Below are 131,968 nucleotides of genomic sequence, written 5' to 3'. Positions count from 1 at the left end.
CCTCATAAGGCTCAACACTACACAGTATCCTAGAAGTTTTATTCCAGCTGTGACAGGTTGTGTAATGATCTTCCTAATCGAGCTGATGAATCGGCGGAACTTGAATAGTCCAAACTTGCAGGAAATGTTTTTTTTTTTTTTTTTTTTTTTGTTGAATAGGTTTACATAAGTCTCTCTCTCTCTCTCTCTCTCTCTCTCTCTCTCTCTCTCTCTCTCTCTCTCTCTCTCTCTCTCCATAGTTTAAATATGACATATCTATTTCAACGTTTTTATTGATATTAAGATATTTTGTATTTCTTTATGTTTTAATCATTACTTCTCATATAAAGTTTATTCATTTTTATATTTCCTTTCCTCACTGGTGGTATTTTTCCTGTTGAAATCCTATGGCTTGTAGCACCTCCTTTTTCAACTAGAGTTATAGCTTAGTTAATAATGATAATAATAATGATAATAATAATAATAATAATAATAATAACATTATCAGGTGATCGTGCAAAATTTTTTAAATTTCCGATCTCCTAATTTAGCCTTGATGGATGTCTATATATGAAATGATAAACGGTAACTATCTATATTTAAGATGACAAACAGTGATTATATATCCACACTTGAGATAAACATTGATTTTATGCTTAAGATAATGTTGTAATCCCCAGTGCTGTTGGGTTAAGAACAATTGGATAATCCAGTTACAGATTGGCGAAGTCCAATCTACGAAATAGGAATCAAAGCATAGCTAACTATTGCCTTGTAATGAAGCCTTTAGATCACGTTCAGTTCTTAGGATGAAAATTATTACAGATATCATTATAAATTACTTAAAATTTCTGTTCTTTTTTTTTCAATTCATGATAACCGTTCTCAGAGTGGAATAAAATTCTCCGTAGCTCGACGATAAGACATTTCAGTTGGTTGGCAATGATCAGAAGTCTACATTCGATTTTTTATCCCCCAGGTTGTTGTAGCCTGATTGGTAACGTCTCTGCCTGGTGTTTGCCAGACGGGGGTTCGGGTCCCGTTCAGTCTCGTTAATGCCATTAGTGTCTGCAACCTTACCATCCTTGTGAGCTAAGGTTAGGGGGTTTGGGGGAGCCTATAGGTCTACCTGTTAAGTAATCAGCAGCCATTGCCTGGCCCTCCCTGGTCCTAGCTTGGGTGGAAAGAGGGCTTGGTCGCTGATCATGTGATATATGGTCAGTCTCTAGGGCATTGTCCTGATTGATAGAGCAATGTCACTGTCCCTTACCTCTGCCATTCATGAGCGGCTTTTAAACCTTTAATGCCCAAATACACTGTTAAACACGATTGTACAATATCCGTCCTTGTGTAAGCATATCCTTTGCGAGTTTAAAGGTTAAAATGCCAACTCATGAATGGCAGAGACAAGGGACAGTGACATTGCACTAGCAAGCAGGATAATACCCCAGAGACTGACCATATATACATATGATCAGCGCCCAAGCCCCCTCTCCACCCAAGCTAGAACCAAGGAAGGCCAGGCAATGGCTGCTGATGACTCAGCAGATAGACCTATAGGCTCCCCCAAACCCCTCATCCTTAGCTCACAAAGATGGAGAGGTTGCAGCGATCAATGAAGCTAACGAGTTTGAGCGGGACTCGAACCACAGTCTAGCGTTCACTAGTCAGGGACGTTACCACATCAACCAACAAAATTGGGTGTATTTCAAACACTCAATCACACCCACTCTCAAAGGATATGCTTGCACAAGCACGTATATTGCACAATCATGATTGTCAGTTTATATGGACTCTTAAATACTTTATCAAATTTGAGGCATATGTTCCTGTAGGGCTACAAACCATCTTATTCTACTGTAAAGTAAACAAACTGCAACGGCCACATAAACATTTTTATCAAGTTTTACACACATTTTTATAACGTTTTGATCATTATAATTTGCATCAATGTTGACTTCTGCAATCATTAAAGACCGTGTTGAAGTATACAATAGACAATGAGCGAGAGTAGATATCTTTTCCCCAATTGACAATTTTCGTGTCTTGACAACAAAACTTAACTCAGGAATATTGTAATTTTGATATTGTTTTTATTAGAATTTTTATTTTGGAGAGCTATGTCTTGAGTTTCCATTTTCCATAAAAGTGTCACAAAAACTAATATACGGCAATTCGCAATTTTAGCATTTAGCAAAAATGATGTTGCTGCAAACTTTCCAGATGCTCTACATTTAGTTCATTTACCCCACCATAGATGAATTTCGCCATATTGCTAATGCAAATCCCAGCCATATGTACCATTTGCCAGTTGAGATAATGACATGGATAAGTATGGCTGAGATTTGCATAACTCCAAAAAACTATTAGACCGAATCTCAAGAAATTTGGTAGGTTGATTGGCTATGATCCAATGACAATTTGATTTGATTTTAGGAATGATTGTGTCAAAAGTCAAGGCCAATGTCACGAAAAGGAAAAAAAAAATCTTTTTGCCATATCGTGGCCAATTTTTATCCGATTTGCATGAAACTAGTGCTAAAATGTGCATAATTCAATTGCTGATTTTGTAGTTGCAACATGATACAGGCGCAGGTATGCCCTCTATCGATATCCCAGAGGAAAGATCTGACAGTAATTTTAATTTTCTGGAAGCAAAGATCTGGCAGTAATTTTACTCATCCGGAAGCGTTCTAGTTTATTTATGTTTGTATGTTTGTTTGTTTGTGATTTACCACTTGAGGTAATGACATAGATGTCATCTATGGTAATGATCTGCTCACAGGTAAGGTGGTAATTGAAAGCTGCGGGGTAATCAGGTGACCACAAACAGGTGATTTTGCCTACCATCTCGGTGGCCACGCTCCCACACTTCCGACTGGCTCCTACTTATGAGACCACACCTTGAAAATAGAGAATTGATTATGAAAACTCTACTACGTTTTCTAATTAGAAGAGGAGGGAAACATATTTGAATATCGGAAAATCATTTACAAACTTTGGAAAGTCAGAAAAGAAATGTTAGACAAGCTCTAAACTAAAGTAAAGTAAAGTGAGATAAAGTATAGAATAAAGAAAAAAATAAACCACAGGGCCGCCGCTACAAAGGCTATGACCCAACCTTATACTGGATTGGACTGGCTAAAGGGAAAAGGTACAAAGGCTATGACCCAACTATATACTGGACGGGACTGGTTAAAGGAAAACTATACAAAGGCTATGACCTAACTATATACTGGACTGGACTAGCTAGAGGAAAAAAGGTACAAAGGCTATGACCCAACTAAATTATATACTGGACTGGACTGGCTAAAGGGAAAAGGTACAAAGGCTATGACCCAACCATTTTCTGGACTGGACTGGGTCAAGTATAGTACTCTAAGTGAAGTACAAAAAAATATCTGTTCATAAATGAACGACACCTCGCTGTCTTTTCAGATTAGGTCTGCAGAAGAGGAAGAAAGAAAAGTTCTTTCTCGTTGGATAGGAAATATGATATTAACGTGATAGGCTGTCCCAAAGCGTCAGATACGAATGATTAAAGGAAGCGTATTATTATTATTATTATTATTATTATTATTATTATTATTATTATTATTATTATTATTATTATTATTGTTATTATTATTATTATTATTACTTGCTAAACTACAACCCTAGTTGGAAAAGCAAGGTGCTATAAGCCCAGGGGCCCCAACAGGGAACCCCAACAGGGAAAATCGCCCAGTGAGGAAAGGAAACAAGGAAAAATAAAATAGTTTAAGAACAATAACTACATTAAAACATATATTTCCTATATAAACTATAAAAAGTTTAACAAAACAAGGGAAAGAGAAATTAGATAGAATAGTGTGCCCGTGTGTACCCTCAAGCAAGAGAACTCTAACCCAAGACTAGAGAACGATGGTTTGATTTTGGAGTGTCCTTCTAGTATTATAACTATTAAGCAACCGCAGCTTTATGACTTGCGTAAAAGAGGCATTTTTTTACGTGTCCGTCCGCAAGTTCGTCTCGTGGAAGATAATTACTGGAGCTTAGTGAAATGTGAATTCATCCTGATAAGAGGATTATGTTCTTATCGATGAAGAGTGGGTGACGTCTCACTGTTAAAGCACCGCGATAAAACATCATCTTTAAGAAAACATCATTCAAAGTTATTTGCCCACTTTCGATATATTTTGATAAACCAAAAGCAGAAGATAACAACGATGAAACCAAGTTATATTAAGATTATCACAGTTATTATTATCATTACTAGTGTATGCGACCTGTCAGAAAATTACGGATAGTATTTAGATATACACACCCCCTATCACCAGGGTATGACTACGCCTCCCCCCCATCCAAGGGACGGGGAGAGACCAAGTAATTATACGTCTGGGTCTGGCAATGCAACTGAGCATGACCGGATATGTATATATATATATATATATATATATATATATATATATATATATATATATATATATATATATATATATATATATATATATATACATATATATATATATATATATATATATGAATTTTACACATTTAGATGTGTTTTTCATATTCAAATGAGCCATATATTTTTGATACATTAATGTCTGGATTCTCTTAACGACCTCGGGATCAGAGCCCCAGGCGAAATCACCCAAAGACAATAGCTTCTGACCGGCCGGGAGTCGAACCCTGGACCAGGAAACTTGTATGTACAGTGACATACCACTTGGTCAGGAAGAAAGATAAAAGTCAATGACAATTCTTCTGTACTTATACCTGTCGAATTCAGATTTGTTTAACTTAGAATTGAAATCAACGTATCTTCACCATCGTAGCTAATTGGTATGTTTGTGACTTGGCATTCGATTTATGATAAATTTCGCACATTTAGACGTGTAATTTCGCCTGGGGCTCTGATCCCGAGGTCGTTAAGAGAATCCAGACATCAATGTATCACAAATATATGGCTTATTTGAAAATGAAGAACACGTCTAAATATGCAAAATTTATCATTAATCAAATGCCAAGTCACAAACATACCAATTAGCTACGATGGTGAAGATAGGTTGATTTCAATTCTAAGTTAAAAAAATACTGAATTCGACAGGTATAAGTACAGAAGAATTGTCATTGACTTCTATCTTTCTTAGTGGCCAAGTGGTATGTCACTGTACATACAAGTTTCCTGGTCCAGGGTTCGACCCCCGGCCGGTCAGAAGCTCTTGTCTTTGTGTGATTTCGCCTGGGGCTCTGATTCCAAGGTCGTTAAGAGAATCCAGACATTAATGACTCAAAAATATATGGCCTATTTGAATATATATATATATATATATATATATATATATATATATATATATATATATATATATATATATATATATATACAGACATTTGATCTTTATCATATAGAGAATATTATTGTTGTTGTTGTTATTATATAAGGCAAACACCTTTTTGGCTCCCATTTATCTCCTGTATCTTTATTGTACTCTCATTCATATCAACTTAACTGCAGATTTAATAAAAGCGAATCTTATACCAGTAAAAATAATTTCATCTACCTGAACGCTATTATGACCTCGAATAAAGTTTAATTTTTTTTATTCATTGTCTATCTTCCATGTAACTAATAAGTATTCTTCTGATCGTAACTTTTTTTTTATAATTCCTTATATCGTATGAAAAATTCTCCTTGATGTTAATCTTACACATTAAAGTAAGTTCTATTTTAATAAAGTTTCACATTTCTTTTATGAGATGACCGTTGCTTTATGGAGTATATTTTGGAATATTATTAGTATTATTACTTGCTAAGCTACAACCCTAGTTGGAAAAGCAGGATGCTATAAGCCCAAGGGTCCCAACAGCTGATATAGCCCAGTGAGGAAAGGAAACAAGGAAAAATAAAATATTTCAATTACAGTAACAACGTTAAAATAAATATTTCCCATATAAACTATAAAAACATTAACAAAACAGGAGGAAGAGAAATCAGATAGAATAGTGTGCCCGAGTGCACTCTCAAGCAAGAGAACTCTAACCCAAGACAGTGGAAGACCATGGTACAGAGGCTATGGCACTAACCAAGACTAGAGAACAGTAGTTTGATTTTGGAGTGTCCTTCTCCTAGAAGAGCTGCTTACCATAGCTAAAGAGTCTATTCTACCCTTACCAAGAGGAAAATAGCCACTGAACAAATAGAGTGAAGTAGTTAACCCCTTGGGTGAAGAAGAATTGTTTGGTAATCTCAGTGTTATCATGTGTATAAGGATAGAGGAGAATCTGTGAAGAATAGGCCAGGCTATTCGGTGTAGCTTGTGTAGGCAACGGGAAAGTGAATCGTAACCAGAGAGAAGGATCCAATGTAGTACTGTCGGGAAAAAGAACTAAGCTTGTTGCTTTTTTATCAAAAAATGTTCTTAACACGTGAAGCAATTATGGTTTTTAGAGGTGAATTGATTCGTGTTTCTATTGACAACGGGTACTTTTAGTATCATATCCTGAATTATATCACAAATCAGTAACTGAATTAATGTGGCTCCAAATACTATCTCTTAAAAAGCTAAAACTATATAGAATAGCAAACTTCCAACCATACATGCATAGATTACTTACTAACATGAAATCATACGAGTGCATTGATATTATTACCTCCGCCAACGAAGTTGGGAGGAGGTTATGTTTTCGCCCCTGTTTGTGTTTATTATTATTATTATTATTATTATTATTATTATTATTAGCTAAGCTACAACCCTAGCTGGAAAAGCAAGATGCTGTAAGCCCAATGGCTCCAACAGGAAAAAAATAGCCCAATGAGGTAAGGAAATAGATAAACGATATAAGAAGTAATGAACAATCAAAATAAATATTTTAAAAACATTAACAACATCAAAACATATATTTGATATATGAGCTATAAAAGGACTTATGTCAGCTTGTTCAACATTTAAACATGTACTGCAAGTTTGGACTTTTGAAGTTCTACCGATTCAACTACCCGATTAGGAAGATCATTCCACAACTTGGTCACAGCTGGAATAAAACTTCTAGGATACTGTGTAGTATTGAGCCTCATGATGGAAAATGCCTGGTTAAGAGTGTATGCATTTGAAAAAAAAAAAAAAAAAAAAAAAAAAAAAATTTCCAAACAAAGAAGTCACAGCTATCATTTCCGTGACTTACCTGTGAAGTACTCTTCAAAACCTCAGGCACAAGTGCCAGAGGACACACCATCAGCTGACCCCTGGTGGGAAGAACAGTAGTGGCTGCGTGTTAGCGAACTTCGCTACAGAGAATAGAAGGGAAGGACTGGGGACTACTAAATAAATAAGGATTTTAGGGTTTTCTTGATATTGAAATCTCTCTCTCTCTCTCTCTCTCTCTCTCTCTCTCTCTCTCTCTCTCTCTCTCTCTCTACTGTATTTAAACCATTAGGTTGACAAGTTCTAGATTCATCATGATTAGAAGAATGAGTCTTCAATTAGATAGTTTTTCTTGTGAGGATCTTTGTCTATTAATTACAAGGATGTTCGTTATAATTATATGACGTTTAGTACAAATCGAAAGGCGTATACTACAGACCATGCAAAACACAATATGAATTTAGCCTCGCGGTGATTTCGTACTTTAACAGAAACTTCGCCAATGTGAGATAAGCATTTATAGAAATAATCAACCTCTAATCATATTCCCTTTCTCATATTCATGGTCCTCAGCTCTCGTTCCTGGTGGATATCAATGCTATAGCGTAGTTTTAATTATTTTTCTTTCATTATCTCTTTGATTATCATTTACTGAACAAAGGTTTAAAGGCCACTCATAGATGGCAGAGGCAAGGGACAGTGACATGCCCTATCAAGCAAGACAATGCCCTAGAGACTGACCATAAATACTGTGCATATGATCAGCGCCCAAGCCCCCTCTCCATCCAAGCTAGGACCATGGAGGGCCAGGCAATGGCTGCTTATGAATCAGCAGATAGACCTATAAGCTACCCCCAAACCACCCTCTTTAGCTCACAACGATGGCAAGGTTGTAGCAACCAAAGGAACTAACGAGTTTGAGCGCGACTCGAACCACAGTCTGGCGTTCACCAATCAGGGACGGCCACCACAACCCTAACACTAGGTATTTTTATTGGGAATTAAATAAGTTGAAGATACAACGTTATTTCTAAAAGAAATCTTTGACAAAGATAACTTTATGCAGCATTGAAAACAAAGGCAAGATACCTTTCATGACGACCAAAAGGAGTTTTAAAGTGAGGTCAAGGACACTCGAAGTAACCGGGCACAACTGAACACTTAATACAAAACCTACAGAGAATATTCTGTAGGTCTAGGCCTAATAACATCTATAGTCCATTTCTTTTAGCGAGGCGTATTTGTACCGACTCGCAGCGGTGCCCCTTTAGCTCGGAAAAGTTTCCTGATCGCTGATTGGTTGGACAAGATAATTCTAACCAATCAGCGATCAGGAAACTTTTCCGAGCTAAAAGGGCACCGTTGCGAGTCGGTGCAAATCTGCCTCGCTAAAAGAAATGGACTATAGGATGAGCGACAGTCTTAGAACTGGAGCTAGCCTGACTTTGCAAATTTGGTGATTGTGTAAAGTATTTTAGAAAATAGTGCCGTGATACCTGACGGTAATTCTCTTGTAATATCACTCGCAGAAATATTATACAGTAGGAAGCAGCCGAAGGGAACTTCCATCAGGACGACATTGCTATCTCGCCCAAAAATAAATTTTGCCTACGTCAAAATCCCTTATAAAAAATAGTGTTGTTTTGTCGTGCATAAATGGCAGAGGGAAGGGACACTAACAATGCCCTGGCAAGACAATGTCCTTGGAAGAAAATGTCCTAGAGACTGGCCATATGTTATTATTATTATTATTATTATTATTATTATTATTATTATTATTATTATTATTATTATTATTACTTGCTAAGCTACAACCGTAGTTGGATAAGCAGAATGTTATAAGCCCAATAGCTCCAACAAGGAAAATAGCCCAGGGAGGGAAGGAAATGAATAAACTACAAGAGAATTAATTAACAATTAAATATCAGTGATAAAATAAATTCATATATAAACTATAAAAACTTTAAAGAAAATAGAGGAAAAGAAATAAGATAGAATAGTGTGCCCTAGTGTACCCTTAAGCATATGATCAGCATCCAAGGTCCGTCTTCATCAAGCTAGGACCAGAGAGGACCCAGGAATGGCTACTGATGACTCAACAGGTAGACACCAAACACCCTCCCCCACCTGCCCATCCTTTGCTCACAAATGATATAGAAATTTTTGACTCTACGGGAAACTATCAAGTTAAAACGGGTCTTGAACTCCCGTCCAGCAGATTTTCCAGCCAGAGATGTTTCTAACAGGCTACCGGATTCAATATTCGATATAAAAAGATTGGTGGTCTCATGTTCTTGATACAGTAGGCCTGCTATATAAAGATACTAGGAGAACGACACCGCCCCCCCGCAATTTCCCAGGTTGAAAAGGCATGCTATATTAATAAAAACACTTCCTTCTATCAGCTTGTTCAACCTGTTCTTAATTTTTATATAATCATGCAACTTCTCGGTTTTCTGCACTTGCACTCAGTCCCAAACACGATAAGTCAGTCAATCAAAGTATCACTCCTTTTATTGTAAAACTATTTGTGCTTTATTTAGTATCTAGTATTTTTCTACATTACCTATGTTCAGTCCTTTGTAGCTATTATATTTACATTCATCATTAATACATGTATGTATTCCATACAGAATGGATGGTATTCCGTAAGATATTGAGGTACGGTATATATAGAGTAACCTACATCGTGCATCGAAGTCTTGCATTTTAAAATCCTGGCTGATTTAATTTGGAAGGTGGCAGATTCGGTTCCTAAAATCTGATGCTGTCTGTGTCCTGTCTGCGGAAGAACCTTTCAGACGTCCTTCACGAACAAGTAGTTTTGTCTCACCTTATCCTCAAGGTCTCAAGACCTTGCTTTTACATTTAGGATCTAATTTCTTAGTGCAAGTACATAACTATTGAATGTAATAATCTAGAAAATAGAAAATTGATAAAGAATAATAATTGTACTTTTAATATAGTAAGACAAAATTTCTGCAGCGACTGCAATTGGACAAGGACCTCGATTATATTTATCATGAACAATTGTCATAAATTAAAGGATTGAAAAAGATGTGGTTAGTTCTGTAACGATATTCTATGATGTGCGTGGGAAGTGTATAAAACAGTTGCATACATATGTTAGATAAGTCGTAGTCATTTTGTACCAAATTTCGGTTGTAGGATATCTAATATTATCGTAAAGTATATTTGGTCCTCAAGTCTCGCACAGGCGCCTGCTGGTAGACTTAGCTTAGGACGTCACCCTCTTGAAATGACTGAGCCCATATACTCACAGCTTCAGTATCATCACTACAGAACTTACCACAAAGGCTGGAATATATAGCATAGTTGAAGAAATGTGACGTGCATTTGTTCGTTATTATGATATTAAAAATATTAAATAACAAAGTTTTAAAGCATATATGTATAAAATTTATCGATAACTCATACCTATTTTGCTCTTTAAGCTACTAATCATCGTACTCTTGGCAAGCCCAACATTATAGTAGTGGACGCTGTGACCTTGGATCAGCTGATCGTCAAAACAAACATGTCTCGTGGTGCCAAAATGATGATGAAGAGTGTACGACCCTTTTTAACGCTTTCTGGGGCAAAGAATTTACGAAATAGTGAGTAGATGTAATATATATTACCTGGGTAATATAGATGCATGGAAAAAGGATAGGCCAAGTCACAACCAAGCTTAAACTAGACCCTTTTGTAAATAACAATGCGCTAGTTCCTGGCTATATTGCCCAAGTCTAATCGTATCCTTAGGCTACTGTTAGACAATCGAATGGAATTTTATTCAATTTCATTTTGGTTTTTATTCTTTAAAATTATTATATCTTGTTCGATAGAGTATGAGTTTTTTTCATAGCCTTTGCTATTTGTTAGGGTAGATCATAGGTTTAAGCTAAGGGTAGCCTAGCCTGGAAATGAGGGTAAAATTATAGAACAGTGCAGTAAACGGTTTGTAGAAAACCATACTGATTTCTAATGTATTTTGGGATCTTTTGAACGATTTTGATAATGATTCCTGGCTAAAATCCATAGTTCTTGAGTTACTGCTTTGCGCTAGGTATCATTATTAAATCCGTTAGAAACACCTTTAAGTATAACTTGTACCAGTCTATTGTGTGATGTTTAAATTAACTATTACAAACGTTGTTGTGTTCACTAGTCATTATCATAAAAACCAGTCATCGTAACAAAAAACGGTTACTGTTATTGAAACCGAGTAACAGTTAAAACACTAGAACTTTTATTTGCCAGATCTTCTGTTTGCATAGAAAACAGGATTTTCCATCCCATTTTCTAGGGGGTTCGTAGCAGTGTATATCGTATTACAAATATTTCCTTACGTAATTGAGCAAATGTTTTATTGGTTTTTGCCCTACGGTATGTTTTTGCAGCAGAACATGTTTTGCGATGCCCATTAAACCTGTGGGCTAGTATTTCAGCCTAGCATTATTAACATGACTAGTAAAATAAGAGCTATAATTGCACAGTATTGTATATTCTAATATTGAATTCAAGTAACTAATGACAGAAGTACCACCTGTCGGTGTTTTTTGAACTACCAGGTGGAAGGAGGTTAATGGAATTTTTTCCTAAAATTTTTAACTTCGTTAATAGAGGTTTCTGCCAGTACCACATGGGATTCAAAGTACTGTAGTGCATTTGTAAAGATCTGTTCAGTTATGCGAGTTCCAATGTCATGACTAGTAATATATTTACCGGTACACCAGGACTGCAGTGCTGGTGGTTAATGTGGTATCTTCACATCCCCCCCCCCAACCCTGAGTGTAGTCAGTGAAACTCTCCCCGTTTGCTGTAGGCATTACTTGAAGGTCTTTGAGTATCCTTTTGGCCCCAAACTGAACTCTATTTAGACATATTATGGCTCCATTCCAGCTCCCTTTCTTGCTGTCCAATCTCATCTAATATTTCCTTTGTAGTGCAACTATGGATTTTCTCCCAGTTACGTGAATGGCCTCCCAGTCCCCAGTGCTGGGCCATTTGGCCAAAATTATTCAATCCACAGTAATTCCCTTAAGCTACCCTGGAGTGTATCCCTGTTGGGTACTAGTGTGATCAGTATACCCGCAGTGAAGGGTCTGCAACTTCCTTCGACCCCCTAGCTGTACAGTATGCAGCAAATTGAATTTCAATTAGGCCAAATTGAAATTTATATGATGTATAGTTCTGTTTTAAATTAATTTCAAGTGAAGTAGAATTCACTTTTGATTTGGTCCCTTATGAAAGTCAGGTCTTGTTATACCTCCCTAAGAATTACCATTAATTTTCATGTTTAACCGTGATTACAATGAATATACAGTATGTAAAAAGAAAGGAGTTTTACGAAAGACCTGTGCATAAGGGCAATTGACTTTTATAGGGTATATTATATACTTTGATGACAAATGCTTTTGGAACTTTGTCTTTTATGTTAATTTCAGATGTATTGCTACTTAGACGCCACTTATGTCAGTCTGCCAGTCAGATAGGAGAGCAGAAAGAAGAGTCAGCAGGTACTTCTTCGATAAAACAAATGGCACCACCAGTTCGGTCAGGTCAGCCAACTCCTCACACACATTCTCATCTTGTGCGACCTGGAGAAGTAAGAAAATAATTGATGGTTAAAGACAGTGGAGCACTTGTTACTAGCAATTATTATGTACTTTCCAGCATATATTTTGCGTATCTTTCTAAAGTATCAATTGGATTATAATGGTATTCTGAATGCTAGTATTAAGAATTTCATGATTTAATTAACACCAATAATATTGTAACTAATATTTTTCCTGTAACTGGAATATAAACCAACGCTATTCATAGGGGTATTACTTTCAACGAAGCTGAAAGGACGAGCCATTAGAATATAGTGAGGGTTAACTACCCATCCAGCTAGTTAGCGGGGGTGTGGGGGTTGGTTAGCCAGCTACCCCTCTCACTCACACACCTGTGAATGTGCTTCCCTTTGCTTTTGGCTTGGATGGAGAACGGTTGCTGCCGTTCTTCCTCTTCTGCATTGTTTTGAACTGCCATTAATCTGTACTGGTATTTGTATTTTTCTTTTTTCACCGTGTGTGTGTGTGTGCTGAGTTTTTTCTACCGGCCATGTGTACCTGCCCTGGTTTGGAGGGTCCCACCTGTGGTACCTTCATGTCCGTGGTGGAATCCGATCCTCACTGCCTTTGTCCTGTCTGCAAAGGTCAACGTTGCTTTGAATATAATAAATGTGATGAATGCCGGGAGTAGTCTGCCTCCCAGTAGGAAAGGTATAGGCGTTGGTGGAAGAAGAAGGCTAAGCGGGACTGTTCTTCGAAAGTCTCTTCGAAGCAGAAGAAATCCAAGGCTTCATCCACTTCCCAACCTTCCTCCTAAGCTCCTACTCGAGTCAACCTCAGTCCTTGAGAAACGGTACTGGCTCCCCTAGTGAGGTGGCCTTGGCTCTCCCCCCGAGGGAAGCCGTGTGTCTTTCTCCCTTGTTACAGTTTTGGCCTTCATATGGTTTGCCTGGTTCTTCCTCCAAGGAAGCTCTGCTGCAGTTACTTCACCGGGGTGGTGAGCTGCAGTGATCGTCAGCGTCAGATGTCAACCCTTTGACCTTAGTCGACGTGGTGGTTTTGGAGGTCTCGTCAGCTGCCCTGCCAGCAGACCCTGTTACTTCTTCCTCCACCGCCAAGGACTGCGCTTCTCCCCCTGACGAACATCCTTCAGGGGGAGAGCAAAGTCCAAGGCATGTCTTTCCTGCGAGTGTTCCCCTGTCTCGTGAAGGGGCACTCATAGAGACTCCTCTTCGGAGGCCTGCTGTCAATCAGCTTGCTGATCCACCGGTTGCTGTGGGATGTCGTCAACGTGGCAGGAGATCTAGCCGTGCTTGTCCTCCTTTGGGGTGCCCCTTCACCTTCGGTGAAAGGACGTCTCTTCATATCTTCATCTCCACAGCTTTCCTCTTCTGGTTCCCGACCCTCGCTTGTTTCTACGGACGTGTCTTCTCTCAAACGAACTTCGGTTCATTCTTCGCCTGCCAAGGATTGTTCCCGACCTCCTCCTGAGAATGTGCTTCCTTCCAAGGGTCACATTTCTCTGTCTGAGCATCCAGCAGCTGTTCGCCGACCGGCTGCGCTTCGTTCGCCAGCTCGCCAAGCTCATGTGCAGCGTTCTCCGTCTTGTCAAGCTCCTGCTCAGCATTCACCTGCTTGTCAGGTTCGTCGTCCAGACGCCCGCCAACCTGCAGCTCATGAATCGCCTATCCAGTTGACAGCTCGTGAATTGCCTGCCCAGCTGACAGCTCATGAATCGCCTGCTCAGCTGTCGACTTGTAAATCGCCTGCTTAGCTGTTGACTTGTAAATCGCCTGCTCAGTCGTCGACTCTTGAATCACCTGCTAGCCAGCATTGGGACCATCCATCTGTTCATTGATTGCCTGTTCGACAGCGTTCTCCCATGTGTCAAACGCCTGCTCAGCATTCGCCTACTCGTTAGGCCTCTTAGCTTAGGCATGCACCTTGTCAAACGCCGACTTGCCGTATAGCACACTAATTTCTTCCGCCTGTTGACCAGAGCGTTTTTCTGACTTCTCATAAGCCCCAATCGCCCTCGTGTCACTCCCCGATGATTCGCAAATCGCCACCTCGTCACTCGTCGGCCCACCACCCATCCTCTCGTTGGACGGTTGCGGTTGATCCCGCAATTTCGCGGCAACGCTCGTCAACACATCAACTGTCGCCTACTCATCTGCAGCCATCAGCGACACATCAGCGACCAGCCTTTCGACAGCGATCACTGAACTCTCCAACCCACCAGCACCCAGCAATTCTTCAGCATTCGCCAACGGATCAGCGGCCATCAACCAATCAGCGTATGACCGCAACGGTGTGTAACCATCCTCAGCTAAGAGAGGATTGCCAGCCAACGTCAGAAAGCAGAAAGGTAGACCCTTTCCAGGTCGCCTCCACCAAAAGCCTCGGTTCTTGCTTGTAGAAAGGGCAAGGTTCCCTCTGACCGTTCACCGTCGCCCTATTCCCCTCCCCACAAACGCATAACAGCTCAACTGGCGACAAAGGAGAAAGAGGACAAGTTTCATGTTTTTAGGATCCTGAAACTACCAGCACCGAGAAAGAAACCTGTATCATCGCTTCCTAAGTTTTCTTCATCTGGGATGAAGACTCCTAGAAAAGATCGTTCGACTTCGTTCCCTTCAGGGGATCTTTCAGACAGTGCATACATTAGCAAACAGTCTTGGTCAGGGCAGTAACCCAGGCCTACGGGCCTAGTATTATTCCTTCTCGCCCTGCGGAAGCTTCCGAAGTTTCCTGGGGGGATTCCACCATCTCGTCTGACTCAAGACTACAGCTGCGTCTCCCCTGAAGAGGAAGAGAGGAGCACCTGACGAATTACCATCATCCAGGGTCAAACTGATGCTGGTCAGAGCTTTAAGATTAGAGGTCATCCCTGAGAAGCTATCTCTGCCTCTACTTATTGATGCCTCATCTTCCTACCTGGGAGGCACTCACAGGGAGGAGTCATTATCGGATTCTCCCCAACCGTCCCTGATGGGAGAAGCTCTTGAGAGGACTCCATCTCGGCTGCGGATCCTGTGGAGGTTCCTAGTCCTCTCCCCGCCAAGAATGTCATTCCATCTCGACCTTTGGTTTTGGAAACCAAACTCCTCCCACCTTCGGGTGTCCACTAGAGGAGGTACTACGAGGTTCTAGACGATCCTTGCTCGACCTTACTTCTCCACCACTCTCTTGAAAATCTGACGAAGGGAGTCTCTATAGAGACGCCCTCCTCTCGTCAGGTTGTGACTTCATAGCTGGATCTTTGGTTGGGATATGTGGGAATCCTTGTACGGACCGAAGATTTTTCTAAGAAAAGTACTATGAAGGCTATGGAAACTCTCCTTCTCTCAGACACCCGCTTCATTGAGTTTCTGGCCCACCAGGTATGGAACATGTGGGCCAATATTGTCTTGAAACAATGGGATGCAGTGGCTGAGAGATTCCACTCATAGGTCCCTAATGCCGAGATCGCTAGGCTCCAGAACTCTTCTCTATAGGGTTCCTTGCTTTTCGAGCCTAAGGATGTCGAGCAGGCTGCAGAGAGTTAGGAGGCAATCCAACCAGGACTCCCCTTGGGCCTTGATATTTCGGCCCTACAGGCCACCAGCTCCTCCGAAACCCAGCCAATCCAAACCGTCGACCTGTAAAGTGGCAGCGAAAGACAAAGTGGTGTCTAAGAAGCCCTTTCCCGTCAAGGACCGTAAAGGCACCAGGTCCACCTGTGGAGGGAAACATTAGAGAGATGGCGGCAGAAGTGTCAAACACTAGGGTAGGAGGTCCCCCTGCTTGTTCACATGTGGGCGGGTGCCTACAAAGCTTCTGGTTCAGGTGGATGCAGCTTGGGGCAGAACCCTGGTTGGTATTGGTTATTCGTTGAGGGTTTTGCATCCTGTTCATTTCATCTCTCCCTCCACTGACCAAGAATCCAATGTTAATGAACTCCTTTGCAATGGGATTATCAAAGGGGCTGGCCCTTCATGCCGAAGTCCTGACCATGTAGGTCCCCTGGCTTCTTTAGTCGACTTTCTTGTGAAAAAGGTGTCTGGAGGCTGGAGACCAGTCATCGACCGCGCGACTTTTAACAAGTTTGTCGAATAGAATTCCTTCAGCATGGAGACGGCAGACACGGTCAGACAAACGGTAAGACCACAGGACTTCTCGTGTATACTGGATCTAAAGAACGCATACTTCTAGATCCCAGGCCATCCGTCTTTAAGGAAGTATCTAAGATTCAACATCAACAACAAAATATACCAGTTCAAGGTCCTGTGCTTCAGTCTTTCCACAGCACCTCAGGTCTTCCCAAGAGTGTTCTCCCTTGTGTCATCTTGGGCCCACAGGATTGGCATCCGTCTCCTTCGTTATCTGGATGACTGGCTGATCCTAGCAGTCTCAGTGGTAACCCTTCTTCAGCACAGAGACAAACTTCTGAGGCTTTGCCAAGATCTGGGGATCATGGTAATTCTTGTGAAGTCATCCCTGCTTTCCACTCAAAGACTGGTATACCTGAGCATGATTCTAAATACCAAACTGCACAAAGACTTCCCATCAGACGACAGGGGAGTGAAGCTGAGGAAGGTCGGGAGACCATTTCTCAAATGAGAAGAACTCCCAGACCAGAAGTGGCATGTCTCCTTGTGATGACTGAAGTCCAATTGGAATCAGGCCTTTGATTCTCCGGACACTCTGATCCCCATGGGACCAGAGGAAAGGAAGGACCTCGGATGGGGGCTGGGAGATGAGAATCTGCGGAAGGGTGTCGATCTTCTCGTCATTCCACACAATTTGATGCAGTTATCGAACACATCAGGAAAAGGGTGGGGGGGCCTCTTGTTGCACCACACGGCATCAGGCCTTTGGTCAGAGTCTGGAAAGTACCTTCACATAAATCTCCCAGAGATGAAGGCCATATATCTGGCCCTTCAAGAGATTCATCATTTCCTGGCTGGTCACTCAGTGGTAGTGATGAGCAACAACACCACTGAAGGGGCTTCCATAAAAAAGCAAGGAGGTACTTTTTTCCAGCCCCTATCCCATCTAGCAGTAGAGATACTGAGATGTGCAGAAGTCCACTTGGTCTCATGTGCAGAAGTCCACTTGGTCTCACTATCAGCTCTCTTCATTCCTGGCAAGAGGAATGTGCTCCCCGACAATCTGAGCAGAGCATCGCAGATTGTTGGTTCCAAACGGTCTTTGGCTCATTTAGTAGCTGACAAAGTCCGGACTTTGTGGCGTTCGCCGACTGTGAACCTGTTTGCAACGTCCCTGAACTTTAAGCTCTCGCTGTACAGCTCCCCAAACCCAGACCCCAAGGCTCTCTGGCAAGATGCGTTCCAACAACGGTGGGACAACATCGATGTTTATGTACATTCACACTGTTCTGTCTGAGAAGAGTACTCAACAAGGCCAGAACATCGTTCAATCTTTCAGTGACCCCCATAGCTCTGTTATGGCATCACACAATGTTTCCTGGATCCTCTGCAGCCTCCGAGAGAACTTCCTCCATGACACGATTTATGCAGACAACCACACACCAACATTTTCCACCAGAGAGTAGCTTTGCTACATCTTCACACCTGGAGACTATCCAGCATCTCCCCACTCAGAGAAGATTTTTGTAACATGTTGGGAAGAGGATGTCTGGATATCTGCAGAAGTCATCAGCTTCAATCTACCAGGCGAAGTGGAACGTCATCTGTGGTTGATGTCGTGGAAAGGGTACAGTATCTCTCCACTTAATGCCACTGTTCCAGCAATAGAGGAGTTCCTCGTGTATTTGCGGGAAAAAATGCACCTTTTGGTTTCAGCAGTTAATGGCTATTGCTCAGCCTTTGAGTCTCGCCTTTAATCTGAAGGGAATGTACATTTCCTCATTGTTAGAACTTTCCTCCTCATATGGAGTTACGAACTTACCTGTCCTCAGTCAGAAGTGAGACCTCCCCCTTGGAACGTGGTTCGGGTTCTTCAGTCCCTTAAAGGGCCCTGCCTACAAACCATTATGCCAGGCAACAGATCACTTAACTGGGAAGACGGTGTTCCTTCTCGCCTTGGTTTTGGCCAATCGAGTTAGCGAACTTCATGGCTCTCATATGATGTTGCCAATTCAAAGGGATGGGAGAAGTAAGCTTCAGCTTCGTCCTTCAGCTTGTTGCCAAGACTCAGAATCCTGGGGTTTCGGGTCCTGGATTTGACTCCTTCCGGATAACGAGTCTCCGCTCTGTAACCGAGGACCCAGATCATCTGCTACTATGCCCTATAAGATGTTGGAGGTGCTACCTCGATAGAACAGCAGCAGCTCGGCCCAGAGTGCGCTCACTGTTTGTCAGCACGGGCAGAAACAAGAGGAGGATCACGAAAAACACCATCTCTGTGTGGATTCGCAGGGTCATTAACCATGCTCTGAATCCTGATCCTCCTCCAACACGTCAACACAGAGCTCATGATGTTAGGGGCATAGCTACATCCCTGGCCTTCAAAAGAAACTACTCTTTGACGCAGGTGTTGCAAGCAGGTGTGTGGAAACGTCAGACAACTTTAACCGCCCACTATCTGCAAGACGTGACCCACAGTAACCTCAATACATTTTCTATCGGACCTGTGGTGTCTGCACAACAGCTGGTATAGTACCTCAAGCTCCTTATTGGACAAGTAGCAAATGGTTGAGGGCATAGGTTACCCTGTTTTAGTCTGAATAAATTAAACGGAATGTCTGGCTCTTTTCCTTTCTTCATCCTCTCCTCCCTTGGGGAAATCAGCATCTTGGGTCCTCTGCACAAGCTGACATCAAACTTCTGCAGTTAAACCATTGCTTTCAAGTGTAACCTAGTACAGTATTGTTCCAATACTGTTGTGTCCCCTTACACTGTCGAGGTGGTATTTGGAATGTCTTGGTCAACTTGGCTATTTCCTACAAGACCCAAAATAACTTAAACCTTGAGTCACATTTCTAATACCTCAACACACAACTTGTGTATGCCACAGACCATACTTAGCAGATTTAGCGAGTTGTTAGGGTCTCTTTATTTGTGCACTAACTTGCACAATATGGAGAATCCCGGGTAAGGCCAAAAGCCAGATTGGCAGGGACATCCACCCTCCTATTAGGTGAGTCAACCCTAAAAATAGCGTTGGTTTGTATTCCAGTTACGGAACAAATGACAAATTTGTATTTTTCTTAACGATACAAACCTTTAGCTATTTATACGTACTGTACTTGCTCGCCAACCCTATCCCGTGTCAAAGTCTTACCTCCAAGCAAAGTAAAGCAGTCACAAGTGGGATGGGTAGTTAACCCTTGCTAAATTCTAATGGCTCGTCCTTTCAGCTTCGCCAAAAGTACCCCTTTAAATAGCTAAAGGTTTTTAATCATTGGGAAAAATACAAATTACTTCCAAATTTGTCATATTGCATAGTGCAGTTGATAGGCACTAAAAGTGGCCACAAAAATGTAAGCTCTATTGTCATTATAGTGTTTATGGTCCACTACTTTGTATATCATAAACTGTGATATTTATAGTTACTGTATTGTAGTCCAATACTAATATTAAAGAATGACAAGTTTGTAGTGGAACCAGAAGTCACACTGAAACAAACCTAGATTAACTGAAACTTATTCATAGCCATGGGGTGACCTGACCGTGCTTTGCTTGTAACTTGTATATAATTCCATAAAAGCAGTATATATGGCAGGAAAACATTATGATGTAACATAGTGTTTATTTTACTGTTTGTAAATATTTTGACCTCATTAGAGGTACTGTAATTTAATGCTCTTTTGCATATTCTATGATTTTCTTAATTATTTTAACAGATTACATTTGGTGTATCTCGTGAAGAATATGCCAAGAGACGAAATGGATTAATGGAACGGCTTGGGAAAAAGGAAGGCAAACATCATATCGTTATATTTCCTGCAACACCAAGAAGATATATGATAGATAAGATTCCTTATCTTTATAGACAAGTAAGTTTTGGCTTTTGCACTTTTTAAATATTGCTTCTCATTCACAAAGATCATACTTTTAAGATAGGACATTCTAAAATAACAGAGAATAACAGTACAGTATTTGATATATTTCTAGCCTGTGGGTAAAGTGAAATCATCATTGAATTCAGTCACAGCTTTATGAAATCCTCTATTATTCATTGTTTATTAAGGAATTTTGAAGGTTTACACCCTCATATGTATTACATTATACATTACTAAGAATATAGCACAATGAAGGCTGGTGAAGTCTTGCTGCAGCATTGGTTTTTTTGCAAGATTCGCCCAAAAGTTTTTTTTTTTTTTTTAACAAATAGATGTACTGTATATATTTTTTCAAAGAGCTTGTGAAGGGGCATTGTATGTACTTAGCAAAATTAAATGACTGTCTGTTTGATAACCTAGACTAGTGTAATCTTACAAATATGTAGATTGCACAATATACAGGATTTACTGTACTGTATAATGAAATATGATATAAGAAACCAAATCTGAATGGTTACACGATATGTGAGCATATACTGTATGATAAAATTGTACACAAAATAATAGTTTCAAAAGTCCCAGTGCTCTCAACCTCATGCTAAGCTTATGAAACTGTATGAGACTGAGGCCTGTGATAGTAACAGTGGGGTTTAGCTGAATTAATATTTGTTCCGTAACCGAAATACAAACCACGCTATTTCCATTGGGGTTACCTTTTAGCGTAGCTGAAATGACGAGCCAATAGTTTTTAACGAGGGTTAATTACCCCCGCGCTAGTTAGTGGGGGTAGGGGAAGGGAGAGCTTGCTACCCCTCCCCCCCCCACACACACACCGGTGATTTGCTTCACTTCACTTTTGGCTCCGGCGATGAACAGACGTGTCTGTCCATCGTCCTCGTTGACAGCCTTTAATCTTTTTCTGCTTTCTCTTTCAGTTTGTGTGTGTGTGTTAGAAGTTGACCACCTTTATGATTACTATGCGTACGTGCCCTGGAATTGCCGGCCGCCCTTGTGGTACTTTTATGTCGGACGTGGACACGGATCCTCACACCCTTTGCCCACAGTGTCGAGGCCGACGGTGTGATCAGGAAAATAAGTGCAGGGAGTGGTCTGCCTCCCAGTGGGAGAGGTTTGGCCGCCGGCGTAAGAAGAAGTCCAAGAGAGACCGTTCTCCTTCCGGGTTTGCCTTGAAGGAGGAAGGTTCTCGGGACTCTTCTTCCACCGCCCAAACCTCCTCCGAAGCTCCCCCTCGTTCGGCTCCTAAGGAGAGTCGGCCGAGTGGGAGCGCAGGCCCTAGTTCTGTTTCCCGACCTTGGGTTGGGGTAGAGGGCGTCGCGCCGTCGCCCAGAGGATCTGGAAGGACATGGGTCGCCCTCTGTTAGCTCGCCCTCGCGCGGGCGAACCAACGCGCCATCGCTCGCCTGCGCGCCAGCGTTCGCCAGCGCACCACCGATCGCCTGCTCGCAATCACTCTCCTACGCGCTACAGGTCTCCTGACCAATGTTGCCAGCGATCTTCGGAGCATTCTCGCTCGCCCGCGCGACAACGCGTTCCCTCGCCGACGCGCCAACGCATTCGTTCACCGGCTCGCCCACGCGCTCGTTCGCCTATACGCCCTCTAGCCCACTCGCCTGCACGCCCGCGCGACCACCGTTCGCGCCGAATTTCTCAGCCAGTGACAGCAGCAGGAACGCTTGTCACCAGACCGCGCTCAGAATCGCCTCCACCAAAGCGCAGGACCATTGTGCAGGACAGGGAAGACACTTCAGAGAGGTCAGTGCGTCTTTCTTCCCCCTTTCCTTTTCAGGCAGGTCCAGTGGTGTCCACTCCGAAGGATCGCCCGATCCCTTTCCCTCCAGCGAGGATTTCGGACTCTGTGTCCGTGGAGCGACAGACTTGGTTTGGTCCTCTGATGCGGGCGTTAGTGAGGGTTATGAAGCCAGCACTCGCCGATCAGGGAAACAAACCAACGGCTGCCTCACTTACGCTGAAGAGAAAGAGAGGAGTGGACTTCGTGGTGACTTCCTCCAGGGAGAAGTTGGTTCCTAAGAGGTTTGTCGGGAAGGCCCCATCCCCTTCGCAGGCGTTTTCTCTTTCTCCCATGGATGAGGCTTTTCCGTCCTCGGGTGAGTCCAATGAGGCGATAGTCTCCCCCTCGGCACCAAGGAGGGGGAGCCTTCTCTTCATGGAGGAGAATCGTCTCGCGCGGAAGGGGCTCTCCGAACCTCTTTGTTGGGATCCTGTATCCCTCCTAGGAGGGAACCCAAGGACTCCAAGACCATCCCGAAATCGTCTTCAAGGATTCTCCAGGAACCCGCTGCTCCCAGGGGGAACGTCCACGCTTCACCCCAGGAAGAGATTCCGGGGACAGGAGACTTAGCTGCCAGCCCGCAAGGAGGAGACCAGCAGGAATCTGAACATGCCTTCTGGCAGGTCCTGAGCCTGATGAGGTAACTCAATGGGTTCATGGACCCTGTGATCGCCCCCCCGAGAAGGCAAGGACACGGTCCTGGACCAAGTGTTCGATGTTCAGAAGGCCCCCAAGACCAGTGCGGCTCTGCCCTGGTCTCGGGGATTGAAGAGTGCCAGAGCCAGAGCCAACGCCCAGTTCGCGATTCTTGCCTCCTCCAGTCGTTCCTCTGCCGGGAATAAACTCATCCCTCCTCCTCGTCTCCAGCAGAGGAGGTATTTTGAGATCTTGGGTGAGTCTAGTCTCGCTCTTCCTCTTCATCACTCCGTTGAAGAGCTGGCTAAGGGAGTTCCCCTCGAGAAGCTCTCTGCCCGGCAGGTGTCCTTCTCGGTGTCGGAGATCCTGAGCCATGAGAAGGTCGCGAAGTGCGCCATGCAGGCCACTTCGTGGCTTGATATATGGCTAGGAACTCTGGGCATCCTATTGCGCTCTGAGGACTTGTCTAAGGAGACCAATAGGAAGGACCTGGAGACCTTCTTACTTTTGGGCACCCGCTCCATCGAGTTCCTGGCGCACCAGGTTACCACCCTGTGGGCCAACTCGGTGTTGAAGCGGCGCGATGCAGTGACCGAGAGGTTCCACCTGAAGGTCCCCGCCGTGGATGTGTGTAGGCTCAGACATGCTTCCCTCCTTGGGGAGAATCTGTTCGAGCCACAGGATATGGAGCGAACGGCTGAGAGGTGGAGGAAATCTAGCACGGACTCCCTCCTCCATAGGGCCCTTACAGCTCGGCCCTATAAGCCTCCAGCTCCGCAGCAACAGCAGCAGCAGCTTTGTAAGGTACCGAAGCAGGCACCGGCAGCTAAGAAAGTGGTGTCTAAGCCCCAGCCCTTTCCAGCCAAGGTCAAGAGGGGCGTTAAGTCCTCCAGGGGAGGCAAGACTCCTAGAGGGAGCGGCCGCGGCCGCAAACCCTAGGAGTGGCAGTCCCCCCGCGTGTCCACCTGTGGGGGGATGCCTTCAACATTGCGTGCACAGGTGGCAGCAACACGGGGCCAATGCTTGGATGGTTTCAGTGATCGGCCAAGGCTATCACGTCCCGTTCATAACATCTCAACCTCCCCTGACAGCGAATCCAGTGTCGTTGAGCTCCTATGCCACGGGATCGGCAAAGGGGCTGGCCCTTCGGGCGGAAGTCGAGACCATGCTCAAGAAGGGTGCTCTCCAGGAGGTCGTCGACGGCTCCCCAGGCTTCTTCAGTCGACTCTTTCTTGAAAAGAAGGCGTCTAGAGGCTGGAGACCTGTCATCGACCTCTCAGCTCTGAACGGGTTTGTCAAGCAAACTCGGTTCAGCATGGAGACAGCGGACATGGTCAGACTTGCAGTGAGACCTCTAGACTTCATGTGCACACTGGATCTAAAGGACGCGTACTTCCAGATCCCAATCTATCCGTCTTCCAGGAAGTACTTGATATTCTGCCTAGAAGACAAGATCTACCAGTTCAAGGTGCTGTGTTTCGGTCTCTCCACAGCTCCTCAGGTGTTCACCAGAGTGTTCACCCTGATTTCATCTTGGGCGCACAGGAACGACATTCGTCTCCTTCGCTATCTGGACGACTGGCTGATCCTAGCAGACTCGGAGCCGACCATTTTTCGGCACCGAGACAGGCTTCTAGGTCTTTGCCAGTATCTGGGGATCGTGGTAAACCTCGAGAAGTCCTCTCTACAGTCGTCCCAACGACTGGTTTATCTAGGCATGCTGATAGACACCAATCTCCACAAAGCCTTACCATCAGACGACAGGATAGCAAGGCTGAGGAGGGTAGCGGAACCCTTCCTCAGGCGAGAGGAGCTTCCCGCCCAATCGTGGTTGCGTCTCTTAGGTCACCTGTCCTCCCTGGCTCCTCTGGTTCCAAACAGCCGCCTCAGGATGAGATCCCTGCAGTGGCGGCTCAAGTCTCGGTGGAATCAAGGATCCGATTCCCCGGACGTTGAGATCCCGATAGGATCTTTGGAACGGACGGACTTGCGGTGGTGGCTGGCCGACGAGAACCTGCGGAAGGGAGTGAGTCTTCTCGTCCTCCCCCGGAATTGACACTGTTTTCGGACGCATCAAAAGAAGGGTGGGGGCGCACGTTCTGAACCAGAGGACCTCAGGCCTTTGGTCAGAATCAGAAAAGTGCCTGCACATCAACCTGCTAGAGTTGAAGGCCGTCTTTCTGGCTCTTCAACAGTTCCAACGGACCCTGGCGGGTCATTCCGTGGTGGTGATGAGCGACAACACCACGGTAGTGGCTTATATCAACAAGCAGGGAGGCACTTTTTCGCAGCAACTATCCCATCTTGCAGTAGAGATTCTGAGGTGGACCGAAGTCCACTCGATAACACTATCAGTTCGCTTCATTCCTGGCAAGAGGAATGTGCTCGCCGACAGTCTGAGCAGGGCCTCGCATATAGTGAGTACCGAGTGGTCTTTGGATCCTCAGATAGTAAACAAAGTCCTGACTTTGTGGGGTTCCCCAACCGTGGACCTGTTCGCGACAGCGTTGAATTTCAAGCTGCTTCTATACTGCTCCCCAGTCCCGGACCCCAAGGCTCTCTAGCAAGATGCTTTCCAGCAACAGTGGGACAACATCGACGTGTACGCCTTCCCACCGTTCTGTCTGATGAGAAGGGTGCTCAACAGGACCAGACTATCGGTCAACTGTTCCATGACTCTGGTAGCTCCGCTATGGCATCACGCGGAATGGTTCCTAGACCTTCTGCAGCTCCTGACGGAGCTCCCGAGGGAACTTCCTCCACAACACGAGCTTCTCAGGCAACCCCACTCCAACGTCCCTCACAAGGCCGTGGCCTCGCTTCGGCTTCACGCCTGGAGACTATCCAGCGTCTCCTCGCAGAGAGAGGCTTTTCGCAACAGGTTGCGGAGAGGATGTCTCGGCACCTGCGAAGGTCCTCTGAGGGAGTCTACCAGGCAAAGTGGAGTGTCTTTTGTGGTTGGTGTCGTGGAAGGGGTATCTCTCCACTCGATGCCACTATTCCAGAAATAGCGAACTTCCTCGTATATCTGCGGGAGGAAATGCGCCTTTCTGTCTCGGCGGTGAAAGGCTATCGCTCAGCCTTAAGCTTGGCCTTCAGGCTGAAAGGCGTGGACATTTCTTCCTCGCTAGAACTCTCTCTACTCATACATAGCTATGAGCTTACCTGCCCCCAGTCGGAAGTGAGACCTCCTCCTTGGAATGTGGTTCGGGTCCTCAGAGCTCTTAAGAGACCTCCCTTCGAACCATTACGCCAGGCCTCTGATCGCCACCTGTCTTGGAAGACGGCTTTCCTGCTCGCTTTGGCCTCTGCCAAACGAGTTAGCGAACTTCATGGTTTCTCGTACGACGTCGCCCATTCAATGGGATGGGGGGAGGTAACGTTCAGGTTCGTCCCTGAGTTTGTTGCCTAGACTCAAAACCCTGGAGTGCCGGACCCACGGTTCGACTCTTTCAGGGTCACGAGTCTCCGTTCTGTAACAAGCGACCCAGACCAGCTGCTATTATATCCAGTGAGGAGTCTGAGGTGTTGCTTGAAGAGAACAGCTGCAGTTCATCCTCAGGTGCAAGCATTGTTTGTTAGCACAGGCAGGACGAAGAGGAGGGTCACCAAGAACACCATCTTGGCTTGGATTCGAAGGGTTATCCATCACGCCTTGAATTCGGACCCTCCTCCGTCACGTCGCCCTAGGGCACACGACGTCAGGGGCATCGCTACGCCCCTGGCCTTTAAGAGAAACTTCTCTGTGACGCAGGTGCTTCAAGCTGGGGTCTGGAAGCGTCAGACGACCTTTACAGCCCACTACCTGCAGGACGTTACCGACAGGAGCCTTGATACGTTTTCTATCGGCCCTGTGGTGGCTGCACAACAGCTGGTCTAACCTCAGGCTCCTTTATGGACAAGTACCAGTAGGTTGAGGGCGTTGTTACCCGGTTTTAGTCTGCGTGAATGAAAGAGTATGTCTGACCCTTGCTTCTTTCTTCTTTCTCCCCTCTCTTGGGGAAGCAGCATCCTGGTCCTCGCATAGCTGACCTCGACCTCTGCAGGTAACCCATGCTTCCTTGTGCTGCTAGTATTAAGCTTAATACTGTTGCGTCCCCCATACCCTGACGAGGTGGTATTGGGAACGTCCTATCCTAGATTCCTATCTAAAGGTCTCAAGGTCAACTTCATTGGACTAGTCACACTTTCCTCCACACACAACTTATGTAGGCCACTCATTCCTGGCGAAGCAAGGAACTTGTGAGGTGCAGGGGCTCCTTCTCTCAAGTGCTACTCACTGAGGGATGGAGTCCCCGGGCAAAGCCGAAGTCAGTAAGGCTGTGGACTTTCCACCCTTCCTAAGGGGTAAGTCACCCAATGTAAATAGCGTGGTTTGTATTTCGGTTACGGAACAAATGACAAATTCGGAGATAATTTGTATTTTTCCTAACCATACAAACCTTAGCTATTTACACATATTTGCCCGCCAACCCTGGCCCCCAAGTCAAGTCCTACCTCTAAGTGAAGTGAAGCAAATCACCGTTGTGTGGGGGGGAGGGGTAGCAAGCTATCCCTTCACCTACCCCCGCTAACTAGCGTGGGGGTAATTAACCCTCGTTAAAAACTATTGGCTTGTCATTTCAGCTACGCTAAAAGATAAACCCAATGTAAATAGCTAAGGTTTGTATGGTTAGGAAAAATACAAATTATCTCCGAATTTGTCACATTGTGTACTAGTTAGTGCAAACTTGAATGCACATGACATGCTGGATGTATTATGAAATCTTACATCAAACAAAAATTGAAGGATCACGATATGTGTGATTACTTTTTAAGTGAGCATATATATAAGAAAAGTTTCCTGGTTATTCTAATGGTCCTCCATGAACATTATCCTTATGGCTGCTATGTCTAGTAATGGGTTGCTCTAGTTGGTCAGTTTTGTGTGTAGCAAGTTATGAGCAAGTTTATATAAAGGGCACTAGTGTCAATATGAGGTATGCTACAATATTTCTATAAATGATTACAAAATCATTGTGTTTATGTTACAGTGAACCCTCGTTTATCGCGGTAGATAGGTTCCAGACGCGGCCGCGATAGGTGAAAATCCGCGAAGTAGTGACACCATATTTACCTATTTATTTAACATGTATATTCAGACTTTTAAAACCTTCCCTTGTACGTAGTACTGTTAACAAACTACCCTTTAATGTACAGAACACTTAATGCATGTACTAACGTAACCTAAACTAAAACAGGCACAAATATTAAGGGCGACTTTATATCATGCATTTCCTAAACACGCCAAAAAGCACGATAAAAAATGGCAACCAATGTTTTGTTTATGTTTATCTCTGATTATAATGAAGAAACAAACGCATTTACACATCTGTGTATAGGTTAGTTTCTGCATCGATTATATTGATTATTCAGTACAGTATGTTGATTTGGTTATTACTAATGTTTTACTTAATTTTTCTTAGGACTTCCAAATGAAATGTTTTTCTTTATGACGCTGCCTGAAACGACGGCGTCATAAAGTACGCTCAGTAAACAAACTAAGGAATTTAACGCGCATGATGAAAGTGATAAATAATGATATTACAGTAAAAGCTTTAATAAAATATGTTATTAAAAATATTATTTACCGCATCTATATAAAATTATACATACGTAGCAAAGCAGGAAAACAATCTACGAGAGAGAGAGAGAGAGAGAGAGAGAGAGAGAGAGAGAGAGAGAGAGTTGTTTTACATACGTAAATGTAAATTTTAAACAAAAAAAAAATAGCCCCATTTCATATAAAATAGATTACAAATATTTTACTTTATCATATTACAGTAGTCTGTATAATACTGTAAAGTTCAGTACAGTATGCTGTTGTTAAAGTCGTGGTGATGAAATTCTCACGAAACAAAAACACACCATTTGAGTACAACAGCTGATCTCTCTCTCTCTCTCTCTCTCTCTCTCTCTCTCTCTCTCTCTCTCTCTCTCTCTCTCTCTCTCTCTTCCCCGTGTTATGCAATACTTACATTTAGATGAAGAAACTAAAATTAGTTTTCTTAGTGTCAATTAAATATGAAACGAAATAATTAGGCCGAGTCTACATCCATTTCAATCATAGCTAAAAATACGGCATCCGATTTCATCAGCAAACCACTATTTTTTGGGAAATATCATTTTATTCTAGAAAATTGCCACTCTTTAAATAGTTAATTGCACATTAAGAAAGCGTGTACTTTTGTTTTTAAATTTCGGGTTTGTTTTAAAAATCGAGTATTGTTGACTTCTTTTTTTTTTTACTTTTGGCTGTGATTAGATCAGCTGTCATCTAGCTGCCGCTCTTGAGTGTGTACGAATACACTAACAAAGTATCATTTATACCATTTCTTAACTTATTCAAACCGTCTACAGTATACAGTTGATATTACATAAGGTTACAACCTATCAATTTTTTTTGTTTATTACATTTAAACCCCCCCCCTCTCTCTCTCTCTCTCTCTCTCTCTCTCTCTCTCTCTCTCTCTCTCTCTCTCTCTCTCTCTCTCTCTCTCTCTCTCTGTGGGCTACTTTTCACTACCTCCCATTCCTTACCTCTCTCTAACAAATGATATCTTTGTTGCTCCTCAAAGTTTCATTTATATTGAAAATCCATCACGATTCAATTTTCCTTACTTTCTCCAATTCGCACCATCGGTCACATCGCGGTATTTTCGATATTTCTGGAAAATCCGCGATATATGTATATACATGGGTTATGAAAAAAATCCGCGAAGTGGTGAATCCGCGATGGTCGAACCGCGAAGTAGCGAGGGTTCACTGTATACTTATAGTATTTTTGCATTGTAAATACAATAGTACTGCATGCATTTGTTCGTAAATAAGTGAATATGAGGTGTACTACAATATTTCTATAAATTACAAAATCATTGTATTTATCTTTGTTGCGAAACTAAATAAAAACCCTTTCGGTCTCTGTTAGGGATATACTTTCGGCTAAGCTGGAAGAGTAGCCATAAGACTTAGCGAGGTGTAATTACTTCACCGCTAGTTAGCGTGGGGGTAGCCGACTTTCCTGCTCACACACATACCTGCGTGGTCTCGTCGCTTTTTCTTTTTTCCTGGCTGAGAGCGGATGTTCGTCTCGCTCCACCTTCCAACTTGGCTGCTACTGTATATCGACTAACCATTTCTTGTTCTGTTTCTTTTCAGGTGTGAGTGTGACTTCTTCTGGTCATCATGCTGACCTGTGCAGGACCTGAGGGGCGCAAATGCGGAACCTTCACGTCCGCGGTCGAGACCAACCCCCATATGTTGTGTCCAACCTGTAGAGGATGACCTTGTACGCAGGACAACACTTGTGAGTAGTATGTGGAGTGGTCTTCCTCCCAGTTGGAGAGATTTGGATGGCAGCGCAAAGAAGTCTAGGAGAGATTCTTCTCCATCGGGGTCATCCTCATTATCTCCGCAAAGCTCCTTGTTAAGTCTCTCCAGGGGATCGATTGACCAAGAGTGTTGACCGTTTAACCCCAGGGTAACCCTTAAGTTCGAAGGACGTTGCTGCTTCCCTTAGCGAGGCGGCGCCGCCTTTCTCCGTAGGGCAGTCTTTTTCTATGAATAATTTATTACAGATTTGGCCTTCTGGGTGTTGCTGGTCCCCCATCGAAGGAAGGTCTTGTCAGTCGAGTTGCTGCAGTTGGGAGCAGAGAGGAAGTGAAAACCGGCTTCCCCTCGAGGTTGAGTTGGATCCTCCTCCGAAGGATTCTTGCCGGAGTTCCTTGCTACCGCTGCCAGTGCTGTGTTGGTGGTCCCAGTGTTGCCACCTTCACCTGCCGCAGATCTTGTCACCAACGACTGAGCTTCACTCAGCCTGCGGAGGGGAGTCGAAGTCTGAGGCATGCTCCTGTTCCTCTGGGGGGGGGGGGGTCACCTCTCCTGTTTCTGGTTTATGTCCTCCCAGGAATTGTCTCCACTACGAGTTTCTTCCAGAAAATGCCCTGCTTCTTCTCCACCTTTCTCCAGCTCGTCATAGCATGGTTCAATTTTGGAGCATTGCTCACTCCCGGTGAGTTCGTCACCCGTCTTCACCTAAACCTGTTCCAGAGTCTAGGAGTGCTCGCCGTTCCCCTAAGGGAAACCAGACCATCGCTTCTTCCTCCTCGGAGCACAGAGCTCATCCCGCTCTCCTGTGCTCCTTTCCAGTCAACGCAGACAGGATCTCCCGAGATGACTCTCACAATCATCGACCATCCCCTTGCCGCAGCTCATCAGTGCGTGGCCCAGACCCAGCACGTCATCTCATCAGCAGGGGAGTAGTCTCTTGCTCGTCAGCGCGTTCCCAGGCAATGTGGGACCCTGCAGTTCGTTATAAGCCTCCATGAGACTATCCTGCTATTCTTAAGTATTCGCTAGCGAGTAACCACTCACCTTCCGATCGCTATGCACCTTTTGATTTTTCTAGAACTAGTCTTCCTGAGCATTGGTGGCGGTACTCTCCCAATCGCCATCCTATGAGCACATGTGACGCCCACTTGCTCAGCCCAGCAGTAGCAGCTCGTGATTCAGACCCTGCTTGCCTTTCCTTATTAGCTCATAAGTGTCAGGTAGCTCGTGCGGACGTAGCTGCTCGCCATCCTTCCTCTTCTCGCAACCAGCCAACGGACCGTAAGCGTAAAGTCCTACGAGTCAGCTCTGCAGCTACGGGTCGACCAGTTCCTTTCCCAGCATGCGTTCCAGAGACTTCTATCTGGCATTCTCCAACTCACTATTCCAAGCCAGAACGAGAGATCAAGCCAGTTCCATTATGTCCAGGTAAGTGCATCCATCCTCTCTTTCCTTTCCAGGTGCCAAGACTCGATCTCACAGGAAGCTGCCCTCCCCCAGTATCCTTCCCAGGGAGAAACCTTCTGCTATACCAGGCTTCGTGAAGGATGTCCCACGGTTTGATGCGTTGGTGAAAATGGTGAGTTTAGTAGTTTCTGGTGCCGCTACTTAGAAGCAGTTGTCTTCTGCAGCCTTGAGCAGCACAGAATTCTTGTGGAGAAGGCAATCTCTTCAAGGACATCGTCCCAGGTATATGACCCGAGACGCCAGTCCATGTTTCCAGAGGCAGCGAAGAACCAACCACAGATGTTCATCTCTGATTTGTTCCAGCTACCATGCCCCCACTGGCACCACAGAGGTAGTCCAACAAGATTTTTCTCGGTTCCAGATGACGCCGGTCATGCCCATAAAGAAGAGGAAGAGACAGAAGAACTTGACTTTTCTTCCGGGATACACCCTTCACTCCCGAACAAGCTGGGGTTCGCTGTCTCCAAGGGAGATCTCTCTTACTTCTTCGTACCGCTTCTCCCCAATAGAGGTTGTTCCACATGAGCAGCAGCCCATCTCTATGCCTTCACACCAGCCAGAGTCGGCTTCCTCTCCAAAGAAGATTCCGCTGTCCAGCAGGTGCAGGGAGGAGCCAAGACCTTCCCTGCTTAAGGAGTCCCTTCTTTCCTGACGGGAGAGCAAGGACTCCAAAATGGTTCCTAAGAACAGCATGACCAAGTCTTTCCAACCGACCCTGGAGAGGACGCATGATGTGGGGACTTCGACGGCAGTGACGTCAACAAGAGACAATCCAACGTCTTTTAGGTATGTTTCTGACTACGATCCACCCTGGGCTCCTATGGGTGAGAGCTCTTAGGTGGATGATCATCAGGATTCCGGCAACGATGACAATCTCCTGAGGGCGTCGAGTCCCAAGTACTCCAAAGCCGAGGAGAGAATCTGATAATGACTTTTGGCAAGTCTTAGATTGTATGAGGGATATTAATGGCCTCGATGATCCAGTGGTTGCCCTGGTCCATGGGGTTAAAGGAGGCCAGGAAGAAGGCTTTTGCCCAGATAGGTATGACAAGCTTTCTTCATGCAGGCACCTCCTCGAAACTTCTTTCACCTCCTTTTGTACAGCAGAGGAGGTACTACGAGGTACATTATTTGATGAGTCACCCTTGGCTTTACCTCTAGATCCTGCCATCAAGGCCCTGACAAGAGGGGTCTCTTGCAATAAGCTTCCCGTCTTTCTAGTCACCTTTTTAGCTGCAGATACTCTCAACAATAATAGAGAAATTCCATCGTCAGGTTCCTAGGACAGACGTCATCAGACTATAGAATGCTATGCTGGAAGGACCCTCCCTGTTCAATATGGGTGATGTCGAACGAGTGACGGACCAATGGAGGAAATTCAACCAAAATTCTCTTTTGCAGAGGGCCATGACGTTGAGGTCCTATGGGACAGCTCCTCCTCAAACGTTCAGGCCGCAATCCAGCAAGAACACAAGCTCTTCCAAAAGCTCGTTAAAGAAGCCCTTTCCTGCCAAAGACTAGGAGAGCAACCACTCGAGTTGAGGAGGCACAGGAGGTAGAGGTAGTGTCGAGGCGGCTCCCGTTAGAGGAGGCAATCCTCCCACGTGTCCACTAGTGGAGGGATACCTGCAACACTGGTGGCAGAGTTGGTTGCAGAATCAGGCCAAATCTTGGACAATCTCCATGATTTATTCGGGGAATCGTGTCCCATTCATGCAATCTCTCCCTCGGTTAACTCAGAGGCTAGTTCGATCGAGCTCCTACACGAGGGGATCTATGAAGGAGTTGGCCCTCTGGGGTGAAGTCCAGACCATGTTTGAGAAGGGCGCTTTCTATGAGCTCCTCAACGGGTTCCAAGGTTTCTTGAGTCGACTCTATCTTGTAAAGAAGGCGTCTGGAGGCTGGAGACCCGTCATAGAACTCTCAGCTCTGAACAAGTTTGTCTGCCAAACTTTGTTCTGGATGGAAATGGCAGACACGGTCAGACAAGCAGTAAGACCACAGGACTTCATGTGTAAAGTGGAACCTCTACATACGAATGTCCTAACATACGAATTTTCCAACATCCTAAGTAAAATTCGACTAAATTTCTGTCTCGACACCCGAAGTGTTGCTCCAACATACGAAGTAAATAATACGCGTACACGTGGAATTTTCTCGAAATCGTCTACCATAGTTTCTTGTTGACGCCTCTAGACGGCAGCGGCAGCACATCGGAGGGACGCCAATCGAGTGTCGCCTTGATCAGTCCTCTTATCTCGTGCACATTGTGTGGTTGTTCTCTATTCGCTCATTTATTAACAGTGCTTTTTATCTTCCTTTTTCACGTTTTGTTTTTGTGTTTCGTTATCATGGGTCCTAAAAAGCTTAGTTTCGGTTCAGGAAGTAGTAGTAGGGGTGAGAAAAGGAAGAAGTCAATGCTTTCATTAGAACTAAAGCAAGAAATAATAGAAAAGCATAAGCGACGTGTGCGTGTTAGCGATCTGGCTAAACAATATGGCCGGAATATGTCTACAATCTCGACGATCCTAAAACAGAAGGCAGCCATTAAAGCAGTGAAACCTTCAAAGGGGATCACGATTATTTCCAAACGTCGTAGCCCTACCCTTGAAGAGATGGAACACCCTTTGTTAATATGGATCAAGGACAAGGAGATTGTTGGCGATACGATCACTGAAACGATCATTTGTGAGAAGGCCAGCGCTATCTACAGTGACTTGAAGGCGGCGGGCTCTGGGGGTGACGCGGGAGAAAGTTCAACTGATCCTACGACGGAGGAATTCAAGGCGTCTCGAGGTTGGTTCGAGAAATTTAGGAAACGGACCGGGATTCATTCAGTTGTTTGGCATGGAGAAGCTTCAAGTTCGGACACCAAGGCTGCTAAAGACTTTGTTAAAAAGTTCGTAAGCATCGTGGAGGAGGAAGGTTACGTAGAGCCGCAGGTATTCAACTGTGATGAAACCAGTCTGTTTTGGAAAAAGATGCCTAGTCGAACATACATTACCGCCGAAGAGAAGAAAATGCCTGGATATAAGCCAATGAAGGATCGGTTGGCTCTTGCTCTTTGTGCCAACGCCAGCGGGGACTCCAAAATTAAGCCTTTATTAATTTACCATTCCGAAAACCCTAGGGCATTTAAAGCACATAGAATTAATAAATACCTGCTACATGTCTATGGCGTTCTAATTCTAAGGCTTGGGTTACCAGGCATATCTTTGTGGAATGGATAAACGTAGTTTTCGGCCCTGCTGTCAGGAAGTACAGTACCTTCAGGAAAGGAATTTGCCTTTAAAGTGCTTGCTTTGTTTGGACAATGCACCCGCTCACCCCCCAGGACTCGAAGATGATATCATCGACGAATACAAATTTATAAAAGTGTTGTATCTTCCACCGAATACCACCCCTATCCTCCAGCCCATGGACCAGCAAGTCATCTCTAATTTTAAGAAGCTGTACACCAAGCACTTATTTAAGCAGTGCTTTATAATGTCACGCAAAGCACCAACTTAACTTTGCGTGTATTTTGGAGGAGCCACTTTAATATCGTGCACTGCTTAAAGATCATAGATCAGGCTTGGGAGGGAGTAACTCGTCAGACCCTGAATTCAGCTTGGAAGAAGCTTTGGCTTGATGCTGTTGCTCCCAGAGATTTCAAAGGTTTTGGCCCCGAGAATGAACCTGTGGTTGCCGCCGAGGAAGACGTCGAAGAGATTGTATCCCTTGGCAAGTCCATGGGTCTGGAGGTGGATGAAGATGACATCACCGAACTCGTCGATGAGCATCATGAAGAGCTCACCACTGAGGAACTCAAGGAGCTGCAAGCCATGCAGCATGATGAGTTCCAAGGGCAGTTGAGTGAGTCGAGGAGATCGAGAAGGTAGGCCAAATCTTAGGTACGGCGGAAATAAAGCAGATGTTGGCATATCATCAACACGTTGTTGATTTCATCGACAAGCATCACCCACAGAAACTTCAGGTTTGCTGTGTTGTTGCACAGTTCGATGATGTTTGCTTAACGCATTTTAGAAAAATCCTCAAAGGCGGTACCAAGCAACTTTCACTCGATAGTTTCTTTAAAAAATCTTTAAAACGGTCTAGTGATCATGATGAAAAGAAAGAAAGTGAAGCAAAAAAATGGAAGACCGAATCGAGTGAAATTGATGAAAATTAAAAATAAGAAAAGAAAAATTTAAAGAAAAATATGAAATTATAAAAATTAAAAAAAAAATAAGCTAAGTTAAGTTAAAGTTCACGTAGTAGTGTAAGTTATCGTACATGTTATCGTACAAAGTCACGGTCCCTACCTCCTCGCTGATCTTCCGTCTCCTCCTGCCTAGCAGTCCCTACACCTGCGCTGGCCTGTCGCTAAGGTAAGGTGTTACATTAAAACCCCTTTTTTACTTATCATTTCATTATTATTATTCTTTTTTTTTGGTTTGTAATATGTATTTATTATACAAGTCTTGTATTAATGTAATGTGTAATTATGTGTAGCCATTTATTAAGGATTTATTATGGGTTTTTAGGCTGAGAAACGAATTAAATAAACTACCATGTATTCTTATGGGAATATTTGCTCCAACATACGATCGTTTTAACATACGAAGCAGTTTCTGGAACGAATTAAGATCGTATGTAGAGGTATCACTGTATTAGTTCTTTCTTATTTGATGTCAGGATGCCAGAAAACTTAAAATCATTTATATTCTCTCTCTCTCTCTCTCTCTCTCTCTCTCTCTCTCTCTCTCTCTCTCTCTCTCTCTCTCTCTCTCTCTCTCTCTCTCTCTCTCTCTCTCTCTCTCTCTCTCTAATAAATGAAATCACTGTTTCTTTGCTAAGTCTCTATTGAGGCTTTATAATCAAGCACCACAAAACTAAAAACTATAAAATATCGTGCATTGGCAACATGAATAAAACTCCGGTTAACATTATGTAATTGAACTCGGTACAGTACAAGTAAATAAAATAGGAGAGAAGCATTTCAAATAGAATTATTGGAATTAGTATGCTAATTGGAAAAAGATAGATCAAGTAATAATTGTTTCTTTCAGTAAATATGAAATATCCTTCAGTAGCATGCCTTGATTATAAGGGAGTTATTTGATCCGAAAATTGAGATTGACGATGGACTAAGCAGGGTTGATCAGCTGATATGAATGCAAAAATGCATAACATAATAATTTGCTATGTATTTAATTTGAATACGATACTAAAATGTGAATATTACATGCATTATTATCGGATACAGTTAAGTGAAACACCGGGGAGATGCAGAAACAATATGACAAAGAGATGAGACAAAGGGGAGGCAGTAGCATGCATTCAGGTTGCCTGGGCCTTGCAGTAGCCAAGTCCTTCTCCTTGCACATTTACTGCCAAATCTACGCTAATTCAAATAAATTAGCTAAATCAATGACTGGGAAATGCGAGAAGTAATGAAAAATAGGAATGGTAATACGTGGAATGAGGGATAAGAAAGGATTTTAAAATGATTAATAAGATGAAAATGACGAATGAATGCTAGAAAAGAGAAGATGAATGAAATCGCTAAAAATAAAGAAGTCAAAAGAGTTGGAAAGATACGTTGTAGGTGTGTGTAGGAGAGCAAAGTAAATGTATGAAAGGGATTTGGGAAAAGGATTAAGGATATAATAGTAGTACAGTAAGTGTAGGACGATAATAATGTGAAGGAGATATACTAATATGCATGATAGGTTATATCAGTGAGGTAATTCTGTGAAAGTGAATGATCATTTCAGTGGAATAATATCGTGAAAATGAATGTAGGTTGACGACGGACTATGCAGATTTGATCAGCTGATTTGAATGTAAACAATGCATGAGATTATAATTTGCTATGTTTTTAATTATAAATACGATACTAAGATGTTAATATTACATGCATTATTATTGGATACAGTTAAGTGAAACACCAGTTCAATCAAAATCCGGTTTATTTCAAATATACAGTAGCTATAATTTTTTACCACAGTAAATGGATACACACTGTACAAAGAGAGCTAGGATAGTGGTGCGCAGGGCTCCCAGTGTAAAGGAGCGCGGGCTATTGGAAATCATCGCCCAGCTTGAATTGTATTGAGAATTTTTATTTAATAGGTACTGTATTCCATTGTTCTTGGCCATCCTAATACTTTTGCCAACTATTAGAAATCAAATTCTTAATGTTGGGTAAACAATAATCACAAATGAATTTTTTTTCTTTTTTTTTCCTCCTTGGCCACGAAAAACTGAAACTGCAAAGTAAGAAACTCGGCTATCCCTTACCCCCCCCCCCCACTAACTATTGGTGGGTAGTTACATCTCGCTAAAACTCTTATTGCTAGTCTTCCAGCTTTGCCGAAAGTATATCCCTAATAAAGAGCTCAAGGTTTGTATCTTTTGGAAAAATAAAAATTATTTAAAGATTTTTCATGTTTTACTTATGGTATTTTTGCATTGTAAATACAATACAGTAGTACTGTATGCAATTGTTTGTAATTAAGTAAATTTAAAATTAGCAACCAAAATATGATTGTTTGATGCAATTGTATTTTAATCTCATGGTTGATGTGAAAGTATGACTTTTTTGTGGATTTCACATTTAAATAAAAATCGATTTGCCTCAAAGATCCTGTAGCCTAGTGGGAAATTGTTAGGAATTCAAATAATTTGTCGATAGTCTTTTTCTATATTAGTGAACATAAATAATTTAAACCTGATTTGAAAATATGTTGTTAGTGAACTCCTTAACATTTCAAAAACAAACTCTCCACATTAATATTACAAGTACAGTGCTGAATTTTTATGTTACAGGATACAGATATGCTATATCTATCTGGTTGCCTTGAGCCGGATTGTGTACTAGTCCTTCATACGCTTCCCGGCAAAAAAGCTCCAGTTCACAAATCTTTAATGTTTACCCCAAAGCACGAAGCTAGTCAAGAATTATGGGATGGCCCACGAACGGGTCCATCGGATGCTCCCAGTGTGTGGGGAGTTGATGCTGGGTTGCCACTTAATGAACTAACCAGATACCTAACCCTTCTTGAACGTGACTTGCAAACTCCATCACTTTGGTACCATTACAATTCACTTCCAGAATCAAGTCCCAACCGCCAATTACAAAACTGGTTTAATGGTGGAAGACATGGGGGAGTTATGTCTCCAAAGGCTGATGTTCATGAACTTAGACTTATTAAGTCCCCTGCTGAAATGGATTTAATGCGACAAACATGTAGAATAAGTGCCGAATCAATTGCTGCTACAATGAAAGCCACCACTGCGCCAGTTTTGGAGCATCAGCTATTTGCTATAGTTGATTACCAGAGTCGAATGAGAGGGGGTGACCACTTAGCGTATCCCCCTGTTGTGGCAGGTGGAGCAAGAGCTAATATAATACACTATATAAATAACAATCAAATTATCAATCCTGGAGAGTTAGTGCTCATGGATGCAGGTAAGAAATTAATTTTTTTATAAACAAGTTTTCCTTTTTAATACAAACTCCTATTTTAAAGTTTAAGATTGCCCATTATATTTGTTTTGAAATATCCCTAGACATAATGTTTTCTTAAAAAAGTAACACTGTGGTAGGCACATAATGCTTATTTTATTGTTGGATCCTTTATTTCTTGTTCACCCTACTCTCTGTATACCAGCATCCCTTGACAGCAAGAATTCAGGGTAGGGTAGAAATATCTGAGCATCATATAAAGAACCCTGGAAGTGATGTAAATATAAAATTTTTGTCATTTATATGAACTGAGATTGAAGGGCTTCTTTCATAACTTAGATTTGTTCTTGTGTGTGGAAGAGAGATTACAGAACGTAAAACATTCTCATTAGAGATATCCACGTAAAAGGTGATCATACTTAACGATTAGGCGTGATGTAGAGGTAAAAGGTCAAACCTTTGCAACCTCTGTCAGTTATCATACCCTAGACCAGTGGTTCTCAACCTAGGAGGTGAGAGTATAGGAAAAATTTAACATTTAAAACTTTATTAACAATAAGATTTGGTAAATACACAACTCTGTATTCCATTTATCCATGGAGACTTTTGATATCCACTATTTGGCATTCAACTACACATTCAAGATTAGTTAGTTAAGAAGCAGGGTCAAGTAACTCATTAACTTATTTATTAATAAAATAGCCTCAGTAAATATGTTGTGTACCTACATTGTTTGCACAAAATTCATTCTCAGTAAAATGACAAAAAGCAACCATTCATTTCCTTTTTTTCAATAAAAGCTGGGTAGGAATTTTACCTATTTAGTTGGAGATGCAAGGGGGGTGTGGAGGAAAGGACCAACCACTAAAGGGGACATGGTAATAAAAAAGTTGAGAACTGCTGCCATAGTGGGAGAATGGAAGAAGTAATGATGAGATGAATGCGATAGGTTTGGCTGTGATAGATTCGAGTGCCTAGGCCCATCCTCATAAACATGAATTTGTCCTGCAACTCCCACATATTCTAACAAATACAAATTTAACCACCTGTGTGTTACCTCTCTGATAAAAGCTCACCAAGATTATCTGACATCTCCACAAACATCTAATGATAACAACTTAGTTGTCTAAGTTACATTGGAAAGTTATGCACAGTGAAACCCCATGTCACATTTTTGGTGCCCATAACTTGAGTAGCTTCTCCAACTCACACTGTTTTGTGCCTCTAGAATAATCTTTCCAAGTTTGTATGAAATTGTTCCGTAATGCTGTAGTGCCATACAGTTATGAATAGTTTACATTTGTTCCTACGTATGTACAAACCTTTCATTCTTTAAAATAGGGAACATGTCTACAGTGGAGCTGCAATGACTGTTGAATTCGTTAATGAGGTAAGTAGCAGCAGGCAGTCAGTGTATGTGAGTAACCCCTCCCCCACCTGTCGAAAGATCTTCACTTTTGTCTTTGGGTGCTACTAGTACAGACGGACTGTTGAACCTTTTCATGAGTCAGACGCTTATTACCAGTGTTGGCGATTGGCATTGCAAGAACACAGTGTCTGGAGTCAGTGCCAAGCAATCTGCAAGACATGATGAAGTCGCATCTTCCAGATAATTGTTTATGAGTTATGCACAGTATCATAACTACTGTATATGGAAAGGGGGACGATGGTGTAAAGTCAGAATTTTATATTTCTTATTTATGACATCATGAATCTGATGCTGCTAAGTTATGGTTTATGATCCGAAATTGGGTAGTTTGTAAGTGATTGATTCTAGTATTAAAATCATGTCATTATAGGTTATGTACCGTACAGTGATCTAAATTTATGACAAATGGTAAATGCTGAAATTCTAAAAAATTAACTCATGCAATATTGATATACGGGATGGAGATCAGTGGAACACTTGAATTATTTATGAATTATTCCTATGAATATTACCTTCAAATAATAGGCTATTAACTCGAAAGTACAAACATCACAGTCTCAAAATAAACATAGAAATAATAATCAATTTTTCCTCACACTGCCATCCAACCTCCTTTTGTGAGACTGCTTTACTGTGTAATTCAGCTATAATTTTGTTATACCCCAAGACTTCACAAATTTTTCTCTCAATTGCATTTTTTTATATGAGTGTCTTATTATGGTTCACATTGATATAAATTCATATTAATTTTGCAATATTACTCAAATTTATTCTGATGTCTTATATGCAAGACAGATATGTTATACCTTACTGTAAGTGGATACAGTTGACCCTCTTTTGATAAGTACTCCATGGTTGAGCCACAAATTTTAACTTATTTGCTGCCCTTAATGCATAGAATTTTATGATACTAAGGTGAATATCTTAAATTAGCAAAGACTAGGCTAAAAGAAAGCAATGCAAGCATAAGTAGAAACTTTTGATTAAAACTAATGAACCAGATTAGAGTGATGTTTTTATGACGTCATCCACGGATGTTGTCGAGGAATTGTATTCCACTCGATTGTTGATGAACACGAAGTAACCAATTATGTAAATTTGAATCTTTCAAATTGAGTAGATAATCTTTCTGGCCAAATAATTTCAGCGTATAGCAGTTTTGAATTGTTTTCTCTGTCCCAGCAGTTGATAAAATATGTATGAATCTTTGATGTTTTTTAAAAGAAATGTCTTGATGTTTCAGGAAGTGAGTTTAGAGGATACAGTGGAGATATTACTCGCACTTGGCCTGTAAGTGGAGAATTCACACCTGCACAGCGAGATGTGTATGAAGCTGTCTTAGAAGTACAGCAGACTGTCATTGCAGCTTGTGTACAGCATCCTACACTAGATCAGCTGTTTTCCATAATGTGTAGTAAATTAGGGAAAGTTCTTCAGGAGCTTTGTATACTACCTCCCCATTATTCTGACCACCAATTGCTTCGAGTAAGTATGAAACATGTTTTTTTAAAGCTCTTTTATCTGAAATTTCTTTGTTCTTGCACTAGATAAAAACCTAAAGCTCTTTATATAGGAGTATTATTTCAGCACTGGCTGAAAACCAGCTGTTAAGATTTTGCGAGGTGTATCTACCCTCTGCTAGTTACGGGGATAACCCACCACCCAGCTTACTCCAGCACTAGCAAACACCGTCACTTGCTATTTCTGCTCGCTGGAGTACAGCCATGTCTGACTCCTCCGCCAAACCTAAAGTAAAGATGTCCATTTATTTTAAGAACAATTGGCCTAAAAAGAAAAAATTTCCTTTTCACTTCTTTTTCTTTTGCAGGTTGAACTGTCCGTGAGATCCAGTATGTGGGTTTGTCCTGGTAACAAAGTGGCAAAAAAGGAGCCAACGTTCGCCATATAGTAGGTCTATTATTGCAAGAAGAACAGCACGTTCCTTCTCATAAGAGAGTAGGTTTTCCTTCTCAGGTCAAGCATCTGGTAAGACAAGTTGATGGCACTCATCTCCGCAGGGAAGAGGAGCACAGACAAGGGCGCTAGCTACCATCTTCTTGCCCCCTTCCTTTCCATGGCACTCCTCCTAGACTATGGAAACAGGCACGAGGGGTTCAATTAGAATCAAAACCGTTTTCTAAGGAAGTCCCTTAGTTTCTAGACCTTGTAAAGGCATTGAAACATGTAGTCGGTTCAACCACCAGTTCCTGAAAGTTCCTTCATCCGGCACTCCTACCATCCCACTGGAATCCTCCCTAAGGAGTGACGGCCCATCTAACCCTAGGCGCAGTAGCGATGCTAGGAAACCTTCTTCTCTACCTCCTCCCAAGCCTCAGGTGTCTTGCAGGTAATGAGAGTACTTAAAAACCAAGGCCCCTACCGGTCTGGGAGAGGGTACGATTAATCCCGGTCGTTTCGAAGAAGAAGAAAAGGAACCAGCAGGCAAACACTTCTCCTTTGGGGGATAACGTACATCCTCGTGTGGTTAGGGGTTCAAGATCTCTGAGGGAGATCACCCACACAACTATAAGCTTTTGCCTATAGAATTGAGCTGGTCGGAACCCTCTGTCAAGGTGACAAAGGGTCATTCTTCCCCCTCCAATGTAGCAAGACCTAAGGAGGTGGAGAAGAAGGAAAGTTCTTCTCTTCACGAGGGCTTCATCATCTGCCCTAGGGAAAGAAAAGACACAAGAACGTTACCTAAGAATTGGCATTATATGGATGGACGTCAATCTTGAGGGAACTTTCCACGGTTCAAACTTCTGCCTCCATAAGACCTGAGCATAGTGGTCTCCTTTTGAAGGCTGTAAAGGAACTCTGTTAATGACCTTGACCATCCCCGGGGTGCTATGGGTGCTAGCTAGGAAGAGGAAGAACCTTTTGGTGATGGATCCGAACATCCCGATGGAGCGCTACCGGTGTCCGCCAGTCCCAAAATTTCTCCCTTGGAGCAGAAAGATGCAGATCAACTCTTTTTGCAAGTTCTCGTCTGCATTAGGAGAGTTAACAATCTTGGGGAACTGGATCATGTCCCGGTGGATGGAAAGGATACGGTCCTAGATCTCTTCCGTGATACGCCGAGACCCACCAAGACTAAGATACAGTACTGTAGTCTTAAATTAGTCGTGGTGGATCAATGCGGCAAAGAAGAAGGCTTACGCCCAATTGGTAGGAACCTCCCGATCTCTTTGTTTGGTTGATTCTTCTTGTTTGCTTCCTCCACCGTAGGTCCAGCAAAGAAAGTATTGTACTACAAAATGGTAGAGAACAACCCATCTCCTCTACCATTAGACCCAGCAATCCTAGCAATGACCCATCATTCTTCTTTGGCCAAATTGGCTACTGAAGTAGAAGACCTCCCAAGCAAAACAAATCTGCACAGACTCAAGCTCCTAAGCAGCCCTTTCGGCCTAGGGGCTAAAGGAGGGGCAAATGAGATAGGAGGAACAGGCGAGGACGTTACCGCTAGGGAGGGCAGTCGCCCGGCCAGTCCACCGGTAGGGGAATGCCTGAAGTACAGATGGCAGAGGTGGATGTTCCATGGAAGTGAACCTTGGACGGCTGGAGACCAGTCATTGACCTTTCGACCTTGAATGGGTTCGTTTTCCAGACCCCATTCAAGATGAAGACAGCCATAATGGTCAGATAGGCTGTCAGACCTCAGGAATTAATGATATCGATAGACCTCAAGGACGTGTACTTCCAGATCCCCATTCATCCATCCTCGAGGAAGTAACTAAGATTCATGTTAGGAGGAAAGATATACCAGTTCAAGCTGCTGTGTTTTGGCCTGTCTAGAGCACCTCAGGTGTTCACATGGGTATTCCCTCTAGTGTCCACCTGGGCACACAGGAATGGCATTCATCTACTTTGATACTTAGATGATTGGCTGATTCTGACAGACTTGAGGGAGTACTTCTCCTCTATCGAGACAGACTTCTCGCATTTTGGCAAGACCTGGGGATTGTGGTAAATTACGAAGAGTACCAACTGCAACCAACATGGGACCTGGTATATCTAGGAATGAGAATCAGGACCAAACTAAGCAAGATCTTTCCATCTGAGGAACGAATTCTGTAAAGAGACAGAGAAATAGCCCAGATCTTCCTCTCTCAAAACAAATTGCGAGTACATCAGTGGCAAAGACTGTCAGGGCACTTGACCTCTCTAGAGAAGCTAGTCCCCAACGGTCTTCTCCGCATCAGATCTCTTCAGTGGCAGCTAAAGAACTTTTGGTCTGACCACTTTGACCCACGGAGTACTCCAATACTTGCATGCCAAGAGCAATACCAGTGCTTAATGGTTGTGCCTTTGGTGCCTTTAATATTCACTGGTACTTGTGTTTCTATCATTATTTGTGAATTATGAGTGATTGCAGCAAGACAAATATTATGCATAAATAACCCGACCGTGATAAACGATTTATTTAAGTGAGATCGTTCTCCTTTTTTGTCTTCTGCCAGCAGTGGTAAAAAACAAAAGTTTGTTTCTGTGATGAATGGCATCCCCTAACCAGGTCCTTTGTATCAGGAACCCACAGGTTCTAGTCACGGATGACGATGGCCATTAGTATTTTGTTAATATTTTATCTCCCAGTGTTGATAATGTATACTATGAACTTGTGCCTGTACTTGTAATGGGTTCTTTGGCCATGGCCACTGTGCTACCAGAGCCAGATCCAATCTCAGTACCCTCAGGTGATGGTGCTGGTGATGGTGCTCAAGGCTCTCCTCCTCCTTCCGTACATCCTTCGAAGGGGGAAGTGAATCCTTCGGTCTCGACTGCTGCTCAGCTTCCTTCTGAGGGAAGTGTTTTGACGGAGACTCCCCTTCGGAGGACCGATGGTCCCGACGATCTCCCCCGAGGCCGCCTCCTCCGTAAGGCTCACCGCCCTCTACGCCGCAAGGGCCTCCCTTCCCCTTACAGGGGGACTAAGAGGCGCCTTTTTGGGTCTTTGTCCTCCGGGGGGGACTCTCCTCGTCAGCCTCAACCGACTGTTCCGCCCTCCTTGAACCTCTCACCATCTCCTGCCGGATCTTCGCCTTCTGGAGAACTCGTCACCCGACGGGCAACGGTCCCTTCGGGGCTAAGGGATTCTTCCCTTACGCGAGCAGTGCTAGCGCACAAGCGCTCTCCTGCTCGCCAGCGCTCACCTGCTCGCCAGCGATCTCCTGCTCGTCGACGATCTCCTGCTCGCCAAGACTCTCCTGCTCGCCGACGCTCACCTGCTCGTCGGCTCTCTCCTGATGTTCGCCCCCCTCGCCAGCGCTCTCCTGCTCGTCAGCTCTCTTCCGAGCGTCAGCGCTCATTTGAGGACCATCGCCCTGCGGTCTCTGACCACCCTTTAGTTCCTGCTGAACTCCCTGCTCACCATCCGCCTGGTCCTGTGGCTACGCAACATCGTGCTGCGCGTGTGTCAGAAACACATGTTCGCCAACGCGCCAGCGATCTTCCCGTTCCTGCTCGTGAACGCGCCGCGCCACCTGTCCTCTCACAGGACACGCGTCGACCTTCTGCTCACCAGCGATCACCAGCTCGCCAGCGATCACCTACACGCCAGCGATTACCTCCTCGCCAGCGTTCACCTGCTTGCCAGCGCGCACAGGCGATCTTAGTATCGCCTATTCAACAGCGACAACTAGCGCGCCGACGTTCGCCAACGCTCCTGAAGGAACATGGTTCGCCAGCTTCTAGCTCGCCATCGCGCGATCGCCCGCCTGCAAGTGCTGCTCGCCATCGCGCGATCGCCCGCCTGCAAATGCTGCTCGCCATCGCTCGCCATTGCACGATCGCCCTCCTGCGCATGCTGCTCGCCATCGCACAACCCTGAACGATCGCCCTCCTGCGGATGCTGATCACCATCGCACCCTATCACGCGATCATTCACCTACGCATGCTGCTCGCCATCGCTTACCATTACGCGGTCATTCACCTGCGCATGCTGCTCACCATCGCACACCAGTGCGTCGACATACCAGATCGCGCCATCGCCAACTTGAGCGACTGCACTCACCAGCTCGTCATCGATCGCCTGTGGATCTACATCACCTGCGATCTTCCTCACCTACGCGGGAGCACGATCCCTCGCCGTCGCGCCAACGCTTATGTTCGTCGCCTCGGACACGTGTTCATTTACCTGCCCACCCTCGCGCCCACTCGCCTGCGCGACCGCTCGCCTGTGCGCCTGCGCGATCGCTCGCCCACGCTCCCGCATGCGATCATCGTTCGCGGCGAATTCCACAGCCGGTGGTAGCAGCAGGGACGCGTGCTCCTAGACGGCACTCGGGATCACCTCCATCCAAGCACAGGTTGGTAGTGCAGGACGAAGACAGGTCAGTACAGCATTCTTCCCCACCTTCTTTTCAGGCAGGTACCGTCGTGTCCACTCCAAAGGATCGCCCGATCCCTTTCACTTTAGCGAGGATTTCGGACTCTGTGTCCTTGGAGCAGCAGACTTGGTTTGGTCCGCTGGCACGGGCGTTAGTGAGGGTTATGAAACCAGCACTCGCCGGCCAGGGTAACAAACCAGCGGCTGTCTCTCCTATGCTGAAGAGAAAGAGAGGAGTGGACTTCGTGGTGACTTCCCCCAGGGCGAAGTTGGTTCCCAAGAGGTCGGTCTCGAAGGTCCCTTCTCCTGCACGAGTGCTCTCTCCTTCTCCCGTGGACAAGGCCTTTCCGTCCTCAGGCGAGTCCAGTGGGGCGGTAGTCTTCCCCTCGGCACCAGGGGGGGAGACTTCGCTTCAGGCAGGAGAATCGTCTCGTGAGGAAGGGGCCCCTCGAACCTCGTTGTTGGGATCCTGTATCCCTGCCAGGAGGGAACCCAAGGATTCCAAGACCATCCCTAAATCCTCTGCAGGGATTCGTCAGGAACCCACGACTACCCAGGGGAATGTCCACGTATCACCCCAGGAAGAGATTCCTCGGGCAGGAGACTTAGCTGCCAGCCCGCAGGGAGGAGAACAGCAAGAGTCCGAACATGCCTTCTGGCAGGTCCTAAGCCTGATAAGGCAACTTAACAGACTTACGGATCCAGTCATCCCCCCCCCCCATGAAGGCAAAGACACGATTCTGGATGAAGTGTTTGATGTTCGGAAGGCCCCTAAGACCAGTGCAGCTCTGCCCTGGTCTCGGAGGCTGAAGAGTGCCAGGGCTAGGGCCAACGCTCAGCTCGCACTTCTTGCCTCCTCCAGTCGTTCACTGCCGGGAACAAGCTCATCCCTCCTCCTCGCCTTCAGCAGAGGAGGTATTTCGAGATCCTGGGTGAGCACAACCTCGCTCTTCCTCTCCATCACTCTGTGGAGGAGCTGGCGAAGGGAGTTCCCCTGGAGAAACTCTCTGCCCGGCAGGTGTCGTTCTCGGCGGCAGAGATCCTTAACCACGAGAAGGTCGCTAAGTGTGCCATGCAGGCCACTTCGTGGCTGGACTTCTGGTTAGGATCTCTGGGCATCCTATTGCGATCGGAGGACTTGTCCAAGGAGACCAATAGGAAGGCCCTAGAGATCTTGCTCTCGGGCACCCGCTCCATCGAGTTTTTGGCGCACCAGGTTACCACCCTGTGGGCCAACTCGGTGTTGAAGCGGCGCGATGCTGTGTCCGAGAGATTCCATCCGAAGGTCCCCGCTGTAGATGTGTGTAGGCTCCGACATGCTTCCCTTCTGGGGGAGAGCCTGTCTGAGCCTCAAGACTTGGAGCGAACGGCTGAGAGGTGGAGGAAATCCAGCACGGACTCCCTCCTCCACAGGGCCCTTACAACTCGGCCCTATAAGCCTCCAGCCCCTCCACAACAGCAGCAACAGCCTCGTAAGGCTCCCAAACAGGCACCGGCAGCTAAGAAAGTGGTGTCTAAGCCCCAGCCCTTTCCAGCCAAGGTCAAGAGGGGCGGTAAGTCCTCCAGGGGAGACAAGACTTCTAGGGGTGGCGGCAGCGGCCGCAAGCCCTAGGGGTGGCAGTCCCCCTGCGTGTCCACCTGTGGGGGGATGCCTTCAGCGTTGCGTCCGCAGGTGGCAGCAATACGGGGCCGATGCTTGGACTGTCTTAGTGATCGGCCAAGGTTATCGCGTCCCGTTCACGTCATCTCAACCTCCCCTGACAGCGAATCCAGTGCCGTTGAGCTCCTATGCCATGGGATCGGCAAAGGGGCTGGCCCTTCAGGCCGAAGTCGAGACCATGTTCGAGAAGGGTGCTCTCCAGGGCGAAGTCGAGACCATGTTCGAGAAGGGTGCTCTCCAGGAGGTCGTGGACGGCTCTCCAGGCTTCTTCAGTCGACTCTTTCTAGTAAAGAAGGCTACTGGAGGCTGGAGACCCGTCATCGATCTCTCGGCTCTGAACAGGTTTGTCAAACAAACCCGGTTCAGCATGGAGACAGCAGACACGGTCAGACTTGCGGTGAGACCACAAGACTTCATGTGTACACTGGATCTAAAGGACGCGTACTTCCAGATCCCAATCCATCCGTCTTCCAGGAAGTTCCTGAGATTCTGCCTAGACAACAAGATCTACCAGTTCAAGGTGCTGTGTTTCGGTCTCTCCACAGCTCCTCAGGTGTTCACCAGTGTTCACCCTGATTTCAACTTGGGCGCACAGGAATGGCATTCGTCTCCTTCGTTACCTAGACGATTGCGTGATCCTAGCAGACTCGGAGTCGACCCTTCTTCGGCACCGAGACAGGCTTCTAGATCTTTGCCAGTATCTGGGGATCGTGGTAAACCTCGAGAAGTCCTCTCTGCAGCCGTCCCAACGACTGGTTTATCTAGGCATGCTAATAGACACCAATCTCCACAAAGCCTTTCCATCAGACGACCGGATAGCAAGGCTGAGGAGGGTGGCGGAAACTTTCCTCAGGCGAAAAGAACTCCCCGCCCAATCGTGGTTGCGTCTCTTAGGCCACCTATCCTCCCTGGCCCGTCTGGTTCCAAACAGCCGCCTCAGGATGAGATCCTTTCAATGGCGGCTCAAGTCCCGGTGGAATCAAGGATCCGATTCCCCGGACATTCTGATCCCAATAGGGTCTCTGGAACAGACGGACTTGCGGTGGTGGCTGGCCGACGAGAACCTGCGGAAGGGAGTGAGTCTTCTCGTCCTCCCCCCGGAATTGACTCTGTTTTCAGACGCGTCAAAAGAAGGGTGGGGGCGCACGTTCTGAACCAGAGGGCCTCAGGCCTTTGGTCAGAATCAGAAAAGTGCCTACACATCAACCTGCTAGAATTGAAGGCCGTCTTTCTGGCCCTTCAGCAGTTCCAACAGTTCCTGGCGGGTCACTCCGTGGTGGTGATGAGCGACAACACCACGGTAGTGGCTTATATAAACAAGCAGCGAGGCACTTTTTCGCAACAGCTATCCCATCTTGCAGTAGAGACTCTGAGGTGGACCGAAACCCACTCGATAACACTATCAGCTCGCTTCATTCCTGGCAAGAGGAATGTGCTCGCCGACAGTCTGAGCAGGGCTTCGCAGATAGTGAGTACCGAGTGGTCTTTGGATCCTCAGATAGCCAACAAAGTCCTGACTTTGTGGGGTTCCCCGACGGTGGACTTGTTCGTGACAGCCTTGAACTTCAAGCTGCCCCTGTACTGCTCACCAGTCCCGGACCCCAAGGCACTCTGGCAAGATGCTTTCCAGCAACGGTGGGACAACATCGACGTGTACGCCTTCCCACCATTCTGTCTGATGAGAAGGGTGCTCAACAGGACCAGACTATCGGTCAACTGTTCCATGACTCTAGTAGCTCCGCTATGGCATCACGCGGAATGGTTTCCGGACCTTCTGCAACTCCTGACGGAACTCCCAAGGGAGCTTCCTCCACGACACGAGCTTCTCAGACAACCCCACTCTGGCGTCCCTCACAGGGCCGTGGCCTCGCTTCGGCTTCACGCCTGGAGACTATCCAGCGTCTCCTCGCGGAGAGAGGCTTTTCGCAACAGGTTGCGGAGAGAATGTCTCGGCACCTGCGAAGGTCCTCTGAGGGAGTCTACCAAGCAAAGTGGAAAGTCTTTTGTGGTTGGTGTCGTGGAAGGGGTATCTCTCCACTCGATGCCACTATTCCAGCAATAGCGGACTTCCTCGTGTATCTGCGAGAAGAAATGCGCCTTTCTGTCTCGGCAGTGAAAGGCTATCGCTCAGCCTTAAGCTTGGCCTTCAGATTGAAGGGCGTGGATATTTCTTCATCGCTAGAACTCTCTTTACTCATACGTAGCTATGAGCTTACCTGCCCCCAGTCGGAAGTGAGACCCCCTCCTTGGAACGTGGTTCGAGTCCTCAGGTCTCTCAAGAGACCTCCCTACGAGCCATTACGCCAGGCCTCCGATCGCCACCTGTCTTGGAAGACGGCTTTCCTACTCGCCTTGGCCTCGGCCAAGCGAGTTAGTGAACTTCATGGTCTCTCGTACGACATCGCCCATTCAAGGGGATGGGGGGAGGTAACGTTCAGGTTCGTCCCTGAGTTTGTGGCCAAGACTCAGAATCCTGGAGTGCCGGATCCTCGGTTCGACTCTTTCAGGATCGCGAGTCTCCGTTCTGTAACAAACGACCCAGACCAGCTGCTACTATGCCCAGTGAGGTGTCTGAGGTACTACTTGAAGAGAACGGCTGCAGTCCGTCCTCATGTGCGAGCTTTGTTTTTGAGCACAGGCAGGACAAAGAGGAGAGTCACCAGGAACACCATCTCAGCCTGGATTCGAAGGGTTATCCACCATGCCCTGAATCCTGACCCTCCTCCGTCACGTCACCCTCGGGCCCACGATGTCAGGGGTATTGCTACATCCCTGGCCTTCAAGAGAAACTTCTCTGTGACGCAGGTACTTCAAGCTGGGGTCTGGAAGCGTCAAACGACCTTCACAGCCCACTACCTGCAAGACGTGACCCACAGGAGCCTTGATACGTTCTCTATCGGCCCTGTGGTGGCTGCACAACAGCTGGTCTAACCTCAGGCTCCTTTTTGGACAAGTAGCAGTAGGTTGAGGGCGTTGTTACCCGGTCTTAGTCTGCGTGAATGAAAGAGTATGTCTGACCCTTACTTCTTTCTTCATTCTCCCCTCTCTGGGGGAAGCAGCATCCTGGTCCTCGCATAGCTGACCTCGACCTCTGCAGGTAACCCATGCTTCTTTGTGCTCCTAGTATTAAGCTTAATACTGTTGCGTCTCCCATACCCTGACGAGGTGGTATGGGGAACGTCCTATCCTAGAATTCCTACCTGAAGGTCTCAAGGTCAACTTCATAGGACGATTCACACTCTCCTCCTCACACTGCTTATGTAGGCCACTCGTTCCTAGCGATGCTAGGAACCTGTGAGGTACAGGGGCTCCCTCTCTCTAGTGCTGCTCACTGAGGGATCGAACCCCCGGGCAAGCCAAAGTCAGTAAGGCTGGGGACTTTCCACCCTTCCCAAGGGGTAAGTCACCCTTTGTAAATAGCATGGTTTGTATTTCGGTTACGGAACAAATGACAAATTCGAAGATAATTTGTATTTTTCCTAACCATACAAACCTTAGCTATTTACACATATGTGCCCGCCATCCCTGACCCCCAAGTCAAGTCCTACCTCTAAGTGAAGTGAAGCAAGTCACCGGTGTGTGGAGGGGGGAGGGGTAGCAAACTACACTTCCCCACCCCCCGCTAACTAGCGCGGGGGTAATTAACCCTCGTTAAAAACTATTGGCTCGTCATTTCAGCTGCGCTAAAAGTAAACCCTTTGTAAATAGCTAAGGTTTGTATGGTTAGGAAAAATGCAAATTATCTTCGAATTTGTCATGTTTTCATTATGATCAAGTTAGTATCGTTCCTATTTTCTACCACCATTTGATATAATGTAGTTTAAGAATTTTTAAATGAGAAAAAGAATAAAAAGAGAACAGAACATTATAGGTTTTTTGAGTTGGTATACCATCAAAAGAAGAGCCAAGTTAAAGATGGTTTTTCTTTTTCATATTCTGTATTTTGAAGAGTAATCATGATTTATGTTGTTTATCACTTATCCTCTCCCAGGAAATATTGATTCAACCTTCACTACTCTGAGGTAAGATTCATGAAAATAAGCAGGATTTTAAAACTAAAATCAAATGTTTCTATACGTACCTTAAAACGAAAAATTGTCTCCATCCCTCCGACCCACTCTGGTTAAGGTAGTACGCTAAGATAGTTACACGACTTCATTAATCTGAGTTGTTGGTTTTTGGAGAGAGAACCTCATGTTTTAACTCCCCTCTTGGTACATGGCAGGTGGGTGCCAGGGTAGCAATCCCTCTGCATTGAGAGAAAACATTTTATCAGTTATTAAGGTTGTCAAATTAGTCATTGCTGTGCAAATATCCTTTTCTGATCTATAAGGACAAAAATAATTGATTTTAGTTTTAAAAAATTACCCATTATTTTTTTTTAGTGTAACTAAAGGAAATTCATATGTAATGAATGGTATTATTTTAATATTTTCAGGCAGCATATGGATTTTGTCCTCACCATGTAAGCCATTTTCTGGGCATGGATGTTCATGATACACCGCTTATTCCAAGAAATCGTAAACTTTCACCAGGAATGGTTGTTACAGTTGAACCAGGTACGTTGGATTAGAAAAGAGTGGTATTTATTTAATACACCAAGTAAGTTGAAATAACTTGTATGCAAAATGAGAATTCAAGTTTAATTCTAAATCATTTTAATTGATTTCAAGAAATTGCTACCATATTTCAATATTAGTATTTTTTCAATATTAAACTTACCCGATAATCATGTAGCTGTCAACTCCGTTGCCCGACAGAATTCTATGGAGGGATACGCCAGCTATCACAATACTAGAAGGGGGTGTATTTACCAGCGCCACCTGTGGCCAGGTACTCAAGTACTTCTTGTTGACACCTCCTCAATTATTCCTCTGTCGTGCTTCCGGCAAGACGTTCTGGGATACGCTTATGTTCTTGGAGTATTTTCACGACTTTGGTGAAGTATTTCTCTTTGATTTCGGCTGTCGCTTTACTGGAAACTTCTATATTAGCTTAGTTAGCTTTTGGAATTAATTTGATTAATTATGGTGACGAGAGAGTATGAACTCTCGTTCACCTTTCAATGGCCGACCCTTCCCTTAGACGGAAGTGTTGGTGTCTAAGAGTTTAGACTCTCTTTCTTAATTTTGCTTAACAAAAGTTATAGATTTATTTTATATCTCTCCGCCTCTTATAGGCCTCTTCGATTAACTTCCTTTTATTATAAACTCATTAAAATTAATTTTTATATTTGTTTATATTCGACCTTCCTAATAATAGGCGGTCTTTTACCGAAGTTAATAAACTTTGAGCCCGTCATTTCGGTTTTACCTGTTAACATATTATGCTATTTCCGCCACAGAGTTTGAAAGAATTTCTTTGACAGTCTCGTACTGTTTTCAAAGTTGAACTAACGTTTTGTTTTGTCTCTGCAGTTGTTGACGTTCAGAACGTTCAACTTGCACTCTATCGTTACGATAGAGAAAGAATGTTCACGGTTTCACGTTGCAGTAAGATTAACCGTGTCTAGCGTTTTGTTCATTCTTTCTTAACTTAATGGTTTTGATCCTAATAAAGGAACTTTTCAGTTTTTTCCTTTAACAATAATATGTTTTAACGATATATATGATTGGGCTCTTCTCTCAGGTTCTAAGTCAAGAGAGAGAGAGAGAGAGAGAGATAGAGACGGAGGGAGAAAGAGGATAAACGTTTCATTCAAGCCTGCCAGGCGTACGAGTAACGTCTTTATCGTTTTTGCTCTTCTCCCTAGTCTCTTTAGGGGAAGAAACTAAACGTTTCTAGAGTGATCTAGTGTTTAGTCTCTTTCCAGCCACTGAATTATCTTTCATTAGATTTTTCTGTTACATTGTAATTCTGTTTTCGCAATTACTAACTTTGAGAAAGGATAGAATTGCGTATTTCAGGTACAAACCACTTAAAGTTTCGAGTTCAGTGAAATAAGTGCAAACAGAAATCAAAGTGATAAGTGATTAGTGCGTGAGGGTACTTTTGTGCGCGCCAGTCGTCCTCCCAGTCCGGGACCTCTTGCAAGCTCCCAAGCCCAGGGGAGAAGCAATGTCGAAGGGCATAAGGGTTCAGCAGGCCTTGATCGGCGCACAGAAGTATCCTCGGTGGTTGTGGGCGTGTCTTACCGAGACCGTCACTCCCACCCGCAGACGATTGAGCCCTTATTTTGCTCGTCTGCAGAAGAGATTAGGGGAGAAAATAAAGGCAGAGTAACGCTGGTCTCAGGTCTCAAGACCTCTTAAACGTTAAGTCCAGACCTATGCCAGACGTACGAAGTTAAGTTCACAACCCGAATGCAGTCATTGGGTTAGCTCTGACTCTCCTCAGTCATCAGTTGATTACACTCCGCCTAAGAGGAGTAAGGTTCTGCCACAACAGATCTCTGCTGTTAAGGCTTTACCTCAGCAGAACTTAGTGTCTGCCGACCCCAAGTTGACTCTACTGCAGTCCATACAGTCACAACTTTCGGTCTTGATGCGTGAGTGTCGGGCTGAGAGTGTTGCGCCTCCGCCTCCACCTACACTCCCCCCCGCCTATGATCGCTCCGCCTGATCTCAGTACCACCTGCCAGGCGTACGATGTTGTGAACTCTACTACAGTCCATGCAAGCACAGCTTTCGGACTTGATGCGTGAGTGTCGGGCTGAGAGTGTTGCTCCTCCGCCTCCGCCTTCACTCCCTCCACCTACACTCGCTCCGCCTGATCACAGTACCATCTGCCAGGCGTACGATGTTGTGGACTCTACTACAGTCCATGCAAGCACAGCTTTCGGACTTGATGCGTGAGTGTCGGGCTGAGAGTGTTGCTCCTCCGCCTCCGCCTACACTCCCTCCACCTACACTCGCTCCGCGCAGTTCCACCTGCCAGGCGTACGTTGTTGAGCCACGTACTGAGTTTGCTGTTCCCTGTGGTGTTCAGCCTCCGCCTTCCTTAAGGCAACCTTTACATTGGGATCAGGAGGATTATACCTCTCTTCCTCCGCCTCCACTTGCTGCTCCACCAGTGATGCAACACTCGGTTGAGGTACAACAACCTCTCCCGTCCATGAGTCAGTCTCCTCAGCTCTCGCTGCAGCGAGCTCAACCCTCCACAAGGCAAGCACCACAACACCTTAGCCTTGCGCCTCAGGAGCCTCAGCTTGCGAGACATTTACCTTGTTCTGCGCAGCCTCTTCCTCATCGCGCTCCGCTCACACCACAGGAACTGGAACTTGCTACTCCGCTTCCGCCAACCGCTCAGCAAGCGCAACCCTTGGGTTCAACCACTCATGCTAGGAGTCAGCCTCCTCCACCCATGCGCCTTCCTTCTGCTTGTCTTTTATTCAGCCTTTGCAGACTGAGCCTCAGGTGTTCCCTCAACGGAGTCTTGAAGAGGAAACCACAACTATTGTTGTTCCAGCTCGTTCTGACTCTGCTGTTCAGCATACCTTACATTTTCATTCCATGGTTTAAACCCCATGCAAGCATGCATAAAGCACTCTAGCACTGGTCATGGAATTTCTGAGAAATGTTAAACGCCATGCACACGCTCTGCTTTCCTTACAGCAGGCTCTGCTTACAGCAGGCTCTGCTTACTACATGCTCAGCATACAGCATGCTCTGCATTCAGCATGCTCTGCATACAACATGCTCTGCATACAGCATGCTCTGCATTCAGCATGCTCTGCATACAACATGCTCTACATACAGCATGCTCTGCATTCAGCATACTCTGCTTACATCATGCTCTGCATACCTTACCGCATACTTCTCAACACATCTTGGGTTGTTGCCAACTCACTAGACTGTCAAGCAGTTTCATAACGTTGCCTTCTAGTCTGCTGCTTTTGCACCAGTGAACCCTCACTCAGAGAACTTAGCTTTTCTAGGATAAGGTCCCTGTAGATGAGAAAGTTCTTTTCTCCCTCCTTCTGATATTCCCTTGAGGACTCTAGCATTTGGAGGGAGCCTTTAGCTGCATAACCTCTTATGGACTTTTATTTAAGCATAACATGCTTACAGGGAAGGTAATGGTTCCACTTCAGCCGCTAATCCCGTCTGTTACCACACCTGCTCCCATAGACCTTGAGCTGTGTTGCATGACATGCAGTCCAAGCTTAGTCCTTGTTAGAGGATTTTTTGTTTACGGAGTCAATGTGTCACGGGAAGACGTTCAACAACCAACAGAAGTGACTTGTTGTGACGCAGTGCGGCAACCTCAGCAACCCGTTAAGGAGTTGTCTGTACGACCCAGACAGTCTAGACAGATTCGGGTTGTCACTGTACTTCCTCGCTTGCCCATGATTGACAGTTTACAGACTGTGCAGCAGTATCATGATCTTGTGTCCGGCTCCGTCAGACGACTGGCTTTTAAGAGCTCCCACAAGTCGTCGCTGTCTGGAGATTTTCAAATGGACTATGGATCTGACCAAGGAACTGGGCCTCCTGGTCAATTTTGAGGAGTCTCAGCTCGTTCCATCCCAGACCATTGTCTCCTTGGGTATGGATCTTCAGAGTAGAGCTTTTCGGACTTGTCCGTCGGCCCCAAGGATCTTCCAAGCCCTAGAATGCATCCAGAGCATGCTGAGAAGGAACCGATGCTTAGTCAGGCAGCGGATGAGTCTAACAGGGACACTTTCATCGCTGGCCCTGTTCATCGAGTTAGGGAGACTCCACCTCCGCCCCCTTCAGTATCATCTAGCTGCTCACTGGATAAAGGACATGACGCTAGAGACGGGCTCAGTTCCTGTTTCCGAAGAGATGAGGTCTACTCTAACGTGGTGGAAGGACAGCATTCTTCTCAAGGAAGGTCTACCATTGGCTGTTCAGACCCCCGACCACCGTCTCTTCTCGGACGCATCGGACACGGGCTGGGGTGCGACACTGGACGGACAGGAATGCTCGGGAACATGGAATCAGGAGCAAAGGACACTTCACATCTATTGCAAGGAGTTGTTGGCAGTTCATCTGGCCTTGATAAACTTCAAGTCCCTCCAGCTTAACAAGGTGGTGGAGGTGAACTCCGACTACACCACAGCCTTGGCTTACATCTCCAAGCAGGGAGGGACTCATTCGAGGAAGTTGTTCGAGATCGCAAGGGACCTCCTCATTTGGTCAAAAGATCGAAAGCTCACGCTGGTAACGAGGCTCATTCAGGGCGATATGAATGTCATGGCAGATCGCCTCAGCCGGAAGGGTCAGGTCTTCCCCACAGAGTGGACCCTTCACAAGAATGTTTGCAGCAGACTTTGGGCCCTGTGGGGTCAGCCAACCATAGATCTATTCGCTACCTCGATGACCAAGAGGCTCCTCTTGTATTGTTCTCCGATTCCAGACCCAGCAGCAGTTCGCGTGGATGCCTTTCTGCTGGATTGGTCCCATCTCGACCTGTATGCATTCCCGCCGTTCAAGATTGTCAACAGGGTACTTCAGAAGTTCGCCTCTCACAAAGGGACACGGCTGACGTTGGTTGCTCCCCTCTGGCCCGCGAGAGAATGGTTCACCGAGGTACTGCAATGGCTGGTCGACGTTCCCAGGACTCTTCCTCTAAGAGTGGACCTTCTGCGTCAACCTTACGTAAAGAAGGTACACCCAAACCTCCACGCTCTTCGTCTGACTGCCTTCAGACTATCGAAAGACTCTCAAGAGCTAGAGACTTTTCGAAGGAGGCAGCCAGAGCGATTGCCAGAGCAAGGACGACATCCACTCTCAGAGTCTATCAGTCTTAATGGGAAGTCTTCCGAAGCTGGTGCAAGGCCAATGCAGTTTCCTCAACCAGTACCACTGTAACCCAGATTGCTGACTTCCTGTTACATCTAAGGAACGTAAGATCCCTATCAGCTCCTACGATCAAGGGTTACAGAAGTATGTTGGCAGCGGTTTTCCGCCACAGAGGCTTGGATCTTTCCTCCAACAAAGATCTACAGGACCTCCTTAGGTCTTTTGAGACCTCAAAGGAACGTCGGTTGTCCACTCCAGGCTGGAATCTAGACGTGGTCCTAAGGTTCCTAATGTCATCAGGATTTGAACCGCTCCAATCAGCCTCTTTTAAGGACCTCACATTAAAAACTCTTGTCCTCGTGTGCTTAGCAACAGGTAAAAGAGTAAGTGAGATCCACGCCTTCAGCAGGAACATAGGTTTCACATCTGAAACGGCTACATGTTCCTTGCAGCTCAGTTTTTTGGCTAAAAACGAGCTTCCTTCCCGTCCTTGGCCTAAGTCGTTCGAGATCCCAAGCCTGTCCAACATGGTGGGGAACGAACTGGAGAGAGTACTTTGCCCAGTTAGAGCTCTTAAGTACTATCTAAGAAGGTCAAAACCATTACGAGGACAATCAGAAGCCTTATGGTGTGCTATCAAGAAGCCTTCTCTACCAATGTCTAAGAACGCAGTTTCTTACTACATCAGGCTTCTGATTAGAGAAGCAAATTCTCATCTGAAGGAAGAAGACCTTGCTTTGCTGAAGGTAAGGACACATGAAGTGAGAGCTGTGGCTACTTCAGTGGCCTTCAAACAGAACCGTTCTCTGCAGAGTGTTATGGATGCAACCTATTGGAGAAGCAAGTCAGTGTTCGCATCATTCTATCTCAAAGATGTCCAGTCTCTTTACGAGTACTGCTACACCCTGGGTCCATTCGTAGCAACGAATGCAGTAGTAGGCGAGGGCTCAGCCACTACATTCCCATAATCCCATAACTTTTTAACCTTTCTCTTGAATACTTTTTATGGGTTGTACGGTCGGCTAAGAAGCCTTCCACATCCTTGTTGATTTGGCGGGTGGTCAATTCTTTCTTGAGAAGCGCCAAGGTTAAAGGTTGTGATGAGGTCCTTTAGTATGGGTTGCAGCCCTGTATACTTTAGCACCTTTGAGTTGATTCAGCCTCCCAAGAGGAACGCTGCGCTCAGTAAGGAAGACGATCTTATTAAAGGCAGAGTATCGGTTCAAGTCGACTTCCTTACCAGGTACTTATTATTTCATTGTTATTGTGGATAACTGATTATATGAAATACGGGATACTTAGCTATCCTTTAGTCTTGTACACTGGTTTTTCACCCACCCCCCTGGGTGTGAATCAGCTACATGATTATCGGGTAAGTTTAATATTGAAAAATGTTATTTTTATTAATAAAATAAATTTTTGAATATACTTACCCGATAATCATGATTTAATCGACCCTCCCTTCCTCCCCATAAAGAACCAGTGGACCGAGGAATAATTGAGGAGGTGTCAACAAGAAGTACTTGAGTACCTGGCCACAGGTGGCGCTGGTAAATACACCCCCTTCTAGTATTGTGATAGCTGGCGTATCCCTCCATAGAATTCTGTCGGGCAACGGAGTTGACAGCTACATGATTATCGGGTAAGTATATTCAAAAATTTATTTTATTAATAAAAATAACATTTTTATATCCTGGATAAAAGTGTTCACCTTTTCAGCATATGTTATATATGATTTGTTGATATTTACTGAGGCGTTTCTCATTGTTCATGTATTGGCTTCCAAAGGAACTGTGTTTATTTTATTCCTTTGTGATATACTTTACATGTCTCACATTTTAGTGCAATTGATAATCATAGATTAGAGGATCAAAGGAGAAAGCTTTGGCTGGAAGGCAATTGTATACATTTAGTTTCTACAAGTTTTACGTTATCAAGGTCTTTGCGATGTTAAAGTTATTAAACCTAAAATTTACTGAACCTTGTGCTCAATATGTAATTACTGTATTGATAACTTTAAAAAGGCCTTTCAGTTGAAAACTTATCCGCCTTCAACAATTTTAGATTTCAGACTGCATCATTGAGAGTAGAAACATTTTCTTACTCCACAACACTTCCACTTTTCTTTGTAGTATTAACACCTTTTTTTGGAATTGACTATCATATGAGACATTAAATAATCTTTTTATTTTGTAGTAGCAATACCTTTCATCCCTACAGCTAACTATCACTAGACATTACATGCTATGTTTTGGGGTGATTTGGGTGCACGTGTCTTAGACTAAGCTAGTCTTAACTTTCCTACAGCCTCTCCTCCTAACTACTTGCATGCTACCTACCCATGGTCCCCCCTGTTTATTACAGAATGCATACAAGCTACCGAGTGACTGATAGTATAGTGAGACTCCCTCTGCTGCCTTGTAGGGTATGCCTCTTTAGGTAAAGGCTAACAGAAGGAAAAGTCCAAAATAAAACCATGCCAGTCGGTATGGCTGCAAGGGGAGATCTGGCGGACTAGATTATCGGCAGATTGATGTAACTCCACACCACAGTCTTGCACGTCTCACACAGAGTGGAGCCAGATTGTGTGGGCATTGCTCTGGCAAAGTCATGCCAACGGCCATTTCAGTCTAACTGCTGTTCTCTTTATTTCCTTTCTCATCCTTTCCTCCCAACCCTACTTAATAAAACCAGTGGCCATGAGACAAGGGTGGTGGGAGTAAGCTTGGTGTAGCTGGAAACTCTTAGCCTGGACCTGCACACTGGCAGGAGGCGTCTGATGGCTGCTTTCCCTATGACTGTGACCACACAGAAACTCGGTCCTGCACCTGTGACTAAGAAGGCCTATTCAGGAGTACCGCTGCTCAACCCAACTTGGGAATGCCCTATAAAAGGTAGGCTAAACATTAGTGGTCACACCATCCCAGTCCCAATGACGCACCGTATATGCACTCATGAAAAAAGGATTGATTATAGAAAATCGTACCTCAAAGTAGGTACGTGGAATGTGCGCACCCTTATGGATGCCAAAGACACATACGGCGCTGAAAGACAAACGGCCTTAGTCTTAAGAGAACTCTCCAGATTCAACGTCGAAGTGGCTGCTCTCAGCAAGACTAGAATACCTGGTGAAGGGCAAATCACAAAAGTTGGGTCAGGGTATACTTTCTTTGGGAAAGGGAAAAACCCGGAAGATCACCGTTCCCAGGGTGTTGGCTTTGCAGTTAAGACCCAATTAGTGAAAGCCTATAACCTGACACCACATGTGATTAATGAAAGACTGCCACTCGTGAAAAAACAGTTCATCAGACTAGATGCGGAAGACCATGTCAAAGGTGCCTTCTACCAACAGCTTGACACTGCCATGTCCCAAATTCCAGCTTGGGACCGTCTCCTTCCCTTAGAGGATTTTATCGCCAAAGTGGGGCGAGACAATGAAATCTGGCACAACATAATCGAGAGGCAAGGCTATAATGGCCTCCTCCTCCCTGGCCTTTGTGCTGAACAAGAACTGTTCATTACAAACACGCAGTTCAAACTCTTGAATGTATTTAAAACCATCTGGAAACATCCTAGATCAAAACACTGGCATATCTTAGATTATGCCATTGTCAGACAACAACACAAAAATAGGGTTTTGATCACAAGAAGCATGCCTAGAGCTGGTGACTGTTGGACAGACCACTGTCTGTTCATCACAAAATTAAAACCAACCATCAAAAGGAAACCTACTAACATCCAATGAAACAAAGCCGGAAGAAGATACGACACTGGTAAATTAAAAGATCCTGATACCTCTTGAACTTTCCAAGCAGCAATCCAGCAGAACCTAGTTGCTAGAGAACCTTCAATCTACTCCGAATGGACTAACTTATGAGATACTATCAATGAAGTTGCAAGAACCATAATCGCCCACCAGAGCAAACAGCACCAGGACTGGTTTGACGACAACGCCGAAGATATTGAAACCCTCATTAACGCCAAATGGAATGCTCGAATACCCCTCGACTAAGGCCCTAATTTCCACCCAAAGAAGCCTAAATGTGCACAAGCAAAGTCACAGTGTCAAGCCAGGCTTTGAGAAATACAAAATGAATGGTGGCAGCAAATGGCTCAAGACCTACAAGGTTATGCCGACAGTAGGGGCCTTTAAAGCTTCTTTGCAGGCACAAAGAAAATTTTCGGACCAAAGCACACTGCTGAAGGAACACTCTTGGTAGCAGACAACACCATCCTCACGAAAGATAAAGAGATCTAGAACCGTTGGGTAGAACATTTCAACACCCTCCTGAACAGGAACTCATCAGCCCAACAAGATTTCCTCCGAAATGTACTGCAACATACACCCAAATTATGGATGTCCCTACCACCAACATTTCAAGAATTTGATGCAGCTTTAAAGCAAAGGCGCCAAGGGAAGGCCGCGGTGGGACCGGATAGCATTCCCACTGAACTTCTGACCCATGGGCGTTTAGTCCTGAAGACGTGTCTTCACTCTCATACTAAAAGCATGGGAGGAAAGACAGGCCCCCAGCTATTGGAAAGATGCACTCTTTGACCCCATCTTCAAAAAAGGAGATAGAAGAGAATGTGGGAATTATAGAGGGATATCCTTGATATCAATTGCAGGGAAGGTCTTGGCAAGGATCCTACCAAATAGATTACAAAATGTAGCAGAATCAATCCTGCTAGAATCCCAGTGTGGTTTCCACCCATCTAGTGGAACCATGGACATGATTTTTTGTGCTCACCAACTATAGTACTGGAAAAATCAAAAGAAGAGAAAAAAACCCATATTCCTAATTATCTATGACCTCGAAAAAGCATACGACAGCGTAACAGCCATGTGGTCTGTCCTCAGTCGCTTCGGAATCCTGAGCCTTTTGTTGACATGATCAAAATCCTACATGATGGGATGACAGCTAAGATAGTCTTCCAAAGCAACCTGTCAGCCCCCTTCCTAATCACATGTGGACTAAAACAAGGATGTGTATTGACACCGACGACCCTTTTCCCTTTATACTTAGCTGCCATGCTATATGAGGTACCTCACAACAACCCAGGAGTTGAGATAAAATACTGATTAGATGGAGGAATTTGCAAAGTGGTCAGACTCAGATTCAAGCGTAACACCAACACCATTGTGACTGATCTACAGTATGCAGATGACAACGCTGCCATAGTCCACACCCAAGCAGAACTCCAAGAATCGGTGGATAATTTCCTTGCTGCCTACACATGTTTTGGCCCAACAGTTAACAAGGCCAAAACTAAGATATTGACTCAGCCAAGACCAGAAGAAAATCCACCAGTAAGTAACATCACCATGGATGGAATCACCATTTAATGCATTGAACACTTCCCATACCTGGGAAGCATCCTTTCCATCCAGAGTTCCTCCTCCAAAGAGATTGAAAATAGGTTACTAGGTGGCCTCACTGCTTATCTATCCTGTTATATGCATGTGAAACTTGGACCCTTTTTAGTAGGGACCTACAAAAAACAGGAACAATTCCACCAGAAAAAACTGAAAGCAATAATGAAAATCAAATGGAATGACTATCCAATACAGCAGTCCTTGGAAGAGCCAACGTCACCAGCATCGAGGCCATGATCATGAAACGCTGCCTAAGATGGTCTGGCCATGTGATGCACATGGAATACACAAGACTACCAAAGAAAATACTCCTTGGTGAGTTAAACACAGGTGATTGCCCTATGCATCGATTTAAAGACCAACTACAAAAATCTCCCAAGGGAGCTAACATGGACCCCAACACCTTCAAAGCTTCAGTAATCAACAGAAATGAGTGGAGAAGCAAAGTTAAAGTGGGCATGGATCTTTTTGAAGAGAATAGAAGAGCCAACCTGTTAGCTAAACGACAGCGACAGGCAGAAAGAGCAAATCAACCACAACCACCTCCCACGATTCAGTGTGATGAATGCCCTCGATTATTCAAGGTACAAATTGGTCTCGAGCTATAAGAAGGCTCACTATCCTAACAATTATTAACCTACTATGACCCTCTCCTCCATTCAACCTTCTATTCAGACTGAAAATTATATTTGAATATAAGTACATGCCGACGACAACGATGGTATGGAAGACCCATATTTTTTCCAAAGTGTAACTCTGGAAAAAACTTGTCAGATTAAGTGTTCTTTGTCCCATTTTTATGAATTCTCTCCTTGCAATCCATTTATTGCCCTCCTTTTTTCAGAATTTATCACTTTGCATCAAATTTAACATTCCTATCTTTAGCCCATTTTATAAATTTTTATTTTATTGTAGAAAGTGTAGCTGTCATTAGCTCCTTATTCCTTCCATCCGTAGTTTCCTAAATTTTATTTATTGCATGATTTGGTATTAGAGACTCCACTGCCCACACTGGAGTTGCAGCTTATCCTATAATGATTATAAAAGTGCTTAAACACAGCAATTTTAATCACTGCAGAAGTAAATTTAGTAGGATGTTTTCTAGGAAAAATACTTGGTGCAAAGTGGCAGGAAGTGATGTTGAGTGTGACAGATACCAGGTATGTTTTTTAAGGGTACTATAGAACACCCTTGGGAACTTAGCCTACTGTCCTGAAAATGGTTCTGAAGAAGAGCCTAGTCCCCTACAACACCAGGCAGGAGGCCTCTTACTAATACTCCTTCCCTACTTGTTATCGTACAAACTATACACTTGTCCTATTTATCTGGCAGAAGAGGTTGAGGACCCTCTAGAAATCTTCTCATGACTTTTGTATCAGGAAATTTAGTTCTGGGTCACCTGTATTCAGCTCAGCTTATAGTGGGGATTTTTTCTAGAAATGCTTGAACACTTTATTGAATATAGGAGCAGATCTGTGGAAGATATAATCCTTAAAACAAGTAAATCAGTTACTCTTCCTGAAAACAAGCTCCCTTGCTTTCAAAATCTCCTCAATTTGTGTTAAACACAAGAAATTCAGTGTTTTCTTGCTCTGGATAATGAGGTGAAGTCCATGATACCAAAAGGAGCTATACTGTATAGATAACTGGTAACCTCAGGAGGTTGGAGACCCTTCATTGACTTCAGTCCTCTAAACCATTATCTGCAGTTGATGCCATTAGGAGAAATGGTGGCATTGGTGTTTTGCTTCATTCAATAGAGTGACTTACTATGATCTTTTGCCAAGGGTCTTTCAGTTTAAAGCTCTTAGTGTTTGGCTTACAGTGGCCCAACGGGTGTTCTCTAGTATGATGGCTCTAGTTGCTGTTTTTGTCTACCGTAGAGGCAAATGGTAATTGCAGTATCTTAACAGTTTACTGATTATGGCATTCTCTTTTAGAGAACTTCAGAAACAACTTATTTACTTATGTTCTGTTTCTGTGCTTTAGTCATCAATTGGGAAAAGTTGTACCAGAGACCAGCAAAGCAAACAGTTTACCTGAGAATGAATCAAATTACTAAGGCATTTCTAATTTATCCTACAATCGAGACTGTACAGAGACTGTATAATATGTGGAATTTTTTTAATGTCTCATCCCTGTCTGTAAAGTTGTGGCAACGCTAACAAGGCTACCTAAGATCCATAAAATAGCAAGTTACATCTTCAACTGTGACTGTGCCGACAGTAGTCTGCTTCAGATTAGTGTAAAGCCAGACTATACTAGTCCAAGTGGATAATTTTCTGTAACTGGTGTAGTAGGAAAGCTCTTGATACTATATTTCACGATTGTTGTCTCTGTTAGCTATTAAGGGTTATCATTCTGCTCTTTTGGAAGTACTAAGTACAGTACTCGATTGTAGGGACGTCAACCTAGTCATTTCTAGTGAGCTTTGGCATGGGACAAGATTTTGAGAGAGGATGTCCTTGAAGGACTCATATCCTCTTAATTTACCTTACTGGCCTCTTGAGTGTGCTCCTCTAATTATTATTATTATTATTACTTTCTCAGCTACAACCTTAGTTGGTAAAGCAGGATATGCTATACTATAAGTCCAGGGGCTCCAACAGGGAAGGTAACCCAGTGAGGGAAAGAAAACAAAGAAAAATAGAATATGTTAAGAACAGTACCAACATTGAAATAAATATTTCCTATATAAATTATAAAAACATTTAACAAAACAAGAGGAGGAGAAATAAGATAGAATATTGTGCCCGAGTGTACCCTCAAGCAAGAGAACTCTAATCCAAGACAGTGGAAGACCATGGTACAGAGGCTATGTCACTACCCAATACTAGAGAACAATAGTTTGATTTTGGATTGTCCTTCTAGAAGAGCTGTTTACCATAACCAAAGTCTCTCCTCTACTCTTACCAAGAGGAAAGTGGCCACTGACCATTTACAGTGAAGTGACAAGAAGAGATAAGATACGGAATGAGGTAATTAGGGGTACCACAGGAGTTGGAAAACTATTAGATAAGATCCAAGAAAGTAGACTGAGGTGGTATGGTCATGTCATGAGAAGAGATGAACATTATATTGGGAGGAGAGTCATGGAAATGGAGGTACAGGGAACGAGAAGGAGAGGGAGACCAAAGCGAAGGTGGGTGGACTGTATCAAGGATGACCTTCAATCTAAAGGATTAACCGGTGATGAGGTGTGGGACAGAGGTAGATGGAGAAAGCTGAACAGAAACATTGACCCCACATAGAAGTGGGAAAAGATGTAGACAAAGAAGTTAACCCCTTGAGAGAAGAAATTTTTTTTGGTAATCTCAGTGATGTCAGGTGTATGAGCACAGACGAGAATATGTAAAGAATAAGCCAGACTATTCGGTGTATAATTAGGTAAAGGGAAACTGACCTGTAACCAGAGAGAAAGATCAAATGTAGTACTGTCTGGCCAGTCAATGAACCCCATAACTCTCTAAGGTATGATATGTATACTCTCTGTTGCCAGATCTCTTCATACAAAGTATTGGCTTGACCAATATGCCAGGTTTTATTGCTGAACCACATGCAACATTTTTACCTTTTTCGGCACATTCATTTTTATTCCATCCTTTCCTGATGAGTTTAAGAATAAGGAAGACCTCTTTTTTATGCTGTAAGGGCCAATACAATTTATCTTAGGAAAACCAAAGTTTTAGAAGGAGGAAATTTATTTTCTACCTATCAGGTCACTGGAATTGGAAGTACCGGTATCCAAAACACATTCTTATTCTGTTTTAGAGTCATAAAAATTTATCCAAATTGTTAAAAGACATAAATCATGACATAAAGACTGTATGTACTCCTCTGACTTTTAAGATGAATATAGAACATAATTCTATCATTAGTGTTGCTTGTCCCATGGAGGTTTCTTAATACTTTTGTGTATTTTGTTAAAGGACCTGTCATAAACCCTTTGGCTTGTTCTCATTGGGTTTATTTATTTTATTAGCCTAATTATCACTTTAGGCTATGACTCCTCATCCTAATCTTGGTAACTCATCGCACAACCAGTTTAGTTAGGGTAGTGAATTTCTGCAGTATAAAAGGAGACCAAGTGGTTTTATCTAAATGTGAATCCGTCCTTCTCGAATACAGCCCATGGAGTTACTAAGAACTAGGCCATTTCATGACTATTTGTTCAATAGTTTGGTGTTTCCAAGTCCCTGATGGTCAGTTTCTGCTTTGTAAAAAGATTCCTCATGCTTAAACAGCCTGTCAAACATTTGTAGGTTAGTGAGGTTATATTTCTAAAACAAGTAAAATGTTTTAAAACCAATATAATATTTTAAAACAAATAGTTTTTTTTAACAAAACCATCACTTTATGATAGAAGTGGCCATCCTCCTTACCCAAAGTATTTTGCACACTAGTGAAACAACACTTTGAATAGCAATTTTCTGCTGGTAGACTAAATAGGGAGTCAAGATACAGTATGCTGACTACTTAGTTGAATTTATCTTTTCTCTTAAGAAAATCAGCAAAGGAGCTGACATGCCAAATTATTTTTTTTCACCGAAAGAAAGATTTTAAAAAGTTTTATAAGTGCCTCTTAAAAATCCCCAAAAGCCCTAAAAATGGTATTTGGTTTGCAAAGTTAAATATAGAGAAAAGTCAGAAGACCAAGACAGAAAGATATCTTGCTTGAATAGTTAGAGGAAAAAGAAAAAAAAGTCTTTTATTAAATTTATATTTATAAAAATCATATGGGATATACCCGTAAGTATTAGATTTTAAGCAATTTGTTCCACTTCATCATTACAGTAAATGTAATTGAATCCCTTAGTATAGTGAGTGTAATTTGGAATGTCTTTGGCATTTGAATTTATATGCTTAAAGCTTATGCCTTGGTATAAGGAGTTTGAAGAATGAAATCATACAGAAAAGTGTAATTTGATAAAAGATAGCGATGTTGGAGAATTATAGAAATTGAGAGAGGAATTTTATACAATACAGTATAGCATTAAAGGGAAAAGATTCATGGCTCTTGAAAGATAGTTAAAAGTGTGTCGATATTATAGCAAATAGAAAGCCACCTTCAAAACAGAACATAAATTATAGGTTTTTGTAAGAATTCTAGAAAGAGTTAGATATTTGGCCTTCAGAAATAAGCTTGTGGACAATGAGGAGAACACCAACAAGACAAATAATATTTGTAATGTAAACAGATAGAAAGGTATGTGTTTGGAGTTTTGTAGTTAAAACTAGTGCTACTAGCAGGTTCACATTCTCATTAAAACCAAATATGGTTTACATAACATTTCTGTTACTGTACTTGGTGTGAATTTGAGCAACCAATTAATAGCAAATTTATTTATTTTTCAGGTATATATATAAGTGATAAGAATACCAGCGTACCTGGTCGATACTTAGGTATTGGGATAAGGCTAGAGGATGATGTCCTGATAACCGAGAGTGGTGTCGAGGTGCTGAGCAGCTCTTGTCCTAAGCATCCCGATGAAATAGAAGCTATTGTTGGTGCTGACTACAAATGAATTATTGAATAAATGTTAGTCAGATTTCCTAGTCCATACGATTGGCTGTTGGTTTAGTTTCTTATGGAAGTGTAAATTTTAAGTGGTTTACGAAAAAAAAAAAAAATAGTTTCAACATAAGTTTTTCCAAAATATATTTCCAGCAGAGCTGACTGCTCTGTTGATTTTCATATTTGTTCTCAATGCTGTTAATGTTGTATGCATAAATACTATAATGTAAATGTTTTTGTAAAGGTGAAAAGTTACGTGTAGTGTATATAATTATGACCTCAAACCTGAAAGTAGAAGTGTGTTATTGTACAAAATTTTCCATTTATTTATGGAGTCGGAGTCTCCTACCATAGTGAGGCTATTTTTTCGTATCATGTTTTGTACTTCTTTCATATTCATTGTTTTCCTGTACAAAATCTGTCACAAAGCTGTATATGGAAAGTTATGCTGTAGTCTAATACCTTAAGATTTTTTCTTTTTATCATTTTCATTTCTTCCATACTCATAATCATTGTGTCAAACATTTGTTTTTCATTATACAAGTGAGAGGATTTATGTATTTCATACCCTTTATGAATCAGGAACTTCTTGGGCTACTGAACCAAGTAAGAACTGTATATAGCTATCCCAGAAACTTCTGTCTGAAGAGTCTAAATTGAACCAGAAGATGTTTAGATATAAGACTAGTATAACAATTACGTTCTCTTTGTTTAGCATAAACCAATGCAATACAGCATACTGTATTCTTTAATGTCAGTTTTAATGACTTCCCTTGTGTGCAAAATGATGATTGATATTTTTTTATTAAAGAAAGCTATTTGCTCTATTGATGTAATTTGTTGTTTTCATTGTTCATCCTTCAATCAGGCTGTAGTTTCTTATATTAATGCAACATTTTGACACATCACTGCTGTAAATCTAATTCTTAGGAGAAAAACTTCTTTATATATAATACTGTACCTACTTTTGTTGGAAACAAATCTATGGTAAAATGCTTTGAGAAAAAAATACTGCAAGAGAATGTAGGTAAAAGTAGATAACGTATTTAGTATTACACATTTTTCAATATTAAACTTACCCGATAATCATGTAGCTGTCAACTCCGTTGCCCGACAGAATTCTACGGGAGGGATACGCCAGCTATCACTATACTAGAAGGGGGTGTACTCACAAGCGCCACCTGTGGCCAGGTACTACAGTACTTGTTGTTGACGCCACCTCACTTTTTCCTCTGTCGTGCTTCCGGCAAGACGTTCTTGGATACGCTTATGATTTTGGAGTATTGTTCACGGTTTGGTGAAGTATTTCTCTAAAATTTGCAGCTATTCGCTATACTAGAAACTTCTATATTAGCTTAGTTAGCTTTTGGAATTAATTTTATTATGGTGACGAAGAGAGTATGAACTCTCTTTCACCTTTAAATGGCCGACCCTTCCCTTAGACGGAAGTGTTGGTGTCTAAGAGAGTATAGACTCTCTTTCTTAATTTTGCTTAACAAAAGTTATAGATTTATTTTATATCTCTCCGCCTTTTATAGGCCTCTTCGATTAACTTCCTTTTATTATAAAATTATTAAAATTAATTTTTATTTATTCGACCTTTCCTAATGGTAGGCGGTCTTTTCTTGTACCGAAGTTAATTAACATTGAGCCCGTCATTTCGGTTTTACCTGTTAACATATTATGCTATTTTAATGTTTTTGAAAGAATTTCTTTGATAGTCTCGTACTGTTTTCAAAGTTGAACTAACGTTTTGTTTTGTCTCTGCAGTTGTTGACGTTTCAGAACGTTCAACTTGCGCTCTATCGTTACGATAGAGAGAGAATTTTCACGGTGTCACGTTGCAGTAAGAGTAACCGTGTCTAGCGTTTTGTTCATTCTTTCTTAACTTAATGGTTTTAATTCTACAAAGGAACTTTTCATTTTGGGAAATATTTTCCTTTAACAATAATATGTTTTAACGATATATATGATTGGGCTCTTCTCTCAGGTTCTAAGTCAAGAGAGAGAGAGAGAGAGAGAGAGAGAGATAGAGACGGAGGGAGAAAGAGGAGGATAAACGTTTCGTTCAAGCGAGTAACGTTGTTATCGTTTTTGCTCTTCTCCCTAGTCTCTTTAGGGGAAGAAGGTAAACGTTTCTAGAGTTTTTCTTGTTCTCAAGCTTTATGCGGTGAGAGATTTTAAACGTAGTTTATTTGATCTAGTGTTTAGTCTCTTTACAGCCACTGAATTATTTATCTTTCATTAGATTTTTCTGTTACATTGTAATTCTGTTTTCGCAATTACTAACTTTTGAGAAAGGATAGAATTGCGTGTTTCAGGTACAAACCACTTAAAGTTTCGAGTTCAGTGAAATAAGTGCAAACAGAAAATCAAAGTGATAAGTGATTAGCGCAAAGTGTGTCAGTGTTGTGCGTGAGGGTACTTCTGTGCGTGCCAGTCGTCCTCCCAGTCCGGGACCTCTTGCAAGCTCCCAAGCCCAGGGGAGAAGCAATGTCGAAGGGCAAAAGGGTTCGGCAGGCCTTGATCGGCGCACAGAAGTATCCTCGGTGGTTGCGGGCGTGTCTTAAGAGACCGTCACTCCCACCCGCAGACGATTGAGCCCTTATTTTGCTCGTCTGCAGAAGAAATTTCAGGGAGAAAACGCTGGTCTCAGGTCTCAAGACCTCTTAAACGTAAAGTCCAGACCTATGCCAGACGTACGAAGTTAGAGTTCAACAACCCGGATGCAGTCATTGGGTTAGCTCTGACTCTCCTCAGTCTCAGGTGACTGCACTCCGCCTAAGAGGAGTAAGGTTCTGCCACAACAGATCTCTGCTGTTAAGGCTTTACCTCAGCAGACCTTAGTGTCTGCCGACCCCAAGTTGACTCTACTGCAGTCCATGCAGTCACAACTTGCGGTCTTGATGCGTGAGTGTCAGGCTGAGAAGGTTACACCTCCTCCTGCGATCGCTCCGCCTGACCGCAGTACTGCCTGCCAGGCGTACGATGTTGAGGCTCCTCAGGATACCTTACCACGTTCTGAGTTTACTGTTTCCAGTGGTGTGCAGCTCCCTCCGCCTTCCTTAAGGCAACCTCAGCAATGGGAACAGGAAGCTTATACCTTACTTCCTCCGCTTCCACTTGCAGTTCCACCAGTGAGGCAACACTCTCTTGAGGTACAACAACCTCTCCCATCCATGAGTCAGTCTCCTCAGCTCTCGCTGCAGCGAGCTCAACCCTCCTCAAGGCAAGCACAACACCTTAGCCTTGCGCCTCAGGAACCTCAACTCGCGAGACAATTACTGTGTTCTGCGCAGCCACTACCTCATCGCTCACAGCTCGCACCTCAGGAACCTCAACTCGTTCCTCAGGAACTTGCTACTGCGCATCCGCCAACCACTCAGCAAGCGCAACCCTTGAGGCAGCAACCTCATGCTATGAGTCAGCCACCTCAACGCATGCATCTGCCACTTTCTCCTCAACTTGAGAAATAACAAATGACAATAATAACACCTCATTACTTTCATAACTTGCATTTGTAATCATATACATGTATGCCTACACAAACATTATGATAATGGAGGTTATTTGTCTTACTTATATAAAAATATATATGTATTCCTTGCAATATATTTTTAACAATATCGCAAAATATGGCAAAATATCTTCAAAACAAAAATGAATCATGAGTTATGAATGTAAGGTAAATATTATGTTGATATTAAAACCCCATGCAAGCATGCATGAAGCACTCTAGCACTGGTCATGGAATTTCTGAGAAATGTTAAACGCCATGCAACACGCTCTGCTTACCTTACAGCATGCTCTACATACAGCATGCTCTGCATACAGCATGCTCTGCATACAGCATGCTCTGCATACAACATGCTCTGCATACAGCATGCTCTGCATTCAGCATGCTCTGCATACAACATGCTCTACATACAGCATGCTCTGCATACAACATGCTCTGCATACAGCATGCTCTGCATTCAGCATGCTCTGCATACAACATGCTCTGCATACAGCATGCTCTGCATACAACATGCTCTACATACAGCATGCTCTGCATACAGCATGCTCTGCATACAACATGCTCTGCATACCTTACCGCATGCTTCTCAGTCATACATCTTTGGTTGTTGCCAACTCACTAGACTGTCAAGCGGTTTCATAATGTTGCCTTCTAGTCTGCTGCTTTTGCACCATTGAAACCCTCACTGAGAGAACTTAACTTTTCTCGGATATGGTCCCTGTAGATGAGAAAGTGCTTTTCTCCCTCCTTCTGATATTCCCTTGAGGACTCTGTCATTTGGAGAGGAGCCTTTAGCTGCGTAGCCTCCTATGGACTTTTATTTAAGCATAACATGCTTCCAGGGAAGGTAATGGTTCCACTTCAGTCACTAACCCCGTCTGTTACCACACCTGCTCCCATAGACCTTGAGCTGTGTTGCAAGACATACAGTCCAAGCTTAGTCCTTGTTAAAGGATTTTTTGTTTACGGAGTCAGTGTGTCACTGGGAAGACGTTCAACAACCAGCAGAAGTGACTTGTTGTGACGCAGTGCGGCAACCTCAGCAACCCGATAAGGAGTTGTCTGTACGACCCAGACAGTCTAGACAGCTTCGGGTTGTCACTGTACTTCCTCGCTTCCCCATGGTTGACAGTTCACAGACTGTGCAGCAGTACCATGATCTTGTGTCCGGCTCCGTCAGACGACTGGCTTTTAAGAGCTCCCACAAGTCGTCGCTGTCTGGAGGTTCTCAGATGGACTATGGATCTGACCAAGGAACTGGGCCTCCTGGTCAATTTTGAGGAGTCTCAGCTCATCCCATCCCAGACCATTGTCTCCCTGGGTATGGATCTTCAGAGTCGAGCTTTTCGGGCTTTTCCGTCGGCCCCAAGGATCTTCCAAGCCCTAGAATGCATCCAAAGCATGCTGAGAAGGAACCGATGCTCAGTCAGGTAGTGGATGAGTCTAACAGGGACACTTTCATCGCTGGCCCTGTTCATCGTGTTAGGGAGAATCCACCTCCCCCCCTTCAGTATCATCTAGCTGCTCACTGGATAAAGGACATGACGCTAGAGACGGTCTCAGTTCCTGTTTCCGAAGAGAGGAGGTCTTCTCTCGCGTGTTGTAAGAACAGCTTTCTTCTCAAGGAAGTCTACCTTTGGCTGTTCAGAAACCCGACCGCCGTCTCCTCTCGGACACATCAGACACGGGCTGGGGTGCGACTTTGGACGGACAGGAATGATCGAGAACATGGAATCAGGAGCAAAGGACACTTCACATCAATTGCAGGAGTTGTTGGCGGTTCTTCTGGCCTTGATAAACTTCAAGTCCCTCCAGCTTAACAAAGTGGTGGAGGTGGACTCTGACAACACCACAGCCCTGGCTTACACCTTCAAGCAGGGAGGGACTCTTTCGTGAAGTTGTTCTAGATCGCAAGGGACCTCCTCATCTGGTCTAAAGATCGAAAGCTCACGCTGGTAACGAGGTTCATTCAGGGCGGTATGAATGTCATGGCAGATCACCTCAGCCGGAAGGGTCAGGTCATCCCCACAGAGTGGACCCTTCACAAGAATGTTTGCAGCAGACTTTGGGCCCTGTGGGGTCAGCCAACCATAGATCTGTTCGCTACCTCGATAACCTAGAGACTCCTATTGTATTGTTCTCCGATTCCAGACCCAGCAGCAGTTCACGTGGATGCTTTTCTGCTGGATTGGTTCCATCTCGACCTGTATGCATTCCCGCCGTTCAAGATTGTCAACAGGGTACTTCAGAAGTTCTCCTCTCGCAAAGGGACACGGCTGACGTTGGTTGGCTCCGCTCTGGCCCGCGAGAGAATGGTTCTTAGAGGTACTGCAATGGCTGGTCGACATTCCCAGGACTCTTCCTCTAGGAGTGAACCTTCTACGTCTACCTCACGTAAAGAAGGTACACCCGAACCTCCACGCTCTTCGTCTGACTGCCTTCAGACTTTCGAAAGACTCTCAAGAGCTAGGGGCTTTTCGAAGGAGGCAGCCAGAGCGATTGCCAAAGCAAGGAGAACATCCACTCTCAGAATCTATCAGTCTCAAAGGGAAGTCTTCCGTAGCTGGTACAAGACCAATGCAGTTTCCTCAACCAGTACCACTGTAACCCAGATTGCTGACTTCCTGTTATTTCTAAGGAAAGTAAGATCCCTTTCAGCTCCTACGATCAAGGGTTACAGAAGTATGTTGGCAGCGGTTTTCCGCCACAGAGGCTTGGATCTTTCCACCAACAAAGATCTACAGGACCTCCCTAGGTCTTTTGAGACCTCAAAGGAACGTCGGTTGTCCACTCCAGGCTGGAATCTAGACGTGGTCCTAAGGTTCCTTATGTCATCAAGATTTGAACCTCTCCAATCAGCCTCTTTTTAGGACCTCACATTAAAAACTCTTTTCCTCATGTGCTTGACAACAGCTAAAAGAGTAAGTGAGATCCACGCCTTCAGCAGGATCATTGTTTTCACATCTGAAACGGCTACATATTCCTTGCAGCTCGGTTTTTGCTAAACGAGCTTCCTTCACGTCCTTGGCCTAAGTCGTTCGAGATCCCAAGCCTGTCCAACTTGGTGGGGAATGAACTGGAGAGAGTACTTTGCCCAGTTAGAGCTCTTAGGTACTATCTAAAAAGGTCTTAACCTTTACAAGGACAATCAGAAGCCTTATAGTGTGCTATCAAGAAACCTTCTTTTCCAAGTTCTAAGAACTCAGTTTCTTACTATTCAGGCTTCTGATTAGAGAAACACATTCTCATCTGAAGGAAGAAGACCTTGCTTTGCTGAAGGTAAGGACACATGAAGTGGGAGCTGTGGCTACTTCAGTGGCCTTCAAACAGAGCCATTCTCTGCAGAGTGTTATGGATGCAACCTATTGGAGAAGCAAGTCAGTGTTCGCATCATTCTATCTCAAAGATGTCCAGTCTCTTTACGAGTACTGCTACACCCTGGGACCATTCGTAGCAACGAATGCAGTAGTAGGCGAGGGCTCAGCCACTACATTCCCATAATCCCATAACCTTTTAACCTTTCTCTTGAATACTTTTTATGGGTTGTACGGTCGGCTAAGAAGCCTTCCACATCCTTGTTGATTTGGCGGGTGGTCAATTCTTTCTTGAGAAGCGCCGAGGTTAAAGGTTGTGATGAGGTCCTTTAGTATGGGTTGCAGCCCTGTATACTTTAGCACCTTTGAGTTGATTCAGCCTTCCAAGAGGAACGCTGCGCTCAGTAAGGAAGACGATCTTATTAAAGGCAGAGTAACGGTTCAAGTCGACTTCCTTACCAGGTACTTATTATTTCATTGTTATTGTGGATAACTGATTATATGAAATACGGGATACTTAGCTATCCTTTAGTCTTGTACACTGGTTTTTCACCCACCCCCCTGGGTGTGAATCAGCTACATGATTATCGGGTAAGTTTAATATTGAAAAATGTTATTTTCATTAGTAAAATAAATTTTTGAATATACTTACCCGATAATCATGATTTAATTGACCCACCCTTCCTCCCCATAGAGAACCAGTGGACCGAGGAAAAAGTGAGGTGGCGTCAACAACAAGTACTGTAGTACCTGGCCACAGGTGGCGCTTGTGAGTACACCCCCTTCTAGTATAGTGATAGCTGGCGTATCCCTCCCGTAGAATTCTGTCGGGCAACGGAGTTGACAGCTACATGATTATCGGGTAAGTATATTCAAAAATTTATTTTACTAATGAAAATAACATTTTTGAAAGAGAAGGCTTTCTGTTTTGTATTTGTGTATTAACTAGACATGCAATTATTTGTTCATACAGTTAACAAACATTATACAGTAGTTTACTCGTGTCTTCATGGTGCTGGACAATGTTAGTCAAGTTTTTGACTATGTACATGAACCATAGAAATGAATTAATTGTGAGTGATATCTTTCTACTGGGAAATTTATCATCTCATGCCATACCAAACCATTTTATAGCGTTGACACTCAACAGAAACATTGTTGTTCTCAGTGCTCTTCCTCTGTTTTCTTATTCCGGAATTTGCAAATTGATATGATCTTCATGGTGCATAATCATTCACTGATTGATAAAAATTCAAATGTTGTGTTATTAGAAAAATCAATTGTTTGTGAGAACTATACCTATCAGTTAATCCTCAATCATTTTAATTTTGTTTTTCATTGTCTTACTTTATCTTGAATAATGTCTGCATTTGTTAAGGAATCCTAAATTTCTCTGTAAAATATGCCCTTATTTATCTTTTTACTTGCCTTTATTCCATATTTCCCCTTTTATATCATGTATGAAAATACTGCACAGTATATGATATGGTTATGTGATAAATAAATTCTGCATATTTTCACAGTAATCAGAATAATCAATGCAGAATTTATTTTCTGATTAAGTAATTCTCTAAATTGGTACCATTTGGCGCTGTATGAGTTATGCAAACGTGTTGACAAGTTTCCACAAATGTAGCCTTTTGCAGTTATCTAGTACTGTTGGGGACTGGGGCAATTTAATGAACAAACAAACAAACTGTACTTGGACTTAGTAAATCAAAATACTGTATATAGGTAGCACAAAATATACAAGTACCCAACTTGTACTGCATAATAATGTATTTATGTAGCGTACTGTACTATACAATACATATAGTACATGCTATACAGGTTATATTAAAACTGCAGTACAGTACTGTATGTACTACTATAGAATACACATATTATGCTAGGCTGCTTGGCTTGGGTACTCACTGAATCTTCCATACTTCTCATGTGATTATGGATGGTGGAGATGGTTATGCTCTTTGTATGCTTATATAGATCAGATGTAGGATGATAGTGTAGGCATTATTATTATTATTATTATTATTATTATTATTATTATTATTATTATTATTATTACATGCTATGCTACAATCCTAGTTGGAAAAGCCACATGAAATAAGCCCAAGGGCTCCAAAAGGGAAAATAGCCCAGGAAAGGAAATAAGGAAATAAATAAACTGCAAGAGAAGTAATAAATAAGTAAAATGAAGTATTTTAAGACCAGTATCATTAAGATAAGTCTTTCATATATAAAGCAATGTAGAATAGTGTGCCCGAGTGTACTCTCAAGCAAGAGAACTCTACCCTAAGACAGTGGAAGAGCATGGTACAGAGGCTATGGCTCTTAACAAGAGTAGAGAATAATGGTTTGATTTTGGAGTGTCTTTCTAGAAGAGATGCTTACCATAGCTAAATAGTCCCTTCTACCCTTACCAAAAGGAAAGTAGCCAATGAACCAAGGTCTATATACTAAACTACTACAGTGCAGTAGTTAACCCCTTGAGCGAAGAATTGTTTGGTAATCCCAGTGTTGTCAGGTGTATGAGGACAGAGGAGACTGTGGAAAAAATAGGCCAGACTATTCGGTTTGTGTGTAAGCAAAGGAAAAATGAGCCGTAATCAGAGAGAGGGATCCAATGTATTACTGTCTGGCCAGTCAAAGGACTCGATAACTAGCGGTAGCATCTCAATGAGTGGTTGGTGCCCTGGCCAACCTACTACCTTCTAATCACTTAAAATAACAGAAGGATTACCTGTTTCTATGTCAGTTTCTGGAAGTGGAGCCGACCCGGATGCTTTTGATGAAGGATATTGAGTTTAGCGGATGACATAGAGAAATGTGTGTTGAGAGTGCGAGCAGATAAAGCTGCATATTGTGTTGGGAGAAGGTAACATCGATGAGACTGGATTGTCTACTTTTTTCCACTAGTAGTAAACCCTTTTTTATTTTGTAATAGTATATTATGGCAGGTAACTGATGCAGAAGTAAAATAGATTTCGTAAGATCTCGAGTGACTTTAATGGAGTGCTGCTTATAGGAATCATATTCTTTTATTTTGCCTTTCAAATATCTACATATTCAAAATGCCTAACTCAATTTTCCTAAAGTCTGGCATTGTGTTTCTGTATCTTGACAAAATCTATCCTTATCTTCTGTTGACTTAATGAATTCTTATAACTCATCATCAATATTTACGCCCATTGACGCAAAGGGCTTCGGTTAGATTTCGTTAGTCGTCTCAATATTTCTCCATTCATCTTCTACTTCACGCTTCATAGTTCTCAGCCATGTAGGCCTGGGTCTTCTAGTTCTACTAGTAGCTTGTGGAGTCCAGTTAAATGTTAAGTGAACTAATCTCTCTTGGGGAGTGTGAAGAGCATGCCCAAACCATTTCCATCTACCCCCTCACTATGATCTCATCCACATATAACACTAGAGGAATCTGTCGTATAGTTTACTTTCTAATCCTTTCCTGCAATTTAACTCCTAATACTCTTCTGAGGGCTTTGTTCTCAAATCTGCAAAATCTGTTAGATAAGTTTCATTGTCATACTATGACTCGTGTCCCTACTATAACACCAATCTCACTAAACTGATATAATTTCTGGTTATTTGATTTTCAAATTTTACTTAACCTTATCATTGGCTGATATGCTTTGTATTTGAGATCATAGTTCGTAAATATATAAATGATTTCACCTTATTAATCCTTTCTTCCAATGATATTTCATCTTCCATTGCATATTCCATTCTCATCATCTCTGCCATTACTTACTTACTTTACTTTGATGGCTGCTTTTCCGGTCCCATACAGCAGGGGAACCCCACTCTCTACAGGACCTCCACTGTCATTTTATCTTGTTCGTTCAGAGTATTTAACGTTTCATATTGCGTATTGTTCATTTACTGTTAAATCGTCACTGTCAAAGGACTCATGAAATAAGAAAGTCTTCAGTATCCTCTTGAAAGCCTTAATGTCTTCAATCATTCGAATGTTTCGTGGGAGCTTATTATATTGTCTCGGGGCCGCATGTTTAAAGGCTCTGGAGCCTAAAGTAGACAAATCTAGCTTCCAACAGTTTGAAACTGCATAATAAAGTATTTATGTAGTGTACTGTACTATACAGTACACATAATACATGCTATACACGATTTGTTAGCTGCACAATATGTAGCAGTTCTCTTAAGTATTTTGGATGCCCGGTTCTGATAACTTGGTGGGTTATTGTACATATTTTAAATTCAATTCTCGCTTTACTCGGCAGCCTGTGTAAATCGATTAGTATAGGGGGTGATCCTTTCTGTAGCTGGGACACCTTTTATCAGTCTTGCGCCTCTGTTTTTTATGTTTTGTAATTTCTTCAGCCCAACCTCCTTTGATATTTTATGCATTCTGGTAAGAAGGTATTGCAAATTCTGTGGTGTTCTGCTTACAAGGAGAGTATCATCAGCATACTTTAGGTTAGCTAATTCCCTACTACCAATCCAGTCCGATCTTTCTCCACCATCTCCAACCGTTCTATGCATTACAAAATCCATGAGGAGGATAACATAGGTGATAAAATATTCCCTTGTAGTACTCTGCTGTTCACTGGAAATACATTTAATAGGACTCCACTAACATCAACTTTGCACTTGCTATGCTCACGAACAGACTTGATAAAATTTACATATTTAGGAGAAACTCACAATAACACAGGACTCTCCCAAAAATTGATTGGTGCACACTATCAAAGACATTTTCATAGTCCAGAAATGCTGTCAAAGGTGAATTTCTATATTCTACACTGCTGTACATGCCTTAAAAATGAAAATTTGGTCAGTGCAACTACCTTTTCTAAATCCTGCTTGTTCATCTCTCAAGTTTTCATCGATCTTTCTCTTTAGTCTAATTGTAACTAGGCATTTGTTAACTCTTCCTGATGGTCTTATTTATGTTCAATGACATCTTCCCCATTCAGTTGCTACACATTGCCTTGTGTTTCAGTGAAGCCCTTGAAGTCATTGACTGCCTCAGATCAGAAATTTTTCTTCCAAGCATTAATAACTTGGTATGGTAGCTTATCAATCACCCCTTAATGATTGTAATGACATTAGTGACTGTGATTACCTTCCAGCATTTAATGATATTAAAATTTTGGTTTGCATCTATAGCCATCCCTAACATCTTGAAAACCTGTTGAGTGCGGGATGAATTTCATTAGGTTAACATAACACGTTTATTATTTATATACATGAAAACTATGCTTCTGTACATCATTGAAGCACACAGAACAGTCGAAGGGGCCTTCCTTTTAATAGAAAATAGAAATATCAGTCTCATTGTCTATGTAATTATGTACAACGATGCTACTGACGATATGGAAAAGAGTGTTCGAACACCAAATCAATTTTCTCAATAAGAATGAATGAAAATAGCATTAATTAGTTCTGTACACAAGGGTGCCCCTGTTGTGAGCCAGTTTTACACAAAGTTTACATGAAGTGCAGAAAATTTTGTAATTAATAGAACATACTTATGCAGTATATGGAATAATTAATCATTGACTTCACTTTACTTGTAGTAGGAGAGTGAATGACTTGAGTGGAAGATGGTGAGGAGTAGAGGTGTCAGTGTTACTTGAAAGGGGTGTTCCCCCCCTAATGTTGGGTAACTGCCCTTCCAGAGATCTTTCTCTTTTTTTATGGCACTATTGATGCATTTGAGGACCCTTTTACCAAAAGCTTATCAAGAGAGGAATATTTCAGCCTTTATTTTAAGATGTTTCTGGTCACTCCATGTATTGTCATTTTAAAAATCGCCTGCTCTGCATGCTGCTGCCTTAAGTGATAAATATTTATCTACAAAATTTTGCCATTGCCTTTATCACTGAACTAGAGACAAGATTAACTCCCTCCTCTTCATTTGAAGTATTGTGTGCTATCTTACCATTGTGCTTGGATAAAAAAAAATAAAGGTCATCAACGAAAAAGTTGATGGAACAATGTTTTGAAGGCTGGGCTGTATCTGGATGAGATCAACACTAAAGGGCTCGGTTATCTCATCTTAGTCCTTTCAAGTTCTTTCAAGCTGTTCCACCTCCATTTTTTATTTCTTGGACAAAATATGTATGAGGATACCGTTCAATCTAAATTATACAAGTTCTGGGGTATTCAATAGCCAAGGTATTACTTTAATTTACAATATCGAATTTTCATATCTGGATTCTGGTGTCTGATGTGGCGCCAGTTGGAATCCATATAAAACCATCTGCCGCTACACAGTTATCTTTTAATTGTACTTAATACAGACCTTTACTGTCTTATGAATTTATCATTAACAAATGTTATCTTGCATCTAATATCAATGTACAGAATAAAACTGAACACAGATAGAGATCGCAAGCGCGTAATTAAGAATAAGTTAGTCCCTGGTTCAATTATGAAACTAGTGCTTTCGTTTTCTTTAACAGGAGCAAAACAATAACAAACCATTTTGTGCAACCTATGAGCATTATCTATCAAGATTATTGTAGTGAACATTATATTATTAACATCTTGGATAGATATTAAAATACGCACTAATACTGTATTTAAATATCGATTGATAAGTAATAGGTTAAGATCCATGAATTTATCGTAAACTTATCAGGCGCAGGCGACTGTCAGAAACATTGCGAATTATTAAGGATTATTAATTTGAGTGTATTGACACTTTTAGGAACCTCGTGGATTGTAATAGAAATAATATCGAATTAGGAAATTAAAAGTTTACAAGAGAAAGCAAGTACATCTAATAAATTCAAAAGAATAGTTTTATATGTAGTAGGTTGGCCATGGCACCAGCCTCCTGTAGAGATACTATTGCTAAAGAGTTATGGGGTCCTTTGACTGGCTAAACATTACTACATTGGATCCTTCTCTCTGGTTACGGTTCTTTCCCTTTGCCTACACATATATACACCGAATAGTCTGGCCTATTCTTTACAGATTCTCCTCTGTCCTCATACACCTGACAAGACTGAGATTATCAAACAGTTCTTCTTCACCCAAGAGTTTCACTACTACACTGTAATCGTTCAGTGGCCACTTTCTTCTTGGTAGTGGTAGAGGAGACTCTTTAGCTATGGTAAGCAGCTCTTCTAGGAGAAGGACACTCCAAAATCAAACCATTGTTCTTTAGTCTTGGGTAGTGCCATAGTCTCTGTACCATGCTCTTCTACTGTCTTGGGTTAGAGTTCTCTTGCATGAGGGTATATTTTGGCACGCTTTTCTATCTAATTTCTCTTCCTCTTGTTTTGTTTAAGTTTTTACAGATTATATAGGAAATATTTATTTTAATGTTGTCACTGTTCTTAAAATATTTTAGATTTCCTTGTTTCCTTTCTTCACTGGGCTATTTTCCCTGTAGGGGGGACCCTGGGCTTATAGCATCCTGCTTTTCCAGCTGGGGTTATAGCTTAGCAAGTAATAATAATAATAATAATAATAATAATAATAATAATAATAATAATAATAATAATAATAATAATAATAATAATAATAATAATAATAATAATAATAGAGCAACACAAAAGGGCTCAGTTATCTCATTTTAGTCCTTATAAGTTCTTTCAAGCTGTTTGACCTCAATTTTTTTTATCTCTTGAACAAAATATGTATGAGGATACTGTTCAACCTAAATTATACAATTCTGAGGGATCGAATTTTCATATCTGGATTCTGGTGTCACTGATGTGCCGCCAGTTGGAATCCATATAAAACCATGTGCCGCCACACAGTCGTTTTTTCGTTGTATTTAGTATAGGCATTTACTTCCTTAGGAATTTTTTGTTTAAAAAAAAATGTCATCTTGCATCTGATATCAATGTACAGAATGAAATAGAACACAAATAGAGAGCGCGAGTGCGTAATTAAGAATAAGTAAGTCACTGGTTCAATTATGAGACTAAGGTTTTCGTTTTCTTTAACAAGAGCAAAACAATAACAAAACGTTGTGTGCAACCTATGAGCATTACCTATTCAGAAAATGTAGTGAACATGATATCATTAACAACTTGTTTATATATTAAAACAAACAGTAATATTGTACTTAAACATAGATTGATAAGTAAGAGATCACCGTCCGTGTGTTTATTGTAAACTCATGAGTCGCAGGCGACTGTCAGAAACCTTACGAATTATAAAGGAATGTTAATTTGATTGTGTTTGACACTTATGAAGCTCATGGATAATACTAGAGGAATAATACTAGAAATAATATTGAGTTTAAAAGTTCACAAAAGAAAGCCAGTACGTCTAATAAATGCAGAAGAATATTTTGTACATAGTAATTATTAGAAACACTACTGATCACGCGTCTCTTTTCAATGGGTTGCACGCTGAATGTCAACCACGGTGCGCATCACCGTAGACTACGATAGCCGCTTCTGTCATGTCGTACGTGCTTCCTCATTATTACGGGAAAAAGAAGAAAAATTAAGGTCCTGGCGACGCAGTTCTTAATATTCTCATCTGCATAATCGGTCAGTAAACATAGAACTTTTTGATATAGATGATATTATGGTATATGTACACATCAGAAGACTAGTAGGGGAACTGTCAGTATCTGAGGTTGTTGCTTTGCTCATTTGGTAATAACAGCCTAACGAAACTGGGTATTTTGCATAAGTTGACTTATGTTAAGTGGACGACAGTGGAGTCTTTATCACTGAAAAAAATAAAATAAAAGGGACGCAACCATGAGACTATCACCTGACGTAGGGAACCCCTTGAAAATTACCGAAATCTCCTACAATATCACTGCAAACCCTTTGAAATCGATAAATATGTGTTTTTATCAATTTACATTATTTTTTTAGTAAATTTATTAAAATGCATATTTTAAAGTTTTTCTATATACCCTTTACACAATATATGAAAGGGTACAGAACCTAACAAACCCACGTAACCTAACCTAGTAGTTCCCTGGTCACAACCCCTAGGCGGGGGAAATCCCCCGGATCCCCTTCCCAGGTCAGAACCCCTAGCCAAGGTTTTACCTGCAAATATAGAAAAAATATAAATGCTAAAAACATGAAAATAACGCATTTTAATAAAAACACATTATTTATAGATTTCTAACTGTTTGTAGTGATATTGTAAGGGATTTCGGTAATTTTCAAGGGGATTCCAGTAAATCCGGGGGATTCCAGTAATTCGAGGTACCGCCTGATGTAAGGTTCCCAACCTATCTTAACCTAGAAGCCATAGCCCAACCTGAGGTGGGGTTCCTTGCTACTCCCTTTGATCGACGTATCCTTAGCTTACCCTAAGGCCAAGTCTTAACCCAGTGTTTGTTTCTCAACCAGGTTCACTTCTGGCTACCTGGCAAGGTAATACAATCATAATAATTTGTAAATTGTAGAACTAGTTTCATATCTTATTTCATACTACACTACTAGGACAGGATCGCCAGAAAATAAAATAAAAAAGACAGAAATCAGATGTTTTTTTTTTCCTGGGAATTATAACTCAATTACAGGAGCCTTTGTAAATCAGCAGCCAGTTTCTCCTTTGTGGAGTAAAAATGGACATCATCTAAGCTCAACTTTCCCCCTAACCTAATCTACAAGCCGTGTGCTTACCTACTTACCTAACCCCCCCCCCCCCCCCCGTACACTGCCGTATTCTAAGTTAACCGTAAACATACATACAGGTGGCCGCTATCATACATATACCCAAAATTATATATTAATGAATTCACTAGTTTTGTAAATGCTTGTCCCAACAATCTACATATTAGGACCCCTCAGCGCACGAATGTCGGATACGTGCGAGAATAACTAACAAGAAATGTGTTGGAACACCAAGAAAACCCCTAGTTTTGTGCTTGGCATTTCGTACTATATAAAAAAAAAACTGAAATTTCACTCATTTGTCCCTATGCTCTACACACTAGGAAAACACTGTATGAACATGTTGGAAACCCCCCCCCCCCCCTCCTGAGAGACACAGGTGAGACCCTGGGACTTTGGGTGTGCAAAAAACAACCTAACCCATTAGTTCCCAGGTCACAACCCCCTAGTGGGGGCCCAAGCCCCTGGACCCTCTTCACAGGTCACAACCTAACTTAGTAGTTCCCAGATCACAACTTGTCGGGGACATGCTCCCGGACCCCCTTCCCAGGTCACAACCCCTAGCAAAATTTGTAAAAGGCAACAGAACCTAACAAACCCACCTAACCTAACCTATTAGTTCCCAGGTCACAACCCCTAGCCGGGGCCAAGCCCTCTGACCCCCTTCACGGGTCACAACCCCTAGCAAAATTTGTAGAAGGCAACAGAACCTAACAAACCCATCTAACCTAACCTATTGGTTTCCAGGTCATACCCCCTTGCCGGGGCCAAGCCCCCGGACTCCCTTCACGGGTCACAACCCTTAGCAAAATTTGTAAAAGGCAACAGAACCTAACAAACCCACCTAACCTAACCTATTAGTTTCCAGGTCACAACCCCTAGCCGGGGCCAAGCCCCTGGACCCCCTTCACGGGTCACAACCCCTTGCAAAATTTGTATAAGGCAACAGAACCTAACAAACCCATCTAACCTAACCTATTGGTTTCCAGGTCATAACCCCTTGCCGGGGCCAAGCCCCCGGACTCCCTTCATGGGTCACAACCCTTAGCAAAATTTGTAAAAGGCAACAGAACCTAACAAACCCACCTAACCTAACCTATTAGTTTCCAGGTCACAACCCCTAGCCGGGGCCAAGCCCCTGGACCCCCTTCACGGGTCACAACCCCTTGCAAAATTTGTAGAAGGCCACAGAACCTAACAAACCCACCTAACCTAACCTAACGTATTAGTTTCCAGGTCACTACCCCTAGCCAGGGCCAAGCCCCCGGACCCCCTTCACAGGTCACAACCCCTAGCAGAATTTGTAAAAGGCAACAGAACCTAACAAACCCACCTAACCTAACCTATTAGTTTCCAGGTCACAACCCCTAGCCGGGGCCAAGCCCTCGGACCCCCTTCACGGGTCACAACCCCTAGCAAAATTTGTAGAAGGCCACAGAACCTAACAAACCCACCTAACCTAACCTAACCTATTAGTTTCCAGGTCACTACCCCTAGCCAGGGCCAAGCCCCTGGACCCCCTTCACAGGTCACAACCCCTAGCAGAATTTGTAAAAGGCAACAGAACCTAACAAACTCATCTAACCTAACTATTGGTTTCCAGGTCATAACCCCTTACCGGGGCCAAGCCCCCGGACTCCCTTCACGGGTCACAACCCTTAGCAAAATTTGTAAAAGGCAACAGAACCTAACAAACCCACCTAACCTAACTTATTAGTTTCCAGGTCACAACCCCTAGCTGGGGGCTTGTAGCTAGGGCAAGCCCCCGTACCCCCTTCCCTGGTTACAAAATAAAAAATAAATCCTTACAGTACAGTATGATAAAGTGAATCACAAGTAAATCTCTCTCCTACACAATAAAAGCAATGGGTAGCACTCTGAATTATATCCTTACTAAACTGTAATAAAAATGTTACTTAAGATTACCTTTATGTGAATATTTTACAACAATTGCACCTCCAATTATTCATGATCGTCCTTAAAGCATCAAGCTGATCGATGTGAGTAGTAAGTTCAACCACATCGCTCAAAGAAAAACTAAAGGACTTACGTCTTTCCATCACAGCGGTTAGCGTTAGAAAGGCCAACCTTTTAGGCTCGGTCAGGTCAATCTTGGGTCACAGCAGGGGTTAAAAATTTTGAAATCACATGGCCAACAAAAGCAGGCCTACAAGGGCACTGTAAAGAAAGGTTAGTTCGGCTGGGCAGATTGACACTGGCTTAGTCCTACTAAACGTCTTAACTAGTTATTGCCTATCCTAACTTTTGGATGTATATACTGTATTACAAATTAGTTTTCTGCATAATTCCGGAACATGTCCCAACAAACTACAATCTTAACTATAGGGTAAGAATGTAGATTGTTGGGATTAGCAAAAACTTAAGTTTGAACATCACTAAATTTCCAAGCGTGTGCCACCAGCTGATAGGCGAACGGAGCGATTGAGTAACTTGGCCATGTCTTCAGCGACCGATGCATTATAACGACCTTTTCCCTACCTAACATTTTATGATGATTATTACAGGAGTATTAAATGCCACTGTAAAGGATGTGCCCCAACCAACTACAGACTTGACCTAGAGGTAAGAATGCATATTGATGGGACAGCATTAAATTGTAAAAACGAACGCTTCATAGCCTGGGACGACAGGCTCTATCTATCAGGAAATTTTGAAAGTAAGGAGGAGCTACCCGTGACTTGTGTGCGGACCGGGCTGAACTTAGAAAATATTGCCGTGGTAAAGGTAAATCATTTTATGTAAAATGATGAATTAACTTCATATTATGGTATATCAGATCATAAAGAACATTTTCCCCATAAAGTAAAAGGATTTGACAAGTAATAAGAAAGATATCGCTTGTTCCAACAGACTACATTCAACCCATATTATAGTTTAACATGGGACAACATTTCTAAAAGAAAAAAAAAATTTCTAGGGTAAATTGTGTGCTTTAAAGGAATTTGACCTGCATTTCAGCAAATAATCCTGTTATTCCCCCCATTCCCAATGGACACAGGTGAAACTGGGGCTTTGGGTGGGAAAAAAAAGGAAATAAAAGAAAAATTCATTGCAAACACACTTCAGTATAAACTGTTGGTAAAATAGTTTGTCTCACAAGAAATGTTTTTCATGAACGAAAATACTATAGATTTCAAGATTCGTCTAAAAGGCTACAAAACCTAATACTCCCGTATCTGACCTAACCTAACCTATTAGCTCCTTGGTCACAAACCCCAGACTCCCCCCTTCCCAGGTCACAGACCTAGCTGGGGCAAGCCCCTGGACCCCCCTTCCTAGTCACAAAGCATAAAAGTAAATCACAGATAATGCCCTACCCTATTTCCTTTATTTGCATGAACACTATAACTACAGTGGTGTCCTAAAAGTAAATTACAAATAATGGCTTACCTTACATGTAGATACTGTACATGTAAACCGTAGGATATAAACAAACAAAAATAGAAATAACTCAGCAGCATAGATGGACAATTTGTTCCGTAACTGGAATACAAACCACGCTATTTAATAGGGGTATTACTTTCGGCGTAGCTGAAATGACCAGCCATTAATTTTTAACGAGGGTTTACTACTCATACCGCTAGTTAGCGGGGGTAAAGTAGGGTAGCTTGATACTCCCCCCCTCACACACCTGTGCTTGAGCTCACTTTGCTCTCGGCTTGGATGGTGGTCGGACATGTTCGCTCTCATCCTCGCCGTCATATTGGCAGCCATTAATGCTTTTTTCTTTCTTTTTCTAGTTACTGTGTATGTGAAGTTGGCTTCTACGACCATGCGCACCTGCCCTGGTTTTCCCGACCGCCCCTGTGGAACGTTCATGTCAGCGGTCGAGACTGATCCTCACGCCCTCTGTCCTTCTTGTAGGGGCTAACGGTGTGATAGTGTCAACAAGTGTAGGGAGTGGTCTGCCTCCCAGTGGGAGAGGTTTTCGTGATGACGGAAGAAGTCCAACGGGATATTTCTCCTTCGAAGGGAGAAAAACCCAAGGCCTCTTCTTCCGTTGCCCAAACCTCCTCCGAATCTCCCACTTGGTCGGTCTCTTTTGAGAGACCATCGAGTGGTAGCGTAGACCGAATTATTTCTAACCAAACTCGGGTCTCGAGAGATGACGTTGCTTCCCCTAGCGAAGCAGCTCCACCCTTCCCCCCGGGGGAGGACATGTCACTAACCTCCCTCTTTCAGCTTTGGTCCTCCTTGGGGCTTACGGGTTCGCCCTCCAAGGAGGTTTTGCTTGATTACATCCGATTGGGTGCTGCTTTTCAAGCAATCATCGTCACCGTCAGAGGTTGATCCTCTGTCTCTTGTCGACGTTGTGGTGTCAGAGGTATCCAATGCGGTTTCACCCATCTCCTCTTCCACTCCAGACTCTACGGTAGCTGACGGCTTAGTTTCTCCCGTTCCTGATCACTATACGAGGAGGAAACTACGTCCATCGTCAGTCTCTACTGCTAGTGTTTTTCCTCCTCGGGGTAGTTCACTTACAGAGACTCCTCTTTGGAGGACTGCTGAAGGTCAGGTTGCTGATCCAACAGCCCCCAGAGGGCGCATCCGTCGGAAGGCTTGCCTTCATCTTCGCCACAGAGGCCTTCCTTCACCTGTGGTGAGGAGGCACCTCTTTGGTTCGTCTAATATGCAATTCCCCGTAGAGGAGCCTCTCGACCGATCATCCGTCACTGCTCCTGCATTGGTCCTGGACCTCTCTGCAGATCGTTTGCGATCTCCTTCCGTGAAAGGTCGTCCTTTTAAAGGACACGTCGACCCTCCACCCGACAGACCTGCCGTCGCCGTTTCTGCATGGACCTAACAAGGCTCCAACCGAACGTACTATTGCGCGCCAACAATCTACGCGCCCACGAAACCTGACAAGCGCTCGTCAGTAGCTCTTCAGGCCCAATCACTAAAGCGCGCTGATCTTCCTTCTCACCCTAACACAGGGCATCGTCAAGAGTGTACGCACTAACATGCGCATACGCTCCAAGAGCATAGCTCCACCACGCGCCATGCGTGCCCTCATGCGCACATGTGCTAACGATCTCCTGGCCGCCCACGCCCCCTACACTTACGCGCCAGTGCCCACCTGCACGCCAACACTCATCTGCGCGCCAACGTTCTCCTTCGCACAAATTACCTGCGCGCCATCGTTCTCCTGTGCAACAGTGCTCTCCCGTGTGCCAACATCCTCCTGCACGTGCGCGTACGCCCCCTACAGTATACTCTCCTGTGCTGCGCACCATCCTACGTGTCAGGTAAAACCTGCACGCCAACTTTCTCCTGTTAGCAGGCCTACAGATGAGTCAGCCATGCTGGCTTCACCCGCGTGCCATCCCTTACCAGCGCACCACCCTTCTCCTGCGCGCGTCATGCGTACGCTAACCAACCCTCGCCTAGGGATGCCCGCCAACATTCTCACGCGTGCCTGCGCGCTAGGGGACATTCTCCTGCATGCACGCGCCCTATGGCTGTTAAAGATGCGCGCGAACACACTCCCACGTTCACATCGTGATTCTCCTGCGCGCACGCCATCAGTGTCCCTCGTGCACATCGTGATTATGGTGCGCGCGCCACCAATCTCTCGCGCGAGAGCCCTGATATTCTCCCTCGTGCGAGCCCCGATATTCTCCCTCGCGCGAGCCCCGATATTCTCCCTCGCGCGAGCGTCAGTATTCTCCCCCCCACGAGCCTATGCATCACAAGGAACGACATCCGGTAAGGTCCCCATCGCTTCATTCCCCTCCCTGCAAGCGCATACCACCGCGTATTGTGGGGAAGGGAAACTTCCAGAGGGGTTCAGGATCCCAAAGCTACCACGGACGAACCCACCTATTACAGTGACTCCTCCCAGGGATCCTTCAGGCCCTTTCCCTTCAAGGGGTATGTCTGACAATGCGTCTGTCAGCCAACATCCCTGGTTTGGTGCCCTGATCAGAGCCGTAACTCAGGCTTTCAAGTCTGTCTGTCGGGGATAGAAGGAGACTTCGCTGCAAGTCTTACAACAGGAGGAGACCAGCAAGAGTCTGGCAAGTTCTGACTCTAATGAGGGCTCTCAGCGGGTTTTCCAACCCAGAGATCCCTCCTCGAGAGGGCAAAGACACGTTCTTAGACCGCGTCTTTGGTACTCAAAAGCCCTCCATGACCAGTGCAGCCCTGCCCTGGTCACAAGTGGTAAAGAGTACCAGGGACAAGATCTCCCAGCAGCTCTCCGAGATGTCATCCTCCAACTGTTCCGGTACCACCAACAAGCTCCTCCCACCTCCTCGCATACAGCAGAGGAGGTACTTCAAGATCCCAGAGAAGCCTTGTCTAGCTCTTCCACTTCACCACTCGCTGGAAGAGCTAACCAGAGAAGTCCCTCTTGAGAGACTCTCCAACCAGCAGGTCTCGTTCTCGGCAGCCGAGATCCTCAATCAGGAGAAGGTTGCGAAGTGTGCTATGCAAGCTACTTCGTGGCTCGATATCTGGTTGGGGACCTTAGGTATCCTGATACGTTCAGAGGATTTCTCCAAGGAACGTAACAGGAAAGCTTTGGAAACCCTCCTTCTCTCAGGTACTCGCACGATCGAGTTTCTTGCCCACCAAGTCTCGAACATGTGGGCAAATACCATCCTGAAACGTCGGGATGCAGTAGCTGAGAGATTCCATCAGAAGGTCCTTAGCGTCTAGATCAATAGTCTCAGACATTCCTCCAAGGAGGGGTCTGCTCTTTTCGAGCCTAAGGATGTGGAACATGCTGCCGAGAGGTGGAGGAAGTCACATCTAAACTCCCTCCTTCATAGGGCTTTAACATCCAAGCCCTATAAGCCTCCAGAACCACAGCAGTCCCGTCCAGCCAAGACCACAACGACGACAACAGCAGCGAAGACGATGGTGTCTAAGCCCTTTCCTGTCAAAGAGAGGAAAGGCAAAATGTCCTCCAGGGGAGGCAAAAATCCTAGAGGGAGCAGCTGGGGCCACAAACGCTAGGTTAGGCAGTCCCCCTGCATTTCCACTGGTGGGATGCCTACAAAGTTGCTCAAACAGGTGGAAGCAACTCGGGGCCAATTCCTGGACAATCTTCGTGATTAGTCTAGGATATCACGTCCCGTTCATAACATCTCTACCTCCCCTGACGACGAATCCATTGTCATTGAACTCTCTTGCCATGGGATCGGCAAGGGAGCAGGCCCTTCTGGCAGAAGTACAGACCCTATTGAAGTAGGGGTAATCAGGAATTGTTCTCCGTGCTCATAACACTAATGAGAATTTTACTAGTATCCATGATCGTAACCAGTGCTTAGTCTCCCCGTTCAGACACACAACAATGACATTCCCTCTCATGCTTTTAGATGGGAATACTGTACAATCCTTCGTTTCCTTTTAATTCTTGTGTTAGTGGAAATATTCTGTATGTTTGTGTGTTAGAGAACTTGATCACCTGTTACCTGCTCTTTCCACATGGCTTGTCCACAAACTGAATAGTTCTTGTTCCCAATCAGGAAAGGGATCATCTGATCATCATGGACCTCTCTCAGTGCTCATACAAGCAATAAGATGTTCCATTGTTTATGCTGAATTGTGAACAAGGGTCATTATAACCTACTGATTGATAATCACGCGACATGTCCATGTGCTGCCTGATACCTTGCTTACCTGTATTCTCCTCCTGTTATGGAGGGCATGAATGACAGACAGGTTATATGTCTGACCTGGATCATTCTTACTTATGACTTGGTATATTCTCAACCTTTTTTCGGTGCATCCCTGAGCCAGGCCAGTGGCCAGGAAGGAATGCATAGTGTTTTCCCTTCCTTGATCATTTGAAGGTGATAGGGATAGCTCCAAGCGTGATAGGGACCTGCCACATCCTGATCCATCATTTTTTTCGTTTTTACAAGTCCGAATCTGTTCTAAGATTTGTGATACTGCATTTCAGGGTGAAGGAATTATCCTCATAGTCTGAGTAGGTTAGGCATCCTAGTGGCCCACAGCTTTTTGACTACTGTACTCGCACGGTTTTGAACCTGACTATCAGGCTCTTGGTCTGCTACCACTGTGTAAAGGTTCATATCTGAAATACTCGTTTCAGTCTTGCTGATCTGGGAGCCTTTGCCTTATCCTTTGTATACATGTTCATACAGTATTTGGGTGACTCTTAACTATGACTGCCATCTGGACGGGATATTATCCTGATTGGTTGGCTCAGAGATGTCGGCTTTTCATCTGGATTCATTACTGAGTTAGAGGAAGAACTCTGGAGCCTAGCCCTGTCAGTATCCCCCTGGGTCACTAGTCGGTATGCTCTGAACCAAAGATGGTGTGAGCCTTTCAGACAACTTTCTCCTTAGTGCTTTTAGTACATTGGCCACAGACTCCTGAATCTCCTTCATTGGGTCCTGTTGGGGCTGTGTGTATAACTCGCAAACCAATTAAGGTAGCACATTTGGTTCTTTATCCTCTTGAGGGGATGAAGCAGGTCTAACCAATACATGCTGTTGGATGACAGATGCTGGTCAGTTAAGCAATGGAGAGAGCCTTTCTAGCAGACGACTTTCTGCTTAATAGGAATTCCTCCATCTTCCTTATAATTGGGAAGATTGGTTGTTGTCTTTCATTCACGTAAGCGTGATATCTGGTCTGACACTTCTGAAATGATCTCTATCATAAAGAGATGTGTTCTGTTATCTAGTACTAGCTTCCATTTAAGCCAGTTCTGGCTCAGACCTTCTAACATCATCTACATGTTTTATGAATAGTTGCTAAGGTGATGTTGGAGTCACCTTCTTTGTTCCCCTTTGGGACTAGGAATGATGTCATTTCCAGGGAAGAAAAGAAATCCAATAATGAGCCTCCTGTTTAAGGGGTGATAGTTTGTATGTGAAGGAAAAATTTATAAATTTTAGAAGCGCAGTAATTCTCATTTTTGTTAACTATACAAAGCTGAGTATTTTTTACTTACAATTCCATTACCCTTTCAATAATTAGCTAAAGGTCAAAAGTGATGTGATACAGTTGAGTAGGCAGTTGGCTCCCCCCCCCCCACCTACCTCCAGCTAGCAACCACACTACCTGTTAAAGATTCAAAGGCCATTCCAGCTCGGATGGAAGATATTTAATTTGAAGGGCTCTGGTTTGTAAAGATTGGAATACAAACAAATTTAAAAAAAAAAATTGGAAGCTAAAATAATGAATTTTGTTTGCTTGATAGACTTGCGCTAGTATATAGTGTTATGATTTCCTTTTCTTTTTCCAGCCGCTAAGGTGCGTCAGCCATGTATAATGGCATTGGACTTCAGACTGCCCGTGGATCTGGGACTAATGGCTATGTGCAGAGGAACTTGGCACTTATTCGTTCCGGTAAAAATAAGGTGAATATCGTACTATGAAATTTTTAACCCAGACTTCATGATCTATCTCTTCTGTTTTTTGAAGATATTCTTGTTATGTAATTTTTGAAACGGTGGTGTATAATTGCTTGAAAAGTTCTTGTTCTGGTACAAATACAAACCTTCATCCTTTACATGGGAGAGATAACAGCAAAGCTGGAATACACAGCAGTTCAAGATCTTATAACGAGGTGTAAACAGGTGGTCGGTAGTTACCGACTGGGAGCAGCTAAGCCCCGCCCCCTGCTTACTCAATGAGTAGTTACTTTGCTATCAGCTGTCTTTGAGGACAGATGTTCTCGTAGGTTGAATATTATGGCAGATTTTGTGACCTTTTGTTCCGACACTTTACAAACCATTACGCTCTTTATAGTAGCGATATACAGTATTTCGGTGATAGCTGAAACTTAAGCTTTTTGCGAGGTGTAATTATCCTCCACTGGTTAGTGGAGGGGGAGCGGGAGTTAGACCAGCCACCCCGCTCACCTGCACTAGTAACAAACTGTCACTTTTTATTTTGGTTCAGTAGTTTACAGACGTTGTCTTATTCTCCTGTCAAACACCGCAATACCAATATGATAAAAGAACGGCCATAAAAGTTAAGATCTTTCCTTTCTTTTTCTTTTTCAGTTGTGTATGGCTGTGGGCATCTTTTTTCTTTTTCAGTTGTGTATGGCTGTGGGCATCTTAACCATGCTGGTTTGTCCCAGCATTGAGGGGTGCCGTTACGGCACTTTCATGTCAGGTGTGGAGACTGATCCTCATGGTTCCTGCTCTGCGTGTAGGGGTCCCTCTTGCATGCAGGAGTTTCCTTATGATGAGTGTTGGGAGTGGTTACCCTCCCAGTAGACAAGGTTTAGCCGGCAACAAAAGAAGGCTAAGAAGGATTCTTCCTCTTAGGGTTCATCCTCGAAGGGGAAGAAACCTTGCCATCAGGCTCCATTGTCTTGACCATGCTCTTCTGACTGCTTGGTTGTCTTCTTTTGAGAGTCGTTCGAGTATGAGTGGCGCCCATTTGGCTCCGGGACAACTCTGCGCTCTCGGAGCCTTCGTGTCTTCCCCTTGCCACCGTCGTAGGGGAATCGCTTTCCGCTGTGGCCTTCCTTGGGACTCGCAGGTTCTCCGTGTAAGGAAATGGGAAAGGCTTCTCAAGGTCATGCGGTTGGGCACGCAGTGGTAGCGCACAGCCTCCCCAGGGGTTGATTTCCATCTTCTTGCTCTAGACTCTGTAAGTAGTGGACCGAAAGTCTCTCTTTTGTGCCTAGCCATCTCGAGCTCAACACCTGCTTGCCTCAGCTTTCATTCTGCTTCGGCGGATGGGCATGAGCAGTTGCTGATAAGTACTCCTCAGAGTTGTCGGGGGATCCCTCCACGGTGAATCCTACGACTAGTTTCGGCTACATCCCACGAACAGTTCAGGATGTGGATCTACTGGCTGTGTTCTCTCAGCCTGGGGGGAAGTAGTGAGAGCTGTCTGGAGGTCCTTTTCCAGGTGTTGGGAAACTTCATCTTCCAAGGGGGAGCTCTACCCTCCACCAGCCACTGTATAGTAATCTTATCGCTTGCTAGGAGAGTTGCCGACAGCAACAGTGGTTGATTGCCCTTCCCAAATGTGGGAGAGGCGGCCTTCGCCTGGTTGGTCCCCCCCCCTGAATTTCAACGAAGGGCATTGGACTCGTCAATACCCCACTACAATTCATCAGAGCACAGCTTTTCGGAGCTTGGCGATGATGGATTTAGGCTGTTGCTTGCAATCCCTCCTCCTTGCCGTCTTGTCCGTAGAACACAGCATTGTGCTCATTGCAATGCAAGGCCATGTTTCTAGGAGCTTAGGCCTTTGGATTCTACCTCTCATGATGTAGAACTTGCCTCTTTGCTTGCACGAAAGCGTTTAGCAACTGCCCGTCCTTCCTGTCCCTCACAGGATAGAAAGGCTGCTCGCATTCCCCTTCGGAATATAAGACAAGCAGGAGAGTTTCATTCCCTGACACGCTAATCTCAGTCTAGTGGACGAGTCTTGCTTGCTGTTGCACACCCAACCTCCTTTGCGAGGTGGGCTAGCGAGCTCTTGTGCTTGATAGGGGTGCACACGCTACCTCTACTATGTCTATGTGCGCTGGTCAGTATGGGGAGTCTTATCACCTTAACTCGGGAATGCTAAAAGTGTTGATTACGCTTGCTCAGGTGTGCTCTACCTCGCTAGCACACTCAGCACACTACGCGCAGGGGGCTAGTCAAGCAGAGGTGTGCGCTTATGAGGTTGTACTTACTAGTGTGGCTTATCAGCCTTCACCTCTCCAGCGCTCACCTTACCATCAGTCTTCCTACCGGGGTGAACAGCAGGTTCCCTCACGTGGTAAGGGGGCTGTTCCTTTACTGTCTGTTCAGCCAAATAGTCACTCTGACGGTGCTTTCTTCCCTATTGAAGCTGAGCTTAGGAAAGAGCAAAAGATGACATCCTCTTGTGCTCTACCTGTCCTTGACACCCCACCTAGGTCAAGGAAGTACTTTCTGGGTGCCCCTTTTGGGAACAATTCCGTTCTCGAAGGACGCACCATGGTTCTTGAGGGTCTAGAACAACTCACCGCAGCCTAACAGGGTGCAGTCCAACTAGCCATAGACTAACTGGCCACGGCCAGTTTCCTTTGTTTTTATAGCTATTATTCCTGGGGTAATTGAGAAATAATTTTACACTTTCTAGCTAATATGCAAACTTGTTTCAAGTATATTATTATTATGATTATTACTTGCTAAGCTACAACTCTACTTGGAAAAGCAGGATGCCATAGCTCAGGGGTCTTTCAGGGAAAATAGCTGAGTGAGGAAAGTAAACCAGGAAAAATAACGGGTTTTGAGCAAAGCGAAACATCTATTTTTGGGTGAGATAGCCATGTCGTCCTGATGGAAGGTGCCTTTAGGTAGCTTTCTAAGGGATATTTGCTACAGTGATACTCCCGGAGAATTAATCATAGGTCTCCAGAATTCTAACTCCTGGCGCGAGTATCCTTAATATATTTTTTAGGATATCGCATAATATCAGCGGACGTATTTTTTGATACGACACATAGCAATCTTCACCTCGAATAGATTTAATTCTTTGAGGGGGAAGAGTGGCGAACGAAAGGGGAGCCTTTCCTTACTACTATGGCCCATCATTCCCAGTTGCATTTAAGCAGGAATAGCTGTAGATAGAGTAGTTTCGGGTGGGGTCATTTAAGAAAGAAGGGTGGGTCCATCAGGACGACATAGCTATCTTACCCAAAAATAGATTTTTCGCTTTGCTCAAAATCCGTTTTTTGGGCTCGGCCATGTCGTCCTGGTGGAAGATTACCAGAGAATTAACTTGAAAGTACTATATCTGTGGGTTTGTATAAGTGCCTTTACTTTAAATGAGTTCCTTATATGGTCTCCTAGACCCTTGTATATGACATTACCGTTATTTGTCATATCCACCAAGCTTGGAACAAGCTTAGGGCTTCCTGACCCTTCAGGGAAAATGTCATCTTCGACTGTAAGGATTCAAAGTTTGTATCTCCATAAGGACGCAAGGGAAACTTTCTAGAGATTACCTGTTCATACTTTGGAAATCGGTACCATCAAGGTGTCTATTTAAGAAAATAGAACAACTCTGGATTCTTTTATTGATGTACTGAGGATAAAAGAAGACGCAGATACATTTTTTCCTCTTTATTTTCATAAGCAAAATAGATAAGTAATATATCATGAGAAGGAATCTAACCTTGCACATATAAACATCATGGTTATATATGTTTCTGACCTGTAAGAGAAGAATATACCTATATTAATTCAATTTTTTAAAAATGTCACTCAATGAATGTGAAGCTAAACTTGTCTAATTTCACTCAGATGTTGGGTATGCTTCAACTGTGTTCAAATGTTCACACGGCACTGGTGTTATTGGTTAGATTCTGCACCTGTATAGAACAGTCTATTAATCACCGTAGTGATTTTCACTAGAAGGTATTAACACTAGAAGGTGTTAACACCTATTCATCTGATACACTATTGAGTCCCAAAACAGTTCACTGTTCATCGCAGCGCTAGATGACAGGTTTTATGACACTACCTGCCGCCACCACAAAGTGTTTTATCTCATGCACTTGCTTCGCATAATTTTTATAGAAAACTCTGGATGATTTCCACCTGTATATGAGCGGAGGCAATCAAAACGGATTTTAAGCAAAGCGAAAAATCTCTTTTTGGGTGAGATAGCCGTGTCGTCCTGATGGAAGGTTCCTATAAGTAGCTTCCAAGGGATATTTGAACTACAGTGATATTCCCAAAGAATTTACCTTTAGGTCTCCAGAATTCTAACTCTGGCGCAAATATCCTTAAAATTTCTCTTCAAGGATATCGCATAGTCAGGGGACATATATCTTGATATGAAACATAACAATTTTCAATATTTAACTTAGCCGGTGATTATAATAGCTGCAGCTCTGCTGCTCGACAGAAAACTCTACGGAAAAAATCCGCCAGCGATCGCTATGCAGGTAGGGGGTGTACTTCAACAGCGCCATCTGTCGTCCAGATACCCAGTACTCATTATAAACAAAGAACTCAATTTTCTCTCTGTCGTGCTACCGGCAAGACCTACTAATTCGCTGTTGCTAACTGGATTTGTTTTCACAACTATTTGGTGAAGTACTGTACACTATTCTAGTTTTGAGCTTTCGCTGTGCAGGCTTTCTCTTCAATAAATCCTTGCATTCTTTTTTTGATTACGGATTATTTGTTGATGACTTTGGATAGTTTTTGAATTCCCCTTTGACCAATTCAAAATGGCTGACCCTTCTCAAGTCCCAAAATTCAGGAAGTGTAATGCTAGGGACTGTTCAAGGCGTCTTCCGAAGGCCTCTATCGATCCTCACACTGTTTGTTCCAATTGTCGGGATAAAACCTGTCAATTGGAAGATCGATGTGAGGAATGCGTTGGGCTTTCGGAATTCGATTTTATCGAATTCCAAAAATATACACGTAGGCTAGAGAGAGATAGAGTCAGGAGAAGTTCCTCTCGTTCTGTTGAATTTTCCTCTCCTCATGCCCCACAACCTATTCCTTCCCCTGTAGTGGTTGCTCCTAATCCCCCTTCTGGCACTCAGGAACCTTCGATGGCTGATATGATGCGTGCCATCCAAGCTCTGGGTGAGAGAGTTGAGTCCCTGGCTAGTGACCGTAACCAGCTCATGGCGGACGTCAAGGAGCTGAAGTGTAAAAGTGCAGTGGGAAGTGATAAAGTGAGTGATAGTGTTGTGGATAGTGTTGCGCTTGAGGGTTCGTCTGTTCGTGCCTGTTGTCCTCCTAGTCCGGGACCTCTTGCAAGCTCCCAAGTCCAGGGGAGAAGCAATGTCGTACGACCAATGGGTTCGAGAGGCTTTAATCAGCGAACAGACGTTCCCTCCGTGGTTTCGGGCGTATCTACCCAAGATCGCCCCTACCACACAAAGACGAGAGCCCATTTATACCTCGTCTGCGGAAGAGGTTTCTCGCAAGAAACCATGGACCAAGGTCTCACGACCGCTAAAGCGCAAGTCGGTCCCTTCCGCGCAAGTCCAACGGCCCAGCTGTAGCCACTGGGTCAGTTCGGACTCGCTGCAGTCTTCCGATGACTGCTCACCTCCTAAGAGAGGCAAAGCGGTACCCGCCTCAGACAGTTACACCGTCTGTCGCCGCACCTGCTCCTGCAGACCCTAAGTGGTCTTTGCTGCAGACCATGCAGTCCCAATTAACGTCTCTGATGCAGGACTTTCGTGCGGAGAAGGTTGCTGCTGCACCAGCCTCTTGCCTACAACCAACCACACACTCGGTTGTGCGTCCTGTGGACGCTGAGGCAACCTTCTTGCGCTCTCCTGTTGAGAGAGTTCCGCCACCCATGCGTTCCAGTGTACCCTGCCAGCCGCATGTTGACGTTCAGCGACGCACGGAGCCTTCCGTTGACGTTCGCGAGGTACAACAACCGTCAGAGTTGTTTTGTTTTGACGCGGTGCGTCAACCTCCGCAACCCAGTGTGGTTGCCACTGCTCACCCACATCAGGCTAGACAGTCTGGAGTAGACGCTGTGCGTCCCCGCGCTGCTATGGTTGTTGCCAGCTCACAGACTGGGCAACAGTTCCATGACGTTGCGTCCGGCTCAGTCACGCATGCACCCGTGCGACCGGACTCAGCTATCCAGCCGTTACCTACTCCATTGCCGCTTCCTCCTCAATACTCGGATGATGGACTTTCGGATGATGATGGTGCTGCTCACGTTGATGAACCACATTCGGATCTTGACGAGCCTAAGTCCACGCAACCCTCTTTGGACTTTAGAAAGGTTTTAGCTCTGTTCAAAGAGATATTTCCGGACCAGTTTGTGTCTGTGGCTCCGCGCTCTCCTCCGTCAGAGTTTGTTTTTGGTATGCCGTCATCCTCGCCTGCCTTTACTAGACTCGTCCTCGCACGCTCGTCCAAGAGAGCTTTACGAGTGATAGGAGAATGGATGCAGTCCAAAAAGAGTCTAGGGAAGACAGCCTTTACGTTTCCCCCTGCTAGACTCTCTTCTAGATCGAGCGTCTGGTATGCCACGGGAGAAGTTCTCGGCTTGGGAGTTCCTGCCTCTGCCCAGGGCGACTTCTCAAGTCTTGTAGACTCTCCCCGCAGGCTAGCCATGAGACGCTCGAAAATATGTTGGTCATCTTCGGACCTAGACCACCTTTTGAAAGGGATATTTAGAGCCTTTGAGGTCTTCAACTTTTTAGACTGGTGTCTGGGAGCTTTAAGCAGGAAGATCTCTCCGACAGAGAAGGAAACTTCCTTGCTCATCATGTCCTGCATGGACAAGGCCATACGTGACGGGTCTAATGAGCTTGCTGCATCGTTCGTATCCGGAGTCCTCAAGAAGCGTGAGAACCTTTGCTCTTTCCTGTCAGCTGGAGTGACACCTTGTCAAAGATCCGAACTTCTGTTTGCTCCTCTTTCTAAGTGCCTCTTTCCAGAGGACTTGATTAAGGAGATTGCTGCTTCTTTGATACAAAAGGACACTCATGACCTGGTTGTGTCCTCTGCTCGCAAAGCCACCCCTTTGCCTACCTTGTCAGCTAGACCAAGGATGGACACTCCAGCGTCCCGATTTATTCCGCCCTTTCGTGGCAGAGCCTCCAGCAGAGGAGGTGCTCGTACCGAAGGGAGACGTGGAAAGAAGAAAGGAACCAAGTCCTTTAAAGGCAGAGTCTGACTGCCAGCTTCTTCAGACAGCAGTGGGAGCCAGACTCAAGAACTTCTGGCAGACCTGGGAGAAGAGAGGCGTAGATGCACAATCTGTGAAGTTGCTCAGAGAGGGGTACAAGATCCCGTTTGTACGAAAACCCCCTCTAGCAACGTCTCCCATCGATCTCTCTCCCAGGTACAGAGAGGAAGACAAGAGACGAGCATTGAAACAGGAGGTGTCTCTCTTACTAGAAAAGGGAGCGGTAGTCAAAGTCCTGGACCATCAAACCCCGGGCTTCTACAACCGTCTCTTCTTAGTGGCAAAGAAGACAGGAGGGTGGAGGCCGGTGCTAGACGTCAGTGCGCTGAATGTCTTTGTCACAAAGCAGACGTTCTCCATGGAGACCACAAAGTCCGTTCTAGCAGCGGTCAGAAGGGAAGACTGGATGGTCTCTTTAGACCTAAGGGACGCATACTTCCACGTCCCCATCCACCCAGACTCCCAACCTTTTCTGAGATTTGTTTACGAAAAGGTTGTCTACCAGTTTCAAGCCCTGTGCTTTGGCCTAAGCACAGCTCCTCTTGTGTTTACGAGGCTGATGAGGAATGTAGCCAAATTCCTTCATTTAGCGGACATCCGAGCCTCCCTCTATTTGGACGACTGGCTTCTAAGAGCTTCTTCCAGTCGTCGCTGTCTGAAGGATCTAAAGTGGACTCTAGATCTGACCAAGGAATTGGGTCTCCTTGTCAATATGGAAAAGTCTCAAGTGGTCCCATCCCAAACTATTGTGTATTTAGGGATGGAGATTCACAGTCTAGCTTTTCGGGCTTTTCCGTCGGCCCCCAGAACAAGCCAAGCCCAGTTATGCATCCAGAACATGCTGAAGAAGGAACGATGTTCAGTCAGGCAGTGGATGAGTCTGATAGGGACACTATCATCCCTGGAACAGTTCGTATCGTTAGGAAGACTACACCTCCGTCCTCTTCAATATCACCTAGCTGTTTACTGGAAAAAGGACAAGACGCTAGAAGCGGTCTCGATCCCCATTTCCGAGAAGATGAAGTCTTGCCTGACTTGGTGGAAGGACAGTATCAGCCTCAGAGAGGGTCTGCCCCTGGCTGTTCAGACTCCCAACCACGTTCTCTTCTTGGACGCATCGGACACAGGCTGGGGCGCGACATTAGACGGTCGGGAATGCTCGGGAACTTGGAACTCGAGTCAAAGGACAATGCATATCAACTGCAAGGAGCTACTGGCAGTTCATCTGGCCTTGAAAAGCTTCAAGTCTCTCCTTCAAGGCAAAGTGGTAGAGGTGAACTCGGACAACACCACGGCTTTGGCGTACATCTCCAAGCAAGGAGGGACCCACTCTATGACGTTGTACGAGATCGCAAGGGACCTCCTCACCTGGTCAAAAGGTCAAAACATTTCGCTAGTAACGAGGTTCATCCAAGGCAACTTGAATGTCATGGCAGATTGCCTCAGTCGAAAGGGACAAATCATTCCAACAGAATGGACCCTACACAAGGATGTGTGCAAGAGACTTTGGGCCACATGGGGCCAGCCAACCATAGATCTCTTCGCAACCTCGATGACCAAGAGGCTCCCAATATATTGCTCACCAATCCCGGACCCAGCAGCAGTTCATATAGATGCCTTTCTCCTAGATTGGTCACATCTAGACCTATATGCATTCCCCCCGTTCAAGATTGTCAACAAGGTACTGCAGAAGTTCGCCTCTCACGAAGGGACAAGGTTGACGTTAGTTGCTCCCCTCTGGCCCGCGAGAGAATGGTTCACCGAGGTACTTCGATGGCTAGTGGACGTTCCCAGAACGCTTCCTCTAAGGGTGGACCTTCTACGTCAGCCACATGTAAAGAAGGTACACCAAGGCCTCCACGCTCTTCGTCTGACTGCCTTCAGACTATCGAAAGACTCTCGAGAGCTAGAGGCTTTTCGAAGGAGGCAGCCAGGGCGATTGCTAGAGCAAGGAGGACATCCACCCTTAGAGTCTACCAATCGAAGTGGGAAGTCTTCCGAAACTGGTGCAAGTCAGTATCTGTATCCTCGACCAGTACCTCTGTAACTCAAATAGCTGACTTCCTTTTATACCTGAGGAAAGAACGATCTCTTTCAGCTCCCACTATCAAGGGTTACAGAAGCATGTTGGTATCAGTCTTCCGTCACAGAGGCTTAGATCTTTCCAACAATAAAGATCTACAGGACCTCCTTAAGTCTTTTGAGACCACGAAGGAGCGTCGTTTGGCTACACCTGGTTGGAATTTAGACGTGGTACTAAGATTCCTCATGTCAGAAAGGTTCGAGCCGCTTCAATCAGCCTCATTTAAAGATCTCACCTTAAAGACTCTTTTCCTGGTTTGCTTAGCCACAGCTAAAAGAGTCAGTGAGATTCACGCCTTCAGCAGGAACATCGGATTTTCATCTGAAACGGCTACATGTTCTCTAAAACTTGGTTTTCTAGCCAAAAACGAGCTACCTTCTCGTCCTTGGCCGAAATCGTTCGATATTCCAAGCCTATCGAATATGGTTGGAAATGAACTAGAAAGAGTCTTATGCCCTGTGAGAGCTCTTAAGTTCTATCTAAGACGAACTAAACCTTTACGAGGACAGTCAGAAGCTTTATGGTGTTCAGTTAAGAAACCATCTTTGCCTATGTCAAAGAATGCTTTATCCTATTTTATCAGACTGTTAATACGAGAAGCTCATTCACATCTGAGTGAGGAAGACCAAGCTTTGCTGAAGGTAAGGACACATGAAGTTAGAGCTGTCGCAACTTCAGTGGCCTTTAAACAAAATAGATCTCTGCGAAGTATAATGGACGCAACCTATTGGAGAAGCAAGTCAGTGTTCGCGTTTTTTTATCTTAAGGATGTCCAGTCTCTTTACGAGAACTGCTACACTCTGGGACCATTTGTAGCAGCGAGTGCAGTAGTGGGTGAGGGCTCAACCACTACAATCCCCTAATTCCATAACCTTTTTAATCTTTCTCTTGAAATGTTTTTTATTGTTGTTTTTGGGTTGTCCGGAAGGCTAAGAAGCCTTTCGCATCCTGGTTGATTTGGCGGGTGGTCAAATTCTTTTCTTGAGAAGCGCCTAGATTAGAGGTTTTGATGAGGTCCTGTGGTATGGGTTGCAACCCTTCATACTTCAGATCCTAGGGGTCGCTCAGCATCCTAAGAGGATCGCGAGGCTCCGTAAGGAAGACGTACTTAAAAAGGCAGAGTAATCGTTCAAGTCGACTTCCTTACCAGGTACCTATTTATTTTATTTTTGTTATTTTGATAACTTCTAAAATGAAATAAAAAATCCTTAGCTCATAATAATGTAAACATATTTTGCTGGTCTCTACCCACCCCCCTGGGTGTGAATCAGCTATTATAATCACCGGCTAAGTTAAATATTGAAAAATGTTATTTTGATAATAAAATAAATTTTTGAATATACTTACCCGGTGATTATAAATTAAAGGACCCTCCCTTCCTCCCCAATAGAGACGCAGTGGACCGAGGAGAAAATTGAGTTCTTTGTTTACAATGAGTACTGGGTATCTGGACGACAGATGGCGCTGTTGAAGTACACCCCCTACCTGCATAGCGATCGCTGGCGGATTTTTTCCGTAGAGTTTTCTGTCGAGCAGCAGAGCTGCAGCTATTATAATCACCGGGTAAGTATATTCAAAAATTTATTTTATTATCAAAATAACATTTTTCACCCCGAATAGCGTTTTTGCCTCGAGGGGGAAGAGTGGCAAATTAGAAGGGGAGCCGTTATCAAGGTTACCCTTCCTCCCATACTACTATTGAGTATTTAGATGGCGCCATATCCAAGATGGCGGTTATTCCTAATAGCATTGACCATCGGGAGGGATCCTGCCAAGGCCTTTTCTATAGAAAAGGAGGGCAGGCCCATCAGGACGACATGGCTATCTCACCCCAAAATAGATTTGTTCCGTAACCGAAATACAAACCACGCTATTTACAAAGGGTTTACTTTTAGCGCAGCTGAAATGACGAGCCAATAGTTTTTAACGAGGGTTAATTACCCCCGCGCTAGTTAGCGGGGGGTGGGGAAGGGTAGCTTGCTACCCTTCCCCCCTCCACACACCGGTGACTTGCTTCTCTTCACTTTTGGCTCGGCGGTGATCAGACGTGTCTGCTCATCGCCTTCGTGACAGCCTTTAATTTTCTGCTTTTTCTTTTCAGCGTGTGTGTTGGTTGGAAGTTGACCTTCAGTTATTCTCTTTACTATGCGTACATGCCCTGGAGTTGCCGGCCGTCCTTGTGGGACTTTCATGTCGGACGTTAATACGGATCCTCACACCCTCTGCCCTCAATGTCGGGGCCGACGGTGTGACCAGGAGAACATGTTCCGTGAGTGCAGGGAGTGGTCTGCCTCCCAGTGGGAGAGGTTTGGCCGTCGGCGTAAGAAGAAGTCCAAGAGAGACCGTTCTCCTCCGGGGTTAGCCTTGAAGGAGGAAGGTTCTCGGGACTCTTCTTCCGCCGCCCAAACCTCCTCCGAAGCTCCCCCTCGTCAGCCTCCTAAGGAGAGTCTGCCGAGTGGGAGCGCAGGCCCTTGTTCTGTTTCCCGACCTTCGGTGGGGGGAGAGGGCGTCGCCTCCCATAGCGAGGCGGTTCCCCCTCCTCCTCCGGGGGAGGTTATTGATAATGCCTTATCCAGTGATGATCTTTTACAGATTTGGTCGTCCCTGGGGCTTAAGGGCTTGCCCTCCAGGGTCGCTCTCATTGACCTTGTCTTGTTGGGGTCCGCTGTTAAGCAGTCGCCGGTGGTAGCAGAGGTAGACCCTCTGTCTATTGTCGACGTCGTGGTGACAGAGGCCTCCGACGTGGCTGGGCCTTCCGCCGCAGGTGCTGTTGCTGGTGATGGTGCTAAAGGCTCTCCTCCTCCTTCCGTACATCCTTCGAAGGGGGAAGTGAGTTCTTCGGTCTCGACTGCTGCTCAGCTTCCTTCTGAGGGAAGTGTTTTGACGGAGACTCCCCTTCGGAGGACCGATGGTCCCGACGATCTCCCCCGAGGCCGCCTCCGCCGTAAGGCTCACCGTCCTCTACGCCACAAGGGCCTCCCTTCCCCTTACAGGGGGACTAAGAGGCGCCTTTTTGGGTCTTCATCCTCCGGGGGGGACTCTCCTCGTCAGCCTCAACCTACAGCTCCGCCCTCCTTGAACCTCTCTGCAGACCGCTCACCATCTCCTACCAGATCTTCGCCTTCTGGAGAACTCGTCACGCAACGGGCAACGGTCCCTTCGGGGCTAAGGGATCCTTCCCTTACGCGAGCAGTGCTAGCACACAAACACTCTCCTGCTCGTCGACGATCTCCTGCTCGCCGACGCTCACCTGCTCGTCGGCTCTCTCCTGATGTTCGCCCCCCTCGTCAGCGCTCATTTGAGGACCCTCGCCCTGCGGTCTCTGACCACCCTTTAGTTCCTGCTGAACTCCCTGCTCACCATCTGCCTGGTCCTGTGGCTACGCAACATCGTGCTGCGCGTGTGTCAGAAACACATGTTCGCCAACGCGCCAGCGATCTGCCTGTTCCTGCTCGTGAACGCGCCGCGCCGCCTGTCCTCTCACATGACACGGGTCGACCTTCTGCTCGCCAGCGATCTCCAGCTCGCCAGCGATCTCCAGCTCGCCAGCGATCACCTACGCGCCAGCGATTACCTCCTCGCCAGCGCGCACAGGCGATCTTAGTATCGCCTATTCAACAAAGACAGCTAGCGCGCCGACGTTCTCCAACGCTCCTGAAGGAACATGGTTCGCCAGCTTCTAGCTCGCCATTGCACGATCGCCCTCCTGCGCATGCTGCTCGCCATCGCACGACCCTGCACGATCGCCCTCCTGCGGATGCTGATCACCATCGCACCCCATCACGCGATCGGCCACCTGCGCATGCTGCTCGCCATCGCTCGCCCCTGCACGATCGCCCTCCTGCGCATGCTGCTCCTCATCGCTCGCCCCTGAACGATCGCCCTCCTGCGGATGCTGCTCGCCATCGCTTACCATTACGCGGTCATTCACCTGCGCATGCTGCTCACCATCGCACACCAGTGCGTCGACATACCACATCGCGCCATCGCCAACTTGAGCGACTGCACTCACCAGCCCGTCATCGATCGCCTGTGGATCTACATCGCCAGCGATCTTCCTCACCTACGCGGCAGCGCGTTCCCTCGCCGTCGCGCCAACGCTTGCGTTCGTCGCCTCGGACACGTGTTCATTTACCTGCCCACCCTCGCGCCCACTCGCCTGCGCGCCCGCGCGACCGCTCGCCTGTGCGCCCGCGCGATCATCCACCTGCGGGCCCGCGCGATCGCGCTCCCGCACGACCATTCGCCCTCGCGCGACCATCGTTCGCGGCGAATTCCACAGCCGGTGGTAGCAGCAGGGACGCATGCTCCTAGACAGCACTCGGGATCACCTCCATCCAAGCACAGGTTGGTAGTGCAGGACGAAGAAAGGTCAGTACAGCATTCTTCCCCACCTTCTTTTCAGGCAGGTACCGTCGTGTCCACTCCTAAGGATCGCCCGATCCCTTTCCCTTTAGCGAGGATTTCGGACTCTGCGTCCTTGGAGCAGCAGACTTGGTTTGGTCCGCTGGCACGGGCGTTAGTGAGGGTTATGAAACCAGCACTCGCCGGCCAGGGTAACAAACCATCGGCTGTCTCTCCTACGCTGAAGAGAAAGAGAGGAGTGGACTTCGTGGTGACTTCCCCCAGGGCGAAGTTGGTTCCCAAGAGGTCGGTCTTGAAAGTCCCTTCTCCTGCACGAGTACTCTCTCCTTCTCCCGTGGACGAGGTTTTTCCGTCCTCAGGTGAGTCCAGTGGGGCGGTAGTCTTCCCCTCGGCACCAGGGGGGGAGACTTCGCTTCAGGCAGGAGAATCGTCTCGTGAGGAAGGGGCCCCTCGAACCTCGGTGTTGGAATCCTGTATCCCTCCCAGGAGGGAACCCAAGGATTCCAAGACCGTCCCTAAATCCTCTGCAAGGATTCGTCAGGAACCCACGACTACCCAGGGGAATGTCCACGTATCACCCCAGGAAGAGATTCCTGGGCAGGAGACTTAGCTGGCAGCCCGCAGGGAGGAGAACAGCAAGAGTCCGAACATGCCTTCTGGCAGGTCCTAAGCCTGATAAGGCAACTTAACAGACTTACGGATCCAGTCATCGCCCCCCGTGAAGGCATAGACACGATTCTGGATGAAGTGTTTGACGTTCGGAAGGCCCCTAAGACCAGTGCAGCTCTGCCCTGGTCTCGGGGGCTGAAGAGTGCCAGGGCTAGGGCCAACGCTCAGCTCGCACTTCTTGCCTCCTCCAGTCGTTCCACTGCCGGGAACAAGCTCATCCCTCCTCCTCGCCTTCAGCAGAGGAGGTATTTCGAGATCCTGGGTGAGCACAACCTCGCTCTTCCTCTCCATCACTCTGTGGAGGAGCTGGCGAAGGGAGTTCCCCTTGAGAAACTCTCTGCCCGGCAGGTGTCGTTCTCGGCGGCAGAGATCCTTAACCACGAGAAGGTCGCTAAGTGTGCCATGCAGGCCACTTCGTGGCTGGACTTCTGGCTAGGATCTCTGGGCATCCTATTGCGATCGGAGGACTTGTCCAAGGAGACCAATAGGAAGGCCCTAGAGACCTTCTTGCTCTCGGGCACCCGCTCCATCGAGTTTTTGGCGCACCAGGTTACCACCCTGTGGGCCAACTCGGTGTTGAAGCGTCGCGATGCTGTGTCCGAGAGATTCCATCCGAAGGTCCCCGCCGTAGATGTGTATAGGCTCCGACATGCTTCCCTTCTGGGGGAGAGCCTGTTTGAGCCTCAAGACATGGAGCGAACGGCTGAGAGGTGGAGGAAATCCAGCACGGACTCCCTCCTCCACAAGGCCCTTACAACTCGGCCCTATAAGCCTCCAGCCCTGCCACAACAGCAGCAACAGCCTCGTAAGGCTCCCAAACAGGCACCGGCAGCTAAGAGAGTGGTGTCTAAGCCCCAGCCCTTTCCAGCCAAGGTCAAGAGGGGCGGTAAGTCCTCCAGGGGAGGCAAGACTCCTAGGGGTGGCGGCCGCGGCCGCAAGCCCTAGGGGTGGCAGTCCCCCTGCATGTCCACCTGTGGGGGGATGCCTTTAGCGTTGCGTCCGCAGGTGGCAGCAACACGGGGCCGATGCTTGGACGGTCTCAGTGATCGGCCAAGGTTATCGCGTCCCGTTCACGACATCTCAACCTCCCCTGACAGCGAATCCAGTGTCGTTGAGCTCCTATGCCACGGGATCGGCAAAGGGGCTGGCCCTTCAGGCCGAAGTCGAGACCATGCTCGAGAAGGGTGCTCTCCAGGAGGTCGTGGACGGCTCCCCAGGCTTCTTCAGTCGACTCTTTCTTGTAAAGAAGGCTACTGGAGGCTGGAGACCCATCATCGATCTCTCAGCTCTGAACAGGTTTGTCAAACAAACCCGGTTCAGCATGGAGACAGCAGACACGGTCAGACTTGCGGTGAGACCACAAGACTTCATGTGTACACTGGATCTAAAGGACGCGTACTTCCAGATCCCAATCCATCCGTCTTCCAGGAAGTACCTGAGATTCTGCCTAGACAACAAGATCTACCAGTTCAAGGTGCTGTGTTTCGGTCTCTCCACAGCTCCTCAGGTGTTCACCAGAGTGTTCACCCTGATTTCATCTTGGGCGCACAGGAACGGCATTCGTCTCCTTCGTTACCTGGACGATTGGCTGATCCTAGCAGACTCGGAGTCGACCCTTCTTCGGCACCGAGACAGGCTTCTGGATCTTTGCCAGGATCTGGGGATCGTGGTAAACCTCGAGAAGTCCTCTCTGCAGCCGTCCCAACGACTGGTTTATCTAGGCATGCTAATAGACACCAATCTCCACAAAGCCTTTCCATCAGACGACCGGATAGCAAGGCTGAGGAGGGTGGCGGAACCTTTCCTCAGGCGAAAAGAACTCCCCGCCCAATCGTGGTTGCGTCTCTTAGGCCACCTATCCTCTCTGGCCCGTCTGGTTCCAAACTGCCGCCTCAGGATGAGATCCTTCAATGGCGGCTCAAGTCCCGGTGGAATCAAGGATCCGATTCCCCGGACTTTCTGATCCCGGTGGGGTCTCTGGAACAGACGGACTTGCGGTGGTGGCTGGCCGACGAGAACCTGCGGAAGGGAGTGAGTCTTCTCGTCCTCCCCCCGGAATTGACTCTGTTTTCGGACACGTCAAAAGAAGGGTGGGGGGCGCACGCTCTGAACCAGAGGGCCTCAGGCCTTTGGTCAGAATCAGAAAAGTGCCTACACATCAACCTGCTAGAATTGAAGGCCATCTTTCTGGCTCTTCAGCAGTTCCAACGGTCCCTGGCGGGTCACTCCGTGGTGGTGATGAGCGACAACACCACGGTAGTGGCTTATATCAACAAGCAGGGAGGCACTTTTTCGCAACAGCTATCCCATCTTGCAGTAGAGACTCTGAGGTGGACCGAAACCCACTCGATAACACTATCAGCTCGCTTCATTCCTGGCAAGAGGAATGTGCTCGCCGACAGTCTGAGCAGGGCTTCGCAGATAGTGAGTACCGAGTGGTCTTTGGATCCTCAGATAGCCAACAAAGTCCTGACTTTGTGGGGTTCCCCGACTGTGGACTTGTTCGCGACAGCCTTGAACTTCAAGCTGCCCCTGTACTGCTCACCAGTCCCGGACCCCAAGGCACTCTGGCAAGATGCTTTCCAGCAACGGTGGGACAACATCGACGTGTACGCCTTCCCACCATTCTGTCTGATGAGAAGGGTGCTCAACAGGACCAGACTATCGGTCAACTGTTCCATGACTCTAGTAGCTCCGCTATGGCATCACGCGGAATGGTTTCCGGACCTTCTGCAACTCCTGACGGAACTCCCAAGGGAGCTTCCTCCACGACACAAGCTTCTCAGACAACCCCACTCTGGCGTCCCTCACAGGGCCGTGGCCTCGCTTCGGCTTCACGCCTGGAGACTATCCAGCGTCTCCTCGCGGAGAGAGGCTTTTCGCAACAGGTTGCGGAGAGAATGTCTCGGCACCTGCGAAGGTCCTCTGAGGGAGTCTACCAAGCAAAGTGGAAAGTCTTTTGTGGTTGGTGTCGTGGAAGGGGTATCTCTCCACTCGATGCCACTACAGTATTCCAGCAATAGCGGACTTCCTCGTGTATCTGCGAGAAGAAATGCGCCTTTCTGTCTCGGCAGTGAAAGGCCTGCTGGTGTATTGACCTGCTGGTGTATTGTCAGGATCCGCTCTGCGAATGAAGCTGGTGAGCTTCGCCCTCAGTTGTTTTAGGGATAAGTTTGATTCTGAGGTTTTTCCTTTGAAGAGCTGTCTTCCCCTGAAGTCTGAAGTTCTACGAAGATAGACCTTTAGACACTCCACCGGACATAGAGAGACATCTTCCTCCAGAGGGCAGATTCTCCAGGGACCCCATCTTTTAGTGGGTAGCTCGTTCTTGGCGAGAAAAGCTGGATTAGGAAAGAGATTCAGTTCTCCCGCTTCTGTGAACTGAATGTGGCCCTCATTTCTTGATAGGGCTACTATTTCACTAACTCTAGCCCTTGAGGCTATAGCAAACAGAAAAATAACCTTCTGGGTTAAATCCTTGCGAGAACAATCTTCATTGTTCACAGATGAAGCATAATGTAGGACCTTGTCCAAAGACCATAAAATGGGCTTCGGAGGAGCTGCAGGCCTAAGTCTAGCGCATGCTTTTGGGATCTTGTTAAAGATTTCGTTTGTCTGATCCACTTGAAAGGCATATAGAAGAGGTCTAGTCAAGGCTGACTTACACGTAGTTATCGTGTTAGCTGCCAGACCTTGATTATGAAGGTGGATAAAGGAGGACAGACAGAAGTCTGTTGAAATTTCTTTCAGTCCTTTTGCTTTAACAAAAGCAACCCACTTTTTCCAAGACGATTCATATTGTCTTCTAGTTGACTTGACCTGTATTCTTCTAAGAAGTCTATACTGCCTTTTGAGATCCCAAATCTTTTCTTAACCGCTAGGGCGAGAAAATCATGAAATGAAGGTTTTGGGTTCTCTGTGATGAACTGAAGACAGTCAATTTCTGAACCTGTTGAGACGGTGCTGGGTTTGGTGCAAGGGCCAGCCTCAGCCTCAGTTCCCTCACTAGAGGGAACCAGTAGCTCTTGGGCTATTTGGGAGCCACTAGAGCTGCCACTCCTTGGAAGGATCTCAGCATGTTGAGGACCTTCAGCAGGAGATTGGATGGAAGGAACAGGAAATTCCGGGTCCATCCGTTCCAAACTAGGGACATGGCGTACGGTATCTCCTCTAGAGGGTCCTCGTATGGGGCTACATATCAAGGTAGTTTCTTGGTGACGCTCGTCACAAAGAGGTCTTTCTGCAGTTCCGGATCTTGTTCCAGGAAGGAAGAGAAAGAGTCTGCGTCTGTGGACCATTCTGACTCTATCGGCTTGAGCCTGAGTAGAGCCTCCTCTGTCACATTGCGGATCATTTGTAAGTGAACTGCTGATAGGTGCCTTTTCTTTAGGCAAGAGATGGCTAATATCGTGTAGATTATCTGGGACGATCTCGAGCCTTGTCGGCTCAGACCTCTCACTATTACTTCGCTGTCCAAGATCAGCCTGATGAGGGCTGATCTGCGTGGGGAGAGTTTTTCCAACGTCAAAAGGACTGCCATGGCTTCCAAAATGTTGATGAGAAGGACCTTGAACAGAGATGACCAAGTCCCTTGGACTTTCTTTTGATGGGAGTGAAATCCCCATTCTTCCGTCGAGGCATCCATATGGATGATCATCGATGGTAGAGATGGTTGCAAGGGCACGGTCCTCATTAGGCTCTTGTCCTTCGACCATGGGTTGAGAAGTGATCAAAGTAAGGCCGATATTGGTCATTTTAGATCTCTTCGAGCGCTTGATGTGTATCTTCTCCAGACTCCTGTCGCATCTTTCAGCTGTGCTTTTAGCACGGGGTCTGTCACTACTGCGAACTGGAGAGAGTTCAGTACTCTTTCTTGTTAGCGTCTTGAAATCCTGTCGGATTACAGTAGTCTCTCGACCGACCCTGCAATCTCCTTCTTCTTCCCTAAGAGAAAGGAGAGACAATGTGACCTCAGGTTTCAATGGACTTTCAGTCATTGAAACCTTTGAGCTGGAGAGAGTCGAGACGTCTTGAAGTTGATTTTGTATCCCAGATGAAATCCCCATTCTAGTTCCAGGAACTGGGTTACTTCCTTGGATGCTTGCAGACCAGCTGCTTTGGGTGCTGCCTGCACCAGCCAGTCGTCAAGGTACTTTGTTACCTGAACAGTTTCTAGGCGTGGTTGTTGCACGACTGCGTCTGCCAATTCCGTGAAGATACTTGGGACTATGTTTGGTCCGAAGAGTATGGCTCTTAGAACATACTTTATCTTCTGAAACTTGAATCCTAGGTAGGAGGAGAGGGGGTGACTGATTAGAAGATGCCAATAGGCATTTGTCATGTCTATCGAGACTGTGAACGCCCCTTTTTTCAATATTTAACTTAGCCGGTGATTATATAGCTGCAACTCTGTTGCCCGACAGACAACTCTACGGTAAAAACTCGCCAGCGATCGCTACACAGGTTGCGGGTGTGCCCAACAGCGCCATCTGTCGTCCAGATACCCAGTACTCAATGTAAACAAAGACTCAATTTTCTCTCTGTCGAGCTATCGACAAGACGTACTTACTCGCTGTTGCTAAACTGGAGTTTTTTCACAACTAATTGGTGAAGTACTTTATTCTAGTTTTGAGCTTTCGCTATGCAGGTGTTTTATCTTCATCTTAAATCTTGAACTCGTTTTGGATAGATTTAATTATGGTGACAAAGAGAGTATGGACTTTCTTTCACTTTTAAATGGCCGACCCTTCCCTTAGACGGAAGTGTGTTTAGGCTTTTAGTAATTATCTTATCACGTTATAGATTTTCCTCTATATATTTTATATCTCTCCGCCTTTATTAGGCCTCTTCGATTAACTTTCCATTTATTATAAACATATAAAAATAATTTTAATGTTTTGTTTATATAGACCTTCCTGAGAGTAGGCGGTCCTAACTTGGAAACCGAAGTTAATCAACGTTGAGCCCTTTATATCGTAATTAGCTTTTAAAGAGCTAAGGATTTAAAACTTTTTAAATGTAATATTTTATGAAAGAATTTCTTTGATAGTCTTCGTACTGTTTTCAAAGATGAACTAACGTTTAGTTTATTTATGCTACGCAGTTGTTGACGTTCAGGACGTTCAACATGCGCTCTATCGTTACGATAGAGAGAGAGTGTATCACGGTTTCACTTTGCAGTAAGAGTAAATCGATTCTGATGTTTTGTTCATTCTTTCTTAGCTTAAATGTTTTAAATTCTATTTTAAAGGAACTTTTTATTTGAAAAACCTTTCAGTTTTTTCCTTTAGTCAAATAACATGTTTTTTTGACGAAATATAATTGGGCTCTTCTCTTAGGTGCGAAATCAAGAGAGAAAGAGAGAGAGAGATAGAGACGGAGGGAGAGAGAGGAGAGAAAACGTCCGTTCAAGCGGGTAACGTTGTTCTCGAGTTACTCTCGTCCCTAGTCGCTGTACGGGGAGGAAGGATAAAACGTTTTTAGTTTTTTATTCTCGTCCCCAGGCTATGTGCGGTGAGAGATTGAAAACGTAGTTATATGAACTAGTGTTTAGTCTCTTTCCCAGCCACTGATTTTTTTATCTTAAAATATGTTTTCTGTTTTTTGCTGGTATTAATGAGCTTGCATTATACGACTGATTTCGCAATTACTACCTTTTAATGAAGGGTAGAATTGCGTGTTTCAGGTAGAAATCAGTAAAAGTTTCTATTTCAGTGAAATAAGTGCAAAACAGAAAATCGAAGTGATAAAGTGATATGCGTAAAGTGTTACAGTGTTGCGTCCGAGGGTTCGTCTGTTCGTGCCTGTCGTTCACCTAGTCCGGGACCTCTTGCATGCTCCCAAGCCCAGGGGAGAAGTAATGTCAAAGGACTTATGGGTTCGAGAGGCCTTGATCAATGAACAGACGTTTTCCCTCTATGGTATTGGGTGTATCTTACCAAGATCTCCCCTACCATAAGACGAGAGAGACGTTGTTTCTCCTCGTCATCCGAAGGCTTTTCGCATAAGAAACCTGTCACAAGGTTTCGAAGCCCTTAAGCGGAAGTCAGTCCTTTCAGGACAGGTCCAGCGTCCTGGTTACAACCATTAGGACAGCTCTGACCCTATGCAGTCATCGGATAACTGCTCGCCGCCTAACAAAAGCGTAACACAGACTCCGAGAGTCTTTTTTTGTTGGCAAAGTGTTGCGGTCACAGACGTTACCCTCGTCTCTTACCACAACCATTTCCGTTGATCCTTAATGGGTTGTATGGCAAGACATGCAGTATATGCTTGCCTCCCTTATGGAAGACTATTCTGCCGATATCCTGGCTTTCAGCCAACCTAACGTTCCTTTGTGCTTACTGTTGACGTTGGCGTAGCTTAGTCACGTCAGTCAGGTTGTTTAGAACCACACTCGATGCGGTCTCGTGTGGTTTTTCAGCCGCATTTGGACGTTGGCCACTTGCTGATGCTCCTGTTGACGTTCAAGACGTTCACTAACAATCGGAGTTGACTTGTTTTGACGCTGTTCGTCAACCTCCGCATTCTAGAGTTGTTTTGACTGCTCAGTCTAGGCAGTCAAAGCAGTCTCGAGTGGACGCTGTGCGTCCTCACGCTCCTGTTGTGGTTGACAGTTCAATGTTGACAGTTCACAGACTGTCAAGCAGTTACATGACGTTGCGTTCTGGGCCGCTACTAATGCACCAGTGAGTGTGGACTCTGCTTGTAAAGCATTGCCACCACGGTAGGTCTCTCCCTTGCTTGAGACTCAGCTTTTATCGGACAAGGTTCCTGTAGATGAGGAAGTTGCTGTTCCCCCTCCTACTGATATTCCCTTGAGGACTCTGTCAGATGGAGAGGAGCCTAAAGCTGCTTAGCCTCCTATGGACTTTAATTAAATCATGGTGATTTTTTTAAGGATCTTTGTCCGGATCTTTTTGTAACTGCTGCTCCTCGTTCGCCTAAACGTCAGAGCTTACACTAGGCCTAGCTACTTCGAAGCCGTTGTTTTTAAGCTAGTGCTCTCTCGCTCTCCTAGAGAGCTTTACGTTGGCTAGGCGACTGGTTTTTCACCAGGAGGAGTTTGGGGGATACAGCCTTTGCTTTCCGTTCTTTTAAACTGGTTTATAGAGCGAGAGTCTGATTTGACACGAGAGAAGTTCTCGGCTTGGGAGTTCATGCCTCTGCCCAGATAGACTTCTCAATTCTCGTAGACTCTCCCTGGCGCCTAGCCAGGAGACGCTCCAAGTTCTTTACAGGTCAACTTCACAGCTGTTTTCGAGCCTTTGAAGTTTTGCTGTACAATTATGTCATGCATAACAAGGATTTCAGGGATGGTAAGCGGTACCGCCTCAGTCGCTAACCCCGTCTGTTGCCACACCTGCTCCCGTAGACCCTAATTGGGCTTTGCTGCAAGACATGCAGTCCAAGCTTGCGTCCTGATAGAGGACTTTAATGCGGAGAAGGTTGCTACCGAACCTTCTGGCCAACAACCTTCCAACCGGTCGGTTGTGCGCCCTGTTGATGCTGAGGTAACCTACTCGCGTCTGCCAGTTGAGGTGGTCCCTCCACCGATGCGACCCAGTGTGGGTTGCCAGCCGCACGTTGACGTTAAGCGACGCTCGGAGGTGGTTGTTGACGTTCAGGACGTTCAACAACCAGCAGAGGTGACTTGTTTTGACGCAGTGCGTCAACCTCAGCAACCCGGTAGGGTGTTGACTGCACAACCCAGACGGTCTAGACAGTCTCGGGTGGACGCTGTGCTTCCTCGCGCACCCATGGTTGTTGACAGTTCACAGACTGTGCAGTAGTTCCATGATGTTGCGTCCGGCTCCGTCACGCATGCACCAGTGCGACCGGACTCAGCGAGCCAGACGTTGCCCACTCCGTTGCCGTTTCCTCATCAGTTTTCGGATGAGGAACCCTCTGATGAGGACGTTGCTGAACAACAAGACGATCAGCCCCCAGAATAGATCAAGCCCTGCTATCCATTCAGAAGATGCTGAAGAAGGAACGCTGCTCAGTCAGGCTGTGGATGAGTCTGGTAGGGACGCTGTCATCCGTGGAACAATTTGTGTCACTAGGAAGACTACACCTCCGTCCTCTTCAATACCATCTAGCTTTTCACTGGAAAAAGGACAAGACGCTAGAAGCGGTCTCGATCCCGGTTTCCGAAAAGATAAAGTCTTGTCTGACTTGATGGAAGGACAATATCAACCTAAGAGAGGGTCTTCCCCTGGCTGTTCAGACTCCCAACCACGTTCTCTTCTCGGACGCATCGGACGTGGGCTGGGGCGCGACACTAGACGGTCGGGAATGCTCAGGACTGTGGAACTCGAGTCAGAGGAGCATGCATATCAACTGCAAGGAGCTGTTGGCAGTACATCTGGCCTTGAAAAGCTTCAAGTCTCTCCTTCGAGGCAAAGTGGTGACAGTTAACTCGGACATCACCACGGCCTTGGCGTACATCTCCAAACAAGGAGGTACCCACTCACTGACGTTGTACGAGATCGCAAGGGACCTGCTCATCTGGTCAAAAGGTCAAGACATCTCACTAGTAACGAGGTTCATCCAAGGCGACTTGAACGTCATAGCAGATTGTCTCAGTCGGAAAGGGCAAGTAATTCCAACCGAATGGACCCTCCACAAGGATGTGTGCAAGAGACTTTTGGCCACTTGGGGTAAAACCATCCATAGATCTCTTTGCAACCTCGCTGACCAAGAGGCTTCCAATCTATTGCTCTCCAGTCCCGGACCCAGCAGCAATACATATAGATGCTTTCCTCCTAGATTGGTCACATCTGGATCTCTACGCATTCCCACCGTTCAAGATTGTCAACAAGGTACTGCAGAAGTTCGCCTCTCACGAAGGGACAAGGTTGACGTTAGTTGCTTCCCTCTGGCCCGCGAGAGAATGGTTCACCGAGATACTTCGATGGTTAGTAGACGTTCCCAGTAGTCTTCCTCTAAGGGTAGACCTACGTCAGCCACACGTAAAGAAGGTACTCCAAAGCTTCCACGCTCTTCGTCTGACTGCCTTCAGACTATCGAAAGACTCTCGAGAGCTAGAGGCTTTTCGAAGGAAGCAGCCAGTGCGATTGCTAGAGCAAGGAGAGCTTCTTCCATTAGAGTCTACCAATCGAAGTGGGAAGTCTTCCGAGACTGGTACAAGTCAGTTTCTGTATCCTCGACCAGTACCTCTGTTGCTCAAATAGCTGTTTTTCTCTTATACCTGAGAAAAGGACGATCCCTTTCAGCTCCCACTATCAAGGGCTACAGAAGCATGTTGGCATCGGTCTTCCGGCATAGAGGCTTAGATCTTTCCAAACATAAAGATCTGCAAGACCTCCTTAAGTCTTTTGAGACCACCAAGGAGCGTCGTTTGGCTACCCCTGGATGGAATTTAGACGTGGTACTAAGATATTTCATGTCAGACAGGTTGGAGTCGTTACAATCAGCCTCCCTGAAAGATCTCACTCTTAAGACTCTTTTCCTGGTATGCTTAGCCTCAGCTAAAAGAGTCAGTGAGATTCATGCCTTCAGCAAGAACATAGGATTTTCGTCAGAAAAAGCCACTTGTTCGCTACAACTTGGTTTTCTAGCCAAAAATGAGCTGCCTTCTCGGCCTTGGCCTAAATCTTTCGATATCCCCAGCTTATCGGAGATCGTAGGCAATGAACTAGAAAGAGTCTTATGCCCTGTTAGAGCTCTTAAGTTCTATTTAAAGCGTACTAAACCTTTACAAGGACAATCTGAAGCTTTATGGTGTTCAGTTAAGAAACCATCCTTGCCTTTGTCAAAGAATGCTTGGTCAGACTTTATCAGATTGTTAATACGAGAAGCTCATTCACATCTGAGTGAGGAAGACCGAACTTTGCTTAAGGTGAAGACGCACGAAGTTAGAGCTGTAACAACTTCCGTGGCCTTTAAGCAAAATATATCTCTGCAAAGTATAATGGACGCAACCTATTGGAGAAGCAAGTCAGTGTTCGCGTCATTTTACTTGAAAGATGTCCAGTCTCTTTACAAGAACTGCTACACACTGGGACCATTCGTAGCAGCGAGTGCAGTAGTGGGTGAGGGCTCAACCACTACAATTCCCTAATTCCATACCCTTTTAATCTTTCTCTTGAAATGTTTTTATTGTTGTTTTTTGGGTTGTCCGGAAGGCTAAGAAGCCTTTCGCATCCTGGTTGATTTGGCGGGTGGTCAAAGTCATTTCTTGAGAGCGCCTAGATTAGGGGTTTTGATGAGGTCCTGTTGTATGGGTTGCAACCCTTGATACTTCAGATCCTAGGGGTCGATCAGCATCCTAAGAGGATCGCGAGGCTCCGTAAGGAAGACGTACTTAAAAGGCAGAGTAATTGTTCAAGTCGACTTCCTTACCAGGTACCTATTTATTTTGTTTTTGTTATTTTGATAACTTCTAAAATGAAATAAAAACTCTTAGCTCATAAAAGTGTAAACATATATTGCTGGTCTCTACCCACCCCCCTGGGTGTGAATCAGCTATATAATCACCGGCTAAGTTAAATATTGAAAAATGTTATTTTGATAATAAAATAAATTTTTGAATATACTTACCCGGTGATTATAAATTAAAGGACCCTCCCTTCCTCCCCAATAGAGACGCAGTGGGACGAGGAGAAAATTGAGTCTTTGTTTACATTGAGTACTGGGTATCTGGACGACAGATGGCGCTGTTGGGCACACCCGCAACCTGTGTAGTGATCGCTGGCGAGTTTTTACCGTAGAGTTGTCTGTCGGGCAACAGAGTTGCAGCTATATAATCACCGGGTAAGTATATTCAAAAATTTATTTTATTATCAAAATAACATATTTTTCAATAGGGTCCTTATGTATAGAAGGATTAACATCTTGAACTTGCTGTTTCTTATGACCTTGTTGGGTGGCAACAAGTCCAGAATGACTGAGTTTTCTTGAGTCCTTCTTGGGAACACAATACAGCCTTCCCTAGAATTTGGTGGACTTTGCTTTCCTTATAACCTGTACGCTCAAGAGCTATATGGTATACTCTTCTAATACGAGGTTTAAGTGTTGGAAGAGTTGAGGAAATGATGGTGGAGACATGTCTAGTTTCCATCCTAGTGCAATCTTGATTAGGCCTTGGGCCCAAGGATCGAAGGTCCAACGATACTGAAATTGTTGGAGCCTCCCTCCTACCGGAAGCGTCTCCTTGCTTCGATTGATCGGAGTGTTTAACTCCTCCACTGGCTACCAGGGGCACCGTGGTCATAGAAACTGTGGGATGTTGTTGAAGTAGGCCGAGGGAAATATATAGACTTTTTCATCTTCCTTTTAGGTTGGGGACCCACAATCGGGGAAGACTTCCTCTTTGAAGAGATGCCCCACTTCTGGAGAAGGTTCCTATTCTCTGTGATGGCTTTCTCAACTACCTCTTTGACTACATCGTTTGGAAAGAGGTTTTTACCCCAGATGTTGGAAGATATCAGCTTCCTGGGTTCATGTTTCACTGTTGCAGCAGCAAACACGAACTCTCTACAGGCTCTCCTAGCCTTCATAAAAGCATATAGGCCTTTTACTAAGGTGGCCTTATGCATTTTGGCCATGACCATGAGCATGTCTGGGGTACTTCGTTGGCCTGCACACATCTCTTTGCAGTTTTGTAGGGATAAAGAGCCCGCGAGTCTCTCTTTAGTCTCTTGTTCCTTGCACAAGAGAAACTCAAAATGTTTAGGGAGATTCTCACTAAACCATCGTCCAGCGATATACGCGTCCAGTTTCCCTACTGAGAAGGTTAGGTGGACATCCTTCCATTCCTTCTCCTGCATGGGTAAGGCTAGTGACAGAGGCCTGCACTCCTCAAGCGCAGTGCATTGTTTGCCTGCCTCCACTGCCTTGGCAACAGATTTAAATGCTTTCCACGTAAAGGGGAATGCTATTGAAGCAGGAGCAAGGTAGGGTGTTTCTTGCTCAAGGCGGATACTTTTGATACCGAATAACCCTCCTTTCTCAGGCTACTTGACAATAGAGCCTGTGCCTTATCGTGGTCGAAAACCATGACTTCCTCCGGTTCTGTCTCCTCTTTTGATATTGGTTCATGCTTCAGTCGAATGCAGCAATCAGGGAAAGCGTTAAAGCTTGGCCAAAACTGGATGTCGTCTAAGGGGACAGCTCCCATCTTTTCTGAGATGTAGAGTTTGCCATTCCAAATCGGTATAAGCTCCGGATACCTCCAGTGATTGGTTTTGGAGCAGGTCGGGATGTCTTGGTCTCTGGGTTGTTTGAATGACCCTCGGGAGGCGATAAGTGGAGCTTCACTGAGCTCTCTTGAATTTCGCTTCCCTTGCTTTGCCTCGTTTGCGAATTTTCTCCATTAAATCCGTAAGATGGGCCAACGCCTGGCTCGTGTTGTCCAATGGAGGGGTAGAAGGTGAAGACGTCGAGGGTAACGGCTCCAGGCCCGGCACAGACGGAAGAAATTCCGACACGACATCGCCATCTTCTCCCAGAGGTGCCTCCCTGCCATCCGTCTCGATGGCAATCTGGACGCAGGGAGGTGCGAGTTGTGCTTGGGGCAAAACCATTTCACTACCCGCTTTCAGGAACAGTAAACTACGCTTCCTATTGTTAGGTAGGTATGGTCCCGGAGAGTTCTGGAACCCTCTTACCCATTTGCGTAGCTTTTTACATGCTGCATCCCTAGACTCCGTTGACTTGGGGTCATCAAAACCTTCAGTCACTAAGGTCCGGCCGATATTGCAGACTTGGGGGTCCCAATATTGCTGGGATTCGGTAATACAGTAATGGTGCAGGGGGCATGAGACTTGCATGCTGTATGACTGTAGAAGTACTTACTCCTAAGATTACAGAAGATCGCATTGCATGTCATCTGGGGTTCCTCCTGTAAAGAAAGGAAAACAAAATGAGTATATGATTGTTTATCTCACATGATAAACAGATATGCAATTACTGTATTCATATTTTAATCATTATAGCTTAGGATAGTAAGCTAGAAAGAAATAGGGAAAGACACATACAGTACTTATGTATCCCTCTCAGCCAATTGCTGTAACCTCCCCCCAATATTAAAGATAAAGAGTTTCCTTTATCAGGGCAACTCGAAGAGAAGGGTTCTAACCCCTAGGGATAGAAGAAGTGTACACTGCCACTGACCCTTCTAATTATTTAATATTGTGGGGTAAGTATTAACTGATTTCCAATCAGAGTATTGAAGGAATTCTATTCGTTCAATATAGGTTCGGTCTCAGCAAAAGCCTGTACAAGGGTGCACAAGATATGTTAGAAATTAACTACTGTATAATAATACTATAGTTTTCTGTTTGCAGTATGTACTATATTGCAATTATACTGGTTACTGTATAATCATATACTGTAGTTCAGCCGGTGTGCTGCCATGCACCTGGCGGCATGGTCCGGCTGGCATGTCGCCGACTGGACTAGAAATAGAAAACGGATTTTGAGCGAAGCGAAAAATCTATTTTTGGGTGAGATAGCCATGTCGTCCTGATGGAAGGTTCTTATGAGTAGCTTCCTAGGGTATATTTGACTATAGTGATATTCCCAGTGAATTTACCTTTAGATTGGTTACCTAAATCGCTGAAGCTAATGCGAATACAATCGGCATAATATAATTAATTCCTAGCAATGAAGACTAAATAGCTAATTTAATTTATGCTACTATACTGGGAAAGTCTTTCTGGCTAACTAAATAACTCGTGCGTTACGAACGACAGCGCCGAAGACGCCTCCGGTTCAAGCAATAGCTCTGCCAAAAATTAACTTAATTTTCACTTTATTTTTTACCTAACGGACAGAGCTAAATTTATACAACATAAGGATCAAATACTCAACTTTCCAGAGGCAGAAGAAGCTGGAGATTGCATGATAAATCTGAAATACTGAGAGAGCTACCGGGAAAATCACTGAGCGAGTTCGATACAGAAAAGGGAATATAGATGGCGGCAATGGTGGTGCCATCTGAGCACTCAAACAGTAACAGAGGAAGGGAACCTTATTAACGGCTCCTCTTTTATTTTGCCACTTTTCCCCCTCGAAGCGTAAACGGTATGCGGGGTGCAGATTGCTATGTGGCGTGTCAAGAATACATCCCCTGATATTATGCGATATCCTTAAGGGAAACTTTAAGGATATTATTGCCAGGAGTTATAATTCTGGAGACCTTAAGTTAAATTCTTTGGGTATATCATTGTAGTCAAATATACCCTAGGAAGCTACTTAAGGGAACCTTCCATCAGGACGACATGGCCTGAGCCCCAAAAAATGAGTTGCGATTGTTTATTTCACATGGTAAACAGATATGCAAAATATTAATATTTTAATCATTATAGCTTAGGATAGTAAGCTAGAAAGAAATTAGGAAAGACACATTCTTGTGTATCCCTCCCAGCCAGTTGCTGTGTCCTCCCCTAACATTAAGATTATATTTTTCCTGATCAGGCCAAACTTAAAGAGATGGGTTCTAACCTCTGGGGATAGGAAAGTGTATTACCACTGACCCTTCTAAAACTATTTAATATTGTAGGGTAAGTTATTAACTGATTTCTAATCAGAGTATAGAAGGAATTCTATTGTTTCAATATAGGATTTGTCTTGGCAACAGACTGTGCAAGGATACACAAGGTATGTTGGAAAATAACTACTGTATAATATATACTATAGTTTTCTGTCTGCAGTATATACTATACTGCAAATATACTGGCTACTGTACAATCATATACTGTAGTTCAACCGGCATGTTGCCGGCTGGACTAGCACCTGGCGGCACAGTCCGGCCGGCGACATGCCGGTGGGGTAGTACCTGGCGGTACTGGTCCAGCCGATATGCCACCGACATGCTGTTGTTTATCTCACATGATAAACAATTTATGTATAATATTAATATTTTAACCATTATAGCTTAGAATAGTCAAGCTAGAAAGGAACTAGGAAAGACACATATTTGTATATATATATATATATATATATATATATATATATATATATATATATATATATATATATATATATATATATATATATATAATATATATATATATATATATATATATATATATATATATATATATACAGTGAACCCTCGCTACTTCGCGGTTCGACCATCGCGGATTCACCACTTCGCGGATTTTTTTCATAACCCATATATATATACATATTGGTAATAACAAAATCAACATACTGTAATGAATAATCAATATAATCAATGCAAAAACTAACCTATACACAGATGTGTACAGTAAATGCGTTTGTTTCTTCATTATGATCAGAGAAATGTAAACAAAACATTGGTTGCCATTTTTTAACGTGCTTTTTGGCGTGTTTAGGAAACGCATGATATAAAATCGCCTTTAATATTTGTGCCTGTTTTAGTTTAGGGTACTGTAGTACATGAATTAAGTGTTCTGTACATTAAAGGGTAGTTTGTTAACAGTACTACGTACAAGGAAAGGTTTTAAAAGTCTGAATATACATGTTAGATAAATAGGTAAATATGGTGTCACTACTTCGCGGATTTTCACCTATCGCGGCCGGGTCTGGAACCTATCTACCGCGATAAACGAGGGTTCACTGTATATATATATACATACATATAAATATACACACTCATATATATATATATATATATATATATATATATATATATATATATATATATATATATATATATATATATATGTATACACATATATATATACAGTATATACACACATATATATATATATACATATATATACAGTAGACCCCCGGCATACAGCGTCCCCAGCTTACGTTTGGAGGGAGGACTTTTCTTTGGCTTTGGGGTAATGGACAGTAATTGCTGCCTCTGGAAGTCTCTTTCTTTCTTTTTTTTTTTTGCCATTTTTTTTAAACAAAAGTGAATTTCTGAGTATGATTGTCAAAATTTTTAACAAATGTTCATTCATTTATAAGAACAACTGTGGATAAGGATAGTGGACTGTATTTACAATTTAGGAAAGTTTAGTATGGGTGTTGCTAACTCTCTTCTTGAGTTAATTATTTTTTGAATTACAATATTATATCTTCTAAATGAATATGTAATTTATTTTTCTTGACTGTTATTATTGCTTTGAAGTAATTTAAAATGATTCTGTTTCTTCTCAGATTGATTTTCGGACAGAAGAGGAATTAATGAAATTAGAGGCCCAGACCACCAAAGGACCAAATGCAGAAATTCTTGCTCATGCACGGAAACGTGCTCTTGAGCTTAAATGTGCAGAGATGGAAGATGTAATGAGGGAGCAAGGGTAAGTACATTTTACTGTTTAGTTTAATGGGTTTCTTGCATTAACTCATGTAGTGTCAAGTTCCTTGACTCTTATCTCCACATATGTTAGTCTTGTTGTGAAGGAAATACGTCATGATTAGAGTATCCACAAAACATAATTGCTTTATTTCAATAAAACTACCTGGGATTTAAGTGCTATTCATTCTGAGAAGGAAGAGCTTACGACAAAGTAAATGATAAAAAAAAAAGTTTTGCTAATATGTATGTATGCCTTTATTCCCGAGGGAAAAAGAGGCATGGTGAATAAATAAGTGAGTACTGTAAACTTTCCCCTTTGACCAGCCACTATTTTAATCAGTCTTTCTGTTGATCTATCTTCGGCCAAACGCAATTACCGTATATTGCTTGATTTTTCATCTCATTTAGATGGTACCATGCTCCCTTCCTTTAAGGGATTTTAGAGGTATATCTTCCAAATTTATAAAGCCTAGATTTTGTAGAGAATGTAAAGGGAATAATCTTTTTGCTGGTTAAAATTGATTCTCATTTGAAATGCATATGTAGAGATGCTCCTTACTTGTGTGCTGTGTTGAGTTTATCTCTTTATCAGTGGAGCTTATGGCTAATTATTTACAATTAGCTTAGGAGCTCATGACTAATTATTTACAATTAGCTTAGGAGCTTATGACTAATTACTTACAATTAGTTTAAGCTAAAGTTAAAGATAGGGAAGCTGAACGATAGAAAATAGTGAGGAGTCTTAGTTTCGGGTCAGTTTCCCCAGGTTCATCTCCTGCTAACCTCCCTGCTTCCCCCCTTACCTCACCAGCTACATCCTCCTATGTAGGTCAAATAAGTGGTTTGAAGATTCAGTGTGTTTCTAGCCTTTGGTCATTGTGATTTAAAAGGGGATCTCAGATCTGAGATTAATGGTTTGATGGACAATAGGCTTGAAAATATTAAAAATATTTAGAAATCGTCAGTTATGTGCAGCAGTACTACTTTTAATTCCTGAATATAGAGATACTATTGAGGTTTTAAATAATTCACACTAGCTTATTCCTCCTTTAGTGGCTCAGTCTATGTCAATCTCCTAGAGAGAGCATGTGCCTGTTTCTGCTAATATTTTTTCTTTGGAAAAGGTTTTGTTAATTAACTAATCAGAGTATGCACTACCTTTTTTGAACAAGCTTTTAATGTTAGCTGTTTACAACTCGACATGACTGAAAGGATTTAAAATAATTATCCCCTTGTACAGTACTGAAATATTGGTCTAAAAATATAGAAAAAACAGACTTGTAAAAACATAATTATGATAGTGTGCAATTAAAGACTGATGATGAAAAACAAGTTGTGTTTGGACGTGGTAATAGCGCATCCATATTATTATGCTGTCTCTTCTACATGTAAGCTAAACTACAAGCAAGTCTTTGTTTTTATGAATATGGTCTCTACACAACTATAAATTCTTCATTTCCTATTTTGGTACCCTAAAAGCCCAGCAATTCTATTGAATATATGATAAAAAAAATAATGGTTTACCCCAAAAAATGAACAACAAACTACTGTAGTTGCATTTAGTTTTCTTTCACATTATTATGCTAGAATCGGTCTACCAATGAAGTTTTCTATTTTAATGTTTGTGTTCTAAAAATATTTTTTATTTTAATTGTGTATTTATTTCCTTATATCCTTTCCTCACTGGCCTATTTTTCTCTGTTGGAGCTCTTATACTTATAGCATCCCACTTTTCCAACTAGGGTTGTAGCTTAACAAGTAATAATAATGATAATAATAATAATAATAATAATAATAATAATAATAATAATAATAATAATAATAATAATAATAATAATTTGAACTGGATTCCCCAAAACAAGGCTGATACTCTAAAGTATGAGTAATATCAGGTTTTTTATTTTCTCTCAGTTCAACTATGGAAGAAAAATACAGTATAAAAGAGACTGCTGTTTGATGAAGAAAGTTCCTTATCATGATTATACTACAGCGTAATGTAATGCAGTATCTATATCACTACTTTTTGTTGTGTAAGAAATGACTATGTATATAACAGCATGTATTTCATTGATTGATGAAAGTTTCAAATCATGGTCATATAACAGTATATTGTAATTCTTTCTCTTACAATATACTGTTATATGACCATGATTTGAAACTTTCATCAATCAATGAAATACATGCTGTTATATATATAGTCAATTCTTACACAACAAAAAGAAGTGATATAGATACTGCATTACATTACGCTGTAATATAATCATGATTGTTGTCCCTGAAATTAGTGAAAATGAGTCTATAATAGAACTACTTGGTAGGGGAGAAGAGATCATCTTAATCTCATAATTATTGTACTACTATTCTGGATGAAAATGTTTGCTGTACCATATAGCCACTAGAATATGAAAATTAAATGGAAGAAAAACTACACGAACTTTTGACTCATGATCACAGAAAGCAGGCTCGCAAAATTTCAATGAAGATCTGTTCTGTTTCCCCCTTTTTACTGTAAGAATGCAGCCTTCTCATAACCTTGATGAGTCTCCTATTCAAGAGGTTTCTTTGTCGTCTTTTTGAGTAATGAAGTGTATTTTGTGCCTTGCATATATCACCAACTTGTTGCAGCAGAAGTTAGCACTACTGTCTAGACCAGTGCCTCTCCTCAGTTGAGTCTTGCTTCAACTTGTTTCAACTATTCATGTATATGTCTCTTCTTCCTCATACACCTGACAACACTGAGATTACCAAAAAATTCTTCATTGCTCAATGGGTTTACTACTGCAATGTATTGTTCAGTGGCTACTTTCCTCTTGGTAAGGGTAGAAGAAATGCTTTAGCTATGGTAAGCAGCTCTTCTAGCAGGACACACCAAAATCAAACCATTGTTCTCTTGTCTTGGGTAGTGCCATAGCCTCTGTACTCTGGTTTTCCATTGCCTTGGGTAGTGCCATAGCTTCTGTACCATGGTCTTTCATTGTCTTGGGTTAGAGTTCTCTCGCTTGAGGGTACACACGGTCACGCTATTCTAGCTTGTTTCTCTTTCTCTGGTTTTTATGAATTTTTTAGTTTATATATGATAGATCTAGTATAATATTGTTAATGATCTTTGGATATTTTATTTTGTTTGTTATTTCTTTGCTTGTAGTTTGTTTATTTCCTTGTTTCCTTTCCTCACTGGGCTATTCTTCCCTGTTGGAGCCCTTGTGCTTATAGCATCATGTTTTTCCAACTAGGGATGTAGCTTAGCTATTAATAATGATAATAATGTGGCACTAGAATTTTCAATATTAAACTTACCCGATAATCATGTAGCTGTCAACTCCGTTGCCCGACAGAATTCTATGGAGGGATACGCCAGCTATCACAATACTAGAAGGGGGTGTACTTACCAGCGCCACCTGTGGCCAGGTACTCAAGTACTTCTTGTTGACACCTCCTCAATTATTCCTCTGTCGTGCTCCGGTTAAGACGTTCTGGGATACGCTTATGTTCTTGGAGTATTTTCACGACTTTGGTGAAGTATTTTTCTTTGATTTCGGCTGTCGCTTTACTGGAAACTTCTATATTAGCTTAGTTAGCTTTTGGAATTAATTTGATTAATTATGGTGACGAAGAGAGTATGAACTCTCGTTCACCTTTCAATGGCCGACCCTTCCCTTAGACGGAAGTGTTGGTGTCTAAGAGAGTATAGACTCTCTTTCTTAATTTTGCTTAACAAAAGTTATAGATTTATTTTATATCTCTCCGCCTCTTATAGGCCTCTTCGATTAACTTCCTTTTATTATAAACTTATTAAAATTAATTTTTATATTTGTTTATATTCGACCTTCCTAATAGTAGGCGGTCTTTTCTTGGTACCGAAGTTAATTAACATTGAGCCCGTCATTTCGGTTTTACCTGTTAACATATTATGCTATTACCGCCACAGAGTTTGAAAGAATTTCTTTGATAGTCTCGTACTGTTTTCAAAGTTGAACTAACGTTTTGTTTTGTCTCTGCAGTTGTTGACGTTCAGAACGTTCAACTTGCACTCTATCGTTACGATAGAGAAAGAATGTTCACGGTTTCACGTTGCAGTAAGAGTAACCGTGTCTAGCGTTTTGTTCATTCTTTCTTAACTTAATGGTTTTGATCCTAATAAAGGAACTTTTCATTTTGGGAAATATTTCAGTTTTTTCCTTTAACAATAATATGTTTTAACGATATATATGATTGGGCTCTTCTCTCAGGTTCTAAGTCAAGAGAGAGAGAGAGAGAGAGAGAGAGAGAGAGATAGAGACGGAGGGAGAAAGAGGATAAACGTTTCACTCAAGCCTGCCAGGCGTACGAGTAACGTCGTTATCGTTTTTGCTCTTCTCCCTAGTCTCTTTAGGGGAAGAAACTAAACGTTTCTAGAGTGATCTAGTGTTTAGTCTCTTTCCAGCCACTGAATTATCTTTCATTAGATTTTTCTGTTACATTGTAATTCTGTTTTCGCAATTACTAACTTTTGAGAAAGGATAGAATTGCGTGTTTCAGGTACAAACCACTTAAAGTTTCGAGTTCAGTGAAATAAGTGCAAACAGAAATCAAAGTGATAAGTGATTAGCGCAAAGTATGTCAGTGTTGTGCGTGAGGGTACTTTTGTGCGCGCCAGTCGTCCTCCCAGTCCGGGACCTCTTGCAAGCTCCCAAGCCCAGGGGAGAAGCAATGTCGAAGGACAAAAGGGTTCGGCAGGCCTTGATCGGCGCACAGAAGTATCCTCGGTGGTTGTGGGCGTGTCTTGCTGAGACCGTCACTCCCACCCGCAGACGATTGAGCCCTTATTTTTGCTCGTCTGCAGAAGAGATTTAGGGGAGAAAATAAAGGCAGAGTAACGCTGGCTCAGGTCTCAAGACCTCTTAAACGTAAAGTCCAGACCTATGCCAGACGTACGAAGTTAAAGTTCAACAACCCGGGTGCAGTCACAACTTTCGGTCTTGATGCGTGAGTGTCGGGCTGAGAGTGTTGCGCCTCCGCCTCCGCCTACACTCCCCCCGCCTATGCTCGCTCCGCCTGATCGCAGTACCACCTGCCAGGCGTACGATGTTGTGGACTCTACTACAGTCCATGCAAGCACAGCTTTCGGACTTGATGCGTGAGTGTCGGGCTGAGAGTGTTGCTCCTCCGCCTCCGC

At 44.3% G+C, this 131,968-nt stretch overlaps 2 protein-coding genes across 2 annotated transcripts in view; both read left to right on the top strand.

Annotated features, from left to right (window-relative positions):
- Positions 1-10,579: 10,579 nt before the first annotated feature.
- LOC137655874 (xaa-Pro aminopeptidase 3-like) lies at positions 10,580-70,222 on the top strand. Its single transcript, XM_068390082.1, has 7 exons — positions 10,580-10,723; positions 12,557-12,717; positions 20,478-20,630; positions 38,731-39,373; positions 42,043-42,284; positions 53,226-53,346; positions 69,227-70,222. Exons 1-7 carry the CDS (start codon positions 10,645-10,647, stop codon positions 69,394-69,396), a joined length of 1,569 nt encoding a protein of 522 aa, XP_068246183.1. The 5' UTR covers positions 10,580-10,644; the 3' UTR covers positions 69,397-70,222.
- A 14,341-nt stretch (positions 70,223-84,563) lies between these two features.
- Positions 84,564-131,968, top strand: part of LOC137655871 (SRRM2 protein homolog rsr-2-like) — a 325,653-nt gene continuing 278,248 nt past the window's right edge. The window contains exons 1-3 of the mRNA XM_068390067.1: positions 84,564-84,709; positions 95,049-95,163; positions 126,672-126,814. Coding sequence (XP_068246168.1) covers positions 95,068-95,163; positions 126,672-126,814 — 239 coding nt within the window. The 5' untranslated portion in view covers positions 84,564-84,709; positions 95,049-95,067. The remainder of the gene's footprint in view (positions 84,710-95,048; positions 95,164-126,671; positions 126,815-131,968) is intronic.

This window comes from Palaemon carinicauda, chromosome 16, assembly GCF_036898095.1.
Source record: "Palaemon carinicauda isolate YSFRI2023 chromosome 16, ASM3689809v2, whole genome shotgun sequence".
Lineage (NCBI taxonomy): Eukaryota > Metazoa > Arthropoda > Malacostraca > Decapoda > Palaemonidae > Palaemon > Palaemon carinicauda.
Note: the sequence above shows the minus strand (reverse complement) of the source record. Positions and strands in the feature narration are given on the sequence as shown.

Excerpts from the sequence above, each read along its gene's own strand:
- LOC137655874 (XM_068390082.1), top strand. The coding sequence starts at position 10,645 with ATGTCTCGTGGTGCCAAAATGATGATGAAGAGTGTACGACCCTTTTTA. Across the intron at positions 39,374-42,042 it reads GTTAGTGCTCATGGATGCAG|GAAGTGAGTTTAGAGGATAC; the intron begins GTAAGAAATTAA and ends TTGATGTTTCAG. Across the intron at positions 42,285-53,225 it reads CTGACCACCAATTGCTTCGA|GCAGCATATGGATTTTGTCC; the intron begins GTAAGTATGAAA and ends TAATATTTTCAG.